Genomic DNA, 124786 nt, shown 5'->3' with positions numbered 1-124786 from the left:
ATGCATGTTTATTTAATTGAAATGTGTTGTGCAGAATCATTAAATCATGATGAAACAACGTTTTAAAAGCTGAGGCCAAGAATAATTATTGAAATGAATTTCATTCCAATAAATTAATTTCAATGTAAGCTACAACAAGTAAAAAACCATTCCATAACTGTAAACTGAACAATGGTGATTTTAAAGGCCTATGCTACCTTTACAATGATCAAATCATTTCTTAAATCTCTTAATTTCACTTTTTGCTGCAGTGGGCAAAATTGAGGGTCCCAGTGTTTCTTGGTAGTCTTAAACAAATCTACTTTGAAGCAAAAGTATACACCTCACACACATGGTTATGGGCTTAAAAAAGAAGACACCTGTACCATGTCAGATATAGAGATGAAACGTATTACATTTTGAGTTTGCAACCTAATACTACACTCTGTATAAATTACAGAAGACTGAAATACAGTGCCTTCAGAAAGTATTCAGACCCCTTGACTTTTTCCACATTTTGTTACGTTACAGCCTTATTCGAAAATTGATTAAATCAATAAAAATCCTCAGCAATCTACACACAATATCCCATAACGACAAAGCGAATACAGGTTTTTAGAAATTTTAGCAAATTTATACAATTTAAAAAAAAAAGAAATACCTTACTAACATAAGTATTAAGGGCCTTTGCTACAAGGGCTCAGGTGCGAAATTGAGCTCAGGTGCATCCTGTTCCCATTGATCATCCTTGAGATGATTCTACAATTTGATTGGTTTCCACCTGTGGTTTCCAACTGTCTATATAAGGTCCCACAGTTGAAAGTGCATATCAGAGAAAAAAAACAAGCCATGAGGTCAAATTAATTGTCCGTAGAGCTCCAAGACAGGATTGTGTCGAGGCACAGATCTGGGGAAGGGTACCAAAACATTTCTGCAGCATTAAAGGTCCTAAGAACACAGTGGCCTCCATCATTCTTAAATGGAAGAAGTTTGGAATCACCAAGACTCTTCCTAGAGCTGGCCGCCCGGGGGAGAAGGGCCTTGGTCAGGGAGGAGACCAAGAACCCGATGGTCACACTGACAGAGCTCTAGAGTTCCTCTGTGGAGATAGGATAACCTTTCAGAAGGACAACCATCTCTGCAGCACTCCACCAATCAGGACTTTATAGTAGAGTGGCCAGACAGAAGCCACTCCTCAGTAAAAGGCACATGAGAGCCCACTTGGAGTTTGCCAAAAGGCACTTAAAGACTCTCAGACCATGAGAAACAAGATTCTCTGGTCTTATGAAACCAAGATTGAACTCTTTGGCTTGAATGCCAAGCGTCACGTCTGGAGGAAATCTGGAACCCTACGGTGAAGCATGGGGGTGGGAGAATCATGCTGTGGGGATGTTTTTCAGCGGCAGGGACTGGGAGACTAGTCAGGATTGAGGGAAAGATGAAAGGAGCAAAGTACAGAGAGATCCTTGATGAAAACTCCAGAGAGTTTTCAGCAAGACTCCACTTGCTCCAGAGCTCTCAGGACCTCAGACTAGGGTGAAGGTTCACCTTCTAACAGCACAACAACCCTAAGCACAAAGCCGAGACAACACAGGAGTGGCTTTGGGACAAGTCTATGAATGTCCTTGAGTGGCCCAGCCAGAGCCCGGACTTGAACATGATCGAACATCTCTGGAGAGACTTCAAAATTGCTGTGCAGTGACACTCCCCATCCAACCTGACAGAGCTGGAGAGGATCTGGAGAGAATAATGGGAGAAACACCCAAATACAGGTGTGCCAAGCTTGTAGCGTCATACCCAAGAAGACTCAAGGCTGTAATCGCTGCCAAAGATGCTTCAACAAAGTACTGAGTAAAGAGTCTGAATGCTTATGTAAAAATTTCTACAAAACTGCTGTTGTTTTGTCATTATGGGGTATTGTGTGTAGATTGATGAGGGGGAAAAACAATTTAATACATTTTAGAACAAGGCTGTAACCTAACAAAATGTGAAAAAAAGTCAAGGGGTCTAAAAACTTTCCGAAGGCACGGTATATACCCTAAATTGTTTGCCATAAAATATGGTCTCTCTAGCTTTATCGATCTCTGAGTAATTAGGAAAAAAACTCAAAATGTTACCTTCATCCCAGTTCTCCCCTACTACAATTTTACTCATAAGTAATTAGAAAAGTTTAAGGCTATAATTTGGTTAGAGAAATATGTGCATCTAGTGGAAGAAGTTAAAAAAGTTTGTTAGTGTTAAAATCTTTTGTGGTAGTTGAAGAAGTTAAAAAAGTTTTACTTGAGCGAAGTATAAAAATATAGTCAAAGTTAAAGGTTGAGTATGTTCGAATTTTGTCCACAAATGTCTATCATATGTTAATAGTTAATGATTAGCGAACGCCACTATGTATTTATTTTGTTAGATACTTCTCCCTATTATCTGAAATCAAAAAAAAAAAGAGAAGCCATTTAGGCTGTCACGCTAGCTGTTCGCTCCGAACAGATTCACAAATCATGGGAATTTTTTGTGCTATGTTGTCTTCCTCCAAGGCATGCGTTGCTAGGCAACGCCCTTGCGCTAAAGCCAGTGTGAGAAACATTCTAACAAATATTTATGAACTAAATAAATGATGCACTCTGACCAACAACATTTATTTGTTAGATTCAAGATAGTGTTGTTAGACAAAGCAAGGAAAGTTATGTAATTTTGGGGAAATTTTCTGCTGTTCAGGGCCGACCTGTTTTGATCCCCACATTTTTTTGCACACAAAGGCTTGCCTGTTTTGCATGTTATTTTGGCATTACGTGTCACGTATCAGTTTGCAAACAATGTAAAAAAAACAACATATATATATATACATCATTGGGTTAATAAAGCCGCATATAAACATGGTCTCTGTTTTGTTTTCTTGAATAAGGCAACTCCAAAATGAGGGTGTTTCCGCCTAGCTCAGTGCTTTCTGTGGTGGTGGGGCAGCCAGCGGAAAATACGGAGCATTGTGCCGTGATTGGCTCAGTGTTCTGTCACTCATGAGGACACTACGTCAACGCCAAGTCAAAGTGGAGAGCTAGAAAACGCAAGCCTGCTGCCATAAAGTTACATTAGAAGTGCCCATCCAATAAGGCTCAAGGTCATTGGCCACAGATAAAATGACGTCAAATCACATTATCTGTACAGTAGCCTTTATTGGACTGATCACGTCAACATCATACTTTCAACATCTTAGCTAGCTTCACTAGGGTAGGGGGCAGCATTCTGAATTTTGGATGAAAAGCATGCCCAAATTAAACTGCCTGCTACATAGGCCAAGAAGCTAGGAAATGCATATAATTAGTTGATTTGGATAGAAAACACTCTAAAGTTTCCAAAACTGTTAAACTAATGTATGTGAGTATAACAGAACTGATATGGCAGGCGAAAACCAACCAGGAAGTACTATTATTTTGAAAGGCTGTTTTTCCATTGAAAGCCTATCCACCATACAAAGACTTAGGACCCAGTTCACGATATCTATGGCTTCCTCTCCATGTGGCCAGTTTTTAGGCATTGTTTCAGGCTTTTACTCTGAAAAATTTGGGAGATACAGCACTTTGAATGAGTGGACAGTGGAAATTTCCAGCCATCAGTCCTGCGCGTGATCGGGAGCGCACATTTCTTGTTTCTCCTTTTCTATTGACGAAGCTTTTGTCCGGTTGAAATATTATTGATTATTTATGACAAAAACAACCTGAGGATTGATTTTAAACATCGTTTGACATGTTTCTACTAACTTTTATTGTACTTTTTTGACTTTCATCTTGATGTTGAGAGTGCGCATTGTGCCTTTGGATTTCTGAACTAAACGCACCAGCAAAACGGAGCTTTTTGGACATAAAGAGGGACATTATCGAACAAAACAAACATTTATTGTCTAACATGGAGACCTGGGAGTGCCACCAGATGAAGATCATCAAAGGTAAGTGATTCATTTTAATGCTATTTCTGACTTTTGTGAGCACTCTCCTTGGCTGGAAAATGGCTGTATGGTTTTCTGTGACTAGGCGCTGACCTAATAATCGCATGGTGTGCTTTCTCCGTAAAGCCTTTTTGAAATCGGACACTAGGTTGTCAGTTGGGGAACGCTCACGGAGGATGAACAGTGACTGTTTTCTGTACTGTGGAGGGGCAGGACATTTTATAGCTACCTGTCCTATTAGGAAACCCTTGTCTCTAGTGGGTACCAGCACTATGGTGAATCAGACTGGGAGTTCCCTAATTCCCATCACCCGCACACCCTTTTTGGGGCATGTGCTGTGAGGACACCAATCTAAGACTCTCCGAGTGCCCATTGACTCTGAGGCTGATGAATGTCTTATGGATGCCACGATAGCTTCGGAGCTTGGTATTCCCACTCATCCTCTCTCTGTTCCCATGGATACTAGGGCACTGGACGGCCGCTCTATAGGGGAAGTCACCCATAGTACTGTGCCCGTTCAATTACGGGTTTCTGGTAACCACAGTGAGACCATACAGTTCCTCCTCATTGCATCTTCCCATGTTCCAGCCGTTTTGGGATTTTCCTGGCTACAAAAACACAATCCTGTGATTGACTGGACCAAAAGCTCCATCCTGGGCTGGAGTCCTTTTTTGCCATTCCCACTGCCTTCAAGCAGCACAGCCTTTCCAAAATCGTATTCCTCATGACATTAGCAAGACTGTGGATGTCTCTGCTATCCCCACTGAGTACCATGACCTCCTGGAGGTATTCAGTAAGGCACGTGCTACTTCCCTTCCCCCGCACCGTCCTTATGATTGTGCCATTGATCTTCTCCCAGGCACTACACCACCTCGGGGTCAGTTGTATTTTCTGTCCGAGCCAGAGACCAAAGCTATGGAGGAGTACATAGAGGAGTCTCTGGCCACTGGGTCCATCAGTCCGTCTGCATCTCCTGCCGACACAGGGTTTTTCTTTGTGGAGAAGAACAAGACCCTGCGTCCGTGCATTGACTACCGGGGACTTAACGACATTACTGTCAATAATCGTTACCCCCTACCTCTCCTGTGTTTGAAACTCTCCAGGGGGCCACCATATTTTCCAAGTTGGACCTTCGGAATGCCTACCACCTGGTTCAGATACGCAAGGGGGGTGAGTGGAAGACAGCCTATAACACAGCCAGTGGACATTGAGTAATTTGGACTCACCAACTGTTTTCCAGGCTTTGGTCAATGATGTGCTTCGGGACATGCTAAACCGGTTTGTGTTTATGTACCTTGACGAAATCATGTACCTTGACGAAATCTGCACAAGAAAATGTTCTTCATGTCAGACAGGTCCTTCAGCGCCTCCTGGAGAACCAACTGTTTGTGAAAGCCGTAAAGTGTGAGTTCCACCGCTCTACAATCACCTTTCTGGTATATGTCATTGCTGAGGGCAATGTTCAGATGGATCCTGGAAAGGTGAAAGCAGTGGTGGATTGGCCTCAACCAACGTCCAGGTTGCAGTTGCAATGGTTTCTTGGTTTCGCAACTTCTACCACCTTATCATTCGGGATTAAAGCACCCTGGCGTCCCCCCCTCAGCACTCACCCTCTCCCAAAGTACCGTTTACATGGTCTCCAGCTATCAACAAAGCCTTTGTGGACCCATCCTCATCCATCCGAACCCCTCGCGTCAATTTGTGGTGGAAGTGGATGCTTCGGATGTTGGAGTGGGGGCCATCCTGTCCCAGCGATCTGCCCAGGACGAGAAGCTTCATCCCTGTGCCTTCTTGTCCCATCGTCTCAATCCTGCTGAAAGGAACTACGATGATGGCAACCGAGAACTCCTGGCGGTGAAGATGGCGTTGGAAGAGTAGAAACACTGGCTGGAAGGAGCAGAACAGCCATTCCTGGTCTGGACTGACCATAAAAACCTGGAATATCTCCGTACAGCCATGCGCCTCAACTCCAGGCAGGCCCAGTGAGTCCTCCTGTTCACCAGATTTAACTTCACCATCTCCTACCGCCCAGGGTCAAAGAATGTGAAGCCTGACGCCCTCTCCCGCCTATACAGTTCCTCTGCTACACCCTCGACCTCTGAAACCATTCTCCCTACCTCATGCCTTGCTGCCACTGAGGATTGGGGTATTGAGAACCTGGTCCGCGAGGCACAACGCTCCCAGCCTGGACCTGAAGGGGGCCCGGCTAACCGTCTGTATGTCCCTAATTCAGTCCGGTCCCGGGTCCTGGAATGGGCTCACTCCTCCAGGCTGACCTGTCATCCAAGGTCCCGTCGTACAGTAGCCTTCCTTCGACAACGTTTCTGTTGGCCTCCAATGGTCTCTGCCTTCATCACCGCATGCACTGTGTCTGCTCAACACAAGACTCCATGGCAAGCTCATTCTGGCCTCCTGCAGCCACTACTGGTTCCTCATCGTCCCTGGTCTCATATCTCTGGACTTTGTCACTGGGCTCCCTCCGTCTGATGGCAACACTGTCATTCTGACGGTAGTTGACCGGTTCTCCAAGGCCGCCCATTTCATCCCTCTCTCCAAACAACCTTCTGCCAAGGAGACGGCCCAGCTTATGGTGTAGCATGTCTTCCGGATCCATGGACTCCCGGTGGACATGGTCTCAGACCGGGGTCCTCTGTTCTTATCTCAGTTTGGGAAGGCATTCTGCACCCTTATTGGGTCGTCGGCCAGCCTGTCATCCGGATTCCATCCCCAAACTAACGGTCAGTCAGAGAGAGCTATAATCAAGATCTGGAGACCACCTTAAGGTGCCTGGTCTCAACCAACCCCACTACCTGGAGCCGTCAACTGGTCTGGGTGGAGTATGCCCGGAACACTCTTCCCGGTTCTGCCACGGGACTCTCCCCTTTCGAGTGCTCCATGGAGTATCAGCATCCACTCTTCCCTGAGCAGGAGGTCAGCGTACCCTCGGCCCAGATGTTTGTCCTCCGCTGTCGACGTACCTGGAGAAGAGCCAGGACGGCTATTCTCAAGACCAACTCCAGGTATCGTCGACAAGCGGACCGTCGGCGGACCCCAGCTCCCCGCTGCCGCATTGGGCAGAGGGTACAGACGGGACCTGCCCCTTCGGGTAGAGTCCCGCAAACTGCTCATTTCATTGGTCCTTTTCCCATCTCCAGAGTCCTGAGTTCCACTGCTGTCCATCTTGTGTTACCCTGTACCCTCCGTATTCACCCTACCTTCCATGTGTCTAAGATTAAGCCCGTGTCTCACTGTTTTTGTCTTCTGTCCCTAGGCCCACCCCCATTCCCCGTGTCATTGATGGCCATCCGGCCTACATGGTAAAACGTCTGGGTGTTCGACCACGGGGCAGGGGTTTCCAGTACCTGGTTGACTGGGAGGGTTACGGCCCGGAGGAGAGGTGCTGGGTTCCCGCTAGAGACATCCTAGCGACACCCCGGTCGACCAGGTATGTGCCCAGTTAGGATGCCAGGTGGCGTCCCTAGAGGGGGGGGGGGGATTCTGTGGCACCCTGACCAGTGTAACCTGTCCTCGTTATTGTCTCCACCCCCTCCAGGTGTCGCTTGTTATCCCCAGTGTATTTATCCCTGTGTTTCCTGTCTCTCTGTGCCAGTTCATTTTATTATCTCAGTGTATTTATCCCTGTGTTTCCTGTCTCTCTGTGCCAGTTCATCTTATTAACCCTGGTGTATTTATCCCTGTGTTTCCTGTCTCTCTGTGCCAGTTCATCTTATTAACCCTGGTGTATTTATCCCTGTATTTCCTGTCTCTCTGTGCCAGTTCATCTTATTAACCATGGTGTATTTATCCCTGTGTTTCCTGTCTCTCTGTGCCAGTTCATCTTATTAACACTGGTGTATTTATCCCTGTGTTTCCTGTCTCTCTGTGCCAGTTTGTCTTGTTATCCCCGGTGTATTTATCCCTGTGTTTCCTGTCTCTCTGTGCCAGTTCATCTTATTAACCCTGGTGTATTTATCCCTGTGTTTCCTGTCTCTCTGTGCCAGTTCATCTTATTAACCCTGGTGTATTTATCCCTGTGTTTCCTGTCTCTCTGTGCCAGTTTGTCTTGTTATCCCCGGTGTATTTATCCCTGTGTTTCCTGTCTCTCTGTGCCAGTTTGTCTTGTTATCCCCGGTGTATTTATCCCTGTGTTTCCTGTCTCTCTGTGCCAGTTCATCTTATTAACCCTGGTGTATTTATCCCTGTGTTTCCTGTCTCTCTGTGCCAGTTTGTCTTGTTATCCCCGGTGTATTTATCCCTGTGTTTCCTGTCTCTATGTGCCAGTTTGTCTTGTATGGTCCAAGTCAACCAGCATTTTTCCCGTGCTCCTGCCTTTGCTATTCTCTTTTTTTTCTAGTCCTCCCGGTTTTGACCCTTGCCTATTCGAGACTCTGTAACCGCCTGCCTTGACCACGAGCCTTTCTGCCACTCTGTACCTCCTGAACTCTGATCTGGTTTTGACCTTTTGCCTGTCCACGACTATTCTCTTGCCTACTCCTTTTGGATTATTAAACATTGTAAGACTCCAACGATCTGCCTCCTGTGTCTGCATCTGGGTCTCGCCTTTTGTCGTGATAATTAAATTGTTTTTTTGGGGGGTCACTGGCCTGCACACAATACCCCATAATGTCAAAGTAGATTTTTTTTTTTTTTTTACAAATTAATTAAAAATGTCAAGCTGAAATGTCTTGAGTCAATAAGTATTTAACCCCTTTGTTATGGCAGGCCGAAATAAGTTCAGGAGTAAAAATTTGCGTAACAAGTCACATAACATGTTTCATGGACTCCCTCATCTCTGTACCCTACACATACAATTATCTGTAAGGTCCCTCAGTCGAGCAGTGAATTTCAAACACCGACTCAACCACAAAGACCAGGAAGGTTTTCCAAAGCCTCACAAAGAAGGGCACCACTTGGTAGATGGGTAAAACAAAAAAACAAACATTTAATATCCATTTGAGCATGGTGAAGTTAATTACACTTTGGATGGTGTATCAATGCACCCAGTCACAACAAGAGGCGTCCTTCCTAACTCGGTTGCAGGAGAGGAAGGAAACTGCTCACGGATTTCACCATGTTATAGAGTTTAATGGCTGTGATAGGAGAACTGAGGATGGATCAACAACATTGTAGCTACTCCACAATATTAACCAAATTGACACAGTGAAAAGAAGGAAGACTGTACAGAATAAACGTATTCCAAAACATACATCCTGTTTGCAATAAGCCACTAAAGTAATACTGCAAAAACCTTTGCAATGCAATGCAAATTAACTGTATTGGCAAATCCAACACATTACTGAGTACCTATTGAACTGTTGTGGGAGCAGCTTGACCGTATGGTACATAAGAAGTGCCCATCAAGCCAATCCAACTTGTGGGAGGTGCTTCAGGAAGCATGGGGTGAAATCTCCTCAGATTATCTAAAGAAAATGGACAACTAGAATGCCAAAGGTCTGCAAGTGTCACGCCCTGGCCATAGAGAGGCTTTTATTCTCTATTTTGGTTAGGCCAGGGTGTTACTAGGGTGGGCATTCTAGTTTCTTTATTTCTATGTTTGTGTGGTTCCCAATCAGAGGCAGCTGTCTATCGTTGTCTCTGATTGGGGGTCATATATAAGTTGTCCTTTTCCGTTGGGGTTTTGTGGGTAGTTATTTTCTGTTTAGTGTCTGCACCTGACAGAACTGTTTTCGTTTTTTTCTCTCTGTTATTTTGTTCGAGTGGTTTTTGATTAATAAAACATCATGAACACTTACCACGCTGCGTTTTGGTCCATGCATTCCGACAAGAGCCGTGACAGCAAGGCTGTAATTGCTGCAAATGGAGGATTCTTTGACGAAAGCAAAGTTTGAAGGACACAATTATTATTTCAATTAAAAACCATTATTTATAACCTTGTCAACGTCTTGACTATATTTCCTATTCATTTTGCAACTCATTTCATGTATGTTTTCATGGAAAACAAGGACATTTCTAAGTGACCCCAAACTTTTAAACGGTAGTGTATGTAAATTAGATATTTCTGTATTTAGTTCTCAATAAATGTGCAAACATTTCTAAAACTGTGTTTTTACTTTGTCGTTATAGGGTATTGTGTGTAGATGGGTGAGAGAGAAATCTATTTAATCCATTTTCAATTCAGGCTGTAACACAACAAAATGTGGAATAAGTGAAGAGGTATGAATACTTCTGAAGGCACTGTATTTAGGCTACAATACAATATATGACATCATTAGCCCTGTACTGTCTTATCACAAGTGAAGGCTCTCAACCCCTGGTGTTTAAGATGATTATCTGTGGCCGTTTTTGGTTGTACAATCAATTCTGTCGAGCGTTGTAAAGAAAAAGGACTAACGCAAAGAGACTAACACATCTCCTATTGACAAAATACCATTTGTAATTGCGCCTGTCCATTCATACTGGGTTGCATGTGCATGTTGTGGGATCGCATGTTCTTATACATTGAACATAAACAGTTTGTACCCTTTTTGTTTTTCTACACAAGCAGCGTGTATAAAGATGGCTATCGACTCGGCAGGAAAGCATGTGTCTCTGCTACCCTTAGTAAGGCCATGGACTGTAGGTGAGGGGGATGCGTGTACACAGACTAAATGAAAGCCTCATTGTAAAAAGAGGACCAAGTACGAACATGCTGCAAAACTGTGGTTTGGCCAGTAGCTACAAAGCAGAGAACGGGAAACCATAGAGTAAAATAAAATAGTTACGCCTACACAGTTTTCTGATGAAGTGGTCCTTGAAAGAAAGCAGTTTCTATGAACAGAGAGAATGAACACTGTGGCTGTGTGTTTCTATGAACAGAGAGAATGAACACTGTGGCTGTGTGTTTCTATGAACAGAGAAAATGAACACTGTGGCTGTGTGTTTCTATGAACAGAGAGAATGAACACTGTGGCTGTGTGTTTCTATGAACAGAGAGAATGAACACTGTGGCTGTGTGTTTCTATGAACAGAGAGAATGAACACTGTGGCTGTGTTTCTATGAACAGAGACAATGAACACTGTGGCTGTGTGTTTCTATGAACAGAGACAATGAAGACTGTGGCTGTGTGTTTCTATGAACAGAGAGAATGAACACTGTGGCTGTGTTTCTATGAACAAAGAGAATGAACACTGTGGCTGTGTGTTTCTATGAACAGAGAGAATGAACACTGTGGCTGTGTGTTTCTATGAACAGAGAGAATGAACACTGTGGCTGTGTTTCTATGAACAGAGAGAATGAACACTGTGGCTGTGTGTTTCTATGAACAGAGAGAATGAACACTGTGGCTGTGTGTTTCTATGAACAGAGAGAATGAACACTGTGGCTGTGTTTCTATGAACAGAGAGAATGAACACTGTGGCTGTGTGTTTCTATGAACAGAGAGAATGAACACTGTGGCTGTGTGTTTCTATGAACAGAGAGAATGAACACTGTGGCTGTGTTTCTATGAACAGAGACAATGAACACTGTGGCTGTGTGTTTCTATGAACAGAGACAATGAAGACTGTGGCTGTGTGTTTCTATGAACAGAGAGAATGAACACTGTGGCTGTGTTTCTATGAACAAAGAGAATGAACACTGTGGCTGTGTGTTTCTATGAACAGAGAGAATGAACACTGTGGCTGTGTGTTTCTATGAACAGAGAGAATGAACACTGTGGCTGTGTTTCTATGAACAGAGAGAATGAACACTGTGGCTGTGTGTTTCTATGAACAGAGATAATGAACACTGTGGCTGTGTGTTTCTATGAACAGAGAGAATGAACACTGTGGCTGTGTTTCTATGAACAGAGAGAATGAACACTGTGGCTGTGTGTTTCTATGAACAGAGAGAATGAACACTGTGGCTGTGTGTTTCTATGAACAGAGAGAATGAACACTGTGGCTGTGTTTCTATGAACAGAGACAATGAACACTGTGGCTGTGTGTTTCTATGAACAGAGACAATGAAGACTGTGGCTGTGTGTTTCTATGAACAGAGAGAATGAACACTGTGGCTGTGTTTCTATGAACAGAGAGAATGAACACTGTGGCTGTGTGTTTCTATGAACAGAGAGAATGAACACTGTGGCTGTGTGTTTCTATGAACAGAGAGAATGAACACTGTGGCTGTGTTTCTATGAACAGAGAGAATGAACACTGTGGCTGTGTGTTTCTATGAACAGAGAGAATGAACACTGTGGCTGTGTGTTTTCTATGAACAGAGAGAATGAACACTGTGGCTGTGTGTTTTCTATGAACAGAGAGAATGAACACTGTGGCTGTGTGTTTCTATGAACAGAGAGAATGAACACTGTGGCTGTGTGTTTCTATGAACAGAGAGAATGAACACTGTGGCTGTGTGTTTATATGGCTTGCTTTCTGAAAGGTTAACTAAGCTATTAACTTTAAATTCACATTCACAAAATGCTTCAGGCTAGGTACATACATTCTTCAAAACAATGGACTTGCTCACAACCTCCAAAAAGCAGACAAAAATACAAGTTTACCAAACCAACATTCACATTACAAAAAGATTACATTTTATATTACAACCGTACACAACTACATTGTCATAAAAAGAAACTAGAAATATAAAACATACTCTCTGTACATAATGTCCTTGTAACGGTCGTCGGATGAAGAAGGTGTGGACCAAAGTGCAGCGTGGTAAGTGTTCATGTTATTTTTATTTAAACTAAACACTAAACAAAATAACAAAGAGAAATGAACGAAAACGAAACAGTCCTGTCAGGTGCAGAAACACAAAACAACTACCCACAAAGCATCGGTGGGGAAAAGCTGCCTAAGTATGGTTCTCAATCAGAGACAACGATAGACAGCTGCCTCTGGTTGAGAACCACACCCGGCCAAACACACAGAAATAGAAAAAGGAACAGAATGCCCACCCAAATCACACCCTGACCAAACCAAAATAAAGACATAAAAAGCTCTCTACGGTCAGGGCGTGACAGTCCTTTGCTTATCTCTGAGTCATTTTCTCTTGCTCAGTGAAATACAAGGAGCTCTAGTATTCCAGGGTGTCCTCTTGGGTCCCCAAAATGAGGAGGTGCACGTAGCTGCCCAGTGGCGCAAAGAGCACAACCCTGAATCATCCAAATGTCCACTTCAAATGAGTCTGCCTGTGCTCACCCATCTCCTTATCGCTCCAGTCCGGGGGTGTGTCTGTGCCAAAGTACCGGTCACCAAAATTCCCTTGGGACAAGACAACAGCATAGATTAGAGTCTGAAGCAGAGCACACACACATGTACGCACACACACAAACTATGTCTCTCACCTACAGTCGTTGCCAAAAATTTTGAGAATTACATAAATATTAATTTTCACAAAGTGTGCTGCCTCAGTTTGTATGATGGCAATTTGCATATACTCCAGAATGTTATGAAGAGGGATCAGATAAATTGCAAAGTCCCTCTTGCCATGCAAATGACCTGAATCCCCCCCCAAAAATTCCACTGCATTTCAGCCCTGCCACAAAAGGACCAGCTGACATCATGTCAGTGATTCTCTTTTTAACACAGGTGTGAGTGTTGACGAGGACAAGGCTGGAGATCACTCTGTCATGCTGATTGAGTTTGAATAACAGACTGGAAGCTTCAAAAGGAGGTGCTTGGAATCATTGTTCTTCCTCTGTCAATCATGGTTACCTGCAAGGGAACACATGCCGTCATCATTGCTTTGCACAAAAAGGGCTTCACAGGCAAGGATATTGCTGCCAGTAAGATTGCACCTAAATCAACCATTTATCGGATCATCAAGAACTTCAAGGAGAGCGGTTCAATTGTTGTGAAGAAGGCTTCAGGGCGCCCAAGAAAGTCCAGCCAGCGCCAGGACCAGTTGATTCAGCTGCGGGATCGGGGCACCACCAGCACAGAGCTTGCTCAGGAATGGCAGCAGGCAGGTGTGAGTGCATCTGCATGCACAGTGAGGCGAATACTTTTGGAGGATGGCCTGGTGTCATGAATGGCAGCAAAGAAGCCACTTCTCTCCAGGAAAAACATCAGGGACAGACTGATATTCTGCATAAGGTACAGGGATTGGACTGCTGAGGACTGAGGTAAAGTCATTTTCTCTGATGAATCCCCTTTCTGATTGTTTGGGGTATCCGGAAAAAAGCTTGTCCGGAGAAGACAAGGTGAGCGCTACCATCAGTCCTGTGTCATGCCAACAGTAAAGCATCCTAAGACCATTCATGTGTGGGGTTGCTTCTCAGCCAAGGGAGTGGGCTCACTCACAATTTTGCCTAAGAACACAGCCATGAATAAAGAATGGTACCAACACATCCTCCGAGAGCAACTTCTCTCAACCATCCTCCGAGAGCAACTTCTCTCAACCATCCAGGAAGAGTTTGGTGACGAACAATGCCTTTTCCAGCATGATGGAGCACCTTGCCATAAGGCAAAAGTGATAACTAAGTGGCTCGGGGAACAAAACATCGATATTTTGGGTCCATGGCCAGGAAACTCCCCAGACCATAATCCCATTGAGAACTTGTGGTCAATCCTCAAGATGCGGGTGGACAAACAAAAACAAAAAAACCAAATTCTGACAAACTCCAAGCATTGATTATGCAAGAATGGGCAGCCATCAGTCAGGATGTGGCGCAGAAGTTAATTGACAGCATGCCATAGCGGTTTGCAGACGTCTTGAAAAAGAAGGGTCAACATTGCAAATATTGACTCTTTGCATCAACTTCATGTAATTGTCAATAAAAGTATTTGACACTTATGAAATGCTTGTAATTATACTTAAGTATTCCATAGTAACATCTGACAAAACAATCTAAAGACACTGAAGCAGCAAACTTTGTGAAAATTAATATTTGTGTCATTCTCAAAACTTTTGGCCACGAATGTATGCCGGGGATGATGTGGTGATGATTTTGACCTGAGGGAAGGCGTAGGCCACAGAATGAACACCTAATTTACCCAGCAGCAGAGACACCAGCAAGATTGTATCCTCCTGGACAGGACAGACAGACAGATAGGGTCACCTTACTAATGATCATTGTTCTATGACAGTTAATACCAGGTAAATAGCACAGAGAAAAGTAAAGTATGCCCCTAATGTGTTCACCCACCAGGAGGACTCGTACGGCCATCATGGAAGCAGCTCCTGTTGACACGGTGCAGTCCATCAGAATCACATGGTCCTCACTGATGTTCTTAGGCAGACGCAGGTAGTGCAGCTGGGAGGAAGATTCAAACTTCTGGTTCTCTTGTGTCCTGGTTGGTTGGATGAGGATCTTTTTCATATCTCTGGTTCTCCTGTGTCCTGGTTGGTTTGGATGAGGATCTTCTTCATACCTCTGGTTCTCCTGTGTCCTGGTTGGTTTGGATGAGGATCTTCTTCATACCTCTGGTTCTCCTGTGTCCTGGTTGGTTTGGATGAGGATCTTCTTCATACCTCTGGTTCTCCTGTGTCCTGGTTGGTTTGGATGAGGATCTTCTTCATACCTCTGGTTCTCCTGTGTCCTGGTTGGTTTGGATGAGGATCTTCTTCATACCTCTGGTTCTCCTGTGTCCTGGTTGGTTTGGATGAGGATCTTCTTCATACCTCTGGTTCTCCTGTGTCCTGGTTGGTTTGGATGAGGATCTTCTTCATACCTCTGGTTCTCCTGTGTCCTGGTTGGTCTGGATGAGGATCTTCCCGATGCGGACATCTTTACACACCGCCTGGAGCGCTGGCTCCATGATCTCTCCCGCTCGCAGGATGGAAGTTTACATACACTAAGTTGACTGTGCCTTTAAACAGCTTGGAAAATTGATGTCAGAAATGATGTCATGGCTTTAGAAGCTTCTGATAGGCTAATTGACATCATTTGAGTCAATTGGAGGTGTACCTGTGGATGTATTTCAAGGCCTACCTTCATACTCAGTGCCTCTTTGCTTGACATCATGGGAAAATCAAAAGTAATCAGCCAAGACCTCAGAAAAAAATGGTAGACCTCCACAAGTCTGGTTCATTTGTTCATTAAACAATTGTTGGAAAAATGACTTGTGTCATGCACAAAGTAGATGTCCTAACTGACTTGCCAAAACTATAGTTTGTTAACAAGAAATTTGTGGGGTGGTTGAAAAACGAGTTTTAATGACTCCAACCTAAGTGTATGTAAACTTCCGACTTCAACTGTATTAACACACTGACTGACAACTGAGTACAGTAAATACATTTAAGAACAAGAACATGTACAAGATAACAATGCTATACTGTTCATTATGACAACACTGGCTGACAAATAAACAGGATTGCGTTCACATCTAATATTAGATTAAAGATGTTATCAAAAGCTAGGTTTCCATCCAATTGGTGACAGATTTTCATGTGAATATTTTTAAAAATCTGCATAAAAACAATATGCGCATTTTCACACCAGAGATGTGTTCCAATCAAATTGACTTGTTGCAGATAAAAGGCTGTGCATGACGTAGTGCACATCAAAATACATTTAGCATTTAAATGAATGGGTTTCCATCATGTTTTCTCACAATTTTTTTCCGGTTATATGGCGGTGTGCCCATTCCGGTATTGGCACATGAGCTCTAGCCAACATTATGCAGGTATCTGCTCGCTGTTGGCTAAAGCACGCGTACTGTGTAGCCTACATGATGACATTATTATGAACAAAAGAGCAATATTATTTATATTTGTCAAACAGCAGCCAAGCATCGATGATCATGTCACCCGAAGAAGACCATCAATATGTATTGGAAAATAGCATCAAGCTCATCACCTTGCATTTTCACCACAATGTGAAGTTCATCACTTATTACTTCTGTAGCCTAATAAACTGCATGCTTTCCTGACAAGTCGTAGTGGGAGGACCACACAACATGTCAACCTCTTGACTCCAACTTTACTTCGGTATGAAGGTGATTATATCAATATTTGCGCATAAAAGTATTTCCACTGACATTTCTCGCATGATTCATTTTACCGACACGAAAAGATGGCACCTTGTCTAGCGTATTTCGTTTTCTGGACATTTGGCCAGTCATACATTTTTTATCCGACGTACTTTACTCGCATAAAAAGGTTGGATGGAAACCTGGTTATAAGGAGCTCATTTAGATGATAAAGAGAGTATTTTTTTATCAGAGGGAACTAGATGACTGAACCGGAGAGAGGGGAAACAAGTGAATGGGTAGGAGAAAGTTAGAGAGAGAGATGGACAGACAGACAGACAGGAAGAGAAATAAAGAAATCTGAACTAACCCTCTTCCCATGAAAAGTTCTCCCTTCATAGTCCTCTCCCTGTGGTGTCTAAACTGTATGTCTCTGTGGAAAGAGAGCGAGAGGGAGGATGAGCTCAGACGTGTGTACAGATCTGAAGACAACAAACCCATGGTGCGTTTTCAGTTGTCCACACTAAACTAGATCAGATTGATGGTCAGTGGTGAACTCAGTCAATAAAACACTTATTTACTCTAACACCTATGGCTCTAGTAGGTGGTACATACACGCCATACTTTAGCACACTGTAGTTGCTGTGCGATTTCAAGTTAACTGGTGTGTTTGTGCAGTTGCTGTATGTGTGTGTCTTTTTGGTTTGTGAGAACTTTCCACTGCGGTGGATTGACAGTTTCCATGCTCCAGAGACCAGTCTCTCTCTTCCTTCCGCTCTCTCTCTCTCTTCTTTTTCTCTCTCTCTCTCTCACCATCTCTCAATCTTGACCTCTTAATGCTGTCTTTCCATCTCTTACACTCTGTTTCCATCTCCTCCCCCCGCCCCCTCTCTCTCTCTCTCTCTCTCTCTCTCTCTCTCTCTCTCTCTCTCTCTCTCTCTCTCTCTCTCTCACACACACACATACCTGTGAGGGGAGGAAGGAGAGAGCTCTTTCAATCAGCAGACACATCACGTCTCTTAGAGTAGAAGATGAATTCATCCCTGCTCGTCTCTTTGTTAGGGGTCAGGGGTCAGACAGATAAAAAGAGACCCTATGGACCATGTAGTCACATCAACCCACATTGTGGAAGTGAATGTTTTCTACAGTACGTTTATGCATCTCATTGACCCGCCTGTGTTATGATCTGACTCTGTCAGTGAGTCGTTATACTGAGTAGGACAGTAATGAGTAGTGCAGTGATTATTACTGGTATCTGATGATGGTGTGGATGCCATCGACCTGGGGCATGTTGGTACAGTACCTGACTAGTAGTGGTGGGTAGTTACACATCAGTTAAAGAAGTAGTAGTTATACTGTGTATTGCAGAGTCATATACTATATATGTAGAGAGCTGGACCAACGCGGTTTCTGTCTGAACGTTCTGAGAGCTCCACGTTCTCCTCCATAGCTGGGTGGTAATTAACGCTTCTGAATTGTGCTGTTTATTTCTGATAGTTTTCAAGACCTTTGACTATGTCCAGTTAAATCAGATAGGGAATTTGTTAACACCACAACACAGTACCGACTTGGATAGACGTTACTATCCCAAATACTATTCTATAAAATGTGGGTTTAATTCGCTGCTCTGTTTTTCTCGCTAACGGCGGCTCATTTCATAGGGAGTTGTCGGAAGCGGTCTCGTATCGTTACTTCACCGACATTTTGAGACTAAAGGCGCTAACGTGGTATCCGTTCTAAAACCTGGCAAAAATCTCTTAATATGCTACTGACCTTGGCCATTTAAGTGATAATGCCAGAGAAGCCGGTGCTAGGAGGACATATTGGCACCGTGTTGTTAGGCTCAAGACAAAGTCAAGGGCCGGCAAACCGTGCAAATATATCCTCCAAACACCGGCTTCGACGGCATTATCACTTTTATACAATGGGTTACCAACATATTCAAAGAATATATTTTCATTGAAAACATTATTTATTCAAACTATTTAATCTTTCCACTTGATATTGTCCCGGCACAAATCTAGGGTTTCTACCCAAGCTGGCTGGTTGTTCGTTCTATCGGTTCGGTTGCTAGAGACGCGACCCAGCCGGTCGGTCTATCTGTACCATTACCATATTGGCTGGCAATGATCTTATCCCTTGCAAGCTAGCTAGAATAACAGCAAATGTAGTGTGTAGTGTGTATTGTACCTGATGATGGTGTGCATGCCCCTGGCCTAAGGTGTACCCTCCAGAACACTCAGGGTCTGGACCTGGTGGGCGGAGTCAAGGGCTGCCCTGTAACCATAGCAACCAGGGAGAAAAAAGGAGGAAGGACGTAAGTCAAAACATATTTTATTGGTCACATACCCATGGTTAGCAGACGTTATTGGTCACATACACATGGTTAGCAGACGTTATTGGTCACATACACATGGTTAGCAGACGTTATTGGTCACATACACATGGTTAGCAGACGTTATTGGTCACATACACATGGTTAGCAGACGTTATTGGTCACATACACATGGTTAGCAGACGTTATTGGTCACATACACATGGTTAGCAGATGTTATTGGTCACATACACATGGTTAGCAGACGCTATTGGTCACATTCCCATGGTTAGCAGATGTTATTGGTCACATACACATGGTTAGCAGACGTTATTGGTCACATACACATGGTTAGCAGATGTTATTGGTCACATACACATGGTTAGCAGATGTTATTGGTCACATTGTTAGCAGATGTTATTGGTCACATGGTTAGCAGATGTTATTGGTCACATGGTTAGCAGACGTTATTGGTCACATACACATGGTTAGCAGACGTTATTGGTCACATACGCATGGTTAGCAGATGTTATTGGTCACATACACATGGTTAGCAGACGTTATTGGTCACATACCCATGGTCAGCAGACGTTAATGGTCACATGGTCAGCAGATGTTATTGGTCACATGGTTATCAGATGTTATTGGTCACATACACATGGTTAGCTGATGTCATTGGTCACATACACATGGTTAGCAGATGTTATTGGTCACATACACATGGTTAGCAGACGTTATTGGTCACATACACATGGTTAGCAGACGTTATTGGTCACATACCCATGGTCAGCAGACGTTATTGGTCACATGGTTAGCAGACGTTATTTGTCACATACACGTGGTTAGCAGATGTTATTGGTCACATACCCATGGTCAGCAGACGTTAATGGTCACATGGTCAGCAGATGTTATTGGTCACATGGTTATCAGATGTTATTGGTCACATACACATGGTTAGCTGATGTCATTGGTCACATACACATGGTTAGCAGATGTTATTGGTCACATACACATGGTTAGCAGACGTTATTGGTCACATACACGTGGTTAGCAGACGGTATTGGTCACATACCCATGGTCAGCAGACGTTATTGGTCACATGGTTAGCAGACGTTATTTGTCACATACACGTGGTTAGCAGATGTTATTGGTCACATACACATGGTTAGCAGATGTTATTGGTCACATACCCATGGTTAGCAGATGTTATTGGTCACATACACATGGTTAGCAGATGTTATTGGTCACATACACGTGGTTAGCAGATGTTATTGGTCACATACCCATGGTTAGCAGATGTTATTGGTCACATACACGTGGTTAGCAGATGTTATTGGTCACATACCCATGGTTAGCAGATGTTATTGGTCACATATACATGGTTAGCAGACTATATTGGTCACATACCCATGGTTAGCAGATGTTATTGGTCACATACCCATGGTTAGCAGATGTTAATGGTCACATACCCATGGTTAGCAGACGTTAATGGTCACATACCCATGGTTAGCAGATGTTAATGGTCACATACCCATGGTTAGCAGACGTTATTGGTCAATTACCCATGGTCAGCAGACATTATTGGTCACATACCCATGGTTAGCAGACGTTACTGGTCACATATCCATGGTTAGCAGATGTTATTGGTCACATACCCATGGTTAGCAGACGTTAATGGTCACAAACCCATGGTTAGCAGATGTTATTGGTCACATACCCATGGTTAACAGACGTTATTGCGAGTGTAGCGAAATGCTTGTGTTTCTAGTTCCCGAAAGCGCAGCAATATCTAACATGTAATCTAACAATTCCACAACGACTACCTAATACACACAAATCTAAGTAAAGGAATGGAATAAGAATATATATATATAAATATATGGATGAGCCATGACAGAGCGGCATAGGCAAGATGCACTAGACGGTATAAAATACAGTATATACCTATGAGATGAGTAATGCAAGATATGTAAACATTATTAAAGTGACTAGTGATCCATTTAAAGTGGCCAATGATTTTAAGTCTGTCTGTAGGCAGCAGTCTCTCTGTGTTAGTGATGGCTGTTTAACAGTCTAATGGCCTAAGAGCACTGGAATGGGCGGTTGGTTGCATACATCCAGTCACAGGCTTGAAAAACACCAGCTTGCGCACACACACACACACACACACACACACACACACACACACACACACACACACACACACACACACACACACACACACACACACACACACACACACACACACACACACACACACACACACACACACACACACACACACACACACACACACACACACACACTTTTCAACAGTATCATCACACTGGTTTTAATATTGATTAGTGGCTAGGTAGGATTCTAGAAAACACACATTAAAACACAGTAGATTAAAATAGGAAGAGCAAGAAGAGCAGATAGATTCAGGTCAGTTAGCAACACTGAACATCTAAGGTAGTGTCTGCCTTGTGGGATTATACAACAGCTTCAAGAGACAATCACCGAGAACGTTTGATGATTCTTAGCTAATGCTTTGGTTCAAATTCAGTTCGATTCTACAGTGAGTGCTGAAAGGGTAATTCATTCAACATAGATCAATGAGCAGTAATTTCAACTGAAACTAGTCAGGAAACTTTGGATCAAATATCCTTTGCTACTAATGGTGGCCCAAGCACACTGATTTTCTCTTAATTGTTCTCTTTGTGTTGTTATAATCCTATGTGATTATCACACACACACACACCAACCCAATGAAAGCCCAACTTCTCAATTCAAATCCACACAGGCTGATTTCAAGAAAAATCGTTACTATTTATAGGGCTTAGCCCAGGCCTCGTCTTTGGATAGAATCTGACTTAAAAACAAACAGCACAATGGGTTCTGGTCTTGCCAAAGATTAGAATTGAGGTCATGCAAGCTTTGAGTTGAGTGATATCACATTATCTTATATATTATATTATACCCACACTCTCAAATTACAAAAAACAAGCTCTGATACAGTTTCATAAAAATAAATAAAAACTCCTATTACATATCGAACTTTAAAAAAAGACAAATCACAGAGAAATCACTTGAAATTTCCTCTATGGAGAGTAGAGGGTTTGGACAAAACACAACGAGACACAGCGACAGAGACAGCATGACGACGACGACGACGACAACAACAGGAAAGATGAAGAAAATAAAAACCAAACAGACAACATACGGTAAATAAAGGGATGTATAATGGTATGATCATGTGAGACACTGATGTGTGTGACAGCTGAGCCTGCTGTGAGCAATCCTCACAATTCCTCAGACCAAGACACAATTTGCCATGTAAAATTGCCAAATTAATATTTTTGATCAATTTACAAATAATAGTTCAACCATCTTAGTCTATTCAGTAACAATGTCACTGTAATTCAGTCAGTGGTTGCGCCATTGTGTGTTGTGTGGGCCGCTCTCACACTGGTTGTGGCTGTCACACCTTCACTATGTCTCTGAAATACAGAGGTAAAGCACAGAGGTACGACTCACAGCTCAACGGCCCCAATACATCCTGTGTCTAAAGAGAGATACCAAACGCACTTCCTCTCTCTCTCTCTCTCTCTCTCTCTCTCTCTCTCTCTCTCTCTCTCTCTCTCTCTCTCTCTCTCTCTCTCTCTCTCTCTCTCTCTCTCTCTCTCTCTCTCTCTCTCTCTCTCTCTCATACTCAATGGAAAAACTCAGCCTTTTGTAGTAGATATAGAAACCTTTTCTGTGGTTTGAGATGCGATTTGTGACAACAGCTCTCTGTCTCTCTCTCTCTGGGGCTGAGAGGAGGGGTCAGTACGGATGTCTCGGTAGATTATTTTTAGACACAGAACGCAGTGTGTGTTGGAGCCGTCAAGTATTCAAGGCAGAGGGAAAACCAACATCCTCCAATCAAACTGCCTGCTGCACCTAGAACTGATCGAAAGGCATTCTGCTGCACTCAACTGTCGAACACAGAACCGATGTGCGATGTCAAAGGGCAGATTGTGCCTCAACGTTCCGCTCACTCATAGCTGTTCTTGTACTGTATGCCTAATAGTGAATGAAGTGTCACACGTGGTTGACATGCCAGTTCCTATTGATAATGCTATCTGTAATGGAATACTAATGTCCCGTAGCTTCGAAATATAACTTGCCACATCTGGGAACAGATAACAATATCTGACCCTGTATTAGTGATTTAGGGTACTAAATCGGTTGTGTGTGTGGGCTTTGGCGGTACAGTAAACAGGTGTGCTACTCTACCTGACGCTGGGCTCGCGCGGTGAGGGATGAAGGGAGGAGTAAAGTGAGAGAGTGGTCCGTGCGCAGTGAGGTGGAGCAAGGCCAATAGTGCCATGTCAAATAGGCAACAACACATGCCTTCGTTGGTAATGAGCCCCTGGTCATGCTCAACATGTTAATACTTCATTTTGTGTAATCTTTCTCAGGAAGTCATGAAACATAGTGCTATTAGAGAAAATGCTGTATTGTTCCACTAGAGGGGGCAGCGGAGCTAGTAGCGGTTTGTAAAATGGTCCTACACTCGTTAGATGTAGAGCAGTAAAGATGGAGAGGTATACAGAGAGTGCAGGGAGGAACTCTTACATCCTCTATACGTGCAGTACGATCCCGTCTATGGCTACCATGTTGCCTCCTCCTTCCAGGATATGACACACACAGGAAGAGGAAGTGACATTAGACAGTGATGATATTAAGTGTGTCCATTATAATGGTGTCACATCTGCTCCCGCTCTTCCCCTCCCCCTGGCGCTTGAGGGCGCCAGAATGCCTTGCATCACTCACTCCTGCCATCCATCACGTACACCTGCCTTTCCTCGTCACGCGCATCAGCGTTATTGGACTCACCTGGACTCTCTTATCACCTGTTCATTTCCTCCCCTATATGTGTCAGTTCCCCAGCTCTGTTCCCCGCTTCTGCATTGATTGTTTTCTGTTTGCTAACGCTGTTTATGTCTCGTTCCATGTCCGTTATTTATTAAATGTTACTCCCCGTACCTGCTTCGTCTCTCCAGCGTCATCCTTGTGACAAATGGTTTAGGGGACTAAGTCAACATTTGATTTAAGTGGAACTCCTGAAGGTCGAAGTGTGTGAGAGTGTACAGTACCAGTCAAAAGTTTTAGAACAGCTACTCATTCAAGGGTTTGTATTTTTTTAAACTATTTTCTACATTGTAGAATAATAGTGAAGACATCCAAACTATGAAATAACACATGTGGAACCGTGTAGTAACCAAAAAGTGTTAAACAAATCAAAAATACATTTTAGATGTTAGATTCTTCAAAGTAGCCACACTTTGCCTTGATGACAGCTTTGCACACTCTTGGCATTCTCTAAACCAGCTTCACCTGGAATGCTTTTCCAACAGTCTTGAAGAAGTTCCAACATAGGCTGAGCACTTGTTGGCTTCTTTTCCTTCACTCTGCGGTCCAACCCATCCCAAACCATCTCAATTGGGTTGAGGTCAGGTGCTTGAGGAGGCCAGGTCATCTGATGTAACACTTCATCTCTCTCCTTCTTGGTCAAATAGCCCTTACACAGCCTGGAGGTGTGTTGGATCATTGTGCTGTTGAAAAACAAATGATAGTCCCACTAAGCGCAGACCAGATGGAATGGCGTATTGCTGCAGAATGCTGTGGTAGCCATGATGGTTAAGTGTGACTTGAATTCTAAATAAGTCATTGACAGTGTCACCAGCAAAGCACCCCCACACCATCAAACCACCTCCTCCGTGCTTCACGGTGGGAACCACACATGCAGAGATCATCCGTTCACCTACTCTGCATCTCACAAAGACACTACGGTTGGAACCAAAAATCTCTCATTTGGACTCATCAGAACAAAGGACAGATTTCAACTGGTCCAGTGCTCGTGTTTCTTGGCCCAAGCAAGTCTCTTCTTATTATTGGTGTCCTTTAGTAGTGGTTTCTTTGCAGCAATACAACCATGAAGGCCTGATTCACACAGTCTCCTCTGAACAGTTGATGTTGAAATGTGTCTGTTACCTGAACTCTGTGAAGCATTTATTTGGGCTGCAATTTCTGAGGCTGGTAAATCTAATGAACTAATCCTCTGCAGCAGAGGTAACTCTGTGTCTTCCTTTCCTGTGGAGGTCCTCATGAGAGCCAGTTTCATCATAGCGCTTCATGGTTTTTGCGACTTCACTTGAAGAAACTTTCAAAGTTCTTAACATTTTCCGGATTGACTGACCTTCATGTCTTAAAGTAATGATGGACTGTTTCTCTTTTCTTATTTGAGCTGTTCTTGCCATAATTTGGGCTTGGTCTTTCACCAAATAGTGTTATATTCTGTATACCAACCCTACCTTGTCACAACACAACTGATTGGCTCAAATGCATTAAGAAGGAAATAAATTCCACAAATTAACTTTTAACAAGTCACACCTGTTAATTTAAATGCATTCCAGGTGACTACCTCATGAATCTGGTTGAGAAAATGCCAAGAGTGTGCAAAGCTGTCATTAAAGCAAAGGGTGGCTACTTTGAAAAATCTAAAGTATAAAATATATTTTCATTTGTTTAACACTTTTTTGGTTACTACATGATTCCATATGTGTTATTTCATAGTTTTGATTCTACAATGTAGAAAATAGTAAAAATAAAGGAAAACTCTGGACTGAGTAGGTGTGTCCAAACTTTTGACTGGTACTGTAGACGTGAATGTGCATGTGCATGTGCACACCCCCTAGTGGAGTGCCTCTCAAATTAGCTTGACTAAATTTAGGTGGGACGGAAATGTTGTGACCCTCCTGTGAGGACTGTGCCAGGAGGTGTGTGTGTGTGTGTGCACACATATTGCCATGATACCTCAGGCAGCCCTTTAAAGCTCCAGCCCTGGTATTTGGCACTCTCCCGCCCCCTCCTCTCGTGGTTCAATCATAAGCACTTTATAATTAACAGTGTCATAGATATTTAGCCAGTTCAGTGCTACTCTAGAGCCAAGATGTGGCCTGGGAAGCCATAATGAGAGGTGTGATATCGCAGCGTGGATATCCATGGATATTGGACTGAGCATGAGTTTGACTAAGTTTTCCCAAATCACTGTTACTTGGTCAGTCATTTTTTCAAATCTCCCTAACTACCGCTGCTTCTGATGTTATAAATGATAATGGTGTTTGGTTGTTAACTAATGACCGCTGGTATTTGGTATCTTAAAGTGGTATTAGTTAAGATCCAAAGGGGACTGGTAAAGGCAGTGACCTACAGTAAAGCTGGTAGAGCTGCAGTAAAGTCAGGCTGTCACTCTGTTACATAACACGGGAAGGGGAGGCTGATGACTATTTTAATGGTGTTTGGTAGGCCAATATCTCTCTCCTCTTGTCCTTACTCTCGCTTGCTCACATTTAGCGTATTTTATGTCCGTCTCTTCCCCTCTCATTTGACATCTGCCCTCTTATCCCCTCATGCATCCTTCCATCTCTCTATCACTTTTCTCTCTTTAAAAGCCTGGTCACTCAGGGTAGAAAGATAGAGAGAATTCCAAGACCAAGGGGCTGAGCAACGAAAGGACCTTTTTCCCATGCTTGGTTCTAATTCTTCAGGACTCGTAGCATAAAACAAGACTGAGATCTGAGCTTGTATGTGTTTTCATTTCAAGCCAGAAGAGAGGATAGATCAAATTGCAGTTTTCCTAAAATGGCCTTACAAATAGAATATACCAGCGTTGGAGCCTGCGGGTTGCTAGTGATGTCCACCCAACAGCCCTGTGTAGATCTGATTGGCGACAAAAACGAAGGGCTGCATGGTACACAGAGTCAAGAGCCTTCAGTGTAGAGCTTCAGGCTTGTACATAAATAGTATCACCATAGGCCAATACAGAGAGAAAAGTACAATGAATCAACTCCTTTTTGGCGCCAAAGGAAAAAACAGCCTTGTGCCAGTAATAAAACCCAATACACAGCTTGAGTTTTCTGACAAGGTTCTCTACATGGGTGGTGAAGCTCAACTTCTCATCCACCCAAACTCCCAGATATTTGTACATTTTGACTTGCTCTATAGAATGTCCTTCCTAGGTAGTAATTACATGGTTTTCAGAGTGTTTAGTATTGGAAAACACCATGCATTTTGTTTAAGAGGAATTCAGAACGAGCTTCAAATCGTACAGATTCTGTTGAATGATGTCAAAAGCTGTTTGAGCTTTTTCAAAAGCCAAAGTCAAACGGCTGCCGTTTGAATAGAGAACAGTATCATCCGCATAAAAATGTACATCAGCTGTCTTAATATGTCTCCCAATGTTGTGGATATAGATAATAAACATCAAGGGACCTAAAATGTATCCTTGAGGCACTCCCGAGCACAACTCTATGTTGTCCGACTTACAACTGTCTGCCTTAACACACTGGGTATAAAGGCATTTGATAGGTAGTTCACAAACCACTCCAGAGCATGACCAGTAATCCCAACACTCTCTGCACCAAGACAATATGGTCCAAGTGTCAAATGCCTTTGACAAGTCTATGAATACAGATACACAACGCAGCTTCCTATCCAGAGTACAGTAAACATCATTCAAAGCCTTCAAAGTTGCTGTGACAGTGCTTTGGCCAGACCTGACACCTGATTGCATAGCACTCAAAATATTGTTTTCCCGGAGGTAGGCCTTAAACTGCTTATTGACCAGGGACTCCAATACCTTTTCCGGAATAGACTATTTAGATATGGGTCGATAGTTATTCAGTAGAGTGGGAATACTTCCTTTCAAAAGAGGTAGGACCAATGCTGATTTCCACAACCTAGGATTTCATTGCATTCTAGGGTGAGGTTAAAGATGCATGTTAAAGGGGGAGCAATGATGTCTGCAGACGGGGATCTAGATCATCAGGGCCAGTTGATATTTTGACATCAATTGCTTTCAGGGCTCTATGGACCTCTGAGACAGAGAAGGGCGAGAAGGAGTGCTCAGGAGTGTCAGTTAATTTCACAGGGGTCTTAACGTTGACCTTTAACCCTATCAAATAATCCACCTGCATCGACAAAATGTTGATTTAAATAGTTCAGAATACAGGTTCTCTCAGTTACCACCTTTTGAGACAACCAGTTGTCTAAGGAGCTGTGCATCATGTTTGTACTCAAAACTTTTCACTACTTGCCAACATGTAAGAAGGATTATTCAGATTATCAGTAGTAGATTTGAGGTAGTGTTCTGGTTTCAGCTTTCGGGTCATAGCCACGCCCTGATTCCGAAGGCATTTAAAAGCCATCCAATCATCGGCTGAATCAGACCTTCTTACTTTAGCCCACACAGCATTCCGTTTCCTTATGATTTCAGCTAGTTCATCTGAGAACCAAGGGTTCTCTCTGCCCTTAATTCTGTATTGTTTGAAATGGGCATGCTTGTTGCATACATTCTGGAATTCTTTGTGGAAGTAAGAAAAGGTGTGTCAAACAGTGGTGGAAAAAGTACCCAATTATCATATTTGAGTAAAAGTAAATATACCTTAATAGAAAATGACTCAAGTAAAAGTGAGTCACCCAGTAGGAAGGAACAACTCCTTTAAAAAAAAATCCTACCCCTTTTTCTCCCCAATTCCATGGTATCTAATTGGTAGTTACAGTCTTGTCCCCTGGCTGCAACTTCCGTATGGACTCGTGAGAGGCGAAAGTCGAGAGCCGTGCGTCCTCCGAAACACAACCCAGCCAAGCCGCATTGCCCGCTTAACCTGGAATGCCAGCTGCACCAATGTGTCGGAGGAAACACCGTACACCTGGCTACCGTGTCAGCGTGCACTGCGCCCGGCCCGCCACAGGAGTCGCTAGTGCGCGATGGGACCAGAACATCCCAGCCAGCCAACCCTCCCCTAACCCGGACGACGCTGGGCCAATTGTGCGCCGCCCCATGGGTCTCCCGGTTGCGGCCGGCTTTGACTGAGCCTTAACTCGAACCAGGATCTCTAGTGGCACAGCTAGCACTGGAGGTGGTAGGAACAACTCTTGAACGATTAGCAGCAGACCTGTCTATACAGGAAGCCCGTTCACCAAAAGGAAAGTTAGCTGACACTAACTTTCCTCCTTTTTTTGTGAACAGATAAACATTTGACATACCTCCCGGTGGTCTTGGTCCAAGTTAAGGTAAAAGAAAATTGTGAGAGCTGCTATGCATTAACCCCTAAAGCCTTCAAACTCAACTCTGGACAACGAAGCCAGTTCCACTGCATTTTTCCATGGCTCGCCTCTAAGCAGGGACTGATTTACACCCAGGTGTGTGTAATTAATTATCAGGTAGAACAGAAAACCAGCAGGTACCGGGCCATGTAGGGTATGATTTGAATACCCATGCCCTAAAGACTATACTGTTCCCAAAAATATTATAGGGGGTGGAGTGTAGATTGGCCTTGGGATGAGAGGTGCGTGCCTGACCTGAGTACTGGTAAATACTACCCACAAATACCAACTGTAGCTGAACACAAGGGACTGGTCGAGGCTTTAGCTGGTAAAGATTGGCATGAGGTGAAACTGATTGAGGACAGAGGTATAGAGTGTACCGAGTGGCTATGGGAGGCAGAATAGAATGAAGTGAGAAGGACATGGTGAGGGAACACCTTCTGTACACCTGCCGCCTGTGGGGGGACCCTTCTGACAGAAGAGACTCCTTCAGTAACTATAGTCAGTTGAACCTAATACTACTACATTCAATCTCTAAAGATACACATCCGAGTTCTGCTCTGTCCTGGCGCCCCAATGGTGGAACCAGCTTCTCCTTGAAGCTAGGACAGCAGAGTTCCTGCCCATCTTCCCGAAAACATCTGAAACCCTACCTCTTAAAAGAGTATCTTAAATACTCCCACTGCACCCACCCTCGTTTAATAAACCCGGCACTTCCCACCTCCTGACTGACCTGGCTCTAAGCCTGTGGGCTGCTTGTCTGCTGAGATTGGCAAGAATAAAGTTACATTTTGCTCCTCATGCTTTCACTCGCACCTCCTGCTGTGTTCAAATGTCAAATAATGACTTTTGACGGACCATTAATAACCATTATCAGTTAACATGTCAATGCTTATCAGTCAATTCCACGAAAGCCAGGTTTCGTCTTGTAGCTGAGGTTATCCCCATTACTTTCTAAATCAAAACACACGTGCACAGGTCGCAGCATAGGATAGCATTCACGTTCAGGACGATGTGACAGTAGTTTCTTTCACAGGCAACTTGATCAAGGGATGTGGATGACCCTGCTGCTGGTCTTAGAGGGGTTGGGAAGAGGGCTGAGGAGGACCCTGCTGCTGTGTCTTAACCCTGTGATGTTCACCATGTCATGTGTGTCTTAGAGGGGTTTGGAAGCAGAAGACACTTCATTTTCTTACATAAAAACAGACAATAAAGCATTATTCTACTAACTCCTGAAGGTTCCTACTAATGACAAAGGCATCTTTGGACTGGGTTCCATGTTCGTTGTACCAGGGTGGGAGGCCGGCTGTGTAGATAGTCCGTTTGGACCGTTTTCCTGTACTGCTAAGCATTCAAATTGTAACTAGTACTTTTGGGTGTCAGGCAAAATGTATGGAGTAAAAAGTACATACTTTTCTTTAGGAATGTAGTAATGTAAAAGTTGTCAAAAATATAAATGGTAAAGTACAGATACCCCAAACAACTCCTTAAGTAGTACTTAAAAGTATTTTTACTTAAGTACTTTACACCACTGGTGGCAGGGAATAAAATATGTGACGGCCCCGTATTACTGGTTGAGGTACATGACACTGTCATGCCATGTGATTCAAATATTAAATCAACAAAATCTAATTTCATGCTACTTATAATAAAATGTGAACCTTAAAAGGGATTGTATCAGCTCCAATAATTCTGTCAGTTCACATGATGAACTTTACTGCATGTACAGTTATATACAGTACCAGTCAAAAGTTTGGACACACCTACTCATTCAAGGGTTTTTATATATTTTTACTATTTTCTACATTGTAGAATAATAGTGAAGACATCAAAACTATGAAATAACACATATAGAATCGTGTAGTACTGTATATATAATGGAAACAGTCATAAACTTAGTCAACAACATTTTTATTAATTAGTTGAGGGGTAATAATGCACAGGTAAAACAACACTTAAAAAAACATTTTTTTTAACAGTTCAGATTCAAAAGGTGTGGTGCCTCCCTAGTTAGGATATAGCTTCAGATCAGATCAACTCCAACATAGGAAAAACATTGTCTCATTTAGAACCAAACTAAGTATTCTCCTCAACATAACCAATCACCAAACGTTTTGCATCCACTCTATAACGGTCAATTTTCAAAACAAAGATTTATCGAAAGCTTGTTGAAATTGTAAATGTTTGTAAGATAAAACATTAAAGCGGGAAAATGGAATTTGTGAGAAAAAAAAAGGAAGACAGCTTAGCCTATGGACTTCCCAGGTACAAAAGTCACACCACACACAGTCCAGACTACTAAAAAGCTCCGGCGACAACACTCCTAATTCAAGCCTAGTTCAAGGGGTAGTAAGTGCACTAAATACAGAAACAAACACAGATACACACGCCTCCTTGTTGATCCTTAGATATCGACAAATGGTTTCTCAATAATTGTGTCCTGAAAATCAACATTTAAATGTGCATTATCAAACTTGTTAAAAACAGCGTACTTCTGAGAAAAAATTCAATAACTATTTCTTAAGCAAAGAAACAAAGGGATAGGGTAGGTGAATTTTTTCTCTCCATTAAATAAAGTAAATTAAAACAAAATATGGTGTAAACATATTTTTTCAGTTGCTGCTGTATTCTACGTTGGCTCAAACAGGATGTGTTTTCCACATCATCTCGGAAGACTGATAGGGTGAAGTATGAATATATGGTACCAGTCCATTGTGTGGACACACCAACTGTACTCACTGAAGGGTTTTTCTTTATTTTCACTAATTTCTACATTGTATAATAATAGTGAAGACATCAAAACTATGATATAACACATATAGAATCATGTAGTAACCAAAAAAGTGTTAAATATTTTATATCTTCAAAGTAGCCACCCTTTGCCCGGATGACAGCTTTGCATACTGTTGGCATTCTCTCAACCTGCTTCAAGAGGAATGCTTTTCCAACAGTCTTGAAGGAGTTCCCGCATATGCTGAGCACTTGTTGGCTGCTTTTCCTCCACTCTGCGGTCCAACTCATACCAAACCATCTCAATTGGGTTGAGGTCGGGTGATTGTGGAGGCCAGGTAATTTTATGCAGCACTCCATCACACTCCTTCTTGGTCAAATAGCCCTTACACAGCCTGGAGGTGTGTTTTGGGTCACTGTCCTGTTGAAAGACAAATGATAGTCCCACTAAGGGCAAAATAGATGGGATGGCATATCGCTGCAGGATGCTGTGGTAGCCATGCTGGTTAAGTGTGCTTTAAATTCTAAATAAATCACAGACAGTGTCACCGGCAAAGGCCCTCCACAACATCACACCTCCTCCTCCATGCTTCACGGTGGGAACCACACATGCAGAGATCATCCGTTCACCTACTCTGCATCTCACAAAGACACGGCGGTTGGAACCAAAAATCTCAGATTTGGAATCATCAGACCAAAGGACAGGTTTCCGCCAGTCCATTGTCAATTGCTTCTGTTTCTTGGCCCAAGCAAGTCTCTTCTTATTATTGGTGTCCTTTAGTAGTGGTTTCTTTGCAGCAATTCGATCATGAAGGCCTGATTCACGCAGTCTCCTCTGAACAGTTGATGTTGAGATGTCTGTTACTTGAACTCTGTGAAGCATTTTTTTGAGCTGCAATTTCTGAGGCTGGTAACTCTAATGAACTAATCCTCTGCAGCAGAGGTAACTCTGGGTCTTCCTTTCCATTGGCGGTCCTCATGAGAGCCAGTTTCATCATAGCGCTTGATGGTTTTTGAGACTGCACTTGAAATGTTCTATTTTGATTGACCTTCATGTTTTAAAGTAATGATGGACTGACGATTCTCTTTGCTTGTTTGAGCTGTTCTTGCCATATGGACTTTGTCTTTTATCAAATAGTGCTATCTTCTGCATACTACGCATACCGTGTCACAACACAACTTTAATGGCTCAAACTCATTAAGAAGGAAAGACATTCCACAAATGAACTTCTAACAAGGCACACCTGTTAATTGAAATGCATTGCAGGTGACTACCTCATGAAACTGGTTGAGAGAATGCCAAGAGTGGGCAAAGCTGTCAACTTTGAAGAATCTCAAATATAAAATATATTTTGATTTGTTTAAAACGTTTTTGGTTATTACATGATTTCAAATGTGTTATTTCATAGTTTTGATGTCTTCACTATTATACTACAATGTAAAAACAGTAAAAATAAAGAAAAACCCTGGAATGAGTAGGTGTCTCAACTTTTGACTGGTACTGTGTGTGTATAATATATATATATATATATATATATTGTAGATACAGTGCCTTTGAAAGTTCAGACCACTTGACTTTTTCCACATTTTGTTACATTACTGTGATATTCTAAAAGGGATATACACACACAATACAACATAATGACAAAGTGAAAACATGTTTTTAGAATTTTTTGCTAATTTATTAAAAATAACAGAAATACCTTATTTACATAAGTATTCAGACACTTTGCTATGAGACTCTAAATGGAGCTCAGGTGCCTCCTGTTTCCTTTGATCATCCTTGAGATGTTTCTACAACTTGATTGACAGTGCATGTCAGAGCAAAAACCAAGCCAAGATGTTGAAGGACTTGTCCGTAGAGCTCCGACACAGGATTGTGTCAAGGCACAGATCTGGGGAAGGGTACCAAAAAATGTCTGCAGCATTAAAGGTCCACAAGAACACAGTGGCCTCCATCATTCTTAAATGGAATAAGTTTGGAATCACCAAGACTCTTCCTAGAGCTGGCCGCCCGGGGGAGAAGGGCCTTGGTCAGGGAGGAGACCAAGAACCCGATGGTCACACTGACAAGAGCTCTAGAGTTCCTCTGTGGAGATGGTTGTCCTTCTGGAAGTTTCTCCCATCTCTGCAGCAATCCACCAATCAAACCTTTATGGTACAGTGGCCAGACAGAAGCCACTCCTCAGAAAAAGGCACATGACAGCCCACTTGGAGTTTGCCAAAGGGCATGTAGAGGACTATCCAGACAATGAGAATCAAGATTCTCTGGTCTGATGAAACCAAGATTGAACTCTTTGGCCTGAATGCTAAGCGTCACATCTGGAGGAAACCTGACACCATCCCTAGAGTGAAGCATGGTGGTGGCAGCATCATGCTGTGGGAATGTTTTTCAGCAGCAGGGGCTGGGAGACTAGTTAGGATCGAGGGAAAGATGAACGGAGCAAAGTACAGAGAAATCCTTGATGAAAATCTGCTCCAGAGCGCTCAGGATCTCAGACTGGGCGAAGGTTCACCTTCCAACAGGACAATGACCCTAAGCATACAGCAAAGACAACGCAGTAGTGGCTTCGGGACAAGTCTCTGACCGTCCTTGAGTGGCCCAGCCAGAGCCTGAATCGGATCGAAGATCTCTGGAGAGACCTGGAAATAGCTGTGCAGCGAGACTCCCCATCCAACCTGACAGAGCTTGAGAGGATCTGCAGAGAAGAACGGGAGAAACTCCCCAAATACAGGTGTGCCAAGCTCGAGGCTGTAATCACTGATGTAATCACAATGTAATGAGTAAAGTGTCTGAATACTTCTGTAAATGTGATATTTACATTATTTTGACATAATGGTTAAGATTGGTTGCATAACAGTATGAGTTTAGCACCTGTATTTATAGGACATATTGTAAAGTAATAACATTTCTGGAAAAACGGTCCTGGATGAACAAGCAGAGTAAATTGCACCATGTAACCATAACCTTTTCACAAACTGACACTACTTTCAGACTAACTAGATCATACACACAAGTGATTATAAAAGAGATCTGCCGCTTTGAGAGAGCTATTCTGCTCTATTGATATAAATACACATGAAACATTTCATGACATTTTGACTTAAATCAAATTATTACAATTGTTTTGTGAATTCAAGTATCTACTTTAAGTATTTATTATAGACAAAATATTAAAATGAGCTGATTGCACATTAGCATTTTCATAAATTAAAGACATTTCATTTAAACGTAATTTCCTTTTACGCTGAAATAGTTGACTGGCAGCACAGCCTAAAATGTATAGCATTTCTGAGGATCATTTATGGCTTAGTTTGGGTTTTGAATTCACTGAGGGGTGACATTTTTTTTTTATTTCACAGTCCTGGGTAACAACCCTCCATATAGGAGGTTTAGGTTCGAGTAGGGTGAAGCTGCCCCTTAGAAGCTGATCTATGGTCAGTTTTGTGTCTTTACCCATAATTCTTAAGGTAAAAATTTAGGCAGGGCTGATTATAAATCTGTGTCTAAGGGCATCTTCTTCCCGGAGCGGAAAGTTTTTTTTTCTCTTTGCTCTTCATGTGCAAAAAGACAAAATGGGCGGGAAGAGAGGAAAGGGGTTAGGGTTAAAGTGCAAGACAAGTCTTTTAATGACCGGGAATATGTCTTTATACATAACAACATCTAAGCCTTCATTTTAGGTTTTTATTTTTTACGTTTCATTAAAGATTAAACTAACTTAAACTTGTGTTTAAAAAAAATTAACTGCAGCTCCCTTTTCTGAATTATTTAAATGCCCAGTGCAGTCAAAATTCACTTCCTCTTGTGCAGGGGTGTCAAACTCATTCCACGGAGGGCCTAGTGTCTGCAGGTTTTTGGTTTTTCCTTTCAATAAAGCCCTAGACAACCAGGTGTGGGGAGTTCCTAACTAATTAGTGATGTTAATTCATCAATCAAGTACAAGGGAGGAGCGAAAACCCGCAGACACTCGGCCCCCCGTGGAATGAGTTTGACACCTGTGCTCTTGTGTTTTGTATCATATTGTACCACAGCTGATGAAACTAACACTGTAAATGTGTGAAAACATTTGATCAGTGTTTTTTTCCTGATAGTTACTGGTAGAAAATTAATCTAATCTACACAGAACCTTCTAATCAGCAGGTTTGCATGGGCGGGAGTTTCGGCTTGCTTGGTGACATCACCAGGCTAAATTGGTTAATACAACACTAACAAAGAGAGTTCCAAACCTCTCAGTTTTCCCCTCCCGACTCCGACAGTCCTAGGAAAATTCGAGCTTGAGAATTTTTGTCCATTTTAAAATGGGAACCTATTACTACAACATTCCCACATTTAATTCGGACTATGAGCTCCAATGGCGAAACCTATATTAAACAAAATCTACACATCTTCAAACTTTGTGGATATGCTGTTTACATTGCTTGGGTGTAGATATAGATTTTAGTGTAGAAATGTTTGCGTTAACATCCCCAATCACACGCCCCAAGGTCAAATAAAAAATTCAATAAAATCTCATATCATTTTGTGAAAATGGTGCTAACTTCCTACATTTCAGTGTAATTGAAACAAAGACTAACTACGTAGCTTAGCCAGAGCATCAGAACACAGTAAAGAATTTGATGTATGCGTTACAGTGTGGTCTTTCACTACTTTGAAAAGTATTAGAATACAAAGAGACAAAAACGAATTAGCATATTGCACTGTAGCAGACGGATCAAAAAAACATCTCTACTTCGACATTCAGCTGCCACAATAAAAACGAACGAAAGACGCCAAAGTGTAAAACAACAAAAATGAAAAGGAGTGTGATCGCTTTAGACCAAATTTGACCTTCCTGCCTTGAAAGAAAGAGGGATGACGTCATTGCTTTGAGTATATACTGTATGTAGATAGATATAGTATATATACACAGTACACAGTATATCCATTAAAAAAAATCCCTTGCAGTACCTCACTATCCTAATAGAATATCCTTTGAAAAATCTCTCAAACACAACATGAATCTAAAGACATGAAGAGGGAATATGCGAACATTCATTTGAAATACTACTTTTGTTTACAAAAATAGATTTTTTACACAGAGTAGGATTATAACTTTGATTACAATGAACCCCTGTTGTCAATAGTTTAACTGAAATGATGCTTGGAAATGGAATGGAGGAAACAAAATAAAATGACTGTCATATCAACATATACCAGTAGACAAACTGTATACAGTATATTTAATGTTAAAACGCAAAGATCTGAGTGCAGTTGTTTTTAGTTTTGTTCTCTGTCCGCCAGTCCTTGAGGTCTCCAAAACATCCTTGAGCTTACTGGCGTAATGTGGATAGATAGACATAGCCTCTCTGGCTCTTGGGTTGAAAGCAGAGCTACTCGGAGGGAGGGGGAACCCACTTGGGCTTACTCCTCCGTGTGGTGGGTTGGTTGGGCTGTCTGTTTAGCGTCAGGCTCCCTGGGTTTCCTGTCTCTGTCGGGACCGGGGTCGGGGCCATGTTCAGGGTGGGGGCTGAGTTTTGGGTGGTGCTGAAAAAAGTGTTTGTTTGGACGGGGGTGGCCTCAGGGGGGCGCTCTTTGGGCTTGCGGCCTCTCTTCTTTCCCATGGTGGCTCCGTTCTTAACCTCCGTTTTCTCGTGGTTGTCTGGCGGTTTGCTCCTGCTGCTGATGCTGCTGCTGGGCACCATGTGGCTGAAGGCTCGGAACCAGTTCTGTAACATGATAATGTTGAGGGGAAAACATTCAACTGCATGTTACTACAAGTGTATGACATCTACATGTGTGTTTGAATGAGTGAACATCTAACCTGTGTGTTTTAAAATGTGTCTGAATGAGTGAACGTCTCACCTGTGTGTTTTAAAATGTGTGTATGAATGAGTGAACGTGTCACCTGTGTGTTTTAAAATGTGCGTATGAATGAGTGAACGTGTCATCTGTGTGTTTTAAAATGTGTGTATGAATGAGTGAACGTGTCACCTGTGTGTTTTAAAATGTGTGTATGAATAAGTGAACGTCTCACCTGTGAGTGTGTATATCAGCCCCACCTGTAAGGGACTGTTTATGTATGTTCGTCTCACCTGTGAGTGTGTCTTGCTGATGTGGTATTTGACACCACTCTCTGAGCTGAATTCCTTCTGGCACAGTAAGCAGGTGTACTTCCCTGCATCGCCCTCTGCCTGCAGCACACAGAAACATACCCCAGGCAAGTGTAGGTACAAGTTGTCCCTGAACTCAACAGAGTGATACAGGGTCAGATATTTTTTTATCCATTTAAGGTCCTGATGGTCCTACCTGGTTACAGTTGGCTAGATGAGCTTTGAGTCCGGACACACTGGAGTAAACAGCTTCACAGCTCTGAAAACAGAGAGGAACAATAGCTGAGACACAACAATAGTAAACTGTGCCTATAAAACACGAACTTGTTAATTTTTAGAGACTGTTGAGCTCAGAATTTACAGCGCTGAAATGTATAAAAGCAACTGGATAACTTAAAATACAGGATTTATCTGAGATGGGTTTAATGTACAGAACATGTTGGCCAGAGATTCTTACTCCGTTGGAGCAGCAGATGAAACCCTTCTCTTTGACCTCGTTCTTCCAGCTCTCCAGCAGCTTGGGACTGAACTTGGGAAGACCAGGACGAGTGTAGTTCAACTGGAGGAGGGAGACAGGGACCACATGTTAAATGTGTTTGTTTGTGGGTGTGTGTGTGTGTGTGTGTACCTGTCTATGTCTTACCCTTTTGCTGTCCGGTACCAGGTCATCTTTGATGCGGCGCTTTGTGCCCCAGTCCTTGGCCAGTTCATCCTCTGCTATCTCCTGCAGGTGGAACACTGCTACCTGAGCAGACCGGCGTCTCACCCTGCCACTAGGAGTCCTCTCAAACTCCTCCCCCAGCCCCTCTCTCTCTCTCTCTCTCCCATCCTTCTCCCTACCCGCAGACAACTCCTGACACTTTTCTTTTTCCTTCCTCTCTCTCTCCACGTGGTTCTGTTCCCTCCTTCCTGCAGGCTGTGGCTCCTCTGTTCTCATCTGGAAGAGAGGAGGGACACAGCCCGGTCAGAGACCAATGACAAGAGGATTCACAGCGATTCAATCAATGACTATGGGTGTAATAAAGGACGAGAGGATGGGGAACAGAGAGCAATAGTAACTTTCTGTAGGGATAACTCTGCCACGGCTCGTTGGCCAAAGCCTATGGGGGAATGAATGGTTTCAAAAACAATTGGGATAAATGCAGAAAACAAGGTCTGTGGTCAACACAGGCTCAGGAGATCTTATACGTTTGGTTCTATGAGATAAATCTTCATAAGATAACGTCACTTTCTGTCAATTCGGAGCATTTATTTAATCAAAACAAGCACAGGAAGGCTTCAGAACTCATAAAGGTCATGTTAACTGACTGATATTATCATAGAACAAAACATATCTCCTAAGCCTGTGTTAACCTGACCTTATTTTCGGCTTTCATCCCAAAACCCCATTCTTTCTACGTACATTTCTGCCATAGGAATGGCTGAAACGAACCAGACGTAACTCATTTACATAATTAACAGCATATACAGTGGGGAGAACAAGTATTTGATACACTGCCGATTTTGCAGGTTTTCCTACTTACAAAGCATGTAGAGGTCTGTCATTTTTATCATAGGTACACTTCAACTGTGAGAGACGGAATCTAAAACAAAAATCCAGAAAATTACATTGTATGATTTTTAAGTAATTAATTTGCATTTTATTGCATGACATAAGTATTTGATCACCTACCAACCAGTAAGAATTCCGGCTCTCACAGACCTGTTAGTTTTTCTTTAAGAAGCCCTCCTGTTCTCCACTCATTACCTGTATTAACTGCACCTGTTTGAACTCGTTACCTGTATAAAAGACACCTGTCCACACACTCAATCAAACAGACTCCAACCTCTCCACAATGGCCAAGACCAGAGAGCTGTGTAAGGACATCAGGGATAAAATTGTAGACCTGCACAAGGCTGGGATGGGCTACAGGACAATAGCCAAGCAGCTTGGTGAGAAGGCAACAACTGTTGGCACAATTATTAGAAAATGGAAGAAGTTCAAGATGACGGTCAATCACCCTCGGTCTGGGGCTCCATGCAAGATCTCACCTCGTGGGGCATCAATGATCATGAGGAATGTGAGGGATCAGCCCAGAACTACACGGCAGGACCTGGTCAATGACCTGAAGAGAGCTGGGACCACAGTCTCAAAGAAAACCATTAGTAACACACTACGCCGTCATGGATTAAAATCCTGCAGCGCACGCAAGGTCCCCCTGCTCAAGCCAGCGCATGTCCAGGCCCGTCTGAAGTTTGCCAATGACCATCTGGATGATCCAGAGGAGGAATAGGAGAAGGTCATGTGGTCTGATGAGACAAAAATAGAGCTTTTTGCTCTAAACTCCACTCGCCGTGTTTGGAGGAATAGAAGGATGAGTACAACCCCAAGAACACCATCCCAACCGTGAAGCATGGAGGTGGAAACATCATTCTTTGGGGATGCTTTTCTGCAAAGGGGACAGGACGACTGCACCGTATTGAGGGGAGGATGGATGGGGCCATGTATCGTGAGATCTTGACCAACAACCTCCTTCCCTCAGAAGATGGGTCGTGGCTGGGTCTTCCAGCATGACAACGACCCGAAACACACAGCCAGGGCAACTAAGGAGTGGCTCCGTAAGAAGCATCTCAAGGTCCTGGAGTGGCCTAGCCAGTCTCCAGACCTGAACCCAATAGAAAATCTTTGGAGGGAGCCGAAAGTCCGTATTGCCCAGCGACAGCCCCGAAACCTGAAGGATCTGGAGAAGGTCTGTATGGAGGAGTGGGCCAAAATCCCTGCTGCAGTGTGTGCAAACCTAGTCAAGAACTACAGGAAACGTATGATCTCTGTAATTGCAAACTAAGGTTTCTGTACCAAATATTCAGTTCTGCTTTTCTGATGTATCAAATACTTATGTCATGCAATAAAATGCAAATTAATTACTTAAAAATCATACAATGTGATTTTCTGGATTTTTGTTTTAGATTCCGTCTCTCACAGTTGAAGTGTACCTATGATAAAAATTACAGACCTCTACATGCTTTGTAAGTAGGAAAACCTGCAAAATTGTCAGTGTATCAAATACTTGTTCTCCCCACTGTATATGAAGTTTCAAGACACACTAGTCATAATAGTTTAATAGTAAACACAAACAGCTCTCCTCTTACCCCTCTGTCGGTGGTATTGTTGGTATTGCTGTTAGTGGTGGTGGTGGGGTGTTCAGTGCGGAGGTGGTAGTCTCTACCAGCCTTGGAGCGGTAGGTCTTCCCACAGTGCTGACACAGAAATACAGGCTTGTCCTCCTCTGATAGCTCTCTGCCACAGCGCTTCTGATGGTACTGGTATCCCATCAGACTGAAAAAATGGGCTGAGCAGCTCTGTGTGTGCATTATTTAAAAAGGGAGAATTAAAACATTCACATTAGACTGGAAATCAGGTTGGTGGAGCGGAGTATGGATTTGTCTAACGAAGGCAACCATCACATTGTGTCTATTATTCATCTAACGTTTTTTTATTTTTTATATAGTCTAATTAACATAAACATATATTTCTCAGGAGAGATGGCCAACCATTTTTTTGTGGTTGTTTGACATAAGAATGAGATAGAGGTGGAGGAAAGTTTGAACATAATTATGTCCATGGACGAAGAGAGGTTATTGTAAATGTCTCTGTCTCTGCAGCCCTGCCTCTTCCCCTCGCTGCACTGTAGTGTGAGGAATTGATAACAGAGTGTTGATGTATGTTTGGGCAGACTAACAAGAAAAACAGAGGAGAGGAGGGAGCGAAAAAGGAATGAGAGAAAGAGCGAGAGCGAGAGGGGTAAAGGGAGATGGAGGGGTGTTCAGCAGAAATAGAGAAGAACATTTTATACAATTGGAGAAGATAACAGGAGAAAGAAGTGGGGGTACAGAAAAGAGAGAGAAAGAAAGAAAACTTGTTGAATCAATGTCGATTCCATGTCATTTCAACCTAAAAAATTAGACGTTGAATTAACGTGGAATACTGATTGGATTTGCAAAAAGAAAGGGAAATGTCTTTTTTTCACCCAACCTAAATCCAATGACACGGTGACAATTTTAGTTGATTTAACATTAGTTGACAACTCAACCAAATGGAAATCCAAACTACACATTGAACTGACGTCTGTGCCCAGTTGGAGGAGAGAGTACATACCTCCCGAGGACACTTGATTCGTCCCATCTGTTTGAGTACTCTGCGCAGCCTCTCTCTCTCCTCCTGCCCGTCCCCCATCTGGTCCTCGCTCCCCAAAGCCTGAGGGAGGGGAAAACACAGCGTCGTACCAGTGTCCTGACTCCCCCGCCCCCCCCTCTCCTAAACCAGGCCTGGAAAATGTGATTTCCATCTGAGGCGTTTCGGGCGATGCCAGAATCATTAAACGGTTTCATGGCAATCCCGTTACTCTATGCATGTTATGACAGTTGTCAAACTAATGTTTTCACCAAGGTGTTTATCAGTGCCAAAAACATGCCTGATAAACACAGCAGCTGACTGCACAGCCAGAGAGAGGAGGAAAGGGTAGGGGGGCTACAGATTTGGGCAGTGATTAAGTGCATATGTGACCCGTTTCAAGAAGCTAGGCGTATGTCACATGTCACTACTTCACAAGAGAGGCCTTTAAATGTTTTTTTCATTTTTTATTTGATCAAGATGCGTTTTTTGGTCAGAAATGCCTTCTGGATCATGTGAACCTTCATTTGCCTTAATAACAAACTTGTATGCCGCCTGTAAATACAAATAAAATAGTTCAATTACGAGCCTAGTTGTTTTAGCCACGGGAAATTACAGGAACCTTCCTGCTAGCCATGATTGGCTGAAATAATGGATGGGCTGGACATGCCGAGAGATGAGTTCGGATTGGTCTGCCATGTAGCATGCTTCTGTCTATAACGTGAGCTGGTCAGTATATGTAGATAATCCTTTCTACCCCGGCTGTTTTTGAAAGATATCATGAAGAAGTGTTGCTACTGCTCTCAACATTACTACCCTGAAGTTGTGACAGACTACTTTCTGGAGGTCGGTCGCTGACTCTGAAAATGAATCAGACGATGAGGAAATCCCTGATTTAGGTAAAAACATTTTCACTGAACCAGACATTGTAGGGTCTCCTGATGACAGTGATGGGGAAGAAACGCCGATCAACAGTGTTGTTCACCGAGTTTTGAAATCAATGGAATGCTCGGTGGAAGCAGAGAGATGATTACCAAATGCATAGAGTCGAAAAGAGAACACAGAAGGCTGTTGTATAAAACACCTGACTCCGGATCACATCTTCAAAAAAATGGCAACCATGGCACCCATGACAGAGAGGGAGAAGCATTCATCAATTTATACAGGTAAGAGTCTAGCTGCATTTTCAGATATTATACGTTTCTAATTTAGTCAGAAAGTCATTTTCATTGCAAGTTAAAGCGTACTGTTAGCTAGCTAGCTAAGGTTAGCTGGCTGGCTGGCTAACATTACATGTATGAGCTGTGTAGTAATATTATATCTCAATAGCCATTTGTATTGCTAGTTATAACTTCATGTTAGCTAGCTAACATTGAACCTAGTTGGTTAGCTAGCTAACATTGAACCTAGTTGGTTAGCTTTACTTACCTGCAGATTCATGCATGGTAGTATAGGTTGGGATTATGGGTCAAAACAAAAGATTTCACTATGCAAGTAACCGTTTCACTGTAACGTTTACACTTTCTGTATCCTGTGCATGTGACAAATAAACTGAGATTTTATTTGATATAGTCTGTGTTTATCAGAGACGGTAAGGTGAAGAACAACATGACCTGCACCAAAGTCGGATTAGGAAATAGCCCAAGAACTAGATAGTGTATTTTTACTACTACTTTCTGCTACTACTTTCATCCCCTTTTAGTCTTAATCTTTGATTGTTTGCTACACTACCTTATTCACTCTGTTTAGCACACATGTGAGTTCTTAAAGAGATGGGTGGGGCTAAGGACTAAGAGGGTGTGAACGATGCTAAATGGTTGTAGACAAAGAAGAGCTCTCCAGTAGGTGTACCAAAACACTCATAGGCCATTTTCTCAAAAGTGTATCAACATTCCAAGCAGAATGACTTTCCCATTGTTTCTCAACTGCAGTGTATGATTTGCCATTTTCTAGCTCTGAGTGTATACTTTTATCCAATGTAAAAAAACACAATTTCAAAAGTCAGAAGTTTACATACACCTTAGCCAAATACATTTAAACTCAGTTTTTCACAATTCCTGACATTTAATCCTAGTAAAAATTCCCTGATTTAGGGTCACAACTTTATTTTAAGAATGTGAAATGTCAGAATAATAGTAGAGAGAATTATTTATTTCAGCTTTTAATTATTTTATCACATTCCCAGTGGGTCAGAAGTTTACATACACTCAATTAGTATTTGGCAGCATTGCCTTTAAATGGTTTAACTTGGGTCAAATGTTTCAGGTAGCCTTCCACAAGCTTCCCACAATAAGTTGGGTGAATTTTGGCCCATTCCTCCTGACAGAGCTGGTGTAACTGAGTCAGGTTTGTAGGCCTCCTTGCTCGCACATGCTTTTTCAGTTCTGCCCACACATTTTCTATAGGATTGAGGTCAGGGCTTTGTGATGGCCACTCCAATAATTTGACTTTGATGTCCTTAAGCCATTTTGCCACAACTTTGGAAGTATGCTTGGGGTCATTGTCCATTTGGAAGACCCATTTGCGACCAAGCTTTAACTTCCTGACTGATGTCTTGAGATGTTGCTTCAATATATCCACATAATTTTCCTCCCTCATGATGACATCTATTTTGTGAAATGCACCTGTCCCTCCTGCAGCAAAGCACCCCCACAACGTGATGCTGCCACCCCCGTGCTTCACGGTTGGGATGGTGTTCTTCGGCTTGTAAGCTTCCCCCTTTTTCCTCCAAACATAACGATGGTCATTATGGCCATACAGTTCTATTTTTGTTTCATCAGACTAGAGGACATTTCTCCAAAAAGTACAATCTTTGTCCCCATGTGCAGTTGCAAACCGTAGTCTGGCATTTTTATGGTGGTTTTGGAGCAGTGGCTTCTTCCTTGCTGAGCGGCTTTTCAGGTTATGTCGATATAGGACTTGTTTTACTGTGGATATAGATACTTTTGTACCTGTTTCCTCCAGCATCTTCACAAGGTCCTTTGCTGTTGTTCTGGGATTGATTTCCACTTTTCGCACCAAAGTAGTCATCTCTAGGAGACAGAACACGTCTCCTTCCTGAGCGATATGATGGCTGCGTGGTCCCATGGTGTTTATACTTGCGTACTATTGTTTGTACAGATGAACGTGGTACCTTCAGGCGTTTGGAAATGGCTCCCAAGGATGAACCAGACTTGTGAAGGTCTACAATTTTTTTCTGAGGTCTTGGCTGATTTCTTTTGATTTTCACATGATGTCAAGCAAAGATGCAAGCAAAGATGCACTGAGTTTGAAGGTAGGCCTTGAAATACATCCACAGGTACACCTCCAATTGACTCAAATTATGTCGATTAGCCTATCAGAAGCTTCTAAAGCCATGACATTATTTTCTGGAATTTTCCAAGCTGTTTAAGGGCACAGTCAACTTAGTGTATGTAAACTTCTGACCCACTGGAATTGTGATACAGTGAATTATAAGTGAAATAATCTGTCTGTAAACAATTGTTGGAAAAATTACTTGTGTCATGCACAAAGTAGATGTCCTAACTGACTTGCCAAAACTATAGTTTGTTAACAAGAAATTTGTGGAGTGGTTGAAAAACGAGTTTTAATGACTCCAACCTAAGTGTATGTAAACTTCCGACTTCAACTGTAGGTCCGAATCCAGGTGGTGGGTCACAGATATTGAGAGAACAACTCTCTGGATTGAAATGCAACTGTGGATACACACTCGGGTGCATCTTAATGGCCTAAATTAGCATCCACCGTTTTGGTTTCTCTTGTGTTTTTAGATCTGGACAGATCTACAGACTATTGAGAATGAGATACATCCTTAGTCTGCGAGGGAAAGGAGGGGGATAAAATGGTAGATCAGAGGAAGACATGTAAGTCCCACACTAAAGCAAAGCAAAGAGAATCATGTCACAGTCAGGCCCTGAGGCTAGAGAACACACACTCCCGCCAGCCTTAGATTCACCAGGGGACACGGCAGAACCACCAGCATTTCTTTTAAAAACCTATATCAGACATGAGAGAGAAGGAAAGGGGTGAGAGAATGAGAGAGAAAGAGAGAGAGAAAGAACAATATGGAAATGTGGTGAGAGAGAAAGAATGAGTGGGAAAGAACGATATGGAAATATGGTGAGAGAGAAAGAATGAGAGTGGGAAAGAACGATATGGAAATGTGGTGAGAGAGAAAGAATGAGAGTGGGAAAGAACGATATGGAAATATGGTGAGAGAGAAAGAATGAGAGTGGGAAAGAACGATATGGAAATGTGGTGAGAGAGAAAGAATGAGAGTGGGAAAGAACGATATGGAAATGTGGTGAGAGAGAAAGAATGAGAGTGGGAAAGAACGATATGGAAATATGGTGAGAGAGAAAGAATGAGAGTGGGAAAGAACGATATGGAAATATGGTGAGAGAGATAGAATGAGAGTGGGAAAGAACGATATGGAAATATGGTGAGAGAGATAGAATGAGAGTGGGAAAGAACGATATGGAAATGTGGTGAGAGTGAGAGAGGAAGAGAGAGAGAGGGAGGGAGAGACTGAGAAAGAGAGGGGGAGGGAGTACTAGAGAGAGGGATAGAGAGGAGAGAGAAAAATCAGGAGGTAGTGTATCACAGTGGCAGTTACAACAACAAGGTCAAAGCCAGCAGGTGACCTCTGTCACTGTGTCATCCTGCTGCTGTGTTTTCCCACGCTGCACTGGTGCTCAGCCATGTGACCAGAGGACACACACTGGGTACAGATTAGCAAGGATGCCACTTCTGCAGGTAATTCAGAACAACACAAACACACACACATACACCCACACAGACACAAACGAAAGTGTTTGGGACATGTTAGTTAATTAATATTTCATTATACTTTTTAAGATAGTCGTTTTGAATTATTCAACAAACTTAATTGGAGAGCCATTCCACTAACAAAGGATAGATATGTCTCTACTGCACCAGAATGTAATGTGCAGAGTCTGAAGACATAAGGTCTTAAACAGTTTTACTTCAGTTGTACAGAGGGCATAACTCCTCTTAGATTTAAACAAATCAGCTATGATGGCAAGGCTGAATGGAACACACACACACAACAGAGACTGTTTGGGACATGTCCGTTCATTAATATTTTATGATGGGGGCGGGAGGAGAAAACATGAAAGTTGTTGGTTCGAATCCCCACGATGACTAGGTGAAAAATCTGTCAAATCAAATCGCCATGTCCACTAAGGTGCTGACTTGTTGCACCCTCGACAACTACTGTGATTATTATTATTTGACCATGCTGGTCATTTATGAACATTTGAACATCTTGGCCATGTTCTGTTATAATCTCCACCCGGCACAGCCAGAAGAGGACTGGCCCACCCCTCATAGCCTGGTTCCTCTCTAGGTTTCTTCCTAGGTTTTGGCCTTTCAAGGGAGTTTTTCCTAGCCACTGTGCTTCTACACCTGCATTACTTGCTGTTTGGGGTTTTAGGCTGGGTTTCTGTACAGCACTTTGAAATATCAGCTGATGTAAGAAGGGCTATATAAATACATTTGATTTGATTAGTGCAGGAGAGAGGGGTTTGTTGATATATTAATGAGCCTCTCTACTTGAGCAAGGCACTTAACCCTAATTGCTCTGGCTACGAGTTTCTGCTAAATGTAAAATGATACCTTTTGAGATCGTAGTTTTGAATTATTCAACAAACTTAAATGGACCAGCATTCCACTAATGCAGGAGGGAGGGCCATGTTGATATCTTGACGAACCTCTCTACTGAGGAAGTTAACGCCATAATGTAATGTGCATCATAACAATCATAACATCAGCTGTGCCAAAAACAACAGTAGAAATCCATCTTTTAGAACAGCCGTGTCAAATTACTTTTGGACCACAGCCGCATTCGGTCTTCACCGAGGTCCGGAGGGCCGCACTTTAAATGGATTACTTCAATTAATAGCCCGAGAGTTTATTCGCTTCAATCCCTGAAAACAACCACCGCTTATAAGAGGCATGCTTCTATTTGAGCCAGGCGTCCATTTCCTTAATGCACCCGACCGTTGCTCAATAAAATGTTGAAAAGACTACCACAATGTTCATTGGGACCAGTATTACCAGTATAAACATAAGAACAAATCTATTGCGGATCAGACTTGCAAAGACTAGGCCGCCTATCATACACCCCCGATTTTAGTTTCAGTACCATTCTCTCATTTGTTGCGCCTTGTATCCCCCCCGTAGTTGCAGCGGGATCACTGCAGATAGACTTCGGTGTTCGACATTTGTCCAGGTCCCCAGGACGTCGAGAGATGCCTACAATACCATCCACTAGGGGCAACGTGAGCGCATATTGCTTTGTGCTTTACCGTCATTTTTGTTTTGTTTTAACAGCTGCTACTTTCACCTCACCAGTAGATGTTTATCCCCCCGACCGTGTCAAACCACAGTACTGTCTCATCCGTGGCAATAATGTTTGCTCTCCTTTATCTTCTTTCGCGCAATCTTTACGGTGCTCACTGAAGTTCACTCACAAACAATTCATTGAGACATAACGTTTTTTTTAAACAGCCGTTTATTTGCTGAAATGTGTGCTGATCCCTGGCTATTAAAAAGGGACAGGTGGCTATTTGAGACTTTGCATTTAATTGAAGTTTCACAATATATTTCCTTGCTGTCAAAATTGGCAAAAAAAAGTTATTTATCCAACGCTGTTATAATTTTCGATGCTCCCTGACTGTCTAGCTTTCCTTTTGATGACCGTTGGCAAGCTGGGCAGAGTGACTATAAACGTAGCTCCATAATGTGGGTCCAATATCAGTTTCAAGTTCATTTTAGTCATTTCAATGTTCATTAATAAAACATTTCCTTGATAAAAATAAATAAAATACAAAATAAAAATGTTTTTACTCAACCCACTTGCAGTCCGGATCCGGTCCATGGACGGTATGTTTGACACCGTTGTTTTATAAACATTTTTAAAAAACTTTTTTTTTACCCACAATTATAATTGTTTGGTACATGGCCTTCTCAAGGGACTCTGTCTAAAATTGCCCATTCCTGAAACGATATCCATTCACACAATCAATCACAAGAAACAAGGTGCTTTTTCTGACAGGGGAAACCAGACACAAGCACACGGTAGGGTGTTGAAGTCCATATTGGTCAGAAGTGAAAATCCACTCTAATTTAGGGTCTGGTAGACATTTCGGGCTCTATTTTAACAAACCAAACACAATGGTAAATCTAAGCGCAGGCGCTATAGGTTCAGGGGTGTGTCCGAAATATTTTAGCTATTTTCACAACTACAATTATTGGGGCACTTGGTGCGAAAGGGTTGGGTATTCATGAATAAACAAGTTCTGGGTGTGTCGAGGCTTGGCCCCTCACTGGCCAATCAGATCCTGTTCCAAAGCGCAATATGTGGTTGCTTCACGTTGTGTATTTACGGTCTTATATGCATTGCCATGGAATCAAATCCAATTCCAATGTTAGTCGATTAAAGTTTGTTAAATGGCCTACAGAAACTAAATATCAAAATGTAGACCTATCCCATCTTTGCTAAATACGTTAACTTGAAACCATTTACAGTCCACATTGTTCTAAGTAATTGAATGGCTTCAATAGCATTCACACTGATATAAGGGCTAGGCCTACTGTACATTTCATTTTGGCTGAGCATGGACATGCCAAACATTGTTAAAAAGCCAGATTCAATTAATTAATGATGAGGCCTAAAAAGAGAACAAATAATTTGAATCAAATTCTAAACAAACAAAAACACGTTTAAATACTTTAAATACACTGACATGCCCCATCATTTCTCCCCGTGGGCATATAATATTATACGCAGACTATGGAGGGTTTTACGCACCACCAAACTTTTAACAGTAGCTGGATCCAACACAGATGTCCACTCACCGTTATAAAGTTAGCATGGCTAACATAATGTGGCCCTGCCAACAACGCATAGATTAAAAGGGAATGTCAGCTCACTATTTTGCTCCTCTCAAACGTCATATTTTAATAAAGCTTCAGTGTTTAAGATTTATTTCCAAGCATTCTCAGGAGTCAAACCTTTTATCAACATTCCTGACTACATTGGGCAGGACAAAAAAAAGCCTTCATTGCGAGGAGGGGAGGCAATGCTTGGTTTTAAATCCAATAAAACAAAATAGGATTTTTTTTTTTTATGTTTCTAAATAAGTATACATGCACTAAAAGAAGATTAGGCTGCTCTTGTTCTATGTGAATATGGGCATTGTGCTAAAACTAGTGCAGCCTGAAATGATCACTTTGGGTTGTGTTTTAAAGGACACACCTCAAATATTTCCACCCCTCCCATGTGAGTGCAAGTGAGCTGATATAAAACAGGTATATTGCTGAACCTTGCATTAGGGCTGGAAAACTGAATGTCCGTTTAATACTTAATTCCAGCTGAAAACAGAGCCCTTGGTGTCGGTTGTTCAGAGGTGTCTATATTGGTCACTCAACAGTTCTAGGTAGGTAGTGGTGTAGTGGGTCACTGGGTCAGAGGTGTAACCTCTTTGACCAGGGCCGGATTACCGAACGGGCATGCAGGGGACATGCCCCGGGGCCCCTTCCTAAAATGTTTAGATTAGCAGGCAGTTACTTTTAAAACGGCTAAACTTTCTCTCAGCTTCATGGCAAAATGTGAACAAAAGCATGAGATGAGCTATAAAACAGCCAAAAAAAGAGAGGTCAGGAGAACAACCCTTCAATTGTCTGCCATGCCACCCACAATCCCAAATCAATCCCTCACGCCTACTTGCTAGGAACTCACAACAGAGCTCCCGCCACTAACATGTTGCAAATTAAACTCCCAACGGTTACTTTCAGATCGAATAGTTTCTGACTAGGGGATCAGAAGATTAATCAACTTTGGTTGTGTGTTCGTGTTTGTTTGTGTGTGTGCGCATGTTTGCATTTGTGTGTGTTTACCTTGCTGCTGTGCTCAGCCATTGTATGGTAGTTGAGTCCAGCCTTGGACCTGAACTGTTTCTGGCATTTCTGGCACTTCAGGGCATCCTGGAGCTGCAGGGTTAAAGGACAAAGGTCACACAGTAACTCAAAGCTCATTCATTCCTACTAGCTTATAAATATCGTGTATCCACTGGCAGTCAAGGTATTGGTCTTTCTGCTCACTGTTCCCCAGCATGACCTTCACATGAGTTAATGACACGGGACCATTTCACCTATAAATGGTCTTTGTCAGGTAATCATCAAGACCAATAACGGGAAAGAAGTCCTTTTAATGAGGAAGCAAATATTGATCTATCTGGCAGAGGAAGAGGTTTTACAGCGACTGACCCCCAGGGCTAATTTTACAGTGACTGACTCCTTAATGGTACAACTGTCACTTTTATAGTGACATTGTCCACCAGGCCATAAGCACCTACTGCCTTAGCTCTACATTACCAAAATAGTCTAAATTGTCTTCTTGTCCTTGTGTCCTTTCCTGATTGTTTTGACCTACAGCCTGTAGCCTGCCTTTTCAAATTGGTACAGTTAAAGGAGAGGAAGCTACTTCAGAGTACTGAGACGCAGCCACAGTATAATTCCTCCAGCCCTCCAATCAATACTCTGCGTCTAATGGCCCACTGAGAGAGAAGCATCTAACAGCGTGCCTGACTTATTCTCATCCCCAGAGTACGCTAGTGGCCTGAACCCGATGAACAGGTTACAACTGCATTTAAGAAAGCAGTCCAAATGAATAAATAGCAAATGAAGAGTTTTATCCCAAAACATGATACAGTTGAAGTCGGAAGTTTACATACACTTAGGTTGGAGTCATTAAAACTCATTTTTCAACCACTCCACACATTTCTTGTTAACAAACTATAGTTTTGTCAAGTTGGTTAGGACATCTACTTTGTGCATGACACAAGTAAATTCACCAAACAATTGTTTACAGACAGATTATTTCACACATAATTCACTGTATCATAATTCCAGTGGGTCAGAAGTTTACATACACTAAATTGACTGTGCCTTTAAACAGCTTTGAACATTTCAGAAAATTAGGTCATGGCTTTAGAAGCTTCTGATAGGCTAATTAAAATCATTTGAGTCAATTGGAGGTGTACCTGTGGGTGTACTTCAAGGCCTACCTTCAAACTCAGTGCCTCTTTGCTTGACATCATGGGAAAATAAACAAAAATCAGACAATACCTAAAAAAATAAATAATTGTAGACCACGCAGCCATCATACCGCTCAGGAAGGAGACGTCTCCCAGAGGTGAACGAAGTTTGGTGCGAAAAGTGCAAATCAAATCACAAAACAACAGCAAAAGACCTTGTGAAGATGCTGGAGGAAACAGGTATAGAAGTATCTATATCCACAGTAAAACGAGTCCTATATCGACATAACCTGAAAGGCCGCTCAGCAAGGAAGAAGCCACTGCTCCAAAACCGCCATAAAAAAGCCAGACTACGGTTTGCAACTGCACATGGGAACAAAGATAGTACTTTTTGGAGAAATGTCCTCTAGTCTGATGAAACAAAAATAGAACTGTATGGCCATAATGACCATCGTTATGTTTGGAGGAAAAAATGGGAGGGAGAAAATGGGGATGCTTGCAAGCCGAAGAACACCATCCCAACTGTGAATGCAGCATGGGGGTGGCAGCATCATGTTGTGGTGGTGCTTTGCTGCAGGAGGGACGGGTGCACTTCACAAAATAGATGGTATCATGAGGGAGGAAAATTATGTGGATATATTGAAGCAACATCATAAGACATCAGTCAGAAAGTTAAAGCTTGGTCGCAAATGGGTCTTCCAAATGGACAATGACCCCAAGCATACTTCCAAAGTTGTGGCAAAATGGCTTAAGGACAACAATGTCAAGGTATTGGAGTGGCCATCGCAAAGCCCTGACCTTAATCCCATAGTAAATTTGTGGGCAGAACTGAAAAAGTGTGTGTGAGCAAGGAGGCCTACAAACCTGACTCAGTTACACCAGCTCTGTCATGAGGAATGGGCCAAAATTCACCCAACTTGTTGTGGGAAGCTTGTGGAAGGCTTCCCGAAACGTTTGACCCATGTTAAACAATCTAAAGGCAATCCTACCAAATACTAATTGAGTGTATGTAAACTTCTGACCCACTGGGAATGTGATGCAATAAATAAAAGCTGAAATAAATCATTCTCTCTACTATTATTCTGACATTTCACATTCTTAAAATAAAGTGGTGATCCTAAATCACCTAAGACAGGGAATTTTTACTAGGATTAAATGTCAGGAATTGTAAAAAACTGAATTTAATGTATTTGGCTAAGGTGTATGTAAACTTCGACTTTAACTGTATATATAAATTTTCAGAAATGGTGATAAATTGACATGAATTAAAATATGTGAAAGAGATAGATATTATTTCTTCATCATGACATGGCCTAGTGAAAAAACAGACATAATTTTGTTTGAAATATATTGCAAGGTCATTTTATTTTCAAGAGACAAATAATCATGTTTTGTGGCAAAACTCTAAATATCCACTTCAAACAACAGAAGTCCAATAGAAAAAGTATCCCAATTGGGTTTTAAACAGTCACATGTAATAAAGTATCAATACATAAATAATCTATTTGTTTCAACAATATTGTGCAAAAATCACATAGCCAATGTATTCTCTGCAGAGGGTGAGCAGTGTATAACATGTGTTTTCGTTTAGGACATTTAAGCAACTTTTGGAAAAATTGTATGTGGGTTTTACAGGTTTGTTCGGTTGGACAAATCTGGGTTTCCCAAACTCGATCCTGGTGCCCCCCCCCTGGGTGCACGTTTTGGTTTTGGGGAGGACCAGCTTTAGGAAATCCTGGGATAAATCAAGGGAAGAAGTTTTAGTTTAAATATATAGACCGTAGGAAAGGATTTAAGGACTAATAAGGACATTGAAAGTTTGTCGGAATTCATTTGCCGGTCACGGATGGATTGATTCTTATTTTTGGAGTGACACAGCCCAATATTTGTTTGCAGTGGGTAGGCTATTAGCCTAGGTTGTTTCCCTTCACCTAAGTGTCACTGGATCTAGGCTCTATCCTTGTCATGATGTGTTTGCAGTGGGTAGGCTTCTAGCCTAGGTTGTTTCCCGTCACCTAAGTGTCACTGGATCTAGGCTCTATCCTTGTCATGATATTTGTTTGCAGTGGGTAGACTTCTAGCCTAGGTTGTTTCCCGTCACCTAAGTGTCACTGGATCTAGGCTCTATCCTTGTCATGAGCTTGTTTAGAAATGCTCCTTTTTGGGCCAACAGGAACAGATACCCCAGGCTCTAATAAACTGTCGATGCGATCCATCATCAAAAGGACCATGATACACAAGAGCTCAAAGCTAACGTAACGCTAGCTAGCCAACGCGAATAGCTGAGAGTGCCAGCTGTCAATCACCACATCTGACCAGGGGTTAACTTAATGAAATAAGGATTTGATTAAGTGTGTAAAATAGAATAATGCAGTGTCATGTAAAAATATCATAATGCCAAAAACGCAATAGCCCAACTCTCTAAATACATGGTTCCGGATATAGCACATTTTGGTATGAAACACATTTTAAAGGGTTCTAGAACACCAGCTTGCTGTAACTGTAAATCTCCATTTTTATTTTGTTCATTTTGGATTGTTGATTTGTGATGGCCTGTAATGCTTGTTGCTCAAGTTGTTTGCAGGTCATTCTATTTCTCTAATGGTTTTCTAACTCTGTTGAATCAGTTGGGCTATGATCCCTGCCTGTCCGGTGCATCCTGTCACTGTGAAAATGTATAAATTCATCATCACCGTCAGATGTCATCACACCATTGCGCACTCTCCCCTTTCAAACATTTCCCAGTCAGTTAAGTAGTACCTTCAGCCGTCCCAAATATATAAAGCTTTGATTGAAGTGACCGGCTAAGCTCGCACCGATGTGACCAATTAAAAATGTAACTCACAGCCGAGCCATAGTGTCACAAAATGCGAGTAAATGGTTGCACTGAGACCTGCTGATGGCCACTTATAGGCTATGTTATTCAGGATCTAACATGATTATACCACAGTAAATGGAGAAATAGGGATTGGAATCTATTTGGTTTGTTGTTGTATATGTCACAATTTAAAATCGACTCAAAGTTCTGTCAAAGTCACCAAACTATTTCTAAAGGTCATTAGCCTACAGCCTGGTGAAAATGACATTTGTTTTAGCTTACCTTTGAAAGATGTCAGCCAGCTTGTTGGCCCTTTTCTCTCCCCTTGCACCTGGCTATCAGGGGGATTTCTGAAGGTTGTGGCTGTTCTTACTTTACGATAACCCGCTTATTGTGGTGACTCTGTCACAGGGAACATATCCGATTCTCCATTAAACAAACACGCAAGCAATTTAGGCCTAGAGGCTGAGATTCAGCACTATAGATAGTGCCGCGGTTGATCAAATTCTCACCAATCCGACTAGTCAAGGCCATGCACTCGCTTTTGTTATTGTAACATCGTGGAACAATCTTGCAAGTGTCTGTTTCCACAAACGCTCTCGAGGAAATAATGTGTAGGCCTATCAACTGTTTTGTTAACAGTGAGTAGCCTAGCTGCAACTTATATTTGGAGTAGGCTTACCACAAAGCTATAGTTTGGAGATTTGCGAACGTGAGATGGAGATTGCCTTCAGTAACTGTGTAGAGGATAATTGTGGCCTACACATGATAGTCAGCAATGCAATTTCATAAAAGTCATGCAAGTAGGCCTAAGTTAAGGTTTCTATTGGTGACTTTACATGGACTCTGGCTAAATATGGTAGGCTCCTAGCATTGTGGCGACTGGTCTAATGTACACTGCTCAAAAAAATTAAGGGAACACTAAAATAACACATCGTAGATCTGAATGAATGAAATATTCTTATTAAATACTTTTTTCTTTACATAGTTGAATGTGCTGACAACAAAATCACACAAAAATTATCAATGGAAATCAAATTTATCAACCCATGGAGGTCTGGATTTGGAGTCACACAAAATTAAAGTGGAAAACCACACTACAGGCTGATCCAACTTTGATGTAATGTCCTTAGAACAAGTCAAAATGAGGCTCAGTAGTGTGTGTGGCCTCCACGTGCCTGTATGACCTCCCTACAACGCCTGGGCATGCTCCTGATGAGGTGGCGGATGGTCTCCTGAGGGATCTCTTCCCAGACCTGGACTAAAGCATCCGCCAACTCCTGGACAGTCTGTGGTGCAACGTGGCGTTGGTGGATGGACATGATGTCCCAGATGTGCTCAATTGGATTCAGGTCTGGGGAACGGGCGGTCCATAGCATCAATGCCTTCCTCTTGCAGGAACTGCTGACACACTCCAGCCACATGAGGGCTAGCATTGTCTTGCATTAGGAGGAACCCAGGGCCAACCGCACCAGCATATGGTGTCACAAGGGGTCTGAGGATCTCATCTCGGTACCTAATGGCAGTCAGGCTACCTCTGGCGAGCACATGGAGGGCTGTGCGGCCCCGCAAAGAAATGCCACACCACACCATGACTGACCCACCGCCAAACCGGTCATGCTGGAGGATGTTGCAGGCAGCAGAACGTTCTCCACGGCGTCTCCAGACTCTGTCACATGTGAACCTGCTTTCATCTGTGAAGAGCACAGGGCACCAGTGGCGAATTTGCCAATCTTGGTGTTCTCTGGCAAATGCCAAACGTCCTGCACGGTGTTGGGCTGTAAGCACAACCCCCACCTGTGGATGTCGGGCCCTCATACCACCCTCATGGAGTCTGTTTCTGACCGTTTGAGCAGACACATGCACATGTGTGGCCTGCTGGAGGTCATTTTGCAGGGCTCTGGCAGTGCTTCTCCTTGCACAAAGGCGGAGGTAGCGGTCTTACTGCTGGGTTGTTGCCCTCCTACGGCCTCCTCCATGTCTCCTGATGTACTGGCCTGTCTCCTGGTAGCGCCTCCATGCTCTGGACACTACGCTGACAGACACAGCAAACCTTCTTGCCACAGCTCACACTGATGTGCCATCCTGGATGAGCTGCACTACCTGAACCACTTGTGTGGGTTGTAGACTCCGTCTCATGCTACCACTAGAGTGAAAGCACCGCCAGCATTCAAAAGTGACCAAAACATCAGCCAGGAAGCATAGGAACTGAGAAGTGGTCTGTGGTCACCACCTGCAGAACCACTCCTTTATTGGAGGTGTATCTGGGTAATTGCCTATAATTTCCACCTGTTGTCTATTCCATTTGCACAACAGCATGTGAAATTTATTGTCAATCAGTGTTGCTTCCTAAGTGGACAGTTTGATTTCACAGAAGTGTGATTGACTTGGAGTTACATTGTGTTGTTTAAGTGTTCCCTTTATTTTTTTGAGCAGTGTATGATTGAAGCCAGAGAGTTGATATGTCCGGTTTATGCAGTTTTTTGCATGCATATTTTAGATTTTTGCATTACTGCGGCATAATTTTGCTCTGGAAACGGGAAGAAGTTTGGTCGGGAAGTCTGCTCACCGATATTCAACAGCAATATGGAGCCACCCATCCACAGGCCAGAGCCAGCTATAGGCCTAAGCCTATTTATGGGTTGCGTGTTTCCTCACAATATTGTTCTGAACGTTCGTTTTGGACTGATGCCCGACTGAGCATTCTACTCAATGCATTGTCAATGAGCGCTGATGAAGATTTCATCAAAAGTGCATTAAAGTATCTTTGAAATACTATGACGTTCAAAAGAAGGCAAATAATTAGTAGGAACACCTTTTGTCATTTTGATGTTGCCAAATTGAGTTTAGATGTAGTATAACGTTAGCTAGCTAATATTCGGGGGGGGGGGGCACTGGATTTTAGCTAGCTAACATGAGCATTTCTAGCTATTTTTGACAAACTTTGCTAGCTAATGACAACATTACCATCTGTCTGAAACAAATTTGACGACATGATAATGCCGGCAAAGTTTTCCTACTAGATATTTGACTACTTTAGCAATGTCATCGTATTTCCAGGCACTATCGTGTAATTTCGACTAAATAGTAGTTAGCCACTTTAGGGCACCACTATGGCGGCTTGAGAACGTTCATAAGAATGGCATAACGCGACCGAGTGACGGAGGTACAACCTATGAATAGCCTACTGGAGCGGTAGGTTACTGCAATAATAAAAAGCGACTATTGTTTAGGCTACTCTGCAGTTTAAAAAGGCTTAGCTATATTCTACAATGGACATCAAGGGTTTAATGAAAATACATCTTGCATTTCATGGTAATTTTGATTAATATTGACAAGTGAGAGCTTTCACTCCCTTTACTGCAATCTCAACCCTTGTGTTGTCTTAATGGTCAAAAATGACTCGCCACTATGTCTAACAGCAGAGAAAACTCCCTCAATTATATTTTTTCTACTTGAAATTTGATGACTTTTCCTAGAGTGACCCCAACATTAGAAGAAGTGAAACAACGCCTTTGTTCATATTTCCATGAAAGCTGTACACCACCAGGGTACAAAGATAGTCTTAGGGTCATTTGTGACCCGGCAGTTATAAAATCATTTACACACCACAAAAACCAAAGACACACACACAATGAGAAATTGAGATGTGTTCTACTGATTGAACTCAGACAAAACTAAAACTTTCTTGTGCATGTTCAGCATCTCCCCTCCACGACCTCAAGTTCACAGACAAAATAAAAACTATTTCAGACTAAATAAACATTTATTGAAATCAGTTTACTAAATGGGGAATGGAGTCAGAGGCTATAAAGGTGCTGCAGATGACAGTCCCCCCAGTTCTCGCTTTGCTGAAGCCATGAGTGCACGTTTCAGTGCCCAACAGGTCGTAGATCAGATTTTTTCAGATGTCCAGGAGGAACAAGAGAACAATGACTTAGAAGAGGAGGAGGTATCTGAAGAAGAAGATGAAGAAATCCCCCGAGCTGAAAGACATTTTTGTCAAAGAACAGCAACAACGATGGCAGCACAAAATGTCATAAGGATGACCCCAGGGCCCACAAGACATGCAGTTGCACATGCCCAGGACAACGTCTCAACATTCTACATGTTCATCACACCAGCCATCGAAAAAATCATCCTGGAGATGACAAAATTTGGAGGGTTTCTGTAAATATGGAGACAACTGGAAAAGGATGGATGGGGTTGACCTGCATGCCTACATAGGGCTGCTAATCTTAGCGGGTGTGTACACATCCCGAGGCGAGGCTACATGTAATCTCTGGGATGCAGAGAGTGGAAGGGCGATTTTCCGTGCCACGATGCCACTGAAAGTTTTTCACACTTTCTCAAGAATACCACGATTTGATAATGTTGAGTCAAGACCTGCAAGATGTGTGAGAGACGAACTGGCGACCTTAAGAGAGGTCTGGGAGAAGTGGGTGGAGCATCTGCCATACCTCTACAACCCTGGGCCTGAAGTAACAGTGGATGAGCAACCGGTTCCATTCAGAGGTACATTTTTATTTTCATATCTGTAAATTAACCATTTTCACTGTTCATTTTATTATGTATTGCAGTAATATAATTGATTTATGTGATTGTTTTCTGTGACACTGATACTAATTACTGATAGTAATCACTTTTGTCAAAAAGTCGCTGTCCTTTCCGGAAGTATATCCCCTGCAAGCCAGCAAAGTATGGCATCAAGATATGGGTGGCCTGTGACGCACAATCCAGATACGCTTGGAAGATGCAAGTCTACAAAGGGAAGCCGACCAGTGGAGGACCGGAGAAGAACCAGGGGATGCGGGTTGTGCTTGATGTGAACGATGGACTGAGGGGGTACAATGTCACATGTGACAATTTCTTCACCTCTAATGAACTCAGCCAGCAGCTCCTGAAGAGGAATATCACCATGGTTGGCACAGTTAGAAAGAACAAGCCTGAGAGAGGTCTTCTCATCAAAGTTTGCCTTTACCCCCACCACAACTCTAGTTTCTAACCTCCCAAAGAGGAACAAGAATGTGGTCCTCCTGAGCACACTGCACAAAACGGCTGAGATCAGTGATCGTGAGGACAGGAAGCCAGCCATCATCCTGAACTACAACCACAACAAAGGAGGCGTGGACAACCTGGACAAGGTGATTGGAACTTACAGCTGCAGGAGGATGATTGCCCGCTGGCCCCTGGTCATCTCCATAATATCATTGATGTGTCCTCATACAATGCCTTCGTGATATGGAACAAAATCAACCCTACCTGGATGCCTGATAAGCGGAACAAGAAGAGGGTGTTCCTGGAGCAGCTGTGAAAGGCACTTGGAACCCCACACATTCAAAGAAGGGAGTGCCTCCCTCGCACAGCAGCCTCTGCAGCGCTTGTGAAAGCTGTTCATGGGGGTGAATCTTGTCCTGATCGACCTGAGGCTGCAGCTGGGGCAGGCAAGAGGAGGAGATGCCAATTCTGCACCCCAAAGAAGGACCGTAAAACAAATACTATGTGCTGCACATGTGAGAAATACATCTGCATACTGTCCTACATGTGCTAATTAGAGTTTATTGATTTATGTTCTTCACGTTTTTTTAAATATCTATTATCTTCTTTTATTCTTATTCATCGTTGTTGTTTATACACCTTGTGGGTGGGGGCAATGGTAAAAAAAAATGGGAGAAGACTAGTATTTGGTAGTTGAATTCCTCATTGTACAGTATATAAGAATATATCACTATGTTGTCAAAAAGTTCAAGACTGTTATTGTTTCCCTTCAATAAAATTGCACATTTGTGCTATACAAGTGCTATTTCTTGTACCTTTAGCAATAATAACAATAAACCTCTACCCTCCTCTCTAAAAACGAGTGGAGTCCACTGATTATATGCAGTCTTTCTGCATTGTGAAGAGGGAAAACCCAGATATTCACAAAGTTTGTGATGAATGACAGGTTGTTTCTTCATGAAAAATGGATTTGGTGTTTAAAATTAAATTAAGCTGCTTTATTTTAGAGGTTTACTGAAAACAACCATAATTCATACACATACAGAAGTTTACATACACCTTAGCCAAATACATTTAAACACACTTTTTCACAATTCCTGACATTTAATCCTGGTAAAAATACCCTGTCTTAGGTCAGTTAGGATCACCACTTTATTTTAAGAATGTGAAATGTCAGAATAATAGTAGAGAGAATGATTTGTTTCAGCTTTTATTTCTTTCATCACATTCCCAGTGGGTCAGAAGTTTACATCCACTCAATTAATATTTGGTAGCATTGCCTTTAAATTGTTTAACTTGGGTCAAACATTTTGAGTAGCCTTCCACAAGCTTTCCACAATAAATTGGGTGAATTTTGGCCCATTCCTCCTGACAGAAATGGTGTAACTGAGTCAGGTTTGTAGGCCTCCTAGCTCGCACACACTTTTTCAGTTCTGCCCACAAATTTTCTATAGGATTGAGGTCAGGGCTTTGTATTGGCCACTATAATACCTTGACTTTGTTGTCCTTACGCTATTTTGCCACAACTTTGGAAGTATGCTTGGGTCATTGTCTATTTGGAAGACCCATTAGCGACCAAGCTTTAACTTCCTGGCTGATGTGTTGAGATGTTGCTTGAATATATCCACATAATTTTCCTTCCTCGTGATGCCGTCTATTTGTGAAGTGCACCTGTCCCTCCTGCAGCAAAGCACCCCCACAACATGATGCTGCCACCCCCGTGCTTCACAGTTGGGACGGTGTTCTTCGGGTTTGCAAGCCTCCCCCTTTTTCCTCCAAATACAATGATGGTGTTTATCAGACCAGAGGACATTTCTCCAAAAAGTACGATCTTTGTTCCCATGTGCAGTTGCAAACCGTAGTCTGGCTTTTTTATGGCGGTTTTGGACTAGTGGGTTCTTTCTTGCTGAGCGGCCTTTCAGGTTATCTCGATATAGGACTCGTTTTACTGTGGATATAGATACTTTTGTACCTGTTTCCTCCAGCATCTTCACAAGGTCCTTTGCTGTTGTTCTGGGATTGATTTGCACTTTTCGCACCAAAGTACGTTCATCTCTAGGAGACAGAACGCGTCTCCTTCCTGAGCGGTATGACAGCTGCGTGGTCCCATGGTGTTTATACTTGCGTACTATTGTTTGTACAGATGAACGTGGTACCTTCAGGCGTTTGGAAATTGCTCCCAAGGATGAACCAGACTTGTGGAGGTCCACGCATTTTTTTCTGAGGTCTTGGCTGATTTCTTTTGATTTTCCCATGATGTCAAGCAAAGAGGCACTGAGTTTGAAGGTAGGCCTTGAAATACATCCACAGGTACACCTCCAATTGACTCAAATTATGTCAATTAGCCTATCAGAAGCTTCTAAATCCATGACATCATTTTCTGGAATTTTCCAAGCTGTTTAAAGGCACAGTCAACTTAGTGTATGTAAACTTCTGACCCACTGGAATTGTGATACAGTGAATTATAAGTGAAATAATCTGCCTGTAAACAACTTTTGAAAAAATTACTTGTGTCCTGCACAAAGTAGATGTCCTAACCTACTTGCCAAAAGTATAGTTTGTTAACAAGAAATTTGTGGAGTGGTTGAAAAACGAGTTTTAATGACTCCAACCTAAGTGTATGTAAACTTCCGACTTCAACTGTATAAAGGGACCCATGAACATTCATTTCAGATGAAGAAACATAAATATCAGATGACAAAAAATATATATATTTTTTGGAATCAAATAAAACCATCAAAACATGATATATTGTCCTTATACACAGCAGCATATATGGTACAGTAATATCTCGATCAAGGGCCGAGTGTCTGCAGGTTTTCACCCCTCCCTTGTACTTGATTTATCAATTTAGGTCATTGATTAGTTAGGAACTCCCCTTACCTGAGTGTCTAGGTCTTAACTGAAAGGAAATAACAAAAAAACAGCATACACTCAGCCCTTCACGGAAAGAGTTTGACACCCCTGATCTTGATGTTGCTATAAAAACATATGGCAACTGATATTGCCTCAGAGGGCAAGTCAGTTTTTGCATTCAGCACAATTGTTTGAGTGGGCTAGAATCAAGAACAGATGTGGCATAGTACCAAGTATAATATTATACAGAAAATGGGGCATGTGGATTATTATTTAGGGCAAGTGTCAACTGATATATTGGGGTTTAAGAGTTTCAACACTGACTGTGAAACACAATCCTTTATTTAGAGGAATGAAAGCCAGGATGTGGCACTGTGTCTCGAGTGGATAGAAATGGTGAATAGGGAGGCTAAAGACAGTACACCCCAAATCAAACTCTGTTATGTCAAATGTATTCCTACTTCAGAAGTTGAACAGAGACAGTATATTGTGTGGATCCTGCTACAAGCAGGAAGATAAATATATAGGCTGTAATCTCAAATGAAAGGGAAAGATTGGCACTATTTAGACTGCTGGTCCAAACACCCTCTGTTTCGGTTGACTCACCTTTTGGCAGATCTCCATGTGCTTTTTGAGGCCCGGGATGGTCTTTCTGGTGACAATGGAGCAGGTAGGACACACCACCTCCCCCCGCTCTGAGATGGCATGCTGCCACTGGGCCTCTGCTGGAGTACCAGGAGGATATATCAACCAATCAATGTAACCTTTATTTAACTAGGCAAGTCAGTTAAGAACAAATTCTTATTTACAATGACGGCCTACAATCAACCAACCAATCGATCGATACTTTATATTGTGAAAATGTATCACACAAAGTGGTCTCACGTGTGTACCAGGGAATCATTTGGGAGATGGAATTTGTCTTGTCAAAAAACATAAATTCACAAGCAGTCCAGAACAGCCATATTAGTACCAGAGGTGAGGGGTGGTAGGTCTCTCCTAGAGGCTGGACCAGGGTGCTTTCTCTGGGGCTCCTCGCTGAACAGACACCCCTCTAATCTCTTCACACGACCAGCCTTCAACTTCTCCTCTACCTTGTTCATACCTGAAACATACAGAGTGAGTGACTGAGTGTACCAAAGGATGTTGGTGGCACCTTAACTGGGGAGGACGTGGTATTGGTTGGAGAAGAATAGGTGGAAAGGTATCAACAACATCAAACACATGGTTTCCATAGTTTCAATGTTTCTGATGCCATTCCATTTGACCCCAGTGGTGCCCCCAGTAGTGTGTACGTGCGCACACGTGTGTATATATGAGTGCATATGTGCATGGGTCAGGTTCAGTGGAGTGAAAAAGGTCATCAGAGCTCATGACATTTACAGTCAGAGTTCAAGTTAAATAGAACCTGGAACTGGAGAGATTAAGTTAGGCTGAGCAGTATGACACCAGGACAATTAAAGAGTAACACCCTTCATTTATCAGCTGCATTTCATGGGGGGAAATGAGTGTGGATGTAAAATGATAGAGAGAGGGAGGGAAAGAGAGAGAGGATGATGCTGACTAAGAGGAGTACATAAAGAGAAATGCTGATTCATGAACAAAAAAAATGAACAGAAGAGGGAGAGAGTTGTAACGAGAGATGAGGCTGGGATATGAGAAACATATAGAAAGAGAGAGTCATGTAATGTGCAGTGCTGTGTGAGTCACTGAGCTTAGAGGAAAGTGGTGTTAAGATAGTCTCATACTCTCATTCTGACACATTTTCTGACTCACTGAGTCGTGATATGAATAACTCGACAGTTCAAACACATTAACAGAGAGAGAGGGGCCACTACCACTAAGACAAACAAAGTGGATGGGGGACTCTCAGATGCCTACACTCTTTGAAACAAAGGGTTCCAAAAGGTTTTTGGCTATCCCCATAGGATAACCAGTTTTGTTTCCGGGTAGAAACCTTTTTGGTTCCAGGGAGAACTATTTTGGGTTCCATGTAGAACCCAATGTGGAGAGAGTTCTACATGGAACCAAAAAGGGTTATACCTGGAACCAAAAAGGGTTCTTCAAAGGGTTCTCCTATGGGGACAGTCAAAGAACACATTTGCGGTTATCAATCGCACCTCTTTTTCTAAGAGTGTAGTCAACCAAAATGACCCAGCAGTGGTCTGGTGAGTGAGTTCCCCCAAATTTTATTTCAAGCATGAGTGAGGGAAGCTGTGAGAAGAGATAGGCTGAGGGTCTACCTTTCAGTCCGAACGTCCCCGAGATAGAGGGTTGCTCTCCAGTGAACTTCTTAGGAGTTTTCTGCTTCCGTCCTGGCTCAAGAGGAGAACAGAGAGCAATAAACCGTCAAACACATGGGCCCCCATGTCCACTGGACTTCAAACTTCACCCTCACAATGCAACAAAATCTAGAACCCGACCGATATGGGATTTTTGGGTCCGATAGCGATTTTAGGGAGGCTGACGAGTTTTTTCCTAGTCTCATAATATTTTTATTTATATTCAGGTATATACATTTTTTAATTGTGATTTATCAGGGGGTGCTACTTCCCGCGGATATGCCGGACAGTAACGGCATTCTTTTTGTATCAAGGATAAGTGTTCACTTTGGTGCCAGTCCAGTGTTTGCACTTAAGTAGCACAGATTGCTAGCTAACTAGGCTAACTACCTTGCTGGCTAGCTAGCCAGCTAACGTTAACCTTTTGATGAGTAAGATCTAAATATTAATAACGGCACTTACAGCGTGAGTTATTTTTGCACGCGGTACCAGAATTCTATGCTGCTGTTCTAGAATTTGATTGTTGCATTTTTACGCTATTCTCTACACCCCTCATTGTATCAATACCGCAATGTTTGCTTCATATAAGGCCTTATAAGACTTTCTTCCTATTGTAGTAGCAGTGAGTATCTATAGTACTTTTGATAATTTTAATTATAATCTACAGATGAAGTCAGAAGTGTACATACACCTTAGCCAAATACATTTAAACTCAGATTTTCACAATTCCTGACATTTAATCCTAGTAAATATTCCCTGTTTTAGGTCAGTTAGGATCACCACTTTATTTTAAGAATGTGAAATGTCAGAATAATAAAAGAGAATGATTTATTTCAGCTTTTATTTCTTTCATCACATTCCCAGTGCGTCAGAAGTTTACATACACTCAATTAGTATTTGGTAGCATTGCCTTTAAATTGCTTAATTTGGGTCAAATGTTTTGGGTAGCCTTCCACAAGCTTTCCACAATAAGTTGGGTGAATTTTGGCCCATTCCTCCTGACAAAGCTGGAGTAACTGTGTCAGGTTTATAGGCCTCCTTGCTCGCACACACTTTTTCAGTTCTGCCCACAAATGTTCTATAGGATTGAGGTCAGGACTTTGTGATGGCCACTCCAATACCTTGACATTGTTGTCCTTAAGCCATTTTGCCACAACTTTGGAAGTATACTTGGGGTAATTGTCCATTTGGAAGACCCATTTGCGACCAAGCTTTAACTTCCTGACTGATGTCTTGAGATGTTGCTTCAATATATCCACATAATTTTCTTCCCTCATGATACCATCTAATTTGTGAAGTGCACCAGTCCCTCCTGCAGCAAAGCACCCCCACAACATGCTGCCACCCCCATGCTTCACGGTTGGGATGGTGTTCTTCGACTTGCAAGCCTCCCCATTTTTCCTCCAAACATAATGATGGTCATTATGGCCAAACAGTTCTATTTTTGTTTCATCAGACCAGAGGACATTTCTCCAAAAAGTACGATCTTTGTCCCCATGTGCAGTTGCAAACCGTAGTCTGGCTTTTTTATGGCAGTTTTGGAGCAGTGGCTTCTTCCTTGCTGAGCGGCCTTTCAGGTTATAACGATATAGGACTCGTTTACTACTTTTGTACCTGTTTCCTCCAGCATCTTCACAAGGTCCTTTGCTGTTGTTCTGGGATTGATTTGCACGTTTCGCACCAAAGTACGTTCATCTCTAGGAGACAGAACGCGTCTCCTTCCTGAGCGGTATGACGGCTGCATGGTCCCATGGCGTTTATACTTGCGTACTATTGTTTGTACAGATTTTTTTATTTCACCTTTATTTAACCAGGTAGGCAAGTTGAGAACAAGTTCTCATTTACAATTGCGACCTGGCCAAGATAAAGCAAAGCAGTTCAACACATACAAAAACACAGAGTTACACATGGAGTAAAACAAACATACAGTCAATAATACAGTAGAAAAATAAGTCTATATACAATGTGAGCAAATGAGGTGAGATGAGGTAAAGGCAAAAAAAGGCCATGGTGGCGAAGTAAATACAATATAGCAAGTAAAACACTGGAATGGTAGATTTGCAGTGAAAGAATGTGCAAAGCAGAGATAGAAATAATGGGGTGCAAAGGAGCAAAATAAATAAATACATTTACATTTTAGTCATTTAGCAGACGCTCTTATCCAGAGCGACTTACAGTAGAGTGCATACATTTTATTACATTTTTTTTTAAATATATATTTTTTTTTACATACTGAGACAAGGATATCCTTACCGGCCAAACCCTCCCTAACCCGGACGACGCTATGCCAATTCAGTATGCATGGGCAATGGAGCACATGACCACAATGCTGTTTTCACTTTGCTTCTAAATATAAATTCACTAGCATTCTATAATGACACTATTAGTTTGTGTTTCTTACATCAGCAAACAGCTCGTTTGTCTTTTCTTAGCAAGTTGCCATAAATCTTGTGAGATGCTAATTGTTAGCCGCTAATGCTAATAGCTAGCTAGCTAATAAATGTACTGAGTAAGTGCAAACGTACTTATCTAATACAGCCTGATAATACCAGAGTGTAAACCTAAATCAGCATGTTGTTTGTGCAACAGTATATTCTAAATCAAAGAGGAATATGCAAAGCAAGAATATGTTAGCTACATGAAGTAGCTAAGAGAAAACACGCAACGTAGCCAAAGCTTATAGGGTCTGCTAGGAAACACATATCAACACTTTAGTTCCTACCCTGTCACAATAACTCCTCTCTGGCATTTTAATTAATTGTCATGTCAAACAACACTGTATTTAATGTGCCCACTATTATATTCTAAATATTGAAGTAGAATAGTTATTCTATTTCCATGATTCCAAAAGTTTTGCTCTAATTCTCAAGTCAAATCGCAATTGCAACATTTTTTAAAAGTAAGTCCTAGATTATTTGCCCATATCGTGCAGCCCTACATGGCAGTGTGGGAATTATCTCAATTGAGCAGTGGTGTAAAGTACTTAAGTAAAAATACTTTCAAGTACAACTAAAGTAAAAATACTTTCAAGAACTACTTCAGTCATTTTTTTGGTACCTGTACTTTACTATTTTTATTTTTGACAACTTTTAATTTTACTTCACTACATTTCTAAAGAAAATACTATACTTTTTACTCCATACATTTTCCCTGACACCTAAAAGTACTCGTTACATTTTGAATGCTTAGCAAGACTGGAAAACGGTCCAATCCACGCACTTGTCAAGAGAACATCCCTGGTCATCTACTGCCTCTGATCTGGAGGACTCACTAAACACAAATATTTATTTTGTGAATTATGTCTGAGTGTTGGAGTGCGCTATCTGTAAAAAAAAAAGAAAAGAAAATGGTGCCATTTGGTTTGCTTATCATAAGGAATTTGAAATTATTTATACTTTTACTTTTGATACTTAAGTACGTTTTATCATTTACTTTTGATACTTAAGTATATTTAAAACCAAATACTTTTACTCAAGTAGTATTTTACGTTTACTTTAGTCATTTTCGATTAAGGAATCTTAACTTTTCCTCAAGTACGACAATTAGGTACTTTTTCCACCTCTGCAATTGAGTGCAGGAAATGCAGAAATGATAAAAGTGCTGACATTTGATTTGGTTGAAGTTGAACAGTATAAACCAATCAGAATGGAGAAAGACTCATTGAAATAACTTAGAGTGTATGTGTTGCCACCCTAGGATCACTCACTACTCATAAAGCAAATGTAGAACTGGCATTATTCCAAAACTAAAAATACCGTTCATTTGGTTTTAAAATACCATGATATAATGTTTTGGCCATATCGCCCAGCCCTACTCTGAACTTATGAGCTCAAGCACTCCAGATTTAATTTGAGAACACAAGTCGAAAAATATCTAACTAGTAATTTGTTGTGCTAACTAGCTAGCAAGAGGTTGCATTGCGACAGCATTAACTTCTGGTAGAGAAGTAGAGAAGGCAAAGAGCAATTACGTTCAACTGAACGTTTGCTAACACTACAATTAGGGTGTGGAAATGTTATACCCCTTAGATATGAATGTAGAATCCTCCAATACTCTTATGCTGTAGTCTACTTCCGACCGTCACGTTGTACAGCTCTACATTTTCTATTCCATCCATCCATTCTCGGAATAGAAACACCATAATATTAATAAAATGAATTAAGCCAAATTTCTTAAAATCAATCCCATATACTATGTTATTACAAAAAAGATTTTAAATTCTCTGTTAATGCCAATATGGAAGTCTATTAAATGCTTCTCAAATATGCCCTCTGGTGGTCAAACTAGCACTAACTCGCATCAACAGAAAAAATGGCTGACAAATAAATAACATGCCACAGAATGCTGCAGCAGCCCGCAAGGTGTGCTGCAGTATGATGCAACTTTTAAAAGGAGGAACCACTGTATGTTCTTACAGATAAGGCTAAAGGTTGTTGGCTAGGGAAAATATGATTTGATTGAAATAATCAAATCACATTTTTCCTAGCCAACAACCATTTGGCCAAATGATAAAACATAATTGCGAGAATACATTACAAATCAAGGAATAACAAAAGTTGATTACATAATTTTCTTTTATTTCAGAAATGGAGCCCAGGAGTCCATTTCCAGGGGTTCTATTTTTATTCAGCTTAAACTTCTCCTGTGTTTGCCCCCCCATTTACTGATAAATCCCCCATAGTAATATTTCCTCTATCATAACCCTCCACGATACCTTCCCCCATTTCCACCCCCCATGCACCTGAAAACCTTACACCACCACAAACCCCACTAAAATGGTATCAACCATTTCTGGCAACCCTGTTCCCGCTACAGCTAGGCAGTAGGCTTGTATTTGGGTGATGATCTATGAGGTGATAACACTTTATTTGCTTTGTGATTGGTCAAAAACTGTAAACAACTTGTCAAGTCATGTGCTCCGGTTCTTGTATACACTGTAACAAGCACATTTGTAATATGCTGAAAAATGACAAAACAAAGTTGATATTTTCTGGGCAATGTGTGCAGCCATCTTTGACTTTGTTTATTTCAAATCAAATTTTATTTGTCACATACACATGATTAGCGGATGTTAATGCGAGTGTAGCGAAATACTTGTGCTTCTAGTTCCGACAATGCAGTAATAACCAACAAGTAATCTAACCTAACAATTCCACAACTACTACCTCATACACACAAGTGTAAAGGGATAAAGAATATGTACATAAAAATATATGAATGAGTGATGGTACAGAACGGCATAGGCAAGATGCAGTAGATGGTATAGTGTACAGTCTATACATATGAGATGAGTAATGTAGGGTACATAAACATAAAGTGGCATAGTTTAAAGTGGCTAGTGATACATGTATTACATAAAGATGGCAAGATGCAGTAGATGATATAGAGTACAGTATATACACATACATTATATTAAGTGGCATTGTATGAAGTGGCTAGTGATACATTTTTACATACATTTCCATCAATTCCCATTATTAAAGTGGCTGGAGTTGAGTCAGTATGTTGGCAGCAGCCACTAAATGTTAGTGGTGGCTGTTTAACAGTCTGATGGCCTTGAGATAGAAGCTGTTTTCCAGTCTCTCGGTCCCTGCTTTGATGCATCTGTACTGACCTCGCCTTCTGGATGATAGCGGGGTGAACAGGCAGTGGCTCGGGTGGTTGTTGTCCTTGATGATCTTTATGGCCTTCCTGTGACATCAGGTGGTGTAGGTGTCCTGGAGGTCAGGTAGTTTGCCCCCAGTGATGCGTTGTGCAGACCTCACTACCCTCTGGAGAGCCTTACGGTTGTGGGCGGAGCAGTTGCCGTACCAGGCGGTGATACAGCCCAACAGGATGCTCTCGATTGTGCATCTGTAGAAGTTTGTGAGTGCTTTTGGTGACAAGCCGAAATTCTTCAGCCTCCTGAGGTCGAAGAGGCGCTGCTGCGCCTTCTTCACAACGCTGTCTGTGTGGGTGGACCAATTCAGTTTGTCCGTGATGTGTACGCCTAGGAACTTAAAACTTACTACCCTCTCCACGACTGTCCCGTCGATGTGGATAGGGGGGGTGCTCCCTCTGCTGTTTCCTGAAGTCCACAATCATCTCCTTTGTTTTGTTGACGTTGAGTGTGAGGTTATTTTCCTGACACCACACTCCGAGGGCCCTCACCTCCTCCTTGTAGGCCGTCTCGTCGTTGTTGGTAATCAAGCCTACCACTGTAGTGTCGTCCGCAAACTTGATGATTGAATTGGAGGCGTGCATGGCCACGCAGTCGTGGGTGAACAGGGAGTACAGGAGAGGGCTCAGAACGCACCCTTGTGGGGCCCCAGTGTTGAGGATCAGCGGGGTGGAGATGTTGTTACCTACCCTCACCACCTGGGGGCGGCCCGTCAGGAAGTCCAGTACCCAGTTGCACAGGGCGGGGTCGAGACCCAGGGTCTCGAGCTTGATCACGAGTTTGGAGGGTACTATGGTGTTAAATGCTGAGCTGTAGTCGATGAACAGCATTCTCACATAGGTATTCCTCTTGTCCAGATGGGTTAGGGCAGTGTGCAGTGTGGTTGCTTCATCTGTGGACCTATTGGGTCGGTAAGCAAATTGGAGTGGGTCTAGGGTGTCAGGTAGAGTGGAGGTGATATGGTCCTTGACTAGTCTCTCAAAGCACTTCATGATGACGGAAGTGAGTGCTACGGGGCGGTAGTCGTTTAGCTCAGTTACCTTAGCTTTCTTGGGAACAGGAACAACGGTGGCCCTCTTGAAGCATGTGGGAACAGCAGACATGGATAAGGATTGATTGAATATGTCCGTAAACACACCAGCCAGCTGGTCTGCGCATGCTCCGAGGACGCGGCTGGGAATGCCGTCTTGGCCTGCAGCATTGCGAGGGTTAACACGTTTAAATGTTTTGCTCACCTTGGCTGCAGTGAAGGAGAGCCCGCAGGTTTTGGTATTTGCGTCTTATGCCACGTTCAAAACAACTGGGAACTGTGGATGTGTTCCATAGGACGCTTGAATGATGAAGTTCGCATTTATCTTTTACAATAAACTGTCAAATTGAGGAATAAAGTTTAAGACCTTTATTTTCCATCAGCACAAAAAAATATTTAGATGCTGTTCAGACAACAATGTTTAGACACGTTTGTTGTGTCATACGTTCTGTTGCTACTGTTCCAATCACATATTTGAGATCGTACGCTGCAGGGACCGCTCAACAGTGATCACAAATATGTGATCGTACGCGTCAAAGGGTTAACTAAGTGAGAATGTGATGAGAACAGGGCTGCTTGCTCGGTGAAGTGTACTTTTTATTATTTACGCATTCAAATATGCTGTCACTGGCTGTGGCAGCTACTTGTCCCACCTGACTATCTTAAGATGAATGCACTAACTGTGAATCACTCAATGACAAAAATGTAAAGCGCCCTCTTCAAGAAACCATTGAAAAATTATAAAAATTACAGCAAATGAGCAGATGTATTTGTTCATTGTATATATATAAAGACTGATACAAATACTTCTGTGTAAGGCTGATATTGGCTGATAATATCGGTCGGGCTCTAACAAAAAGATCCTATTCCTCATCATATTTTAATCTTACTGTGCCTTGTCCTCTCAGGGTCTTCATTGGGGTATGGTGGGGATAGGCTGCTCCCCTCATCTTCGCTCTCGCTGCCCTCTGGGCTGTTGGGGGAGGTGTCAGATGAGGAGGCCTGCTGGTGAGGGGGCTGGGGGTATGGGTGCTGCTTCCTCCCTCCCCTCTGGGGGGCACACTCCCCGTTCTGGGAGGGACTAGACACCTCCTGGGTCTTTTTGGCTTTGAAGAACACAGGCGACGGTGGAGTGTTCTCCATAGGCCTGGACAGAGAAGACACATTGGTACAATCTAAATCAGTATGTAGGTAAGCTGTATGTCTTGCGGTGAAAATCCCTGACCCACGTCACCTTTTCTTGGCGGTCCCCTTCACGGGAGTCTTATGTAGTTTGGGCTCAGCCTTGGTCTCGACGGTAGGCCTCTCGGGGTGGTTCCACAGCTTGTGCTTTTGGAGGCGGACCTTAGTGGCAAACACCGCCTTACAGTCCGGACAGCCATGACTCAATTTTTCTGCTATGGTCACCTGAGAGACATAGAAAGAAAGAGGGAGGAGGTAAAATAGAGAAAGGGAATGATATTGATACATCTAAAGTACAAAATCTAATTCAACAGGTGTACACGTTGACAATAAATATATAGACAACCTCGAAGATAGTGGGGGACAGATGGAAAAGACGGAGGGGGTGAGGAGGGACGATGTGGGGGAGCAGAATGGGCGAGGAGAGAGATGATGTGGTGTCTTACCCCCTGGCAGCGTTGGTAGTGGTATTTGAGACCGTAGATGCTGGGGAACTCTAACCAGCAGCCTGAACCAGGACACTTTACCCTGGACCTCTTCTTAAACTCCTCCTTCCACTGGACCATCATGTTAGCCTGCAGAGAGGGAGATAGATGATATACACATGCCTTTCACACACACTCCTACATAGGAAGTAGGGATTAGAAGGGATAGTAGATACTTACAGGGATACTCCTGAGCTCCTGCACTTCAGCTCGGGGACGCCCCTTCTTCTTTCCCTCCCCTCTTTCACTACAGGGTGTACCTGAGAGAGAGAAAAAAGAGAGGGATAACAGGGTTTAGTTAGATAACTACAGTGAGGGAAAAAAGTATTTGTACATTTGCCCACTGACAAAGAAATGATATCCGTCTATAATTTTAATGGTAGGTTTATTTGAACAGTGAGAGACAGAATAACAACAAAAAAATCCAGGAAAACGCTTGTCAAAAATGTTTTAAATTGTCTTGCATTTTGATGAGGGGAAAAAGTATTTGACCCCTCTGCAAAACATGACTTAGTACTTGGTGGCAAAACCCTTTGCCACCAGGTTTGCACACGTCTCAGGAGGGATTTTGTCCCACTCCTCTTTGCAGATCTTCTCCAAGTCATTAACATGCTTGGAAAAGACCTACTGAGCAACTCAATATTTAAAAAACAGTGCAGGTACAGCTATGGCAGCAGACTGTTTAGCTGTGTGAGTGTGTGTGCGTATACATGCGTGTCACTGTGTGCGTGCATCAGTGCGCGTGTGTGTGTAAAGGCCATTTGATGAGCCAAATAAATCCCCTATACATCACCACAACCTCTGACAAAGCACACAGAGGATTCTCTCTCTCTCTCGACATATACCGCTTACACCGCTTTCTCCTTATCGCTCTTTTCCCACTCCCGACACTCTCTCTTTACCTCTCCTTCCTTCGCTCTCCCTCTCTTGTCCCCCTCTGCCTAGGTAAGGAGGGCAGGCAGGTTCATTACGTCTCTCCTTTTCTCCACCACAGTTCCATCTCTGCTCTATCAGCCCTCCACTACACCCCATTATGCTACACTACAGTATGAGGTGAGCGGGATGGGGGAGGATGGGGTCGAAGGGGGAGACCTGCACAGTGCACTCTAACAGATACACCACCATTCAGATGGGGAAGAGTGTAGAGAAGGTGAGGGAAGAGACAGAGGGGAGGATGTAGAGGAAAAGGAAGAGAGGACGGAGAATGGGAGACTCTCCTGTCCTGCTTTGTCCATCCAACCATGTCCCAGGCTAAAGATCCTGACAATTACATCCAGTCACCTTGGGCTGGGCGACATGGCCAAAATATCCTATCACGGTACTTTTCACATTTTGGACGGTATGACGGTATTTTATGTTTTTGAATAATACAATTATGCATTTGCTTTATGAGTAGTGTGTGTGACCATTGGAAGGCAACACATATATTCTAAATCATTTTAATGGGTCTTTCTCCATTCTGATTGTTTTATACTGTTCAACTTCAACCTAAAATAATTTCCTGCATTTCTGCATTTCCTGCACTCATTTGAGATCATTTCCACACTGCCACGATATGGGCAAAAATACTAGGCCTTATTTTTAACCAAATGTTGCAATTGCGATTTAGATCAAAACACTTGGGTGAACTTCTGGAATCATGGAAATATAACGTTTATTATAATTCTATAGTTATATATATTCTAAGAGTGGGCACTTTGAATACAGTGTTGTTTGATATGACAACGAATGAAAATGGCATGGCTGATTTGGGCCTCCATCAACACTGGTATCAGGCTGTATTAGCCAGCTACGTTTGCTCTGACTCAGTACTTTTATTAGTTAGTATGCTAGCCAGCTAACTAGCGATTAGCGGCTAACACGATGTAGCTTAACTTGCTAAGAAATTACAAACAAGCTGTTTGCAGAGGCAAGAAACACAAATTAATGTCATTATAGAACGCTTGTGGGTTTACATTAAGATCAAAGTGAAAACAGCATCATTGTCATCAACATTGCTGCATTGACCATGCAGACTAAACGAAAGTCTCGTGGTCAAGCAACAACAAATGCTCTCCTTGAGTGACAGGGGTGGGACTAGGTCTGTGTGGAGAGAGACTTTCGGAGAGCGGAGAGGGATGACTCAAGTAGCGGAGTAAACTATAAAAATGGACGTTACACACGGGTATCACATTTAAAAAATACTGTTATTATTATTAAAATACTGTTATTGAAGGTAAAAGGAAAAACCCAAACCGGTCCGTGCATCACTACCGGTATATAGTAAAATACGGTATACCGCCCAGCCCTAGTCACCTATTCAACGTCCACTAGCTTGACAGTCCTGAATCAAAAAAACAGCCCTTGACTGTACTATGGACAGAGAGCTCACATCTAGATCTGGGCCTGTTTCTGTATTTTTTTTATTTAACTAGGCAAGTCAGTTAGGAACAAATTATTATTTACAATGCCGGCCTACCAAAAGGCAAAAGGTGATGGCCGCAGGGATTAAAAATAGCCACACAACATGGCAGCAGCACAACATGGTACACACATTATTGGGCACAGACAACAGCACAAAGTGCAAGAAGGTAGAGACAACAATACATCACACGAAAGCAGCCACAACTGTCAGTAAGAGAGTGTCCACGATTGAGTCTTTAAATGAAGAGAATGAGATAAAACAGGGTTAGAGGATTTCAGTTTCACTGATTTGACTTTATGTGATTATTATTTATACTGAAACACCATTTGATAGCACGGGGATTTTCCTCTCAGTAAACATAAGGTAAGGTATGAGGGATAAACATGTCATCTTTGATTGGGTACTGATGGTAATGATGCAGAAAAACTGATGATATTCTTTGTGCATAAACATTTCCCCATTAGCCCTCTCAACTATTGCTGTCTAATACTGTTTGCACACACACTCTCACTAATATGCAACATACACACCCATTCACGCACACACACCTCACATAAACAGTGTGAAGGGTGTGTATTAATATTCCTCAGACATAAGAAGGACATTGGCCTATTAGTTGTCTCACTTGCAGCAGGAGAGGTGATTCATTCAAATGGTGCAGCTCTTGAGCTGGGAGGAAATTGAGCGTGCATTTTAATTGCTGTCTTGGAAAATAAAGGCCTCTTAAAAAAAAAAGAAGTTATAATTAATGAATTTCATTATTGGGTAAGATATGTTCCTGTTGCTATGGAAATAAGACCCACCTCTCTTAGCTAGTACTACCATTTCCTGATGAAAAACCCCCACACACAAACACACACACACACGTGTGCGCACAAGAACACACGTAAGTATAAATACAAGGACAGAGCTAAAACACACACACTGACATACAAACACACTCATACACACACACTCACCATCTTCGTCAAAACACAATGCCTATTTTCTCTTTGAATCTCCCTCCCCAACATGAGACTGGCAAACACACACCAGACACACACGCAAACACACACACCACCCTCCCAGCTGTCTAAGGCTGCAGCTGCACATTGTTCAACCTCTCTGGGGAGAGAAGAGAGGATAGAAGAGAAGTGAGGAGAAAAGGGAAGGTATGAACAGACAGGAGGAGGGGAGATGAGAGAAGACAAGATTGGAGTGGAGGAGAAAAAAGGAGTCAGGCCCCAGGAGCATTGCAAGCTGCCTTGTGATCTCAATTAACCCGTGTTTCCCTAGTTACGCCGCCTGCTACCACTTTCCCTGAGCACACACACACACCCACAAACACACAGGTGTTTGCTTTGACTTGTTACGGTGCAATAAATAATTTAAAACACAGCGACTAGGAAACACACACACACACACACACACACACCACAGCAACACTCTGCTACAGCAGAAAGCAACCATTTGTTTCCCCTTTAACACACAGGAGCCTTTGTCTGTCTGGAACTCAGAAGTTTGTAAACAGACACACAGACAGTTTAGAACAAATGCTCACTCCCCAACCCCAGCAAATAGCATATCTGCGACCAATGCATGTACATACAGTATGGTACATTATAATCACATGTGGATCTGCTGTTTCTACAGTACACTCAGTCATTCTCGCCTCATAGTGATGAGGGTGTGTGGAACAGCTGGACCTAACAGTTGTCTTCTCACTCTCTCTCCAGCTGGACACCATTTCTTCACACTCTCACCCTTCCTTTCTTTTTATACACTTCACTTCCTCTTTCTCTCTCTTCTAGCAATCCCCCTCCCACTAGATAGATTTCCGTGAACTTCTCCAGCAAATGTTTGACGTCAACATTTAGAACGTTTGCATAGAAAACAGATGCTACAATTGTCTTCTACGGTGCGTTTCCATTGAACGGCCTCGTGTCGATAAAAAAAGTTGGACATAATGACATCACACCTAAAAAATAAAAATAAAAATGGTCGAAGTTTTTCCATTTACCATTTAGGAAAATTGCTCGTGAATAAATTGTCGACAGTCTGTACGCCCTCCAAACTATCTGGTTCATGTCTTAGGTAGCCCGTGAAAGCCAGCATGGACAGAATGCAATAAATGACGAATATATGCCATATTCTAATAATTCTCATGTGGCCACGTATCGCCACGTTCCGTGCCATGGTGAAACTTGCGCTCCTGTAGATCAGAAAAAGCCAGGCTAAGCAATTCAGCCATCATTGAAAGTCAGGACAATCCTTGTCCTACAAAGAAACAGGATTTTTATCGTTGAACATTTTTATTTAGCAGTAGGCACTTAGAATGACCTGTGGAGTGGAGCGGAGCTTTGTAGTTCTGGGATAACGTGCCCTGTGTACCTTCACAATTATTTGTCAATCGTCATTTATTCTAAAAACACAGTTTTCATCGTCATTTGTCGCAATAAAGTGCGACAAAAGAAAAATCCACCCGTCGAACGAATAAAAAACTGTGCTCTTTAGAAAATGTCTCCTATATCTGCCGTTTCCATTACACATGTTGCTAGGATTTTTTTTCCGACATTGCTTTTGTCGAATAAACCTGGGTCATGGAAACCTGCCTAGTTTCTTGATCCTCTCTTTCCCCATCTCCTTCCTTTTCCCTCTGAAATATTATAATAATCCTCTGTCTGTCTCCCCCCTCCCGTCTCTCTCTCTCCTTCTCTCTCCTGTCGCTCTCTCTCGTGTCTCTCCCGCTCTCTCCAGTCTCGTCTCTCTCTCCTGTCGCTCTCCCCCTCCTGTCTCGCTCTCCTGTCTCTCTCTCCTGTCTCTCTCTCCTGTCTCTCTCCTGTCTCTCTCCTGTCTCTCTCCATCTCTCTTTATTTTGTCCGTGTCTCTCTCCCCATGACATCTGTCGCTCCCTGGCCTGTTTTCAGACAGTAGGAACACACTAACATTACAGCTGCTCAGACAGTTGCTTCAGGTAGCCCAGAAACATTCATTTTCCCTTTCCCTCTCTGGCTGAAGGCCCTCTTTAGTTCACACACACACACACACGTTACTTCTCCATTCGATAGCACAAAGTTCACTACAAAGCATTCTATTTGAGGCAAGAATCCACAAACAGCCAAGCTCCATTGTGGGGGTATCTTGTTACCAAAGACGATATGTCACGCTAAAAACGGCAAAATCAACAGAAACCCAAAACTCAATGATTTCTGCATTCTGAATTGGCTCTTAGGACCTACATTGATTCTAGAGCACTCTATTCCAATGACAGACTGCCTGGTATGCCTCACGTCATTCTAAAGTTTAGAAAGATAGAAAATGTTTATTTAAGTTCTGTTGATTCTATCAGCCTACAGTGTCTTGTGGACTCTACTTATGAGCCGCTTAGGAGCTGTTGAAGCAACAAAAAAAACACATTGCTCTGAGATGGAATTCCTAGACTGTTTACCAAGTAGGCCTACTAGATTATTAGGATCAAGACTAAAAGACTTTAACAAGCTGTTGTTCAGGTTATTATTCATTACATACATAGAGTTGAAGTCGGAAGTTTACATACACCTTAGCCAAATACATTTAAATTCAGTTTTTCACAATTCCTGACATTTAATCCTAGTAAAAAGTCCCCGTCTTAGGTCAGTTAGGATCACCACTTTTGTTAAGAATGTGAAATGTCAGGAAAAATAGTAGAGAGAATTATTTATTTCAGCTTTTATTTTGTTCACATTCCCAGTCAGAAGTTGGGTCAGAAGTTTACATATACTCAATTAGTATTTGGTAGCATTGCCTTTAAATTGTTTAACTTGGGTCAAACATTTTAGGTAGCCTTCCACAAGCTTCCCACAATAAGTTGGGTGAATTTTGGCCGATTCCTCATGACAGAGCTGGTGTAACTAAGTCAGGTTTGTAGGCCTCCTTGCTTTTTCAGTTCTACCTACAAATTTTCTACAAGATTGAGGTCAGGGATTTGTGATGGCCACTTCAATACCTTGACGTTGCAGCAAAGCACCCCCACAACATGATGCTGCCACCCCCGCTTCATGGTTGGGAAGGTATTCTTCGGCTTGCAAGCCTCCCCCTTTTTCCTCCAAACATAATGATGGTCATTATGGCCAAACAGTTCTATTTTTGTTTCATCAGACCAGAGGACATTTCTCCAAAAAGTACGATCTTTGTCCTCATGTGCAGTTACAAATGGTAGTCAGTTCTTTTTATGGCGGCTTTGGAGCAGTGGCTTCTTCCATGCTGAGCGGCCTTTTAAATTATGTAGATATAGGACTTTTTTCTGTGGATATAGATACTTTGTACCCGTTTCCTCCAGCATCTTCACAAGGTCCTTTGCTGTTGTTCTGGGATTGATTTGCACTTTTCGCACGAAAGTACGTTCATCTCTAGGAGACAGAAGGCGTCTCCTTCCTGAGCGGTATGACGGCTGCGTGGTCCCATGGTGTTTATACTTGCGTACTATTGTTTGTACAGATGAATGTGGTACCTTCAGGCGCTTGGAAATTGCTCCCAAGGATGAACCAGACTTGGAGGTCTAAAAAAAAATTATGTCTGGGTTGATTTCTTTTGATTTTCCCATGATGTCAAGCAAAGGCACTGAGTTTGAAGGTAGGCCTTGAAATACATGCACAGGTACTCAAATGACTCAAATTATGTAAATTAGCCCATCAGAAGCTTCTAAATCCATGGGATCATTTTCTGGAATTTTCCAAGCTGTTTAAAGGCATAGTCAACTTAGTGTATGTAAACTTCTGACCCACTGGAATTGTTATACAGTGAATTATAAGTGAAATAATCTACCTGTAAACAATTGTTGGAAAAATGACTTGTGTCATGCAAAGTAGATGTCCTAACCAACTTGCCAAAACTATAGTTTGTTAACAAGAAATGTGTGGTGGTTGAAAAATTAGTTTTAATGACTGCAACCTAAGTGTATGTAAACTTCCGACTTCAACTGAAACATATTTTTATACAAAAATATTATTACATAATGGCGGCAGGTAGCCTGGCGGGTAGGAGCGTTGCTGGATTGAATTCCCGAGCCTACAAGGTAAATATCTGTCGTTCTGCCCTTGAGCAAGGCAGTTAACTCAAACAAAAAGTGCTCCCTGGGCGCCGATGATGTGAATCTCGGATTCAGAGAGGTCGGGTTAAATGCGGAAGACACATTTCGGTTTATAGCTTTCCCCTTTCCTATTATCAATGTACCAGACCTGGGTCCAAATACTATTTCAAATATCTCAATTACTTTTACATACATTTGAAGTAAATATTCAGATAGATATCATTCTGAAAAGACAAGTAGTTGAATATTTGAATGTACTTGGAAATACACTTGGAAAGTATTTGAAAATTCTGAAATACACTGACAGAAATACAGTGCATTCGGAACGTTTTCAGACCCCTTCCCCTTTTCCACATTTTGATAAATAACTGTCACGACTTCCGCCGAAGTTGGTGCCTCTCCTTGTTCGGGCGGAGTTCGTCGTCACCGGCTTTCTAGCTGCCACCGACCCATGTTTCTGTTTTCCATTACAGTTCCCCCCCAAAACAAACATTACCAATCTATAACTCCTATCGATTGTAGCTTTGTGTTCTCACCAGGAAGAGAGTTGAGAGGAGAAAGGCTTTGGGATAGATGAGGGAGAGTAGAAAGAGAGATAATGAGACACAGGGAGAAAGAGAGAGGGAAATATTAAGGGGCAGAAAGAGAGAGAGAGCTGCTAGTAAAGAGATGCTCGGTCAGCAGTGTGGTGGGCTGGAGATGAGGGTCTACACCGTTGGTAGCCTGACAGTCCTGTCACTGTTGAACTGCCACCCCCACATAACCAGCGTCCCACCACACAGGGGGTACCAGACGGACAGACTGTCTGCTCTGGGGCCCAGAAGTAGGGTGATGTGGCCCCTAGACGCTGATCTAATGACAGTTTTGCTTCCCTGACCTTAATGGTTAAGGTTAGGATTTGGTGAGGGAAAGCTGTTCTTAGATCTGTGCCTAAATGCAACTTCTATCCCATAGTCCGGAGACTTAAAATACTTTCCAAAAAGCAGACTGTGCCTTTTGAGGTAATCCTATGATAGCATGTCATCATGGAATTGGCCATACAGCTCTAATGGTGCTACCCTTTTCCCTGGTTAACACCCTATTCCCATGACTCTGGCATGCAGGCACACACACTAGTCTATTCCAGACAGACACCCTCTCTGACCACATCCTGTCCTGTTAGCTGTGTTTCGGGTATGGCCGAGTGACAACCCAACCACACCACTTATTCTCAATGATGAGAGCACCATGCTGCTTCTGTTACTAAATGAATCCCACTTTGTTGTACATGTACAGTATAAAAACAAGAGGAAAACCAGTGGGCCTCTGGGAAAACATAGGAAGTGTATGGAATGTCTCACCCACCCTATACTGCCCTTATGACGTTATCTGATGGTTTGTCCTAAACATTTGTTGACCTGTATATAAATGTGACAGCAGAATCTAAAATGTGTGAACGGGTAGCCTGTATCCGAACTGTTCTAATTCACGTCACAATATCAGTGAAATGTACCAGTTCAGTGTGTATCCGGGCTAGTGTCTGGGGACAATAAGCAGTTTGTGAACAGCCACTATAGTAGCTACAGCTGAGAGATCAATGGAAACACTGTTAGGAGCATAACGAGGTTTAATAAACCCCTTCACCTCCAGACATTTACTTGACGCTTTACCTCCACCTGGAGACGGGTTCAATTGGCTTGGCTACGGTATACAGTAGTGTTCAAGACATGAATACAGTCCTACTGTATGTCCCTTGGTATTCACAGGACATCTACAGAAACCATGTGGTAACACTATTTTCATTTGACCTTTTATTTAACTAGGCAAGTCCGTTAAGAACAAATTCTTATTTACAATGACGGCCTACCCCGGCCAAGCCCGGACGATACTGGGCCACATGTGCGCCGCCCTATGGGACTCCCAATCACGGCCGGTTGTGATACAGCCTGGAATCTAACCAGGGTCTGTAGTGACGCCTCTAGCAGTGCCTTAGACCGCTTCGCCACTCGGAAGCCCACTGGGTACTTTCAAGTCTCAATAAGTGACATAGCCAACACAGGACCCAGGCCTGTTGCTGAAAGGCCTATAAAATAACCAATATATAACCACTAGCAGGATGCTAACAACACAGGCCACATACTGGAAGAGCATTGTTACTTACTAGTAAACCACAGCCAAGTTTGTATGCCTTCTCCCTCACAGGACCACAACTGAAATTAAAATTACCCTTTTAACTTTTTCTACCCTTGGTCATTTGGAAGGAATGTACTGTTCTTATCCTATCTGAGAGGTCAGACAGTACCCTCAAGAGTTACGGATAGAAGCGCATTTTGCATATTAAAATACTTAAAAACTGAACCTCACTAGTGTCGCGAGCTTCCACCCCTTCTCTTTCCCTCCCTCCATCGCTCCTTCCCTCTCTGTCCCATTCTGGCTCTGATTCCCAGTGATGTGGGATAACCAGGTGTGGGACTCTTGTCACAATAATTTGAGCCTGAGGGCTCTATTCTCGGCTAGTGTCAAGCCAGCACTGTTAAAGCCACCGATCTCCAATTTTCAAACCCTAGCGCCAGGATTCGTAATTTACCGGTCTTAAATGCTTGCGCTGAGGTGGGAGTGTTGGCAATATCTGAGGTGTGTCCTTATAAACACATACTAAAGTGACAATTTCTGTACGTGCTGGAGGGGATATTCAAGATCAACTAGTCGTTTATGGCATGGAATTACATCATTAATAATACTTTCATTTTTTTTAAACAATGGCAACGCTAACTATTCTCTCTTTGAATTTGAAAAGGCCTAAACCCACCTATTAAACGTTCCAGCTGTCTTGATAGCCAAGCAAGAAACCATATTGATATAGCAAATGTTACAAGAAACACACCTGCTTCAAAAGGACGAACATAAAATAAAGAACTATTTGTCAAAACGTTCAGCTTTTTCATCAGCCCCAAATAAAATTAAAGGTGTAATCATAATGATACATAAGTAATTACCTTCCTGGGTAAAGGCGAAGACCAAGAACGCATAATCAATTTCCTGAAATGTATCCATAGTGGAAAAAGCATTTCATTTATTAATATGTATGGTCCAAATTCATATGATACTACATTTTTGGATTCTCTGAACAGCATATTGTTTGGATTAACTGATTTCCATCTGGTTATTGGGACAGACATGAATGACATGTGGGACAAATGTAATAAGACAAACTACAATCCACATGCAACCAAGGCTCTCCAGCATATACTCTCTGATTACAACCTCATTGATGCATGGCGGGCACAAAATCCATAAGCAAAAGAGTACACTTTTTACTTAAACAGGCATAAATCTTTCACACAAATCGATTTTATACTTACCTACACCTCTACTTTATTTCATCAAGAAAATGTGACACATGAGCTTGTCCGACCATCACGCTTACTAGTGCCAACTTCAAAATGTCAGAATCTGCTAAAAGAGCCACAAGATGGCGTTTCAATACTACAAAATCCTACATTCTGTGATCAATTTCATATTGAACTAAATTAATTCCTAATGATCAATACAAATTCAGTCAACAACCCTTGGACTCTATGGGATGCCACAAAGGTTTTATAAAAAATTATGCAACTGACAGAGAGCATAATTTGACATCCATCGAATAAGACTCAACCATTACTTCCATGGTAATCGTCCCACTCATTTACTGGCCAACAAGCTACGCCGTAATGATCAATTAGCCGATATAGCAACTATTTAAGAGTTTTTGAATCAATTCCATGAGAATATTAGTCACATGCACAGGGTACAGTGATATTCTTATGCTCCGAACTCCAACAGTGCAGGTCAAAAGCAAAGAGAAGTGAATGAAACAATAATAAATATACACATTTACAACTGTAGAAATGATAAATGTCCATTGGGGGCAGGGTAAGTGTTCTTGGGGGGAGCAGCAGGGGGGGAAATGAGAAGTGAGTGAAACAATAAGGAATAAATATACACTACCGGACAAAAGTTTTAGAACGCCTACTCATTCAAAGGTTTTTCTTTATTTTTACTATTCTACATTGTAGAATAATAGATGAAGAGATCAAAACTACGAAATAATACAATCATGTAACCATAGTGTTAAACAAATCAAAATATATCTTCAAAAAGCCACCCTTTGCTCAGACCCCAACCAAGGAGCATCAAAAGTCAAATTCTCAGACAACCCAAAGATTCCTTCATGCCCTTCCAGACTCCGACTGCCTACCCTTCATGCCCTTCCAGACTCCGACTGCCTACCCAAGGACTTCAGAGGACAAAAATCAGTAAACCACCTAACTGAGGAACTCAATTTAACCTTGCCCAATACCCTAGATGCAGTTGCACCCCTAAAAACATTTGTCATAAGAAACTAGCTCCCTGGTATACAGAAAATACCCGAGCTCTGAAGCAAGATTCCAGAAAATTGGAACGGAAATGGCGCTACACAAAACTGGAAGTCTTCCGACTAGCTTGGAAAGACAGTACCGTGCAGTATCGAAGAGCCCTCACTGCTGCTCGATCATCCTATTTTTCCAACTTAATTGAGGAAAATAGGAACAATCCAACATTTTTGATACTGTCGCAAAGCTAACTAAAAAGCAGCATTCCCCAAGAGAGGATGGCTTTCACTTCAGCAGTAATAAATTCATGAACTTCTTAGAGGAAAAGATCAATAGAAAGCAAATTACAGACTCCTCTTTAAATCTGCGTATTCCTCCAAAGCTCAGTTGTCCTGAGTCTGCACAACTCTGCCAGGACCTAGGATCTAGGGAGACACTCAAGTGTTTTAGTACTATATCTTTTGAGACAATGATGAAAATAATCATGGCATCTAAACCTTCAAGCTGCATACTGGACACTATTCCAACTAAACTACTGAAAGAGCTGCTTCCTGTGCTTGGCCCGCCTAACATAATAAACGGCTCTCTATCCACCGGATGTGTACCAAACTCACTAAAAGTGGCAGTAATAAAGCCTCTTGAAAAACCCAAACCTTGACCCAGAAAATATAAAAAACTATCGGCCTATATCGAATCTTCCATTCCTCTCCAAAAAAATTGAAAAAGCTGTTGCGCAGAAACTCACTGAAGACAAACAATGTATATGAAATGCTTCAGTCTGGTTTTAGACCCCATCATAGCACCGAGACTGCACTTATGAAGGTGGTAAATTACCTTTTAATGGCATCAGACGGAGGGTCTGCATCTGTCCTCGTGCTCCTAGACCTTAGTGCTGCTTTTGATACCATCGATCACCACGTTCTTTTGGAGAAATTGGAAACCCAAATTGGTCTACACGGACAAGTTCTGGCCTGGTTTTGATCTTATCTGTCGGAAAGATATCAGTTTGTCTCTGTGAATGATTTGTCCTCTGACAAATCAACTGTAAATTTCGGTGTTCATCAAGGTTCCGTTTTAGGACCACTATTGTTTTCACTATATATTTTACCTCTTGGGGATGTCATTCGAAAACATAATGTTAACTTTCACTGCTATGCAGATGACACACAGCTGTACATTCCAATGAAACATGGTGAAGCCCCAAAATTGCCCTCGCTAGAAGCCTGTGTTTCAGACATAAGGAAGTGGATGGCTACAAACGTTCTACTTTTAAACTCGGACAAAACAGAGATGCTTGTTCTAGGTCCCAAGAAACAAAGATCTTCTGTTGAATCTGACAATTAATCTTGATGGTTGTACAGTCGTCTCAAATAAAACTGAAGGACCTCGGCGTTACTCTGGACCCTGATCTCTCTCTTGACGAACATATCAAGACTGTTTCAAGGACAGCTTTTTTTCATCTACGCAGCATTGCAAAAATCTGAAACTTTCTGTCCAAAAATTATACAGAAAAATGAATCCATGCATTTGTTACTTCTAGGTTAGACTACTGCAATGCTCTACTTCCCGGCTACCCGGATAAAGCACTAAAACTTCAGTTAGTGCTAAATACGGCTGCAAGAATCCTGACTAGAACGAAAAAATTTGATCATATTACTCCAGTGCTAGCCTCCCTACACTGGCTTCCTGTTAAGGCAAGGGCTGATTTCAAGGTTTTACTGCTAACCTACAAAGCATTACATAAGCTTGCTCCTACCCATCTTTCCGATTTGGTCCTGCCGTACATACCTACACGTAGGCTACGGTCACAAGACGCAGGCCTCCTAATTGTCCCTAGAATTTCTAAGCAAACAGCTGGAGGCAGGACCTTCTCCTATAGAGCTTCATTTTTATGGAATGGTCTGCCTACCCATGTGAGAGACGCAGACTCGGTCTCAACCTTTAACTTTTACTTGGTACTCATCCCGGATCCGGGAGCACCCCCATCAGTAAAAAAGCTGACTAGCATAGCCTAGCATAGCGCCACAAGTAAATACTAGCATCTAAATATCATTAAATCACAAGTCCAAGACACCAGATGAAAGATACACATCTTGTGAATCCAGCCATCATTTCTGATTTTTAAAATGTTTTACAGGGAAGATACAATATGTAAATCTATTAGCTAACCACGATAGCAAAAGACACAACCTTTTTTTCCCACCATTTTTTTCCTGCATAGGTAGCTATCACAATTTCGACCAAATAAAGATATAAATAGTCACTAACCAAGAAATAACTTCATCAGATGACAGTCTGATAACATATTTATTGTATAGCATATGTTTTGTTAGAAAAATGTGCATATTTCAGGTATAAATCACAGTTCTACATTGCAGCTGCAATCTGAAATAGCGTCGATGCAGCCAGAATAATTACAGAGACCAACGTCAAATTCCTAATTACTCATCATAAATCATTTCTGAAAAATACACAGCGTACAGCAAATGGAAGACCAACATCTTGTGAATCCAGCCAATATGTCAGATTTTTTAAGTGTTTTACAGCGAAAACACAATATAGCATTATATTAGCTTACCACAATAGCCAGAAACACAACCGCATTTACCAGCAGCAAAGGTTAGCGATCGTAACAATCCAGCAAAAGATATATCATTTGACTAACCTTGATAAACTTCATCAGATGACAGTCCTGTAACATCATATTACACAATGCATATAGGTTTTGTTCGAAAATGTGCATATTTAGCAGCACAAATCGTGGTTATACAATGTGATCAGTAGCAACATTTCAGGCATTCTGGCCGGCGCCATCTTGGAGAGGCACCTAATCTAATCGATAAATAATCGTAAACTTGACTAAAAAATACAGGTTGGACAGCAAATGAAAGATGCATTAGTTATTAATGCAACCGCTGTGTTAGATTTTTAAAATTAACGTTACTAGACATACAGTGTGCGTTACAGCCAGACCAGTGCTGAAATTAATGGCGGACAAATCCTTTTACATTTTTCCACATAAATACGAATTAAATCATAAATAGCTCTTACTTTTGGACGAGCTTCCATCAGAATCTTGGGCAAGTTGTCCTTTGTCCAAAAGAATCGTTGCTCGGTTGTAAAACGTCCTCTTCAACTTTGGAAATAGCAGCTAACGTTAGCTATGTGGCGCAGACATGCCCAAATCTTCAAAACGCAATATACTCGCATAAACTGATATAACTCGGTTTAAAATAACTTCGTTATGATGTTTCTAACACCTATATCGAATTAAATCACAGACGGATATATCTAAGGCCGATAACTTGAGCTTTTCCGAACGCCATGCTGAGGTCCTGCTCTGCGCAATGACGAACAATGAAAAGAGTGCATCCCATATGCCATGGTCTTTTATAAGGTCTGAGATCTGCCTAGAAACTCCATTCCAATTCTCATTGGTTACTGACATCCAGGGGAAGGCGCGTGCAGTTCATGTCGACCCATAGGATACATACAGAGTTTTAAACTGATCCTAGAACAGGGTCAACATTTTCAGATTTTGCAGTACCCGTCAGGAATTTCGCTGCCAAACGAGTTCTGTTTCACTCAGAGAAATAATTCAAACGGTTTTAGAAACTAGAGAGTGTTTTCTATCCAATAGTAATAATAATATGCATATTGTACTAGCAAGAATTGAGTACGAGGCAGTTTAATTTGGGAACGATAAATGGTAACGTTGAAACAGCACCCCCTATATTGAGAAAAGGTTAAGTCTTTACTTAAGACTCATCTCTTCAGTAGGTCATTTGATTGAGTGTAGTCTGGCCCAGGAGTGTGAAGGTGAACGGAAAAGCTCTGGAGCAACGAACCGCCCTTGCTGTCTCTGCCTGGCTGGTTCGCCTCTCTCCACTGGGATTCTCTGCCTCTTACCCTATTACAGGGGCTGAGACATTGGCTTACTGGTGCTCTTCCATGCCCGTCCCTAGGAGGGTTGAGTCACTGACGTGGTCTTCCTGTCTGGGTTGGCGCCCCCCCTTGGGTTGTGCCGTGGCGGAGATCTTTGTGGGCTATACTCGGCCTTGTCTCGGGATGGTTGAAGATATCCCTCTACTGGTGTGGGGGCTGTGCTTTGACAAAGTGGGTGGGGATATATCCTGCCTGTTTGGACCTGTCCGGGGGTATCATCGGATGGGGCCACAGTGTCACCTGACCCCTCCTGTCTCAGCCTCCAGGATTTATGCTGCAGTAGTTTATGTGTCGGGGGGCTAGGGTCAGTCTGTTATATCTGGAGTATTTCTCCTGTCTTATCCGGTGTCCTGTGTGAATTTAAGTATGCTCTCTCTAATTCTCTCTTTCTCTCTCTCGGAGGACCATGCCTCAGGACTACCTGGCATGATGACTCCTTGCTGTCCCCAGTCCACCTGGCCATGCTGCTGCTCCAGTTTCAACTGTTCTGCCTGCGGCTATGGAACCCTGACCTGTTCACCGGACGTGCTACCTGTCCCAGACCTTCTGTTTTCAACTCTCTAGAGACAGCAGGAGTGGTAGAGATACTCTTAATGATCGGCTATGAAAAGCCAACTGACATTTACTCCTGAGGTGCTGACTTGCTGCACCCTCGAGAACTACTGTGATTATAATTATTTGACCATGCTGGTCATTTATGAACATCTTGGCCATGTTCTGTTATAATCTCCACCCGGCACAGCCAGAAGAGGACTTGCCACCCCTCATAGCCTGGTTCCTCCCTAGGTTTTGGCCTTTCTAGGGAGTTTTTCCTAGCCACCGTGCTTCTACACCTGCATTGCTTGCTGTTTGGGGTTTTAGGCTGAGTTTCTGTACAGCACTTTGAGATATCAGCTGATGTAAGAAGGGCTATATAAATACATTTGATTTGATATCCTAGTGTTTTCAATAGGCGATGAGTTGAAAAACGACCAGCCTAATAATTTCCACTTCCTGTTTGGATTTTTTCTCAGCTTTTTGCCTGCCATATGAGTTCTGTTATACTCACAGACATAATTCAAACAGTTTTAGAAACGTCAGAGTGTTTCTATCCAATACTAATAATACTATGCATATATTAGCAACTATGACTGAGGAGCAGGCCGTTTACGCTGGGCACCTCTGTGCACCTTTCATCCAAGCTACTCAATACTGCCTCTGCAGCCATAAGAAGTTAACACAGGTGTGAGTGTTGACGAGGACAAGGCTGGAGATCACTCTGTCGTGCTGATTGAGTTTGAATAACAGACTGGAAGCTTCAAAAGGAGGGTGGTGCTTGGAATCATTGTTCTTCCTCTGTCAACCATGGTTACCGGCAAGGAAACACGTGCCGTCATCATTGCTTTGCACAAAAAGAGCTTCACAGACAAGGATATTGCTGCCAGTAAGATTGCACCTAAATCAACCATTTATCGGATCATCAAGAACTACAAGGAGAGCGGTTCAATTGTTGTGAAGAAGGCTTCAGGGCGCCCAAGAAAGTCCAGCAAGCGCCAGGACCGTCTCCTAAAGTTGTTTCAGCTGCAGGATCGGGGCACCACCAGTACAGAGTTTGCTCAGAGCTTGCTCAGGAATGGCAGCATCTGCACGCATAGTGAGGCGAAGACTTTGAGGATGGCCTGTTGTCAAGAAGAGCAGCAAAGAAGCCACTTCTCTCAAGGAAAAACATCAGGGACAGACTGATATTCTGCAAAAGGTACAGGGATTGGACTGCTGAGGACTGGGGTAAAGTCATTTTCTCTGATGAATCCCCTTTCCGATTGTTTGGGGCATCCGGAAAAAAGCTTGTCCGGAGAAGACATGGTGAGCGCTACCATCAGTCCTGTGTCATGCCAACAGTAAAGCATCCTGAGACCATTCATGTGTGGGGTTGCTTCTCAGCCAAGGGAGTGGGCTCACTCACAATTTTGACTAAGAACACAGCCATGAATAAAGAATGGTACCAACACATCCTCTGAGAGCAACTTCTCCCAACCATCCAGGAACAGTTTGGTGACGATCAATGCCTTTTCCAGCATGATGGAGCACCTTGCCATAAGGCAAAAGTGATAACTAAGTGGCTCGGGGAACAAAACATCGATATTTTGGGTCCATGGCCAGGAAACTCCCCAGACCTTAATCCCATTGAGAACTTGTGGTCAATCCTCAAAGAGGCGGATGGACAAAAAAAAAAACACAAATTCTGACAAACTCCAAGCATTGATTATGCAAGAATGGGCTTCCATCAGTCAGGATGTGGCCCAGAAGTTAATTGACAGCATGCCAGGACAGATTGTAGAGGTCTTGAAAAAGAAGGGTCAACACTGCAAATATTGACTCTTTGCATCAACTTCATGTAATTGTCAATAAAAGCCTTTGACACTTATGAAATGCTTGTAATAATACTTCAGTATTCCATAGTAACATCTGACAAAAATATCTAAAGACACTGAAGCAGCAAACTTTGTGGACATTAATATTTGTGTCATTCTCAAAACTTTCGGCCACGACGGTAGATAATTAAAAATTAAGAAAAACCCTTGAATGAGTAGGTGTTTTAAAACATTCATCGAGGCATTCAGTTACTGTTCGATTAAATATTAGAATGGGTAAAATTACTGACCTAAACGACTTTAAGCGTGGTATGATCGTCAGTGCCAGGCACGCCAGATCCAGTATCTCAGAAACGGCTGCCCTCCTGGGCTTTTCATGCACGACAGTGTCTTGGGTTTTCCGAGAATGCTGCGACAAACTAAAAATATCCAGTCAGTGGCAGTTCTGTGGTCAACAACAGCTTGTTGATGAGAGAGGTCAAAGGAGAATGGCAAAATCGGGCAAGCTAACAAGCGGGCCACAAACAGACAAATAGCAGCACAGTACAACAGTGGTTTGGGGAACAGAATCTTGGGATGCACAACTCATCAATCCTTGTCACGGATCGGCTATTACAGCAGACGACCACACTAGATTGAACTCCTATCAGTTCAAAATAAGAAGAAGCAGCTCCAGGGGGCATGCGATCACCAACGCTGAGTGAAAAAACAACAACTGGTCTGACGAATCCAAGTTCCTGTTGCCTCATGTTGATGGCAGAGTCAGGATTTGGCATAAGCAGCTTGAGTCCATAGACCCATCCTACCTGTGGTCAACGGTACAAGCTGGTGGCAGTGGTGTACCGCTGTCTAATCTGCAGCAACTACTTGATGTCATCATGTCAGCAAGGACCAACATCCCTGTGGAACGTTTCCGACTTGTAGAATCCATGCTCCGAATAATTCAGGCTGTTCTGGAGGGAAAGGGGGGTTCAACCCGGTACTAGATGGCTGTACCTAAAACTGGCCGTTGAGTGTATAGATACATTTGTTCAACTGTAACAAAGATAAATGTCCATTGAGGGGTGGGGGCAGGGTAATTGGGGACGGGGAGGTGGGGTAGTGGTAGAATATCCATAGGGGGAGGAGCAAGTGGGGAGGAGTATGAAGTCCAGGGGGTAGGAAGGGGACAGGAGTGCAGGTAGCTGCCTAGGTGCTATTCCGCAGCCTGATGGTCTGGGGGTAGAAACTATTGACCAATCTGACCAGTTTTGCCATGATACTCCTAGAATATCCGCACCGGAGTGATGGAAGCGGGGAGAACAGGCCGTGGCTCGGGTGGCTGAGGTCCTTGATGATCTTCCTGTAACACCTGGTGTCCTGGAGGGCAAGCAGTGAGCACCCAATGTTGCGTTCGACTGAGAGTACCACCCTCTGTAGAGCCTTGTGGTCAGCGGCGGTGGAGTTGACGTACAAGGCTGTGATGCAGCCTGACCGAATGCTTTCAATAGTGCTCCTATAGAACACTGCGAGGGCCCTCGGGACAGTCGTGGGTAAACAAGGAGTTTAAGAGGGAACTGAGGACGCACCCTTGTGGGGCCCCTGTGTTGAGGATCAGGGTGGAGGAGGTAACGTTGCCTACCTTCCCCATCTGGGGCGGCCTGTCCAGGAAGTTCAGGACCTGGTTGCATAGGGAGTTCAGTCCCAGGGTTGGGAGTTTTTTAATGAGCTTAGATGGCACTATGGTATTGAAGGTCTATGAACAAATATGCGTTCCTCTTGTCCAGGTGGGTGAGGGCAGTGTGCAGTGCAATGGCGATTACGTCATCCGTCAATCTGTTAGGGTGGTAGGCGAATTGGACCGGGTTGAGTGTGTCGAGGAGGTGGTCCACTTTGCCCTTAATTCTTACAATGTCTTGCCATCTTGATCGATCTGCGTACTGTTTAACGATACAATTGTTCCCAGTCTCCTTGCCATGTTTATAAGCAGCATCTCTCTCCTTCAGTTTCCTAACAAGGCTGCCATCAATCCCCGGTTTTTGATTTGGGTAAGTTTTGAAAGACATCATCTATATCACATTTTTTTATGAATCTGGTGACTGAGTCTGCATATTCAATGATGTTATGCCCTGGAATATATTCCAGTCCATGTGATCAAAACAGTCTTGGAGCATTGATTCTAATTGGTCAAACCAGTGTTGTACAGACCTGACCACCGAAACTTCCCGAGTCTTTGTAGGCGGGGAGGAGCAAAATGGAGTTGTGGTCAGATTTGGCAAAAGGAGGACGGGAAAGGGCCTTAAACCCCTGTCAAAAAGGTGTATAGCAGTGGTCAAGTGTAGAATTTCGGAGTTAGACAGTCAATGTGTTTATAGTAGTTGGGGAGTACGGACCTCAAATTACTTTTGTTAGTGTCCCCCCGCGACAATGAACGCTGCCTCCAAGTATGCGGTCTCCAGTTTGTTCACGGCCCAAAGAAGATCTTTGAGAGCATTTTTGGGTCAGCCTGGGGCGGGTTGTGCACAGCCGCGGCGATAATCCCTGAGAACTCTCTCGGAAAGTTAAAAGGGCGACATTTGATGACCAAGTATTCCAAGTCGGTAGCGCAGAAGCTCGCAAGTTCCTGTACGTTTCCCCCATCGCACCACTTGTTATTGGTAATAAAGCAACTGTATACCCTACTGGTTGTATATAATCTGTTTGGATGTCTGAGGAAAGGAAATTATCAGAAAACCAGAGTATGTAGCAGAATCTGATGTCCTTCTAGAAGGAGATCCTCGCTCTGAGTTTGTCAAGTTTATTCACTAGTGATTCAACATCGAGTAGTATGCTCGGTAATGGAGGACCGGTCGTCCGGCGTCTTAATCTTACTGAGACCCCTCCACATATACCTCTCCATCGGCATCTTCATTTCCTTCTCTCCGGTAGGACTCCAAGGCCATCGGGTGCCTCAACAAAGAGGCTGGACCATTGTTTCACCATCTCTGGGAATTTGGGAATGTTGGATGGACGGTGAGTGCTCAGTGATTCATATCCAAATAGTTCTACCAGATGTATCACGTAATGCAAGAAACAAACCGAGTAAGAACATTTGACAAAAACACTAGAAAAAATACTAGGAAAAGTAGAAACCTGTAGGAGCTCAAGGCGAGGCTACCATGTTCGTGGCCAAGCCCTCGTTACACCTACAACTTGTTTACTCATCAAAACCCAGCCTTTTCGAGCCACCACCAGCTTTTGTGCTCATAAAAAACAGCTGTGAAAATAGCTCAAATATTTCTGACCCACCCCTGGAACGATAGAGCTAGCGCCAGCGCTTAGATTCACTATTGCGTTAGGTTTGTTAAAATAGAGCCGTGTGATTTATATGCAGATGTTTAATGAGCAATAAAGACCGGATCGTATAAACCATGGCACGCTGAGTACTGGGAACATTCCGGGTCTCCATCAGTCAACTGGTGTGTCAGTTACCATTCGTCCAGCCAAAGGAAGTTAAACATTAACTAACCAGTCACGGGAGAGTTAGAGAAACAGAACAGTGCATAACATATAACAACGGGTCAGGAATTTTTCCTGACCATGTGACCTGACCAGGACAAACTCTGGGAACTAGTTATAGACTACAACAAGGGCCCAGGGTTATATTCCTGGTCAAACTCTGGGAACTAGTTATAAACTACAACAAGGGCCCAGGGTTATATTCCTGGTCAAACTCTGGGAACTAGTTATAAACTACAGCAAGGGCCCAGGGTTATATTCCTGGTCAAACTCTGGGAACTGGTTATAAACTACAACAAAGGCCCAGGTTTATATTACTGGTCAAACGCTGGGAACTAGTTATAAACTACAGCAAGGGCCCAGGGTTATATTCCTGGTCAAACTCTGGGAACTGGTTATAACCGACAACAAAGGCCCAGGTTTATAGTCCTGGCCAAACTCTGGGAACTAGTTATAAAATACAGCAAGGGCCCAGGGTTATATTCCTGGTCAAACTCTGGGAACTAGTTATAAACTACAACAAGGCCCAGGGTTAAATTCCTGGTCAAACTCTGGGAACTGGTTATAAACTACAACAAAGGCCCAGGTTTATATTACTGGTCAAACTCTGGGAACTAGTTATAAACTACAGCAAGGGCCCAGGGTTATATTCCTGGTCAAACTCTGGGAACTAGTTATAAACTACAACAAAGGCCCAGGGTTATAATCCTGGTCAAACTCTGGGAACTAGTTATAAACTACAACAAAGGCCCAGGTTTATATTCCTGGTCAAACTCTGGGAACTAGTTATAAACTACAAAAAGGGCCCAGGGTTATAGTCCTGGTCAAACTCTGGGAAATAGTTATAAACTACAGCAATGGCCCAGGTTTATATTCCTGGTCAAACTCTGGGAAATAGTTATAACCTACAACAAAGGCCCAGGGTTATATTCCTGGTCAAACTCTGGGAACTAGTTATAAACTACAGCAAGGGCCCAGGGTTATATTCCTGGACGTGAGAAACTCATGAGTCCTGACCCTGCACATAGCAACAAGAATAACCTTCTCTTATAAGCTCTCTTATGCACTTTCCACTGTTTTAACTTCCATTCATTGTTATGTTTATGTTGTGTGTTACTATATGTATGCTGCTCTCTTGGCCAGCGCTCATTTGAAAAAAAGATGTACATTTCAATTTGACTTTTCTTGTTAAATAAAGGATAAAAACAATTTAAAAAATGAAGCAAATCCACTCTGGTTGACTCAGTAAAGCAACATATAAACTCACTGTCAACTGCGTTTATTTTCAGTAAACTTAACATGTGTAAATATTTGTATAAACATAACAAGACTCAACAACTGAGACAAACTGAACAAGTTCCACAGACATGTGACTAACAGAAATGGAATAATGTGTCGTCCCTGAACAAAGGGGGATCAAAATCAAAAGTAACAGTCAGTATCTGGTGTGGCCACCAGCTGCATTAAGTACTGCAGTGCATCTCCTCCTCATGGACTACACCAGATCTGCCCGTTCTTGCTGTGAGATGTTACCCCACTCTTCCACCAAGGCACCTGCAAGTTCCCGGACATTTCTGAGGGGAATGGCCCTAGCCCTCACCCTCCGAACCAACAGGTCCCAGATGAGATCCGAGCTCTTCGATGGCCATGGCAGAACACTGACATTCCTGTCTTGCAGGAAATCATGCACAGAACGAGCATTATGGCTGGTGGCATTGTCAGGCTGGATGGTCATGTCAGGATGAACCTATAGGAAGGTTATCACATGAGGGAGGATATCATCTTCCCTGTAACGCACAGCATTGAGATTGCCTGCAGTGACAACAAGCTCAGTCTGATGATGCTGTGACACACCGCCCCAGACCATGACGGACCCTTCACCTCCAAATCGATCCCGCTCCAGAGTACAGGCCTCGGTGTAATGCTCATTCCTTCAACGATAAATGCAAATCTTCACGACCTTCACCCCTGGTGAGACAAAGCCACGACTCGTCAGTGAAGAGCACTTTTTGCCAGTCCTGTCTCGTCCAGCGACGGTGGGTTTGTGTCCATAGGCGACATTGTTGCCGGTGATGTCTGGTGAGGACCTGCCTTACAATAGGCCTACAAGCCCTCAGTCTAGCCTCTCTCAGCCTATTGCGGACAGTCTGAGCACTGATGGAGGGATTTGCGTTCCTTGTGTAACTCATGCAGTTGTTGCCATCCTGTACCTGTCCCGCAGGTGTGATGTTCGGATGTACCGATCATGTGCAGGTGTTACACCTTCGAGGACGATCAGCTGTCCGTCCTGTCTCCCTGTAGTGCTGTCTTAGGCGTCTCACAGTACCGACATTGCAATTTATTGCCCTGGCCACATCTGCAGTCCTCGTGCCTTCTTGCAGCATGCCTAAGGCACGTTCACGCAGATGAGCAGGGACCCTGGGCATCTTTCTTTTGGTGTTTTTCAGAGTCAGTAGAAAGGCCTCTTTAGTGTCCCAAGTTTTCATAACTGTGACCTTAATTGCTCGCCGTCTGTAAGCTGTTAGTGTCTTAACAACCGTTCCACAGGTGCATGTTCATTAATTGTTTATGGTTCAATGAATAAGCATGGGAAACAGTGTTAAAGCCCTTTACAATGAAAATCTGTGAAGTTATTTGGATTTTTCGTTTTATCTTTGAAAGACAGGGTCCTGAAAAAGGGACGTTTCTTTTTTTGCTGAGTTTATCATAACCATCATTTGTATTCACTGCTTATTTTAGTATACATTATATTTCCAGGGAGGGGGGGGGGGGGGGGTAAGGACATACAGCCTCATTCTCATGACAGACACACACACCCCATCATTACCAAACGTATAACCCAATGTGCACACAAGGGGCGCACAAACAATTTAGACAACTGATCCAGGAGAGGAATGAATGTCTCTGTTGTAAACCAAGAAGCTTGATCTTCACATTTAGACACTTAGCTAGCAAGTTAGCAAACCAAATGCATAGCGGGAGCCCCGAGCTGATATCATTTATTTGACACATTTTAGATTTCTTATAGTTATACTTAACTTATAGTTCAAAGAATGGCCCCCCGGTATAAACGGGCTGTATCACCGCCTGGTACGGCAACTGCTCCGCCCACAACCGTAAGGCTCTCCAGAGGGTAGTGAGGTCTGCACAACGCATCACTGGGGGCAAACTATCTGCCCTCCAGGACACCTACACCACCTGATGTCACAGGAAGGCCAAAAAGATCATCAAGGACAACAACCACCCGAGCCACTGCCTGTTCACCCCGCTATCATCCAGAAGGCGAGGTCAGTACAGGTGCATCAAAGCAGGGACCGAGAGACTGGAAAACAGCTTCTATCTCAAGGCCATCAGACTGTTAAACAGCCATCACTAACATCGAGTGGCTGCTGCCAACATACTGACTCAACTCCAGCCACTTTAATAATGGAAATTGATGGAAATTGATTAAAAATGTATCACTAGCCACTTTAAACAATGCCACTTAATGTATATACTGTACTCTATATCATCTACTGCATCTTGCCATCTTTATGTAATACATGTATCACTAGCCACTTTAAACTATGCACTTTTATGTTTACATACCCTACATTACTCATCTCATATGTATATACTGTACTCGATACCATCTACTGTATCTTGCCTATGCCGTTCTGTACCATCACTCATTCATATATCGTTATGTACATATTCTTTATCCCTTTACACTTGTGTGTATAAGGTAGCAGCTGTGGAATTGTTAGGTTAGATTACTCGTTGGTTATTACTGCACTGTCGGAACTAGAAGCACAAGCATTTCGCTACACTTGCATTAACATCTGCTAACCATGTGTATGTGACAAATAACATTTGATTTGAAACGGTATATCGCCCAAGCCTAAAAAAACACACGCAACACGAACGCACACACACTCCTCTCTAAATGCCTTGCTTCCATGCCATCACTAACTCCAACCTAAGTGCATATGATCAAGAAAATCTAATTACTACCCAAGACCATACACTACTTTATTGTCATGCTTTCCATTTTTTTAGTAATGCTTTGGCTGAAGTTAACAACACACACACTTGCACGTATACATAGGGAAACAATTTTTCCCTTTTCTTTCTTCAATTGTAAAATCTGTCCTGCAAAAATTAGACCTCTCACTATGGCAAACAGCAGTCAGACATAATGAGGAGCATGCTCACACACACACAACGGTTAAAACGTTCACATCCACAGTAACGATACGTAGGTAAATATTATTAACACAGAAATGAAATATTCCTAGGACGTGTAGGAGGCTAAACCTGGTGGACTCTCATTGGTCTGGCCTGAGACACTGTGTTGTAGCAACCAAACAACTGGTTCAGATTAGAGAAGGCCTGGTTTTCCAAGTATGTCTTATTGTATTAGCGGTCATCGTGATCTTCTGATTTATTAGATTCCACAGTCTACTCCCATCCAGACTTGCTCACTATCCAAACGGCTTGAATTTTTACTGAAGTCAATTATTGCTAGCTATGACAGTTTTGTTGGTATGTTTGGATAGGTTACCGACTGATAGAATATCCAAATAGGACCCACGTGAACAAAAATGTTGTGACTTGCCGCAGCTTCACTTGTGGTCAACTGTATAAATGTATTAGCACTTCTGAATAACTAGCTATATAACATATCCGAACACATTCAAATCAACAATATGTATAATGGGGGGGGTAACAACATGAAACGGTACATCTTGAGCAGGACCCTTTCACATGAGAACTGTCTTCTTCTTTAAGGTTTAATGACAGACTACACTTATTGGTGAATTGCCGCCACCTACAGTACAACTCATTATACTTTGTGATACGATAGAACAAAATTGGGAAGAAGGAAAATTACCCTGCCAACTATTAGTCCTAACAAACAAAAACACCACCCCATTCCACCATTTAACCCTCACTAATCCTACTCCTGGCCAACAGTCTGGGAGGACACAACACTACCACTCAACACCCCCTGCAACTCTTCTGCAGTAAAACCTCGCAATCCCAAGTACTTCTCTGCAGCTGCCACCACAACCTCTATTTTCTGTGACTTATGCTCCATTTCTGCAGTACAGTTGACAACCAAGGCTATGAATGCTAAGAAACCCACCTTACTGTAGCACATATGTGGCCCTTTTCAGGAACCTAGGTGTAAGTTGCGGGTCACTACTTCACAGGAGAACCGTTTGAACGTAAACTTTTATCAAAATGCGGCAGAAATGCCTTCTCGAACATAAACTTTCATGTGCCTTAATAACAAACTTGTATGCCATCTGTAAATACGAATACAATCGTTAAATTACGAGCCTAGTTGGTTTAGCCACATAAAAAGACACCAACCTTCCCACTAGCCATGATTGGCTGAGATAATGAGTGGGCTGGACATGCCGAGAGATGCGTTTGGATTGGTCTGCCATATAGCACGCTTCTGTCTATTTGAGCTGGTCAGTATGTCTAGGTAATCCAGTCTAACACGGCTTAAAAGAAAAAAGTATAATGTATTAAAACTGCATAAGTGTTTCTGGAGGACCGAGGACCGAGTTTTGAAATCAGTGGAATTAGAATATGATAGATAAGGAGAACACACCTGTCTTCGGATTACATCTTCAAACAAAAGGGCAAATATGGCATCCGACAGATGCGTTCATCCATTAATTATGTATACGGTTAAGATAGTCTAGCTAGCTACATTTTTTGATATTACACATTCCTAATTTTAACAGAAAGAGCCATTTGCATGGCTAGCTATAGCCTAATGCTAGCTAACATTGAACCTGGTTGGTTAGCTATCTGCAGATTCATGCAGGGTAGTAACATCATGAGTTGGGATTATGGTTCATCGTTTACCTATCTAGCTAGCTAACGTTAGCTGCCTGGCTCGCTAGCTAATTTTACAAGTATTTTATTATTTGTATCTCAGAGCCATTTGCTTAGCTAGCTATAGCCTAATGTTAGCTAGCTAACGTTGAACCTAGTTGGTTAGCTACATGCAGATTCATGCAGGGTAGTAACGTCATGAGTTGGGATTATGGTTCATCGTTTACCTATCTAGCTAGCTAACATTAGCTAATGTTACATGTATGACCTTATTATTCGTATCTGAGCCATTTGCTTAGCTAGCTATAGCCTAATGTTAGCAAGCTAACATTGAACCTGGTTGGTTAGCTACCTGCAGATTCATGCAGGGTAGTAACGTCATGAGTTGGGATTACGGTTCATTGTTTACCTAGCCAGTTAGCTACATGTCTTAACAAGACTCCACTATGCAAGTAACCATTTCGGGTGCACTCGTAAATTCAGTCTGACCATCTACGCCGATTTCAGAGCCCTCGTCTGAGTGTACCACAGTGCAGAATAACTGATGAATTTACAAACGCTCAACATCCATTGAATATGGCCGATGTTAGTAAACGTCGTCAAAAAAAGCGTAATTACATTCTTGCAAGCAGCACAGTTACAGTCCCCAACGCTCTGGATAACATGAAAACAGCCTAACCAGTTCTGCTAGGGTGAGTAAAATGGTCAGAGTGGGGTGTTCTCTCATTATGTGTCTGGAAGTAGCTAGCAAGCTAGCCAATGTTAGCAGGTTAGCTTGGGTGCTTGACTTCTGTTGTTAGTACAGAACGCTCGGATCAACCCTTAAAGAGGATGTGTGAGGCTGAAGCTTAAGAGGGTGCGAACGATGCTGAATGGGTATAGACAAAGAAGGGCTCTCCAGTTGTAGTACCAAAAGATTTAAAGGCCATTTTCTCAAAAGTGAGTTTACAAGTTTATCAACTTCCAAAGCAAAATGACTTTCCCTGTAGTGTATGATATACGATTTTGTAGCTCAGAGTCTCTACTTTTATCCAATGTAAAAAAAACACAATTTCAAATTTTGCTACATAAGACCGAATGGAGCCAGTCGGTCACATATTATTCCCATCACTCTCTATTGGTCTCTGCCACTCACAGAAATCCTCTCAGGATCCCTCACCCTGTACCCATCTTCCTCTACCACTCTCTTCAGCATACAACACTTTCTATACTACTCTGAACCTGGCAACCTCAACCTGCCTTTCTCTCATCCGGCATCTCCGATCTCCAGCCACATGGGTAACCCCACATCTAACACACACAACTTTCTCCACCGATACTACATCATTCTTTGTCTCGTGCCCTCCTGCACACTTCTCACATCTAAGAATCCTCCTCCTACACACTCCTGCAACATGACCATAAGCTTGGCACCTAAAACACAGTAGTATTTTCGGGAACAAAATCTCTCAAGGGATAACTGACACATCCTAACTTGACCTTGTCGGGCAAAGACAATGTCTTCTCCGTTTCACCACGCTCCCCACCGGATCTGCGTCGCACCAAACGGCGGGCATCACAGACACCGGGAATCTTACATTTCCGCTGATCCTCCTCAACACTGAATGACACCCCCGTTTACCACTCCTTTCAACAGCGCCCTGCTCCGGAGAGCAATTCACAGTTCTTGTCCCTAGTTCGTGTGGTACAGCGCGCCCTCTCCCTCTGGACAGAAGAAACACAGTAAATCCTCACAAGTTCACTTCCCGAGTTACTTCCACCAACTCAACAGTTCCCAATCTCTTCTCCACCAAACCTGACACCACATATGGATCAGCCAGAATACAAGGATCCATTCTCTCCACAAATCTCACTCCCACTGGACCAGAATCATCCGTGTCATCACCAGGACAAGGCTTGAACTCATTGGTGCTCACCGCAGGTACTTCATCATCACGTTCAATTTCTTTCTCTAGCCCTTCCAAAAGTTCTGTGAGATCCTTACATTCCATATTCACTAAAAACATGTCCCACTTTTCTCCTGTTTTTTCATTGTGCACCTTCTTATCCTCCATCAGATGTTCCAGAAGGCTTGTGCAATCCCCCACTCCATATTTACTCATAATATGTTCCACGTTCCTCCTTTTTTCCCCTGTCAACTCAGCCCTTTTTACCACCCAACTCAGCCCTGTCAATGAACGCCCTTCTCCCTTCCAACCACTCTCATGAGAGCTGCGCTGAATCAAAGCCCATACACAGTAACTGTGCATGGTTGTTTTCAGAGGTCACTTACTGTGTTTGTTGTTCTCAGGGGCTGTGGCTGTTGTCCTGCCAGTCTCCTGGGGGTGGGCCTGTTTTGGAGGACGACCCCTTGATGACAGCTTCGCCAGCCGGGGGATACTGGGGGTCTCCATGCTTGGGGACAGGAGAGGGAGATTAATATATAGTTATGTAAATTATGTTTCAGTCAGACACATCCATGGTCGTCTGCAGTTGACTAGTTGTACTAATCTGTGATCACCGTGTCATAACTATGATATGAAGTTTCAGGAACTTTGGTAGTCTAACTTACAAACGGGGCAATATTAGACACACACTAAACCGAACAAACATCTAATCAACAAATTATTTTCCTTGCTAAAATCATTTTTCTGCAATTCTCTCTCAACATCCAGTGAAATGACTTTTCCAGCCCTGGAAGTGGTATTTCAGTTATCCAGATGGAGGCAAAGCTATCATCCTGGTAAAATGAGAGCATGACCTTCCATGTTTCATTTAAAAATCAATAATTTCAGATACATATGAACTGAACTCCATGGTAAGCCACTTAGAGAAAAGTGGAGTACAGTAGTACAGAGTCAATGTACCATCATGGAGAGAGACAGAGAGAGAGAACTAGCAGTAATAGACACATTTTGATTTCTAAGCACTTCACAATAATAAGTTAGCATTGCGTTGACGAGAAGTCCGAGCATGGGCTGAAATCAAGAATTGCATCGATAAATTATGCTGGAATACCTCATCATTCCACTATCTATAGCTTCTTAATGCATTTTTTATTCTATTTAGAGACCATTAAGTTTAGTGGGCTGGAGTGTAGACTTCATGCCTGGTCCATGTAGTCAGATAAATCAAGTACAGGCTTAACCAAATGAACAACAAAGACGGAATGCAATATGATATTTTATTAAATAGTTTGGGGAATGTCCTGGTCTCTGAGGGAAGATCTTCAGAGCCAGATGATGTACAGTATATCATGTTGATTCTGGCCATCATCACTCCAAAGCACACTGGTTAATGGCTGATGAAATATTGCTGACCAGTGGAGGATCATCCTACTATTTAATTAATTTTTTATTTTACCTGGTAAGTTGACTGAGAGAACACATTCTCATTTACAGCAATGACCTGGGGAATAGTTACAGGGGAGAGGAGATTAATGAGCCAATTGTAAACTGGAGATGATTAGGTGGCATGAAGGCCAGATTGGGAATTTAGCTCGGACACCGTGGTTAACACCACTACTCTTACGATGGGCCATGGGATCTTGAGTGACTACAGAGAGTCAGGACACCCGTTTAACATCCATCCGAAAGACTGCCCCCAACACAGGGCAATGTCTCCCAATAAGTGCCCTGGGGCCTTGGGATATTTTGTTTATACCAGAGGAAAGAGTGCCTCCTACTGGCTTTCCAACACCATCTGGTCTCCCATCCAGGGACTGACCAAAACCAACCCTGCTTAGCTTCAGATGCAAGCCAGCGGTGGGATGCAGGGTGGTATATTGCTGGCAATAAAGTGAATTGACTAAGTGAATTTCATACCAATTAAAATAGGGAAACATTGAAAAAGTTACCATTTTTAGAAAGAACTATACTAAATATATTCACGCCACCAAGTAACTGATTAAAACACAAAGTTTTGCAATGAAGATCTACAGCAGCCTCAACAGCACCCTCTTGGAAAGCTCCGTAGCCAGAGGACAACTATTTTCCGTCCTTCTCTGCGTACATCGACTTCATTACAAAACCTAGGAGGCTCATGGTTCTCAACCCCTTCCATATACTTACACAGTAATTATGACAACTTCCTGAGGATGTCCTCCAACCTATCAGAGCTCTTGCAGTATGAGCTGACATGTTGTCCATCCAATCAAAGGATCAAAGAAATAAATATATTACTAAAAGCATAAGCTACAGCTAGCTAGCACTGCATAAAGTGTGGTGAGTAGTTGACTCAGAGGGAGAAAGACAATAGTTTAACAGTTTTGAACAAATTCATTTCTTCAAAAATGAAGGAGAAGCTGCAGAGAGATGGAGCGCTAGCTATAATGAATTGTATTCTTGTAATTATTGTCTTAGCTAAGTAATTGAATGTTAATGCAGCCAATTTAGCCTACTCAACAACCTGATTTAAACAGAGATGAATGCTATTTATGTTAGCTAGCTGGCTAAGGCTATCCAACACTGCAACTCTTCCAAGTCAAGATAAGCGCCGGTTTTAGTAATTGAAAACCACCGAGGCCCGCCGGTGTAACTGCTAAACTGCTTGCTGTACACTGTACTGTGTGATTGTACACATTCATTTGATCGTGGGTTTACTCCCGTGTTAGTTCTAGTTTGTTGACTATAACCTTAATATGGTGACAACAATGTAGGCTGTGCAACGGTTAGCGGCTATGGTATTGAAGGTTTGGCTTGGAGAGATCTTTGCGCCTGGTCACAGTAAATGCGAGAAGGAATTATATAATGAGTAGAGTGATGATGCTGTAGGAGGCTGCTAAGAAAGTGAACTGTAATCAGAGGTCAAATCAAATTGTATGTCACACCCCTTTGCTATGACAATATAAATTGAGCTCAGGTGCATCCAATTTCCTTTGATAGTCCTTGAGATGTCACTACAACTTGATTGGAGTCCACATCTAACTTAACAGCTTGAGAGAAGCTGAAATGAAAAATAGGACGTGCAAAGCTGATACAGACATACCCAAGACGACTCAAAGCTGTAATCACCGCCAAAGGTGCTTCTACAAAGAATTGACTCAGGGGTGTGAATACTTACCTTACGTAAGTTAGATATTTCTGTAAAATTTCTAAAAACAAGTTTTCACTTTGTCTTTATGGGGTATTGTGTGTAGAAGGGTGAGATACGAAAACTGTGTAATCCACTTTGAATTCAGGCTTTAACACAACAACATGTTGTCAAGGCAATGTATTTTCAGTATCAGTTAAACATTCAGACACACCTACTCATTCCAGGGTTTTTCTTTATTTTTTACTATTTTATACATTATAGATTAATAGTGAAGACAACAATACTATGAAATAACACATATGGAATCATGTACTAACCAAAAAAGTGTTAAACAATATATTTTATATTTGAGATTCTTTAAAGTAGCCACCCTTTGCCTAGATGACAGCTTTGCAGACTCTAGACATTCTCTTAACCAGCTTCATGAGGAATGCTTTCCAACAGTCTTGAAGGAGTTCCCACATATGCTGAGCACTTGTTGGCTGCTTTTCCTTCACTCTGCAGTCCAACTCATCTCAAACCCCTCAGCTCCCAGCTGTGCCCTGGACACCATATGTGAATTGATTGCCCCTCATCTATCTTCAGAGTTCGTTCTGTTAGGTGACCTAAACTGGGATATGCTTAACACCCCAGCAGTCCTACAATCTAAATTAGATGCCCTCAATCTCACACAAATGATCATCAAATCCACCAGGTACAACCCTAAATCCGTAAACATGTGCACCCTCATAGATATTATCCTGACCAACTTGCCCTCCAAATACACCTCTGCTGCTTTCAATCAGGATCTCAGCGATCACTGCCTCATTGCCTGCATCCGCTATGGGTCCATGGTCAAACGACCACCCCTCATCACTGTCAAAAGCTCCCAAAAAGATTTCTGCGAGCAGGCCTTTCTAATCGACCTGGCCCGGGTATCCTGGAAGGATATTGACCTCATCCCGTCAGTCGAGGATGCCTGGTCATTCTTTAAAAGTAATTTCCTCACCATCTTAATATCAGCAGCATGCCCCTTTCAAAAAATGTAGAACTAAGAACGGATATAGCCCCTGGTTCACTTCAGACCTGACTGCCCTCGACCAGCACAAAAACATGCTGTGGCGGACTGCACTAGCATCGAAAAGTCCCCGCGATATGCAACTGTTCAGAGAAGTCAGGAAACAATACACGCAATCAGTCAGGAAAGCAAAGGCTAGCTTTATCAAACAGAAATTTGCATACTGTAGCTCTTAACTCCAAAAAGTTCTGGGACACTGTAAATTCCATGGAGAATAAGAGCACCTCCTCCCAGCTGCCCACTGCACTGAGGCTAGGTAACACTGTCACTACCAATAAATCCACGATAATCGAGAATTTCAATAAGCATTTCTCGCAGCTACTTGCCCAAGCCTCCCAAGCTTCTCCTTCACCCAAATCCAGATAGCAGATGTTCTGAAAGAGCTGCAAAACCTGGACCCTTACAAATCAGTTGGGCTAGACAACCTGGACCCTCTCCTTCTAAAATTATCCACCTCTAATGTTGCAACTCCTATTACCAGTCTGTTCAACCTCTTTCGTTTCGTCCGCGATCCCTAAAGATTGGAAAGCTTCCGCAGTCATCCCCCTCTTCAAAGGGGGTGACACTCTAGACCCAAACTGTTATCGACCTATATCCATCCTGCCCTGCCTTTCTAAAGTCTTCGAGAGCCAAGATAAAACAGATCCCTGACCATTGAGTCCCGCAGTACCTTCTCCGCTGTGCAATCCGGTTTCAGAGCTGGTCACGGGTGCACCTAAGCCACGCTCAAGGTCCTAAACGATATCATAACCGCCATCAATAAAAAGACACTACTGTGCAGCCGTCTTCATCGACCTGGCCAAGGCTTTCGACTCTGTCAATCACCACATTCTTATCGGCAGACTCAACAGCCTTGGTTTCTCACCAACTACTTCTCAGACAGAGTTCAGTATGTCAAATCAGAGGGCCTGTGGTCCAGACCTCTGACAGTCTCTGGGGTTACCACAGGGTTCAATTCTCGGGCAGACTCTTTTCTCTGTATATATCAACGATGTCGCTCTTGCTGCGGGTGATTCCCTGATCCACCTCTACGCAGACGACACCATTCTGTATACATCTGGCCCTTCTTTAGACACGGTGTTAACAAACCTTCAAACGAGCTTCACTGCCATTCAACACTCCTTCCTTGGCCTCCAACTGCTCTTAAATGCAAGTTAAACTAAATGCATGCTCTTCAACCGTTCGCTGCCCGCACCCGCCCCCCCGACAAGCATCACTACTCTGGACGGTTCTGACTTAGTGATTTGTAGTTTTCCACATATTCTAGGTGTCTAGCTAGACTGTAAACTCTCCTTCCAGACTCATATTAAACATCACCAATCCTAAATTAAATCTAGAATTGGATTCCTATTTCGCAACAAAGCATCCTTCACTCATGCCGCCAAACATACCCTCGTAAAACTGACTATCCTACCGATCCTTGACTTTGGCGATGTCATTTACAAAATAGCTTCCAATACTCTACTCAGCAAACTGGATGCAGTCTATCACAGTGGCATTTGTTTTATCACCAAAGCCCCATATACCACCCACCACTGCGACCTGTATGCTCTAGTCGGCTTGCCCTCGCTAGCTATTCGTCACCAGACCCACTGGCTCAAGGTCATCTATAAGTCTATGCTAGGTAAAGCTCCACCTTATCTCAGCTCACTGGTCACGATAACAACACCCACCCGTAGCACACGCGCCAGCAGGTATATCTCACTGGTCATCCCCAAAGCCAACACCGCCTTTCCTTCCCGTTCTCTGCTGCCAATGACTAGAACAAATTGCAATTTAAAAAAATAGAAAAAAATTGAAGCTGGAGACTTATATTTCCCTCGATAACTTTAAACATCAGCTATCTGAGCAGCTAACCGATCAATGTAGCTGTACATAGCCCATCTGTAAATAGCCCATCCAATCTACATACCTCATCCCCATATAGTTTTTATTTACTTTTCTGCTCTTTCAACACCAGTATTTCTACTTGCACATTATCATCTGCACATCTATCACTCAGGTGTTAATTTGCTAAATTGAATTACTTTGCTACTACGGCCTATTTATTGCCTTACCTCCTCACGCCATTTGCACACAATGTATATAGACTTTCTATTTTCTATTGTGTTATTGACTGTACGCATGTTTATTCCATGTGTAACTCTGTGTTGTTTGTGTCGCACTGCTTTGCTTTATCTTGGCCAGGTCGCAGTTGTAAATGAGAACTTGTTCTCAACTAGCCTACCTAGTTAAAAAAAGGTGAAATATATATTTTTTAAAGTCTCAAATTGGGTTGAGGTCGGGTGATTGTGGAGGCCAGGTCATCTGATGCACCACTCCATCACTCTCCTTGGTCAAATAGACCTTGCACAGCCTAAAAGTGTGTTTTGGGTCATTGTCTTGTTGAAAAACAAATTGTATAGTCTCACTAAGCGCAAACCAGATGGGATGGCATATCGCTGCAGAATGCTGTGGTAGCCATGCTGGTTAAGTGTGCCTTGAATTCTAAATAAATCACAAACAGTGTCACCAACAAAGCACCCCCACACAATCACACCTCCTCCATGCTTCACAGGGTAGAAACCGCACATGCAGAGATCATCTGTTCACCTGCTCTGTGTCTCAGAAAGACACAGAGGTTGGAACCAAAAATCTCCAATTTGGATTTCCACCAGTCTAATGTCCATTGCTTGTGTTTCCGGGCACAAGCAAGTCTCTTCTTCTTATTGGTGTCCTTTAGTAGTGGTTTCTTTGCAGCAATTCGACCATGAAGGTCTGATTCACACAGTCTCCTCTGAACAGTTTATGTTGATATGTCTGTTACTTGAACTCTGTGAAACATTTATTTGGGCTGCAATTTCTGAGGCTTGTAAATCTAATGAACGTATCCTCTACAGCAGAGGTAACTCTGGGTCTTCCTTTACTGTGGCGGTCCTCATGAGAGCCAGTTTAATCATAGAGCTTGATGGTTTTTGCAACTGCACCTGAAGGAACTTTCAAAATTGTTGACATTTTCCAGATTGACTGACCTTCATGTCTTAAAGTAATGGACTGTCGTTTCTCATTGCTTATTTGAGCTGTACTTGCCATAATATGGACTTCATCTTTTATCAAATAGGGCTATGTTATGTTTCCCACAACTACCTTATAACAACAAAACTGATTGGCTCAAACGCATTTAGAAGTCTGAATCACATCCGCCCGTGATTGCGAGTCCCATAGGGCAGTGCACAATTGGCCCAGCATCGTCCGGGTTTGGCCGGGGTAGGCCGTCATTGTAAATGAGAATTTGTTCTTAACTGACTTGCCTAGTTAAAAAGGTTACATTTAAAAAATATATATACACTGCTCAAAAAAATAAAGGGAACACTTAAACAACACAATGTAACTCCAAGTCAATCACACTTCTGTGAAATCAAACTGTCCACTTAGGAAGCAAGACTGATTGACAATAAATGTCACATGCTGTTGTGCAAATGGAATAGACAACAGGTGGAAATTATAGGCAATTAGCAAGACACCCCCAATAAAGGAGTGGTTCTGCAGGTGGTGACCACAGACCACTTCTCAGTTCCTATGCTTCCTGGCTGATGTTTTGGTCACTTTTGAATGCTGGCGGTGCTTTCACTCTAGTGGTAGCATGAGACGGAGTCTACAACCCACACAAGTGGCTCAGGTAGTGCAGCTCATCCAGGATGGCACATCAATGCGAGCTGTGGCAAGAAGGTTTGCTGTGTCTGTCAGCGTAGTGTCCAGAGCATGGAGGCGCTACCAGGAGACAGGCCAGTACATCAGGAGACGTGGAGGAGGCCGTAGGAGGGCAACTACCCAGCAGCAGGACCGCTACCTCCGCCTTTGTGCAAGGAGGAGCAGGGGGAGCACTGCCAGAGCCCTGCAAAATGACCTCCAGCAGGCCACAAATGTGCATGTGTCTGCTCAAATGGTCAGAAACAGACTCCATGAGGGTGGTATGAGGGCCCGACGTCCACAGGTGGGGGTTGTGCTTACAGCCCAACACCGTGCAGGACGTTTGGCATTTGCCAGAGAACACCAAGATTGGCAAATTCGCCACTGGCGCCCTGTGCTCTTCACAGATGAAAGCAGGTTCACACTGAGCACGTGACAGACGTGACAGAGTCTGGAGACGCCGTGGAGAACGTTCTGCTGCCTGCAACATCCTCCAGGTTTGGCGGTGGGTCAGTCATGGTGTGGGGTGGCATTTCTTTGGGGTAGCCTGACTGCCATTAGGTACCGAGATGAGATCCTCAGACCCCTTGTGACACCATATGCTGGTGCGGTTGGCCCTGGGTTCCTCCTAATGCAAGACAATGCTAGACCTCATGTGGCTGGAGTGTGTCAGCAGTTCCTGCAAGAGGAAGGCATTGATGCTATGGACTGGCCCGCCCGTTCCCCAGACCTGAATCCAATTGAGCACATCTGGGACATCATGTCTCGCTCCATCCACCAACGCCACACCACAGACTGTCCAGGAGTTGGCGGATGCTTTAGTCCAGGTCTGGGAGGAGATCCCTCAGGAGACCATCCGCCACCTCATCAGGAGCATGCCCAGGCATTGTAGGGAGGTCATACAGGCACGTGGAGGCCACACACACTACTGAGCCTCATTTTGACTTGTTTTAAGGACATTACATCAAAGTTGGATCAGCCTGTAGTGTGGTTTTCCACTTTAATTTTGAGTGTGACTCCAAATCCAGACCTCCATGGGTTGATAAATTTGATTTACATTGATAATTTTTGTGTGATTTTGTCGTCAGCACATTCAACTATGTAAAGAAAAAAGTATTTAATAAGAATATTTCATTCATTCAGATCTAGGATGTGTTATTTTAGTGTTCCCTTTATTTTTTTGAGCAGTGTATATAATAAAAGGAAAGAAATTATACTTTTAACAAGGCACACCTGTTAATTGAAATGCATTCCAGGTGACTATCTCATGAAGCTGGTTGAGAGAATGCCAAGAGTGTGCAAAGCTGTTCAAGGCAAAGGGTGGCTACTTTGAAGAATCTAAAATATATTTTGATTTGTTGAGCACTTTTTTGGTTACGACATGATTCCATGTGTTATTTCATAGTTTTGATGTCTTCACTATTATGTTACAATGTAGAAAATAGTAAAAATAAAATAAAGTGTCTAGGCAACAGGATAGATAATAAACAGTAGCATGTGATGAGTCAAAAAAAGGGCCATTACAGCTAACTATTTAGCAGTCTTATGGCTTCGGAGTAGAAGTTGTTCAGGGTCCTGTTGGTTCCAGACTTGCTGTGAGGTAGAAGAGAGAACAGTCTGTGTCTTGGGTGGCTGGAGCCTTTGATCATTTTTAGGGCTTTCCTCTGACACCGCCTGGTATAGAGGTCCTGGATGGCAGGCAGCTTGGCCCCAGTGATTTACTGGGCCGTACGCACTACCCTCTGTAGTGCCTTGCGGTCAGAGGCCGAGCAGTTGCCATAACAGACGGTGATGCAACCCGTCAGGATGCTCTCGATGGTGCAGCTGTATAACTTTTTGAGGATCTGAGGGCCCATGCCAAATCTTTTCAGCCTCCTGAGGGGGAAGAGGCATTGTCGTGCCCTCGTCACAACTATGTTGGTATCATGACTGCATGGCCATCATTAAGTTTGCCGACGACACAACAGTAGTAGGCGTAATCACCGACAACGATGAGACAGCTAATAGTGAGGAGGTCAGAGACCTCGCCGTGTGGTGCCAGGACAACAACCTCTCCCTCAACGTGATCAAGACAAAACAAATGATTGTGGACTAAAGGAAAAGGAGGGCCGAGCACGCTCCCATTCTCATTGACGAGTCCCCATGCTTGTCTCAAAGCAGTGCGAAAATGCTGTCCCAATCATGAAATTATGGTTGACCACACATGGCTAAAGTATAAAGCTTAAAGTATTTAAAACGGTTGGATGTAAGTTTCAGTAAAGCAACAATATGATAAATGCCTTCAATGACATTAGCTTACTTTATTCCAATATTTTTGTCATTCAGTGATATTCACTCCCACAGTAAATATTGATCGATCCATCTAGTTGTGGTTAAGAAAACGTGGATACATCGTGGTAGGCTTTGCTAAGTGATGGGCGAATCGACATGCCCCGCAATGTTTAGAACTGCCACGAGGATGGTAACAGCCTAGTAATGGCCGCTGCCTAGAAACCATAATTGTGAAGCATCAAATCTCATGAACGTGCATTGCCAACGCCAGACTTAGCTAGGACTCGTCTTATTTTTGGTTGGTGCAACAGGTGTAAATTCTGATCCCAAAGTCGGACGTAGCTATGCCCGACCTAGCATTTAAGACCAACGTCTGTACGCCCGACTGGTGTAACCGGCCAAAGATCAGCTAGATGCAGGCAGGTGTGTGCAAGGCAGTATTGAATGTGTCAGTTTGTCACCTGGATTACTCCAATTTGTCTCTTGACCTGTGCACCTACGCTGTAAACTTTCATTTGTAGGCTAGGTTGTAGCAACCTCATGATGGGTATAGGGAAAATTTGAGTATCAAGTAGTAGCCTATGCCTATCGATGTAACATTGAGCTGGGTGAATGGAATATGAACTAAAGTCATCCAATATGCTGTAACAGAAATAAACACCGACCGCCACTGATTCTGACAGTGACTAATTATGCTTAGTGAAATGGATTGCTTTCTCAGTGCAGTACGCATATATTCATGTCATTCACCTAATGAATAACTACAGTCATTAGGTGAATGGGTCATTCATGTGGTGGCTCAGGTAACAATCCTTTAATTTAACCTTGTATGGTGGTACCGGAGTGCCAAGTCTAGGACCAAAAGGCTACTTCTACCCCCAAGCCGTAAGACTGCTTGACCCCCCCCCATTTGTTTGTACACTGCTCCTACTCGCTGTTTATCATCTATGCATAGTCACTTCACCCCTACCTACATGTACAAATTACCTCAACCTGTACCCCCGCACACTGACTTGGTATTGGTACCACCTGTATATAGCATCCACACTGACTTGGTACTGGTACCCCCTGTATATAGCCTCCACACTGACTTGGTACTCCCTGTATATAGCCTCCACACTGACTTGGTTCTGGTACTCCCTGTATATAGCCTCCACACTGACTTGGTACTCCCTGTATTTAGCCTCCACACTGACTTGGTACTGGAACTCCCTGTATATAGCCTCCACACTGACTTGGTACTCCCTGTATATAGCCTCCACACTGACTTGGTACTCCCTGTATATAGCCTCCACACTGACTTGGTACTTCCTGTATATAACCTCCACACTGACTTGGTACTGGTACTCCCTGTATATAGCCTCCACACTGACTTGGTACTGGTACTCCCTGTATATAGCCTCCACACTGACTTGGTACTCCCTGTATATAGCCTCCACACTGACTTGGTACTGGTACCCCCTGTATATAGCCTCCACACTGACTTGGTACTGGTACCCCCTGTATATAGCCTCCACACTGACTTGGTACTCCCTGTATATAGCCTCCACACTGACTTGGTACTGGTACTCCCTGTATATAGCCTCCACACTGACTTGGTACTGGTACCCCCTGTATATAGCCTCCACACTGACTTGGTACTCCCTGTATATAGCCTCCACACTGACTTGGTACTCCCTGTATATAGCCTCCACACTGACTTGGTACTCCCTGTATATAGCCTCCACACTGACTTGGTACTGGTACTCCCTGTATATAGCCTCCACACTGACTTGGTACTGGTACTCCCTGTATATAACCTCCACACTGACTTGGTACTGGTACTCCCTGTATATATTCTCCACACTGACTTGGTACTGGTACTCCCTGTATATAGCCTCGTTATTGTTATGTTCGCTCCTACCAGGTCCTACAGGTCGCTCCTACCAGGTGGCGTGGCGAGAATCTGTCTCCGCACCACGTGTCCCCCAGGGCTCTGTTCTAGGCCCTCTCCTATTCTCGCTATACACCAAGTCACTTGGCTCTGTCATATCCTCACATGGTCTCTCCTATCATTGCTATGCAGACGACACACAATTAATCTTCTCCTTTCCCCCCTCTGATAACCAGGTGGTGAATCGCATCTCTGCATGTCTGGCAGACATATCAGTGTGGATGACGGATCACCACCTCAAGCTGAACCTCGGCAAGACGGAGCTGCTCTTCCTCCCGGGGAAGGACTGCCCGTTCCATGATCTCGCCATCACGGTTGACAACTCCATTGTGTCCTCCTCCCAGAGTGCTAAGAACCTTGGCGTGATCCTGGACAACACCCTGTCGTTCTCAACTAACATCAAGGCGGTGACCCGTTCCTGTAGGTTCATGCTCTACAACATTCGCAGAGTACGACCCTGCCTCACGCAGGAAGCGGCGCAGGTCCTAATCCAGGCACTTGTCATCTCCCGTCTGGATTACTGCAACTCGCTGTTGGCTGGGCTCCCTGCCTGTGCCATTAAACCCCTACAACTCATCCAGAACGCCGCAGCCCGTCTGGTGTTCAACTTTCCCAAGTTCTCTCACGTCACCCCGCTCCTCCGCTCTCTCCACTGGCTTCCAGTTGAAGCTCGCATCCGCTACAAGACCATGGTGCTTGCCTACGGAGCTGTGAGGGGAACGGCACCTCCGTACCTTCAGGCTCTGATCAGGCCCTACACCCAAACAAGGGCACTGCGTTCATCCACCTCTGGCCTGCTCGCCTCCCTACCTCTGAGGAAGTACAGTTCCCGCTCAGCCCAGTCAAAACTGTTCGCTGCTCTGGCACCCCAATGGTGGAACAAACTCCCTCACGACGCCAGGTCAGCGGAGTCAATCACCACCTTCCGGAGACACCTGAAACCCCACCTCTTTAAGGAATACCTAGGATAGGATAAAGTAATCCTTCTAACCCCCCCCCCCCTTAAGAGTTAGATGCACTATTGTAAAGTGGTTGTTCCACTGGATATCATAAGGTGAATGCACCAATTTGTAAGTCGCTCTGGATAAGAGCGTCTGCTAAATGACTTAAATGTAAATGTAAATGTAATGTTATTGTGCTACTTTTTATTATTCTTTTTTACTTTACTTTATTTGGTAAATATTTTCTTAACTCTTCTTGAACTGCACTTTTGTTTCAGGGCTTGTAAGTGAGCATTTCACGTTAAGGTCTACACTTGTTGTATTCGGCGCATGTGACAAATAAAGTTTGATTTGACTTGGTGTCGGAGAGTTGTGTTGTGTTACGTACAACAACAAAAAATGATCATCACAAAAATGTCTACTTGTGAAACTGATTTTCACACAGACATGCATGCAAACACACACACCACAGGGGAGCCCTGGGCCCTGTGTATTACAAGGCAGTGGAGGTATATGGTTGTCCCACATATTTTACTCCTTCACATCTGTAAGGATACGTGAGCCATGGTGAAAATTCATCTAGATGCAGGGCTGAGAGTTTGATACACTAGGCCAGACAGACAGACAGCCAGAGAGAGACATTATGCACATTCATAGTCCTAAGATATCTGTAACACTTTCTATTGTGTCTTGACTGACTGTCCTGTCAATAACAATGTTGGCACTAAAACAAATTCATTTCTGTTTATTCGTTTATTGATGTACCATGGTTAATTTTTGATTTGCAATACAGTTTTCAATTCAAACTAAAAATATATATTTTATATTCCATATTCACAGTACGGCTGGGCGATATGGCAAATAAATTATCACGATATATATATATATATAGATATATATATATATTCATTCGATAACGATAATTATCACAATATTAATCAAATAATGTGTTAAAGGTTTGATATCTTCTTCAGGCTCAAGAATGCCTAAAAAAAACAAAGGCATATATTTTGAAGATTCCACTCTGTCAATATAGTGGATAGTGAGGCTAATATAAGGCTCTGACGTGCGACTAGACCACAGATCGGTAGTAGTAGCAAAATACGTCAAATCTGTCTTGAGCTGTTCCTCAACTTTTTCCCCAACACTAGAGTTTAGGCCGTGCGGTGTGAGAGAAATGTTTGCGGCCAGGGAGCACGTACCTGGGACCAATTAAATTGATAAGCCTCTTGAAACCTTCCTTTTTGACTGTGCGAATTGGTAGCATGTCCTTCGCAATGCATAATATCATGTGTGATGTCTTTGTGTCTTTCCGATGTTTGCATAAACGCTGTCAGTGTTGACTGCGTCGGGCGAACATCCCTAGATTGCCTGGTGCTTGAGGGGCGTTCATCAATACCGTGGCGCAAACTCAAACTTCCTGTATGTTCCAAAGAGTGATTTTTCTTCAGATGGGGAAAAAGTTTGTCGTATTACCAGACTTGGTAGCCACCTGTCTACGTCACAATTTGCACCGAACATTGCTCTGCTCTTTGTCCGACTTCAAAAAGCCAAACCACTTCCAAATAACTGAAACAGCTTAACCCTTTTTATCAATCATTTCTTAGTTGGAAGCTGCTCCTTCTCCATGGCTATCACTGACACTGTTTTTGCCTACATTACTCATTTTTCGTGGTTAATAGTGGCTACTCCATCACTCGAGGTGCTAAGTGGTTTTTAGTGGGTGTCTACCTCTCCACGTGCATATTGTCACTTCTCCGCACGTTCCTGCTGCGTCACAGAGGTGAAATGGAACTGCTGTACCTAATTATTCTATATCGACATTATCAAAAATGTATCTAAATGTTTTTATATCGTTATTGAGGGAAGTAAGTACCTCGATAATTATTGATATTGATTTATCGCCCAGCCCTAATTCAGTATAGAATATTCTATATTCACATTTACTTTACACCCAATTGAAGTGAATACACAACTGTCACATGGTCAAGGCACTGTTATGACTACCGGGCATACTTGTGGTGTACCTTGAACACACACTTTTGAGGTGAACACACACTTGATCAAAGGGGAGAAGCCACACACACACAGTTTCTGAGTTATCTGTATTACTGTTATACAACACTTACTGCTACATTGCAACTATTATACTGCTACTTTAGTAGTATTGCCTACATTTGATACCCTACTTTCCAATTCATGACAGTTAGAAACCAGGACATCATACAGCTGGCTGCAACCAGAGTGGAAACCCAGAAGCCTACTATGGAATAAAATTTAAGCATACTAGGGAATTAACAAAAATAACAGCAGCAAAGTGAAAGAGTGGAGCTATTTGGGGAATGTAACACTTACATGTTTGAAGGCTGCGCAGGCACACAGTCAATCAAACATCTAATATAACCTGCCACATTCACCTCTTGGTCCGTAGGAAACATGTGACATATCTGGGTGAAAACGGCAGTTTGAGTTGCGTCTGTTTCACTCTAGATGGTTACATTGTAGCAACACTGTTTGCGTATGGAAATGTGCTACATTGGTGCATTTGAACGCTACTGGCTACAATGTTTACAGTGCTGTTGATGAATATCATCGGGACGTTGGTTTCTAGACCACACCTACCTGGAATGTCGGAGTCACCCAGCACAACCGGCTGGGTGGCCCGGGTCACCCACGTAAGGGTCAGGCGGTTTGGCTGCGCCTTTCCCGGTGTTACATGGCAATCACACCTGCCGTCTTGAGCGAAGGTGCAGGCGGACTGCCAGTCGTCACGGTCGGTCCTTAGCCACCTCTTTGAATCCGAGGAAAGAGGACGAGGGGTCGATGAAGAAGAGGGAACGGGAGGAGGAAAAGGGAATTTTCTATTTAAATCCTAGAGACTTTCACCATTTTTTCCAGCCATCACTTGCCCCCTCGCATGCATTAATATGTCAACCACGAGGCACGTAATTCAACCTCAATCGTCTCGTTGGAAACTCAACACATATGAAATCAGCAGGCAGGAAAGATAGAGACGGCTCCGACTCCTTGGAGATAATATTTTAAATACAAGGTTTTATATAGGCAGTGAAGCAAAATGGCGACTTTAATACGAAGGAGGAGTATAACAAATCATTGCGCTGGCTGGAGCTAAAGGGAGGCACAAAAATATGTTTAGTGCAGTAATTTTCGATAGCTGCAAGAGAGTTAGTTAGAGTAAAAGAAAACGAACCTGAGGAAAAAAGGAACGAAAAGATTCGACCTCGGTCGCATTCGTTGCCGTCTGCGGTTCCTTACCTCGGGATTATTTCGTATTTTTTATACGGATATTATCTTCGCGGCCGTGTACAGTAATATAGTAAGTAGTGTGTTGGGTTATGCGCGTTCCCACTCTACCTTTGACAGTTGCAACTACAGTCGTCAGGCAACTTGCAAACTCTCGCGTTATTATGAATGTTATCGAGCAAGTAATATTCGGGGTTTCTGCCTAATAAACCCGGTACAAAACTGACCGTATGATACGGCTCATCCGACGTAACGCCGTTGGGTCATGACGAAAAGGGGTTAGGCTAAATTCTTAAAACCAGGCTTGATTTATGCGTTTTAATCTGGTACGCCTAATATTACGAAACATTCGGCTTTTATCGTTAAGCGCAGTTTCAGGTAGCCAATTGAACGCTCGGCAAAAATAACCCCTAGATTGTAATGTGTTTTTGTGCTGTTCCGTGGGTATCATGCCAGTCAATCCAAAAAATAAACCACTGCTAGGGTAGCAATCAAAACTTGCATAGTGATACTGGGACAGAATTGAATAGGCTTTTCAGCTCTTATCAGAAACGGATCAATCAATTTGATATAGAATGTGAAATAAATGACGAGATGATATGAAGACTATTATGGTTGACCATTGCCGAGGTGTCATTTTATTCCAACAAACCAAATCAATTTCGAAAACCAAGGTCACTTGAAAGTTTCGCTTATTTTCCCCGCTAAGAAACGATTATTTATGATGATGATGATTATTATCATCGTCATTATTATTATATTTCTGTTAAAGTCAGCAAGTTTCTGTATGAGTGGCTAAATGTTCCCCATGTTACTCTGTTAATGATATGTAGGTCTAATGTATGTGGCCTGCAGGCCTACTTCTGTATCCACTGAATCATGGTCACTTACAGTGAATGTGGTATCATAGCCACGTACAGTGGGCTCACACAACCAGAGGAGACTTCAGCTCTCTCTCAGGGTGTGATTGGTGTCAGGCAGCATGACCTAATATTTCCTATAAATGGAATCATCAGAAACAATGATGTAATCCGTGGACACTGGCTGTTCCCCTAAACCCCCAGAAGAGGGCAGGGTATACTTATTTTATGGCTGGGCAATATCAGAGCCCAAGCAGGGTTATAGATGGAGAATGTATGCTACTTTCCACCACTCTTTGAAGTAGTTACTGACAGTGGTGGAAAAAGTACCCAATTGTCATACTTGAGTAAAAGTATAGATACCTTAATAGCAGGTGTGATATCCCTCCTCCTCGGGCTAATGTTCCTATCGACTCAGTAAGGCCAGCAGGCTAGTCTCTTTTATTTGTCTTTTTTTATTGGTATGTAACTGTTATGAAAGTTGTATTGTCAATTTTGTTTTGTATTTAAACGCCACTTTAAACGTGTACTTTACGTTTAAAAGAACGCCATTAAAATACTACTTGAGTAAAAAATCTAAAAGTATTTGGTTTTAAATACACTGAAGTATCAAAAGTAAATGTGTAAATCATTTAAAATGCCTTATGTTAAGCAAAGCAGACAGCACCATTTTCTTGTTTTTAAAATGTAAGGATAGCCAGGTTCACACTCCAGCACTCTGAGATTGCTGTGTTCTTCACATGTTATCTTGATAAGTGTGTGAATTTGACTATTTTCCTGTCCTGCTAAGCGTTCAACGTGTGGCGAGTGCTTTTGGTTGTCAGGGAAAATATATGGAGTAAAAAGTAGATTATTGTCTTTAGGAATGTAGTGAAGTAAAAATAAAAGTTAGCAAAAATATAAATAGTAAAGTACAGATACCCAAAAAACGACTTAAGTAGTACTTTAAAGTATTTTTACTTAAGTACTTTACACCCCTGCTTACTGATGAGACATGACTTGACAGTGAAAGCTATGTGGCGGAGCCCTTATTTTCACCTGTCAATTTATGTTAAATCAGTTAGGCCTGCTTCAAGGAAGGAATTATTAAGTATGCTGTTATAATGTATTCCATCACCTTTCCTTCTCTGCTTCTCTTCTTCTGGACTGATTTGAAATAGTTTGTAAAGTGAAAGTAACATGACCAAAAACCTGCCTCCTTTCATCTGTCAAGGCCTCAGAGCTTTAGAGTGTGTAGCTACATTTAAATTGTTGTCTACCCCATCACATATCTATGAAATATCCAGTGTTGCCTCAATACTGGGCTGTGACACTTGTGAGACTAAAATATAGACAGGCCAGAATATCATACCACTGGAGAAGCGACAGACAATTCAAATCTAGAATTGATTATTGGTTGGTATCTTTCAATCTTATGAATCTTGTCAGTGAGTGTGCTATTTCCTCAGCTCCTCTGACAGACCATTGTTCCATTATTCTTTCCTTTAGTTTTGATAATGACAAGAGATTTCCTAAAGCATACTGGAAATATAACTCTTCTTTTAAAGAATGAGTCATTTTGTTTACAGTCTAAAGCTCTTATCAGAGAGACCTGTCTCGATCCTGCTCTTTCTTATACTAACAAATGGGAAATGATTCAATTCTGACTTCGATGTCTTGCCATCATTACTGGTAAAATGCTAGTTCGGAAAAGATTCTCCAAGCAGATGGATATTATTGTTGATATTAACAGGCTGAGCAATAAACTTGATTTAAATGAAGATGAAGAAGCCAAGCTTGCTAAATGCCAATGTGGCCTGCACGACATATACAACGATCAAACAAAGGGTGCCTTCATCTGTTCAAAGGCCAAATGGATTGACAAATTGGAGAAGTGTAGGCAGACTAGGAATATTATTGCATCCATTTATGTAAATGACACTATAATAGTTCTTATACCCAAACCAAAGAAGGACTCTCTTTACCTGGACAATTGGAGACCAATCACGTTGTTGGCAACTGACTATAAGTTACTAGCCCATGTCTATGCCAATCGGCTGAAACAAGGCCTTGATGATATAAATCAGTGAAAGTCAATCAGCCTTCATTAAAGGAAGGAGTATTCATAACCGTATACGATTGGTATTGGATATTTTAGATTACAGTGAGTTAATGGAAGATGATGGCTTTATGTTGTTTTTCGATTTTTTTAAAGGATTTTGACACTTTAGAGCACAACTTTGTATTTAGAACTCTCTCTACTTTTAGATTTGGGGAGAATTTCTGTAAAGTGATAAGGATGATGTATATTAAAGTTTGGTGGCTATGAGTAATGGGACATCCCTTACTTTCTCTCGCTTGAAGAATTAGACAGTGTTGTCCAATCTCCCCTCTTTTATTTATTTTAGCCACAGATTTACTAGCAAATCTGAGAAAATCTGTGAATTTTAAAGGGATCCGTATTTTTGGTAAAGATATAAATATCAGTCAATTTGCAGATGACACTGCCCTTTTCCTGAAGGATAGGGCGGCTATTCCCTTGGCTATTGACAGAATCAAGACATTTTCTATGGCCTCTGGGTTGACTAACAACCTTAACAAATGTGACCTCATGCCAATTCACTGCTGTGACTGTCAACGTTGCCTCCATACCAGTTAAAAAGGAAGTTAAATGTTCAGGAATTGTTATCACCAAAAAACGTTTCAGATAGAGAATCTTTAAACATCGATAATAGGATTAATTCCATAAGAGTTTCATCAGGTCAGTGGCTGCAACGTGATATCTCAATTTTGGGTCGTATTATTTTATCCAAGACTGATGGTTTATCTAGAATCATTTACCCAAGCCAGTCCCTTTTTCTTTCTTCTAATAACATAAAACAATTCAAATCTGTTATATTTAGATTTATTTGGAGGAATAAAACGCATTATATTGGGAAATTTCAATTAGTGAAAGACTATGATCGTGGAGGTTTACAGGCTATTTATTTTTAGTCGTGCTTTCAGAATTAAATGGTTGAAATAATGTCTGTCTAATCCTACGTCTATGTGGTATCATATCCCTAACAGTCTGTTTAATGAACTTGGTGGACTTGAACATTCCTAATAAAATGGGATTTTGACCCTCCAAGTTTCACCAGCAAAATGTATTTTTATGGAAAATAATATTCCAGCACAATTTTCCCCCCATAAAACATTGATTTGGAATAATAGAGTTATTCAAATGAATAGGAAATCAATTTTCAATTTTTTGGTTTGACAAGGGTATTCGTTGTGTATGCGATTTGTTAGACAACACTGGGGAGTTTCTCCCGTTTGATGAGTTCATTGGTAAATTTCAGGTTAATATTACTCAGAGAGAATATATGAAGGATTGCAAAGCAATTCTACTCCCTTTACTTGGACTTACTAAGAACACTTTGTTATATTATGAGGTTGTTCCCACTTTTCCAAGTTTAGAAATTAATGACTTGAACCTTTTGGCAAAAAAATTCAACAATAAGTGGATACGATTGGCAGTTAAAGAAGACATTTATGGTGGTTATAATTCAATATATTGCTATGGAAGTGACCAACCCATGCTATGGTCAACAGTGACTACCTTTTACCTTAATTGTCCAGTTATCCCAACAGTTAAAGAAACAAATTTTAAAATATTTTCTTCCATTTACCCTGTTAATGATTTGTTGCACAAAAGGTAACATTTTGACAAAACGCCTTGTGTTTTTTGTTCCTCTAATTCAAAATTTATAGAGCATTTATTTTTTTCATACCGCCATTCTAGTAAACTATGGATTGAAACTCATGAATAGTTGTGTATAAAATCTCTAGAATGACCTATGTTTACCTTTTGATGATGTTAAATGGCATTATGCTTATCCTTGTAATTCTGATCATAACTATTTTATTAACATTGTCATTCTCTTGGCCAAATATTATATTCACACATGTAAATTGGGGTGGAAAAATTCCTTATTTTGTAGTTTTTTTCATTATTCTGTTACAATTTTATAAATCCCTCAAACTTGTGAAACTTAAAAAGTCGGGAAAATGATTAGAAGTGCCTGGTGTTTTATTATGATTTTCATTGTATTCACAGGAATGTCCCTGTATTGATGTTTAATATTGTTATTATTGTTGCAATAAATGTGGCTATGTTGACAGCTGTCCATTGACGAGATGCCAGTCGCGTAAGTAGCCTGCAACAAATTTTCAAAAGACAACTTCCTAAAGTGGCAGGGCGGGATCTCTTGGTTTGCCGTTTGAAACAAACATAGGTGTTTTCCATTAGAATATGGCAGAGAAGAATTTAAAAAAATTGTATTATTTTTATTTCACCTTTATTTAACCAGGTAGGCCAGTTGAGAACAAGTTCTCATTTACAACTGCGACCTGGCCAAGATAAAGCAAGGCAGTGCGACAAAAACAACAATACAGAGTTACACATAAGCAAACGTACAGTCAATAACACAATACAAAAATCTATGTACAGCAATATATAGGCCATAGAGGCGAAATAATTACAATTTAGCATTAACACCGGCGTGATAGATGTGTAGATGATGGTGTGCAAATAGAGATACGGGGGTGCAAAAGAGCAAAAAAACAATATGGGGATGAGGTAGTTGGGTGTGCTATTTACAGATTGGCTGTGTACAGGTACAGTGATCGGTAAGCTGCTCAGACAGCTGATGCTTAAAATTAGAGAGGGAGATATAAGACTCCAGCTTCATAGATTTTTGAAATTCGTTCCAGACATTGGCAGCAGAGAACTGTAAGGAAAGGTGGCCAAAGAAAGTGTTGGCTTTGGGGATGACCAATGCAATATACCTGCTGGAGCGCATGCTACGGGTGG

At 42.5% G+C, this 124786-nt stretch overlaps 1 protein-coding gene and 1 pseudogene across 3 annotated transcripts; both read right to left on the bottom strand.

The window, feature by feature from the left end:
* Positions 1–12343: 12343 nt before the first annotated feature.
* On the bottom strand, positions 12344–24109 carry LOC139560037 (uridine-cytidine kinase-like 1; annotated as a pseudogene).
* A 6995-nt stretch (positions 24110–31104) lies between these two features.
* On the bottom strand, positions 31105–119355 carry LOC139559528 (zinc finger protein 512B-like). Of its 3 annotated transcripts, none has more exons than XM_071375604.1 (18): positions 119040–119355; positions 118451–118619; positions 103217–103338; positions 73732–73811; positions 73513–73641; positions 73119–73291; positions 72775–73031; positions 65157–65228; positions 63887–64018; positions 63520–63638; positions 51103–51195; positions 42166–42264; positions 41160–41369; positions 38674–38967; positions 38488–38589; positions 38227–38289; positions 38013–38111; positions 31105–37646 (listed from the first exon to the last, which is right to left on the bottom strand). In XM_071375604.1, exons 3-18 carry the CDS (start codon positions 103335–103337, stop codon positions 37311–37313), a joined length of 2379 nt encoding a protein of 792 aa, XP_071231705.1. In that variant the 5' UTR covers position 103338; positions 118451–118619; positions 119040–119355; the 3' UTR covers positions 31105–37310. The 3 variants fall into 3 exon arrangements, with proteins under 3 accessions (XP_071231705.1, XP_071231706.1, XP_071231707.1); XM_071375605.1 differs by having other exon boundaries at positions 119105–119355; XM_071375606.1 differs by lacking the exon at positions 119040–119355 and having other exon boundaries at positions 118451–119003.
* Between the last annotated feature and the right edge of the window lie 5431 nt (positions 119356–124786).

This window comes from Salvelinus alpinus, chromosome 30 (assembly GCF_045679555.1).
Source record: "Salvelinus alpinus chromosome 30, SLU_Salpinus.1, whole genome shotgun sequence".
NCBI classification, from domain to species: Eukaryota; Metazoa; Chordata; class Actinopteri; order Salmoniformes; family Salmonidae; genus Salvelinus; species Salvelinus alpinus.
The sequence above is the reverse complement of the archived record's forward strand: the minus strand, read 5'-3'. Positions and strand labels throughout refer to the sequence as shown.

Bases quoted from the DNA above. Each gene is read 5' to 3' on its own strand.
- LOC139559528 (XM_071375604.1), bottom strand. From the start codon at position 103,337: ATGGAGACCCCCAGTATCCCCCGGCTGGCGAAGCTGTCATCAAGGGGT. The intron at 51,196-63,519 runs GTGAGTCAACCG...TTAACCCTGCAG, and splicing joins ACATGGAGATCTGCCAAAAG to CTCCAGGATGCCCTGAAGTG. The intron at 42,265-51,102 runs GTAAACACACAC...CCCCTCCCTCAG, and splicing joins TGGCTGAGCACAGCAGCAAG to GCTTTGGGGAGCGAGGACCA.